General features: G+C 43.5%; 9 protein-coding genes across 12 annotated transcripts; 6 read left to right on the top strand and 3 right to left on the bottom strand.

Annotated features, from left to right (window-relative positions):
* The first annotated feature begins 1,015 nt into the window (after positions 1 to 1,015).
* On the top strand, positions 1,016 to 12,572 carry cdx4 (caudal type homeobox 4). The gene is made up of 4 exons (XM_056293800.1): positions 1,016 to 1,028; positions 9,528 to 9,950; positions 11,729 to 11,874; positions 12,125 to 12,572. The coding sequence occupies exons 1-4, from the start codon at positions 1,016 to 1,018 to the stop codon at positions 12,356 to 12,358; spliced, it is 816 nt and encodes a 271-aa protein (XP_056149775.1). The 3' UTR covers positions 12,359 to 12,572.
* A 1,845-nt stretch (positions 12,573 to 14,417) lies between these two features.
* chic1 (cysteine-rich hydrophobic domain 1) lies at positions 14,418 to 19,643 on the top strand. The gene is made up of 6 exons (XM_056290422.1): positions 14,418 to 14,563; positions 15,805 to 15,859; positions 16,893 to 17,048; positions 17,443 to 17,499; positions 17,984 to 18,043; positions 18,180 to 19,643. The coding sequence occupies exons 1-6, from the start codon at positions 14,418 to 14,420 to the stop codon at positions 18,228 to 18,230; spliced, it is 525 nt and encodes a 174-aa protein (XP_056146397.1). The 3' UTR covers positions 18,231 to 19,643.
* Positions 19,644 to 21,240: 1,597 nt separating this feature from the next.
* On the bottom strand, positions 21,241 to 38,887 carry lnx2b (ligand of numb-protein X 2b). 2 transcript variants are annotated; one of them, XM_056276161.1, is made up of 11 exons: positions 38,840 to 38,887; positions 38,685 to 38,726; positions 32,909 to 33,513; positions 31,596 to 31,789; positions 29,394 to 29,593; positions 27,386 to 27,814; positions 26,350 to 26,511; positions 24,862 to 25,036; positions 23,431 to 23,674; positions 23,154 to 23,312; positions 21,241 to 23,043 (listed from the first exon to the last, which is right to left on the bottom strand). In XM_056276161.1, exons 3-11 carry the CDS (start codon positions 33,310 to 33,312, stop codon positions 22,908 to 22,910), a joined length of 2,103 nt encoding a protein of 700 aa, XP_056132136.1. In that variant the 5' UTR covers positions 33,313 to 33,513; positions 38,685 to 38,726; positions 38,840 to 38,887; the 3' UTR covers positions 21,241 to 22,907. The 2 variants fall into 2 exon arrangements, with proteins under 2 accessions (XP_056132136.1, XP_056132128.1); XM_056276153.1 differs by lacking the exons at positions 38,685 to 38,726; positions 38,840 to 38,887 and adding an exon at positions 34,370 to 34,441 and having other exon boundaries at positions 23,431 to 23,710.
* A 9,787-nt stretch (positions 38,888 to 48,674) lies between these two features.
* slc25a43 (solute carrier family 25 member 43) lies at positions 48,675 to 57,682 on the top strand. The gene is made up of 5 exons (XM_056295670.1): positions 48,675 to 49,046; positions 50,253 to 50,494; positions 53,839 to 54,011; positions 55,423 to 55,557; positions 56,165 to 57,682. Exons 1-5 carry the CDS (start codon positions 48,775 to 48,777, stop codon positions 56,375 to 56,377), a joined length of 1,035 nt encoding a protein of 344 aa, XP_056151645.1. The 5' UTR covers positions 48,675 to 48,774; the 3' UTR covers positions 56,378 to 57,682.
* A 277-nt stretch (positions 57,683 to 57,959) lies between these two features.
* Positions 57,960 to 60,558, top strand: slc25a5 (solute carrier family 25 member 5). Its single transcript, XM_056295794.1, has 4 exons — positions 57,960 to 58,235; positions 59,078 to 59,564; positions 59,690 to 59,830; positions 59,922 to 60,558. Exons 1-4 carry the CDS (start codon positions 58,125 to 58,127, stop codon positions 60,077 to 60,079), a joined length of 897 nt encoding a protein of 298 aa, XP_056151769.1. The 5' UTR covers positions 57,960 to 58,124; the 3' UTR covers positions 60,080 to 60,558.
* Positions 60,559 to 63,379: 2,821 nt separating this feature from the next.
* On the top strand, positions 63,380 to 72,255 carry si:rp71-46j2.7 (uncharacterized). Its single transcript, XM_056277285.1, has 16 exons — positions 63,380 to 63,683; positions 64,079 to 64,208; positions 64,843 to 65,056; positions 65,484 to 65,626; positions 66,729 to 66,888; positions 67,008 to 67,072; positions 68,007 to 68,197; positions 68,285 to 68,395; positions 68,526 to 68,651; positions 69,345 to 69,461; positions 69,557 to 69,715; positions 69,972 to 70,611; positions 70,724 to 70,787; positions 70,891 to 71,069; positions 71,167 to 71,255; positions 71,433 to 72,255. The coding sequence occupies exons 1-16, from the start codon at positions 63,495 to 63,497 to the stop codon at positions 71,529 to 71,531; spliced, it is 2,676 nt and encodes an 891-aa protein (XP_056133260.1). The 5' UTR covers positions 63,380 to 63,494; the 3' UTR covers positions 71,532 to 72,255.
* A 991-nt stretch (positions 72,256 to 73,246) lies between these two features.
* mrpl11 (mitochondrial ribosomal protein L11) lies at positions 73,247 to 118,002 on the top strand. 3 transcript variants are annotated; one of them, XM_056289291.1, is made up of 6 exons: positions 73,247 to 73,314; positions 99,295 to 99,507; positions 115,423 to 115,518; positions 116,745 to 116,838; positions 117,317 to 117,476; positions 117,746 to 118,002. In XM_056289291.1, the coding sequence occupies exons 2-6, from the start codon at positions 99,385 to 99,387 to the stop codon at positions 117,846 to 117,848; spliced, it is 576 nt and encodes a 191-aa protein (XP_056145266.1). In that variant the 5' UTR covers positions 73,247 to 73,314; positions 99,295 to 99,384; the 3' UTR covers positions 117,849 to 118,002. The 3 variants fall into 3 exon arrangements, with proteins under 3 accessions (XP_056145266.1, XP_056145274.1, XP_056145282.1); XM_056289299.1 differs by having other exon boundaries at positions 73,254 to 73,314; positions 99,337 to 99,507; XM_056289307.1 differs by having other exon boundaries at positions 73,262 to 73,314; positions 99,342 to 99,507.
* On the bottom strand, positions 104,425 to 105,498 carry tmem265 (transmembrane protein 265). Its single transcript, XM_056289279.1, has one exon. The coding sequence runs from the start codon at positions 105,496 to 105,498 to the stop codon at positions 104,425 to 104,427; it is 1,074 nt and encodes a 357-aa protein (XP_056145254.1).
* Positions 118,003 to 121,423: 3,421 nt separating the features above from the next.
* Positions 121,424 to 125,572, bottom strand: npas4a (neuronal PAS domain protein 4a). Its single transcript, XM_056294885.1, has 8 exons — positions 125,398 to 125,572; positions 124,761 to 124,924; positions 124,541 to 124,643; positions 124,096 to 124,405; positions 123,818 to 123,927; positions 123,514 to 123,649; positions 121,581 to 123,379; positions 121,424 to 121,452 (listed from the first exon to the last, which is right to left on the bottom strand). The coding sequence occupies exons 1-8, from the start codon at positions 125,570 to 125,572 to the stop codon at positions 121,424 to 121,426; spliced, it is 2,826 nt and encodes a 941-aa protein (XP_056150860.1).
* Positions 125,573 to 142,313: the final 16,741 nt, after the last annotated feature.

Raw genomic sequence — 142,313 nt, 5'->3', positions numbered from 1 at the left:
GGCAGGCCTGCACGTACGGGCTGTACTGGGATCAGGAGGTGTGGCATATCTGAGCCAATCAGTAGCAGCGGCTGGGCGTGGTCGACTGGCGGTAAGGGCAGGCCGCGGAGGTGTTTGTAGCGTTTCTGTAGTGCAGCCATGGGGTGGGACTGTTCGGCCAGGCTGAGGCCTTCGGCAGTGAAGGCCTGGTGGATCCGGTGCTTCTGGGAAGGCATGCACAGTGGAGAAACATCAAAGGAGACGGAGCTGTTCGACATTCTGCTGGACTGTATGTAGATGGAGAGTCTCTGGCTGTCTGGGAAGGTTCAGGCACTGCACAGCTTGAGGGAGAACGATACTTCGTTTGGAGCCGTCGTCCAACACAGCGTAGGTCACCAAGGCTTGGTCCCCATTCCCCAAGATGACCTTGACAACCTTTAACATCACCTGTCGAGGTAGACCTTGATGGGCGGTGTAGTGACAATGCGGACTTTGGTTTCACCCTGATGGACGGGGTCATACAGAACGGTAAAGTGCTGCTCTTTGCATGTCTTGCATGGGCGCTTCAGAGTACATGCTTCAGCAGAGTGGTTGCGGCCACACTTCCAGCACCATTTCCCCTCTTGGATCCACTTCACAACCTGGCTGGTAGATAACTTCTTGAAGTCATCACAGGCATTCAAGAAGTGCTCCTTGTTATGGACAAAAGGAACAATACAGCTTGGACTTGAAGGTGATCTTGGAGCGAGCAGGATCTGGAGTACTAGCGACTTCCCCAGTGCTGAGGATGGTTATGGTCTTCTCCTTATAATGAGTGACACGTTGATCCTTCTTGGCTGCCTTGGGTGCATCACACTGGTAGAGTGCTGCAGTTTGGCTTGAGAGGCGTTTAGCTTGTGACTTCATCTGGAGCCAGGCTGCCAGGTCAGGCAGGGTGCATGTCATGTCTGACTCTGTCCGGGGAACGTCGCGGCTCAGGCAGTATTCAATAAATCCGTCCCTGAATGATGGAGGCATCTTGCTTAGGAGCTAGTCGATGTGGGATCCACATCTCAACTCGTACCCATTTGCCCTTCAAGCGTCCCGAGCATGCCCACCAGAGACTGGATGGACAGGGCGAAGGAGTCAAAGGCTTCAGTGTCACCAAACTTGATGGTAGCGGAGCTGAGGATGGCCCCTGGCTCTGATTGGACAGGCTATTGGGGTTAACTGTATTTTTCTTGCAAGGCCTGCAATGCAGCGGTATAAGGCCGAGGGTCATACATGTAGGCCTTTTCTAGGTGGAGGGCACTGGGGAGCTTCAAGTGGCTGAGGAGCACTTGGTTGTTATACTGTTCATTTAGGTGCCCGTGGCCCATCAAGTTATCCAAGGCCATCTTGAGTAGAGCAAAGTCACTTTTGTGGTCACACTCGAAGACTGGCAGCATCGGCTGGGGGATGCCATAAGGACAGGCAATCAGCGTCTCTGAACCTGGATGCTGGGGATGCCCTGATGTTATCTGTGGTGGGATAGGAGCCATGTGGGGTGCAGCGGAACTCATGTGCTGGTATGGTTGCGCTGTGGTAGAGGTGGTCACACAGTAGGTAGGAGTCTGCACTGCAGTGAGTCCTGTGGCATGATACTGCTAGGTCTGGATGCAAGGTGTGGCTCCAGAAACTTTGTGTGACCTCACGGAAAACTTGGTGGGAGCAGGCACAATGGGAGTGGGTACATCGACACAGGGGCTTCAGCGAAGGTTGACATCGCCTGTGCTGGAGGGTGCATCACTGAAGTGATGACGGCGGGCTGAGCCGGTGGGGGATGCATGCTCTGTGATACGGTAGGACACGCTGGAGGCACGGGTGCCACTGCATGGTGCTGCAACTGAGTTGGAGGATAAGATACTGCTGGCAGCACGGGAGGGGGTGCAGAGTGTAGATGAGAGATGGATTGATGCGGTAAGCCTGCAGGAGCATTGGTGGATGGAGCATTCACCACTAGTAGAGAGTAGAAGCTCCTTGAAGACGATGCAGTACGACGTGGTCCCTGCATCTTTGGTTCTTGGGGGAATGAGGTGACCAGCTTCACTACCTTAAGTTCCTTCTCCTTCTTCTTCAGTCGCCTCTGCCTGTCAAGTTGTTTGGCGATAGCTTCCTGTGTGTCTTGTGCCTCCTGCTGTAGGCGTTGTGCTTTTTCTTGTGCCGCCTGCTGTTTGCGCTGTGCTTCCCGGGCCTGGGCGTTGAGGCGCTGACACTCCAAATCAGCGTTGTAGTCTTCTAGGACCTGTCACTGTAACTCCTCAAGCTCCAGGCGGTGGATACTCTCCTAAAGGATAGCTTCCTGGACTGGTCGCAGAGCATGTTGGGGGTATACACCCACAGATGAACGAAGGGAGCCAACACCGGACCTGATGGCGATCCTCGGAATCGACTGACGTGAGGACCTACTACCTTCAGTTGGAGCTCTTGCCTCACTCACCAGGTGTCTGGATGGGATTGACTGATGTGGGTGCTCGCTCCTCATAGATGGGGCCTTCGTCTCGCTAGCCCAGCACTGTGATGCAGGGGATAGAGCCTTTGGAGGTTCATCTTGTGGTTGAGGGTCATAGCCCACCTCGAAGTCACGTAGGTGGCATGGTAGGTGTCACTCTCTGTGGGGACGAGCCGACATCTCTGTGGTGTCCTGGTCTGCCATAACGTCTTGAAGGAGCCCCCTCCGGCTCGAAGGACCAATATAATAGAGGTCTAGGGCCTCTACAAATGCGCTGAATAGAGCTGGCGAACACTATGGCGGTGTGACTCCGGTTAGAGAATTACAGAGGCAGAGCTTCAGTTTGAGGATATTTATTCGAAGAATTGTGTGGTTGTATCTGTCATTGACACACAATTTCTTCGAAATGGAAAAGGCAAACCGTAGCTCACTAGCAGACAGAAGGACTGAGACAAGCTGGTTAGAACCGTAAAGTCTCTGTATTTCTTAAAAGGCCAGTAACCTTACCAGTAAACTGGAGTAAGTGCACAATACTAGTAAACTCATCTTCTTAACAAGGGCTTTGCTACATTGATTGATTGATCGATTGATTAATATAAATACTATAGTAGTCTAGTTGTCTAAATTTACTTAGTACCTTTCAACGGCACAGAGCTGATAGTAATGTGTTTGTCTAAAAACTGAAAACCACAGGCAGTGGTGTACTGGCCATTGGGCATACTGGGACAAATCCCGGTGGATCATCTAAACATCCACACAGGCCCCGTGTGCCGGTCATTTCGGGTGCGCATGAGAGCGTGCTGCGTGCGTGTTCCGGGACTGGGCTCACTGGCAAATCACAACCAAGTTAGTTAATGCGCGTTAACGTTCTAGACTAATGCAAAAGTAGCGCGCAGCAGTGAGATGGCCAATGAAAGCCATGGACAAGAAAATGTCAAAAAGTGAAGGAGGTGCCGAAAATGTTAAGAGAAAAAAAAGGAAGCAGGCATTAGAGGCACAGACTTCCAAAATGTAAACAAGCACGAAACCGTCCAGACCCATGGCGCACCTGTGCTGCGCGTGTAGCTGGAGCAAGGTGGTGTTCAATTACAAAAGCGGGGGACCAGTAAGTAGCGATCATGATAAGAAAAAAAAATAGCGATAATCTCCCAAGGACTAGTCTTATCCTAAAAATGTCGTGAGTAAAACCTGGTTTACTGTATAGCTAGCTAGCTTTGCCATGTCCTCACCTCTGTTATTTGCTGTCCTCCCTCTGCCCATAAATCAGTTGCGAGCTAGCTACAGCATGTCCTCACCTCTGTAACGTTATTTGTTGTCCTCCGTGCGTCCATACATCAGCTCGAGCCTGTCCTACTAAACGTCCCTTTCGGGTCTTTGCGACGCCATAGCTCACGGCGGCAGTTGCGCGCGCCCCGTGGGGGGGGGGGGGACTCGACACACTGTTTGGGTATTAGCACTTTCTAGTGGCCAGCAATGGTATTTAAGAGGAACAGACTGAAGCGGTGAAATTGATGTTAAACTATAGGTTTAAGCTACATATTCAGCTAAAACTGCTGTAACTTGTGGTTACAAGACCACCCCACTGATAGGCTAGTTGTTACTATTGAAGCCATACTGATGGCGTGTTACAATATAAGTCTGTCTGGCCCTACTGAAATATGTCCAGGAATAGACATACCTATGCTACTTTCCTTTGCAAAAGCCTTTGCATACTGTAACGTGCATGGATAAGTAGACACGCTGGCCGCTGGCTCGCGGGTCTGACTCTTTAGTCTAGCGGTTAGCGACGTCTCCTGCGGTGCGGGCGATACGGGTTCGCTTCCCGGCCGCGGCAGTTCCTGTGGTTGCGTTGTCCCCTGAATTCGCTACATTGGTGTCAAAAGTGGGATGGAGCGACCGTAAGGCCATCGCCAGCGTATGCGCCCTGAGACGTGAAGGAGCTGATATGCTTAAGCGCGGGGACACGCTTCCCGAAGGAGGGGGGTAGTGTAACGTGCATGGATAAGTAGACACGCTTGGCCACTTGCTCGAAGGTTTGATCCTTTAGTCGAGCGGTTAGCGATGTCTGCTGCGGTGCGGGCGACACGGGTTCGCTTCCCGGCCGTGGCAGTTCCTGTGGTTTCGTTGTCCCCCGAATTCGCTACAATACGTTCAGAATCACCTGTCAACAATAAAAGACTGTCATTGCCAGCAAGGACTAGGGTATTAAATCTAGTGGGCTGTGTCCTGTAATTACATTACACACACACACACACACACACACACACACACACACACACACACACACACACACACACACACACCCCGACCAGAAGGATTTTTTATTTGTGATAAATCTAAAATGAAGCGATTTGTGCAAATAATCAAATTTTAGGTTTCCATGGAAAAAGTTGTTGTGGAATAAATCTTCCAGAAAACGAAATAAAAACGATATCAGTCCAAAAGATTTTTATATTTTCAGACTAACGGGAATTTTGTTTTATCACATTGTGTAAAGACTTAGTTTGGGTGCTGTGTGCATTTATATTATTAAAATTTCTGATGATGTGTACCATTCACGATCCAAATGAATATGACTGATATTCAATTTTAAGAAAGTCAAGTCAAGTCAAGTCAATTTTATTTGTATAGCCCAATATTTTTCTTCTCCATCTGCTGTCTTTAAATATCAGCTCTCAAATATTGTCTTTTTTTTTCTTTCAAAAATTATCTTTTTCATTTTTTTCATGTCAGGAAAACAGTAGTGTGCAATGTGAGCTAGGATAGTTTCACCAGTTTTGCAAACATCTCTTCCTGCTATCTCCTGAATAACGTTATCAAAATTAGTTTCATCTAGTCAGAAAGGCACAAACTGAGGAAGCCTCTTGGATGAGAGGCGAAACGTCTTCACGGATATATACCAAGTCCAGTTGCACTTGATTCAACTCCTTTGGATAACCATGACCTGGATGAATGAGAACATTCACAGACATTATCAAAATTACTTGATGGGGACTTTTGTGTTTCATGCTTCTGCTTAAACTCCAAGTTTCATGTGGTTTACATGAAAGATAACAGTCTGAGGATCAGGGCCACTATGTCAGCCATTTTAAGGATTTTTTGTTCTAAAAATAGAAGAAAAAATGGAGGGGGGTCATGTTTAACCTTCTATCCTGCAGTGAAGCTCTGTGTCCAATTCAGTAACATCTTTGCAGTTATGCAACCATCTAAATTCTTGGGCTGCCTCAGTCCAATTTCCTTGTTAAAAGCACTTACAGTTCACACGAGCCTGCAGTGTATGACCTCCACACAGAGTAAGAGATCAGTGTTTTGAGGAAATACTTACTAAGTTCTGATAAATTGGTTCATTTAAAGCAGCACGCCACTCCTTTTAATGATACAAACGTTGTATTCCTATGTCCTCTGCAGTCGTTGAGTGTTTCTGAGCACATACACAGTAACTTGGCTCAAAAACTACAAACCAGTTGCCTGGCCATCATCATTATGACTTCACCTCACTGTGCAGTCTGATCGTAATTTTTTTTTCAGAATTCTCATCATGCTAAAAATAAAGTACATCAAGTCAAGTCAACAGAAACACAACATCCTGTCCTTAGACCCTCGCATCGGATATGGAACAACTCCGTAAAACTCAGACTCAACCAATCAATCAATCAATCAGTCGGTCAGTCAGTCAGTCAAAGTTTGAGGGAAATTTCAAACAGAACTGTGAAGCAATACACTTTGTTTGAAACTTGATAAAAACATATAAAAACTAGGAAAGGGGATATGAATGATGCATGTATGCATCATCATCATATACATGTACAGCATATAAGATGTATTTTTGAAAAATTATTCAAGTGTAAAAAACTCTGGTTATGGCAAGGGCCAAATGCATGCATGTATGTCTGTATGTACACGTGCAAGAGTGTGCAGATGTAGAGTGTTGGACCATTCGGATACAAATCCTGGTTTGGATAAGGGAGGAGTGAACGTCTGACTGAATCTGACAGTGACTGTGCCTTCCCCAAGCTGTCAACCAAACCGATTATAGCTTATAGACAATAGCTCTTGTTCTTCCCATAGTGATTGGCCAGCACACCAGTATTAAAAAACTTTAATACATTTCAGTATAAGCTTGTTTTGTGTGTGACACACTCATCAGTATTTATATGCTGGAATAGGCTCCAGCATTGCTGCAACCCTGCAAGCAGGATAAGCAGTTCAGATAATGGATGGATATACATATACACACACACACACGCACGCACGCACACACTGCTCCACATACACACACACACCCACACACACACACACACACTGCTCCAAAGGGATGGATCCTGCAGACAAACAAGAAAATTAAAAACTGTGATATCAGACTGTTATACGGTCAGACTGAAGGTTGCTCCATAGAGAACAGTGAATAGTAGAGTATTTTTATGGGCCAACTCAATATTTAGCTGACCTTCTGCCTCGTATGATCAGTCCTGAGCCCAGATACGCACGGTGATCTGTGCAAGATATCCATTTGTTCTATATTGAGCTGTGCATCTGTATATCACCTCAGAATATGAGACAGGACTCCTCTCTTGTCTCAATAGATCATTTTTTTCCTCACCTGCATTCACATTTCTCTTTTATGTCATGCATTTAATCACGAGTGCCCTAGGCCCAGGATCACTGGCGTAAAATTGTTAATGAACCTGATTGAGATTTATCTTTTTAAGAAACTATCATACGCCTGCACAGGGGGTTTAACAATAGGCTATTACCTTTCTCTTTAGAGAGCAGGTACAACTTTTCACTGACCAAGAGCTTTGTGAAGCAGCCTACTCAACTCATTGAATGTCCCCATGGCCGACGAGAACACATAAGTGACTCAAGGGTGACATCTAGAGGTTGTATGAAATACTGATGGTAAGAGAATATTAAAATGCATATCTATATAAAAAAAATCAATATATCATCAATGAACAATGCGAAGAATTGGACACACACACACACACACACACACACACACACACACACACACACACACACACACACACGCTTACAATTACTGTTAAATTATCATATTGTCCTCAAAGTATATCTCAATGACTGTGATTATCCATCTCACAAAAAAATGGGGGGTTAAGAGCATGGTGATCCGCGCATCCCATCGGATCTCTGTCTCGAAATGAATGAACGACTAGCGAATTAGCGAACGAATAATTTCGTAACGAATTATATAGTTTAACCTGAATACGGCGGGTTGATTTACAGATCCCCCTCGAAATCTCAATTCGACGGTACGACCGCAACGACCGTTTGATTGGTCGAGGCTGCCCTCTTGTGGCGGACACGCCGATGACGGAACACCGAGCGGCGCTCCGCAGCCATCCGCAAGAGAGCAGCACCAGACGCGTCATCCTTTTACACGGCACCACATGGCATTTTCCAATTCCTTGGCAAGGCCACCACACAAAGATGTGAGAGCTGTGTTTCGGAAAACACAGTTAAGCCACCCAACAGTATGTCAGGATAGTACTAAAAAAAAACAAAAAAACAAAAAAACGTTGCAGAATAGGCTATAGTATTATCGGACAGCTGGATTTCTCGTCTCGACTGTTGGGAGATGGCCTGAGATCACTGCCCATAATTTTCCGGTCAATTTATACTATAGTGCTACAAGATTATCAGATTGGAGTGGGTTAAGGTTTTTTTTTATGTTTGAAAGGTGCCCATGCAAAGTTATTGCATAGGTATGGTCACTCCAAAATACTGTGAAGAGCAGCATGTTGTCATTTTAATGTTTAGGTCCAGTGGGGTTTTTTTTTTTTTTGTTTGTTTTTTGGGGGGAGTTTTGTGTCGCGTTGCAGAAAATCTATTCCGATCTTGCGAAGTTTCCCATGATCTGCTCTCGGAAGATCTTATAATTCTTACAGGTCGTTTTTTTTGGTATTTGTATTTTTGGTCAGTTTGGTGAATTCTGAAATGGTTTCGTTGACTTTGAAATTGGTTTCTCCCGAGCCATATGCTCAGCAGGCCCCCACGTGCACTGTGGAAACCATTGAACCCATAAAAGCCACGGTGCCATCTGCAAAACCAATATCAGCGCAACCTGAACTGGGAGGTGGTCAGGCGACGGCGACGAATGGCAAGCTGACGTGTAGCTATGTGGCGGTGGGACAATATTATGATGGGGCGGGAGGGGGGGGTGTGTGGGGGGGGGGTCCTTGGGTAACGTACCGAGTTTCCTTTTAACCGGAATTAACTGTGAAGTGCGACCCGGAGGTGTGAACACTGGAATTGCGAAAGTCTTTCCCAGGCCTACAATTGCAGCTCGTTTGCAAGTGAACATCTTAACAAATACATGTATATGTGTCAGTCGGTCGTGGTGGGGAAATTTCATAACAACGGGTCTAAACCGTGCGCGTTGACCCGAACATTCGGAGCGTTTTGAGATGACGCAGAAATCCGTAAAACTTGTCGCGAGAGAGAGGTGTGAGTTCGCAGATCGTGTCGTACGAATGGGTGCAAATAAACGACACTTTTCAAAAGGCCATATAGAGTAAAATGACCATTAACATCAGATAAATTAAACAGTCTTTCGCAACTGTTTAAGTTTATCAAATTTGAGTGGACGCGGTTTTTGAAAGTGTGAGGGTTGCATGTGCAGATGATAGGCCGCAGTGCTAATTTATTCATGGGCTCGAGAATTTAGATGTTCGGGATAGGCCCACTGTCAAGCATGACGCATTGCGCGACAGGCGGAGGGGGACAGTTGCGCCGGCAGCATCAATCCGGTCGTCACTTGGATGCAAGTCTTCAAGACTTGAGGAGCGGCCTGACGTCAGGCAGACCATAGTTATACCTTTACCACCTTGTCAACAGAGCCACATCATGTGAGACTGAAGGAAGTCTGGACCTATACCTTGCATATCACTTTTGGGAGCCTTTCTGGACTACACAAGCACAATATTGGGATTGTTTATATGGTCGCAGAAACAGCGCGGGGCAACCATGTCACCTTAAACGCTGTTTTTGTCGATGCTGTTTTAAATTTTTATTTCGGTTTTTTTTTTTTTACAAATCATGTATGTGGGATACCTACTGGATAAGGAAAGCAGCATGTATCACCAAGGAGGGCCTGTAAGACGATCAAGCATCAATCTCCCGCCACAGAATTTTGTCTCTACGCCACAATACCCCGACTTTACTGGATACCATCATGTGCCAAACATGGATACGCACGCACAGTCTGCAGGGAGTTGGGGACCTACTTATGGTGCTCCAAGAGAGGACTGGGGGGCATACAGTCTGGGACCAGCTAATAGTAGTATTCCCACACCCATGAACAACTCTTCTCCTGGACAAGTTTCTTACTGCACGTCCGAATACAGTCATATGCATGCTCCGGGATCATCAGTATTACAGCCACCGCCGGAGAATGTCACTGTTGCACAGCTTTCTCCTGACAGAGAAAGGCGCAGTTCCTACCAGTGGATGAGCAAAACTGTGCAGTCGTCCTCCACTGGTGAGTCGGTGACACATATCAAAAGATTCCCTCAAAAGTATATGAATTTCACAATGATGACGTTTACTGGGCCTGTGGTCTCCTCATGTCACCCTGGTCATGAAATAAGGTCAGCTGGATTTATTTTTTTTTTCCAAAGGTCACTCCTCCCATTCCAAAAGGTAGCCTGCTATGATAGCTACCTCATGCAAATCTCATGTCTTGCAATTTTTTTCTTCTCGGAGTTTTGCATGCAATAGTCTACTAATTATATGGCTGGTGATGAAACGTCAGCGAGCTGGATTTCGAGAACCAAACACGTGACGTATATTCTACGCCAAATCAAGTCAAATCGGAAACAGGCACGAACAGGTGGAAGCGCTGAGCCGTAGGCAGTGACACCTATCTGTGTGTGTGTGTGTGTGTGTGTGTGTGTGTGTGTGTGTGTGTGTGTGTGTGTGTGTGTGTGTGTGTGTGTACTTAACGCATGCGCGAGTTCAAATCAAATGATAATGAGGTTGAAAACTTTGGAAATTGCGCGTGGTTTTGAGCAGAGAGGATCAGTGGAACCATCCGATAGCATCTCCAAACATATGATGATGATGTTGATGATGATGATGATAAATAGACAGTGGAATGGGTCAAACTCTAACATATGTTGCTCTGGTTGCTTTTATTGTTGTTGTTGTTGTTGTTTTTTGGGGGGGAGGGTGAGTTCTCGTGGTGGAAATTAAAGAAATGGGTGCGAGGAATCGGCGCTGGGCGCACTTGTGTTGCTAATGTCCCTACTGTAAACAAGATGTGAGTCGACTTCCCTCTGACATTGTTTCAGGTTTTGAGGACGATCCGTTATATCCAGGCTGTGGCCCGCGTCTTCGTCTTCTTCTTCTTCTTCTTCTTCTTCTTCTTCTTCTTCTTCTACTACTACTACTACTACTGCTACTACTACTACTACTTCTACTTCTTCTTTTGTTCTGTTTTTTTCTCTGTCTCCCAATACGTCTTGACTTTGATATGTACCAGCCTCTCTTCCCCTTGAGGAGCTCCGGAAAGAGTGACGTTTCTCACAGCAAATGTCCTAAACTGGGCTTCGACAGACTTTTACATACACTATCCTACATTCATTCTTATAAAAGAACACAAAAAACAAGTGTTTTGATTAGAAAATGTAAAAAAAAACTATTGTAACAGTGAGTTATTAATGGATTATTTAGCCACTAACAAAGCATGCAACATTATTTCTTAGTATAAGTAGGCCTATTTGAAATTACTCCAACCCTGAAAACTAAAGGAAAAACTATATAGCTGTAGCTGTAAACATCCTCATAGTTATTTTTATCCTCACGTGATTTTCTATTTTTCATCATTCAGCTGCTTAACGAACTAATAAGTTGTCTTGTAAATCAGTTTACTATAGGCCTATAAGATGTAAAGCTTGCCATATGCGCCATTATTCTACATGCTGACCTGCATGCAAAGTGTCTTGAGGTGAGACGACTTGTTTTACATACATTATCTTTATATATATATCCTGTTCTGGATGTGTCTTGTGTTACCTTTTAGCCAACAACTTGAGGAGGGAACATCAAAGCAAGACCAGAGGCTTGTTTTGGGGCACCAAGCAAAGACAATCTCATTTTAAGGCACAGCTGATCATAAAGATATGATCTCGATAGCAAGATTACCTCGGGTCACTTCAATCAGTTGATTAAAGAAAAACAAATCTTGATAGAAGAAACCGGTAAAAAAAAAACGCATTCACTTTTTCTTAATTTCTGCTTTTTTTGTCACATGCACAGGTAAAACTAGGACGAAGGAGAAATACAGGGTGGTGTACACCGATCACCAGAGATTGGAGCTGGAAAAGGAGTTTCATTTCAATAGATATATCACTATCAGGAGAAAATCGGAGCTTGCTGTTAACCTTGGTCTATCGGAACGACAGGTTGGTCTGGAATATATGTATGTGTGTATATATATATATATATATATATATATATATACATACATACATACATACATACATACATACATACATACATACACACACACACACACACACACACGTTATAGCTACGCCCGATATGACAGCATGCAATTCTGATGACGATTGTAAAATCGAGAGAATAAGATTCCCCATGAGACATATCCTCTCCTTTTTCTTTCTTTTTTCTTCTTTTTTTTAATCCTTGCAGGTAAAAATCTGGTTTCAGAATCGCAGAGCCAAGGAAAGGAAATTGATCAAAAAGAAACTGGGTCAGTCTGACGGCAGCGGGGGGTCCGTGCACAGTGACCCCGGTTCAGTCAGTCCACTTCCGGTGCCCGGGTCGCTCAGTCCGTCAGATCTTCACAACTCTCTCTACCCACCGCAGGGGATGAACACCTTGCCGTCTATCAGGAATATACAGCAAGTCACAGTTACTCAGTAATGTCGCTCTTGGGACCATCTATTACTATATAAATATATATCCCATAACTGAGCACTCCTATCCACGCTGACGGGACACTTCGTGAACTTCGACGATAATGGCGGCTAGAGGATTAACGCAGACGCGCTGACGTAGCCTACGTGCTGTGGAGGATTAAGCAGGATGATTTATACAGCGATGCAATGCTGGAGGCTCTTGAAATATTGTTTTATATATATAGAATAGCTCTAACGTTTGAAAAAAAATGTCAAATTGACGTGCTCAAATTTTAAATGCTTTAAATTGTTTGTGAGTTGATGAGTTAAGATACAAATGCCCTTTTTGTATGTGATGAAGTGTGTACGTGCTTGTTAATAAATGGGAAAAAAAATTTAAAAGGTGAGAACTCAACAACATGTGAGTGAAGCTTATAACCGAACTGTAAAGTAGCTCGAATAACTTGTGACGAACTCTTGATTTGTCGAATTCTTTGATATGCCAGCAGGTATGTCGTGTCAGCACAACCAGTAAACCTCTTCAGTAAAACGGATGTGACGACCAGGTTTTAGTGGTACGGGTAGAACGTTTGTTTGATGGCAACGTTCAATATGTTAATAAAATTTGTTTTGGTTTTGCATTTGTTTTTGTTTTTCTCTCTAAAATTTAGACTTCGACCAAATGTAGGCTAATATCGCTTTTTTGTTTTTTTGGTCATTTGTATTTCCATGTGCTTCTCTTCATATTCTACTTTTATCAATTTTCTATCTTTTATTTCCGTCTTTTTTCTATCTCCATTTTCCAAATGTTTCACATCGATAAAATAAGATTACACGTTATGTTGGCTAGTTGGCAGTGGTCGAAAGTCTATGGTCCTTTATGTCATAAATGCGCTATACCACCCAGCAAAATGAGCAAAAACAATTTGGACCTAATATTTTTGTACAGACAAGCTTTCTATATCATTCCATAGGCTATAGGTCCGCAGGCTTGAGGCAAATAGGCATATTTTTCTAGTTTACCTGAAAGTTTCAGCAAATAAACACAAAACAACTCGAGAAGTTCTTTGTTTCATGTGAAGATTGACATGTTTCACAGGGTTTCCAGCGGTGATGGATGTTCCCTAAACTACATGTCCCAATCTGCGTGAAATTAACATTGAAATTAATATTTTGCATCAAAACCATAAGACGAACGCGTATCCATAGTGCATAATGCCTATAGATCACCATGAACTTAGATTGCTGGGGGTTAACTTTTGAAAGCATCTCCAGTCCCCCAGAACCAAAATGTCGATTAGATTTTGTATAACCCGTTGGAGTCGCAGGCTAAAGATTTGTAAGTAAACACAGTTTATTGAAAGCTATTTGCCGGCATGCATGCATGGATAGGCTTTACAGGTCGTGCTTCGGTGTCTTCAGGATTTGGACAGGGTGCTGATGAGGACGGTCGAAGTAGCCCAGGTGCAGACCGTCCAGCTCGCATCACCCGAAATGCGTATCGTTTATTAAGCAGGGTGCGCTACACACTCCCCGTGCAATAAACAAACAAACGAATAAATAAGTAAACAAGTAGATAATCAAAGGAATAAATGAGTAAATAAATAGGTGAATTCATGAATTAATAAACAAGTAAATACATAGATAAATTGATTAATAAACAAATGAATAGACATAAATGAATGAATAGTAGTTTCAGTCTGGACGTTTTTGTCTTTGTGTTGTACTGTTGTGGGCTGGGGGAAACGGCATTTCGTTTCATTTCGTGTACGCAAGTGCATGAAGTGATTCCTGATTTCTAAATAAGTAAAGGACTACATAAATGACTGAATGAATGAATGAATGAGTGAATGAATAGTAAATAAAAAGATAAATGAATGAATAAATAAGTAAATAGATAAATTAATAGATAACGAATGAGTAAATAAATAGATAGATGAATGGACAAATAAGTAAATCAACAGACAAATAAATGAAAAAGCGAATAAACAGTAAAATAACGTAAATAAATAAGCGCTCGTGGGGCGGGAGGGGCGGGAGACGCAGACGTCTGTGCGCGTGAGCAACCCGGTAGGAAGAACGTCATGAGCGTGTCGCTGCCCAACATGGCGGATTTTGACACCATTTATGAGTTAGAAGACGAAGATGAGGAGCACGTAGTGAGTGAGGAACACTTGTCAAGATATTGTCCCGAACCCGTGATTATACGAGGGGCCGGACACATCACGGTGTAAGCGAAACCGTATTTCACGCTGGCGTCTGCCGGCCTGGCTGTGTTGTTTCGGTGCCTGCGTCTCGTAGCTTAGCAAACCGCGAAGCTAACCTGCTACCCTGCGAGCTAACGACCTGTTTCATTTTTGGAAAAAGAGCTGAGCCGACTAACGTTTAGTTTAATATGAGCGAGACTTTATATAGCTAGTGGTTGACCGTGTGACAACCGTAACGCAGTCACATCGCCAGCCCACATTTATTGGTAGGCGGTGTAAAGTTTACTTGCATGTGCTGTATGGTTAGCCAGGAGTCCCCTGACTTCTTTCTACAGTTGACCGATAACGTAACACCTCTCTTTTCTCCCAGTGACTTCGTTAACTGACAGAGGCATATCATATTTTAGCGTTTTAATCGGTGGCCCGGACACTTGTCTTGTTCATTTAATTTATGGCCATGTACAAGTACCTGTCAGTCATACAGCCTTTAACTCTTGTTGTGACACTCAATCAAAGTAACAGCTGAAGTGGAAGCATGTCAGGAACGCTGTCCGGCGTATTGTCAGCCCTCAATTAATTACTTGACAAAACGTAAAGCCGAAACGAATAATTATTTGCGGATTCTTGACCCTACCTTTACCTTAATGCGTTTGGTTATGTCCTGGTTGTGTCCGTATGCCTTATCCATGCCCTACTTGGTCGCAATTTACTTGAGACAATCTGACTTTCTCATGACGGTAAACAATCACAAATGAGGTTAAAAACATTTTTTAAACCTAAAATCACATGCCACTTCTAACATGAGTTGTTAATGACCTTGGACTGTCCAGTTCAGACATGTCAACACAAATAACTTTCCATTAAGCTGAAAACGAGAGAAATTGGTTTTAGGGCCATGTTATCAAAAGATCTATCTGCCCCATTATTGGTATGAAGAACATAACCTTTGCAGTTCTTTGAGGACACATTTTCCACCTGGTAGCTGTGAGCACTAAAGTCAAATTGGGCTCTAAACTGGTCTATGAAATCGCTGTCCAATTCTTTGTCACTGAGGCAGCTTCAATCAATCAGGCCTAGAGATCTCATGCTCTAACTCTTGAGTGTTTATATGTTTTCCTGTTCAAGTATCTTAAACCGTAGGAATATATTTCAATATAGGGATATATTTTTATATATTTTAGGGTGAATTTTCATTTTTGATTTGCATAAAATGTCAGTTATGTTATTCATGAAACAAATGTTACATATTACTTTCTTTTTACAGATTTGGATTGAGCAACAAATTTGATACTGAGTTTCCCTCTGTTCTCACGGGAAAGGTATTGTTGCCTTACAGCTTTCATGTTCTTCTAGCTTTGTACTTTCTGTTCAGTTTCAAGTGAGATGAATTAAGCAGTTAATACCATGGTGATTCTATTGTTCTTTTGGGCCATTGACAAACCCAACTTCCCCTAAACTGCCCCTTTCAAGCCCCTCGAAGTGGTTTTGATCTGATGGTGATGCATTTCAAGAATTACGCAAGACCACATCCAAAGTGCCTGAATGTGCTGTAGTGTACCTCTGTAAATGAGTAAGCCATCTATGGGGCTTAGTTGGCGGGGACTGTAGTGTTTGGGAAGGTAGAGCTCCAGGTGATAAAATAATGAAATGAAGACACTGCCATACACAAGAAAGGAAAGCTTCCTGGGTCAGACACTGAAACACAAAAAGGCTGCAAGGGGTAAGAGCAGGCTGAGGGAAGTGTGGGGCAATAAAGAGTACCTCCAGTATTGTGACCCAGGGTGACATGTGATGGATGAGGTCACAATTATGATGATTGAAGGGTGCAGATCAGACCCTGCTGGGCTTTATTCTAAGGTCTTTGGCTGTTTGCAAAGAGACCTTTGCATCCTGTCATAAAAGATTACGACCCCTGTTTTATGGCGTACAGACTCGGGGAGGAATGAGCATCCATTCATGTTGTTTGGCCGGGGCTGCCACAGGCACTAGCTTATCTTTCCTTCGAGTCCCTCCTTGCCTTGAATAGTCTAGAGCTTGGTTAGCAAGGCGCAAGAATACTATTTAGAGATCACATCTCATCTCTGGACAGCATCTGCAAATATCTACCTGTTGGTTTTGAAAAGCTCTTTGATCCCTCGGCACAGGTTTCTTTTGAGTAATTAGGAGTCCTCCAAGTCACCACCACTAGGAAACACTTGTGAATTGTTCACTATCCCATACTGTTTTTGTGAGGCTGGTCGGTCTTCAGTTTTATAAAAAGGGTTGAAACAATGATTTCACATTGGCAGAATCTTTGGGAACAGTTCATTTATTTTGGCATCTGTTCACACAGCTATTCCCCCCCTTTTCTAGGTGGCACCAGAGGAGTTCAAAACCAGCGTCAGTAGAGTGAATGCTTGTTTGAAGAAGAACTTGCCCATCAATGTGAAGTGGCTTCTTTGCGGCTGCCTGTGTTGTTGCTGTACAGTGGGCTGCAGTCTATGGCCTGTTATCTGCCTCAACAAGAGAGTAAGTTCCAGCCCTGCTCTGACACGTACTACATAATCTAACTCTCTCTTAAATCAGCACTAATTGCTCAGGGGTTGTTGTACCAATTGTTGTTATAGCAGTTGTATTGGTGTAAGCATGGAGGGCAATAACAACTCATATTCAATTAGTCGGCCTGTGCAGATGCGTAAGGCACACAGGTCCTGTCAAGCTCAGGGGTGTGTCAGATAAAGGTGGTGTTACTACTCAGAATTACTGATGACAAAGTGAAAATTTTTTGCTGGTAAAGCAAGACATTAGTCCATGAACCCTGATAGTTTGGTAATTTAACCATAATCTTAAAATAAGTAAAATTGTGGTGATTGAGTGTGTATTATGTCACTTTGCATGAATGTGTTTCCTTTTTCCACTACAGACAAGACGATCCATTCAGAAGCTGTTAGAGTGGGAAAATAACCGGTTATACCACAAGGTAAGAGAGTAGACAAATTGTATATTTGCACTTGTCTGAATGTGTTTTAACTGTCTGTGTCAGTTTTCCTCATTAGGGCAAGTACCACAATGACAGATTGTGACCATTAACCCATTTTGTAAATTTAAACCCTCAGCACAGCGCTTTCTCCATTTGAGCTATTTTGGGTAGATCAGGAGATCTTGATCACTGAATCTGAGCAGACAGTGAGTTCAGCTTTAAAAGGCCATGTTAATTTTGTTTTGTCTCGCAGCAGCAAATTGCTGCTCGAAGTTGTGCAAAGGCATAAGGGAAGCTCTTCAGGGTGTCTGGCCACTATTTGACCCCTGTGAGATCAGACAGTCCTCCCAAATTCCCCTCACAGTGAAGGGGAGATTTGCAGACAGATTTTCTTTTGTGTTTTTGTGTGCCTTTTGTGCGTCTTTGAGCGTCTGTTTGAGAGATATGTTCACTCTCTGTGCCTCTGTTTTCTGTTTCTCATCAGCTGGGGCTGCACTGGAAACTCAGTAAAAGAAAATGCGAAAGCAGTAATATGATGGAATATGTAAGTAAGAAAGCATCCCAAAAAGCAATGACATAAAACGTATTGTGTTGTAACCTTTGTTTTATAATTTTACATCTTGGTTTGACCAAAACGCAGTGATCCTGATGAAGAATGTTGTTTCTTTTTCCCGCCATAGGTGATTCTTATAGAATTCTTACCCAAATATCCTATATTTCGGCCAGACTAAGAAGGCTGTGGAATGACACCTGGTGTGTGGCTCTTAAATCCTATCCTTAGTGCCTTGTATATATGTTGGAATAAGGGTCTCCACTGGTGTCTCACGATGACCCTGTACATCTCCCTGTACCTTGGACATTAGACTTTGCAACACTGTCACTTTGCTTTAGAGCAGACTTTGCACATTTCCTTACAAAAATAGATATGTTCCTTTTGTTGCACTCTTACCTTTTTTTATTTTTGTCACGTGGCAAATGAGTCAAAATCTTAATTCTTGATAAAGTGCATTAACCCCAAAGAACCATCAACCTATAATCCCATCTATTGTATTATTAACCTCTTGCAAAGAATTTGACGCCTTCAACCTCCTTAAGCATCCTTGCCTTATGTATAATTCAAAACTGATTCTACATGTAACAGGAGGAGGAAGGTATTGGTTTGTTCAGCAAGTTCAGATGCTGATTGTTGAGTTTCCTGCCTTTGAATCTAGTTCTTTGCAGGCAGATGGGATTGTTGAATTTGCCTAATGTACAGCTGTATGTCAAAACCCTGTGTTTTTCTTTACGTTAGTATTGACCCTCTGTACATGTTAACCAGCTAGGGAAAAAGACATAGAACTTGACTTGTAAATACATGTTAGGATAAGCTGTACAGTGGTATACAATTGTTTACAGTAAGTTACTTAGCTCTTTAGTTTGTTATGCCAATATATTGCTGTACAATAATTTTGTTTTATGAAAAATGTCTATGTACTTTTCCAGTTTATATGGACCTGTTTACCTAGTAAGCCATATAGTTACATTACGAAAAGGTGGTGCCAAAGTTGGGATTGAAAATTGCACTTGAGCCCATCAAAAAGTCACGATTTCAGATGTCTATCTGAAGTCCTCAACTATTCTTACACTGACACTAGTAGTGCGTAATATCACGTTTGTGTTTTTTTTGGGGGGGATGCTAACGAAGGGGAAGATATTCGTTGTGCGTCCTCCATTTTAACTGGAGACTGCTGCATCTCTTGGGTTTGTCGCAAAAACAATGATTTGGATTCTGCATTTCCATTCTCCTTTATTTTCTGAATGGTTGTCTTACAGATTTGTTTTGTTATCTTTTCTAGGTTTTGTATTTCCCTGTGCTGTTTCATTCTCCTCAAGTGTTAAACGCACATACATCCACAGTACATAAAAAGCTGAGCTCAAGATTCTTTTGTTACACCCACTTTGCCCGGTGTTAGTATTGTTTTCCTGAATCTTAGTCAAGAGATTGCTGCAATGCATTGCATTAAAGTGCCTCCTGAATAGCTGAACCACAGAAAAGTACAGGTTGAGATGAGTTCATGTGTTCTAAGATTTTAAAGCCTCCTCCCAGTATTGTCTTTGTTACAAATCTTGTAAATGTTTGTCTTGATTAAATTGTCGATTTTGAATTTTCCTCAATGCTGTCATGTCTTCCCTGATTTAATTAACAGTCAACAACGGTCTCTTCTTAGCCATATGGTTAATGTAAATGAAGTACCATCTGAGAAAACATAAAAATCAATATTGACCACTGGTAATACACTTAGCCCAAAGCTCGATCCCTCACTACAGATACATGGCTATTCGTCACGCTTAACAAGGTGGCGACTCGTTAACTTTACAAGACAGCCCGCAATTACTTGGCAAATTTGTTAAAATTTAGAAACGCCATCACCACAAACATGCTTCTACTATTTGAGATGGTCCAGCAGTGTTGAACCTTGAGGGAAATACTGCTACTGTATGTCTCAACAACCCCCCCGTGCAAAGGTTCTGGGCTTCATTGTGGTTGCTTTTATGGACCGCTTTGTTCTTTGTTTTACTATTCACATTGTCCTCCCCTGTTGGTGCTTGGATGTGAACAGGTCTTCAGAGCAGGAATTTAGGATATTACTACATTCGCTTCACTACAACCTCCACTAGGGTCACTGTAGTTAAAGATAGTCAAGAGTTTTGCATTTAAAGTTAAATCTCAGCCACTGCTATTACCTACTTGGAATGATTTATAAAGACAAAATGAATACTTATTTACTTCAAATAGATTTAACCCACTTTTTTTTTTCCCCCTGATGAATGCTGAGGATTCCTGTGACAGTACTACAGGCCTTGAAAGGAAATAACTGACTTATGCTGAGCAGGGGGGTCTTTAGAGGTTTTTTTTTTCTTTTGGAGAAATACACATGCATCTCAATTTTTTATTTGGATATTAGAAGTATAAAATAATGCCACTGCATGTCAATAATTCAAACCATTTACTTGAAAAATAAGTTCCATTCCACAACTCAATATTTTATGTGAATAGCTTTCTTTAGGAAATACTCTGTTGACTTGCTGCCTGATCACAGCTTCCGTTACCCAATAATAAAAAAAAACATTTTTTTGGTCCAAGTATTTTCAGGGGGACTAAAAACTTGCATCACCCCCCCCCCCAACTCATCCAACTGATGCAGGCTGCCCACTAGGGGGCAGACTGAGCCATGAACAGACTTTACACTGAAAACATTGCTTTACTCTGGCCACTGAAATCTATGACATAATCATTTTGATGATATTGCAAGTTGGAGCTACATAACCATATCCACTATCACAGAGGAACAAATGTCTTTGTGAAGGTGATAGTGACCTATGTGTGTACATCATGTAGTTTGCATGGGTTCTGCCCCAGTTCTTTGGCTTTACAGAAGTCCAAGGCAATATTCTCCACGCTGAAGATACCCATGTCACCTACAGGACTTTTAACACCTGAGCCGTGTCCGTGGCTCTCCGCAGCCACTGGTTTACATTTCTCCTCAACAGCATTTCATATAACAATGGCCCTTCATGCCATTTCAAAAGGAATAGTACACCCATAGCATACAGCCAGAGACCATGCAAACGCACGCTGAAATAAAGTCCACTTAATCTGAAACAGTAAAATTTATAATCTGACAGTATATCCACCTAAGAATCACTGGAGGAGTCCAAATGGGGCTCTAGCTCAGTGCAAACTCAGTAAGATGAACAAAGTTGTGATTTTTCTTGAGTTTATTGAACATGATCGAAAGAGAAATGGTCCAGTACACAAGATATAACACCTACATTTTACTCGAGAAAATAAAATTAAAACAATATTTGGAATGCTTCAATTGATGTCTAAGAAATAAGGACTTTGCTATTGTGAGGACATATTCTAACACTTCCTGAAAATATTAAAGCCATTTTAACAAAACAATACACTAGGTGACATTTCTAAAAAGATTATTTTACATGAGAAAAAAAAGCGCTGAATGGGTGATGGGAGGGTGATAACTTGGTTTTCGTGGCAATTAAGGCAGGTATACATTTTGATTTGTCCTTCAATGTTCACAAGGCACCCGCATGATCAAACACATTCATTATGGAGCATTGTACTGAAACTGAGGATACATACAGTGTGGTTACAAACAGATGTGAATAACAAACTTATAAAATCAAAAGACATTTCCTGTCTGCACATTAATACAAACACAACCCTTGAAGACAAAACATGTATGAAGTTCACATGTATGTGATCATGGTATTACTCCCAAGTTAGCTTCTCTACACTGGTTTCCTTTTAGTTGTGGGAGTGGGTTTTTTTTTTTTTTTAGGACCTCACTCATTATGTTTAAGGCTTGGATAGGGCTGGCCTCTAGGTATATCTCAGACCTTTAACCCCCACCCGCGAGCTGGGACACAGCCTGACATCTCAGGCTGCATCCCATCTGGCCAGTCTAAAATCTGACACTACAGACCAGAGGCGGCTGGGCCCTTGTTATCATGACCCGAAGCCTTTTAAGAGAACCTGCCTGAGGTCGCCTCTAAAATATCATCTCAAAAACACATTTTCATAGACGGGCTTTTGCACATTTTGTTTTTACCGGTTTTAAACTTTTCCAACATTGCTTTGAGTCGTGAGCAACATTTCCAGTTTTAACCTCTGCTGTCTCTTTTAACAGTTTTGCCAGTGAAAGCACTTTGATACGCAGCTTTGAAAAGTGCTGAATAAACACGTTTCAAAAAGTAAAACACAAGCACTGGACAGGATGATTTATCAGTCTTTGGCATATGTCTACATAGTCAATAGTCATTCCAAGGTCATCCATATTTCTTCATTAAGAGTATGAAAATTTATACATCTTTGGATGCTGTAAATCAATGCAAATCACTTGAATCAACTCATTGCTAACAAATAAAACTACAAATAAGCAAGGAATTACATAGATCTTGCTAACAGGGTAATGTTAAAAAAAGCTATTCCAGATAGAGGTAATGATCCTTCTAGTTTACCCTTAGAATACAGTTGACTGATTGTCACGCATCTGGCACCATGATTCAACCACTTTGTTCAGGGTGTCAAGCAGTCAGCCGCCCCTCTAAACACACCAGCTGATGCTACAAATAAATATGAACCTACTGTGCTCGTGGATGTGAAAGTCTGTCCCACTCTCAGCAGGGCCATGGTTAAGTGCATATTGCATTACACTCCAAGTCACAGATTACTAGGAGGGAAACTGACTCTGATGATCCAAACGCATTAAAAGAATGTCTCCTTGAGGTGAGTTGTGTGTGGGAGGGACAGTGAAAGGAGAGTGCAGCAGCAGGGTGTGTGTGTGTGTGTGAGAGAGAGAGAGAGAGAGTACTCATACACCTAGGAAGGGTTTGAGAGTGTTCTGCTAAACTAGGCTTCCTGGCCATGACACCACAGTCAGTGTGACTTTATTCTTTTGAAGCTTAAGCATGGGGATGAGAGAAGAGTTGTTCATGCCCACCGTGGTGGCCCCGTTCACTGCCACGATCTCGTCACCACACCTGGATTAAAAACCACAGGTCACTGGTAAATATGGAGTTTGATGAGTAGGAGAGATGAGACAGTACAGAAATGCAACATGTCAACAAGTGTCATTATATGAGTAACTCACTTGAGGCGCCCATCAAAGTGAGCTGCTGTACCAGGGACAATGGTTTTGATGAAAAAGGGCTGCTGGCCGTGGCTCTCCTCATAGCCCCCGACGATGCTGAAACCCCAGCTCTCATTGTTGGTCTTTAGTAGGACAATGTCACGGCACCAATGCATTTGACTGAAATGACATGGGCACAAGAAATGTCAATGACTATATGTTCAAAGTAAAAATGTACAGAGCGCAAGTAGACTGGAGGCCATTACACCAGCAGTGAAGAGGCTAAAGGAGGCAGTACCTAGGCAGGCCCAGCCAGCGGGTCCACAGCGGTGTCCAGTTGAGGTCATCCTCTCTTGGGTTCTCCATAGACTCTGCTTCCTCGTCGTTAGCTGCATCGCTATCCTCCTCAGATTCCTCGGAAATGGTTTGGATGACACGTAGCACCACCTGGGCCTGGGCCGTCTGCGCCTTCAGCACCGACACTGCCTCATTGTAAGTCAACTGGGTCAGGTCTACGCCGTTGATGCTCAGCAGTACATCACCTATAGCAACACAGATCACAGGGAGATGTGGACAACCTGCAGTGGCAAGTCCATACTGGAGGATCACTATGTTGAATTTGACAGATACTCGTTTCTATGAGGTTTGGGTTAGTATGAGATGAAGTGAGATTACAGGCACATTGTATGAACAGTGAGGTTAAGGCCCATGTTGGCCGACAGCCAGTCGACTGTTCCTGCTGTAAAGAGAAAACACTGTCTCAGAGCCATTTTAAATGGTCTTGTTGAAAAAACATTCAGATGCATTATTGCGCGGCAATTTTTTGCCTCTAGAAAAACCCAAGAAGATGAGGAAACATGGGCTGGCAATTCTCCAAAGTAAGCTTAAAGTGCAATAATATCTCCAGATACTTTTCACGTGACCATCAGCACAAAGGTATTTTAGACTAGCGGATGCCTTACTGATTCCCCCACAGCAGTACACACACAAAAAAGAGAAGGAGTACGAGCAGTGTGATCCTTTTGTTAAAACTAATTATAGGATATTCTGTTAAGCTCATTCATGAGGATGTCGTCATTTTCTTCTGTGCTCCTATTGGGCACTCATCAGGATTGTGTCACAGCTGTAGTTTTTAATCATTGCATCCCCTGCCATACACTACACGATAACGGCTGAATGTTTTGGACACTGCCAGAACTTAGTGGGAGCCTGTGACAGCTCTGTCATCTGTCTTTAACCCAGTCACAACGGACAACCCAAGACAGCCAACCACCGTTCATGACAAACATATTACCCATGTCAGGGAAATTTTGTCTGAGACGGCCTTACATTATAAAAAAAGAGCTCTTTTAGTGGGCTTTTTTTATTTGGGGAGCACTATTGCACCAAAGGATTAAATTGCACCTTGGCACACAGCAGTTGGATGAGATGAGCTTAATCTATACTGAATTGATTTAAAAGATGCTACAACCCATTGCTCGGTTTGACTCCTAATGATAGTAAATAAGAGTTTAGGTGAAAAATTCCCTTTGAACTGTGATCTGTTTAAGGAGTGCTATCCTACAGTTGAACCTGCAGACTGACTTCAATGTAGAGAGCAAGGGGCAGTTTACCAACAGAGGTTGTTCGAATGTGGCAATATTCATGAATAAATCAAAAAGAGAAGGTCAAAATGCAGTTTTATTACTTATTCACTGGAAACGACAGGAATTCAGAAGCTAGGTGGTACCTGTTTTGATTGTACCCTCTCGGTGCAGGCAGCCTACAGGCTGGACACTGGTTATGTAGACAGGCAAACGGCTACGGCAGTCTCTTCCCCCTGCAATCGTGATGCCCAGGGAAAGCCGTGGCTCTTTCTTCAGGCTCACAGTCTTTTCCTGGCTGGAAAAACCACCTGGAGGGTCCTACACCATGCATCACGCATCACACACACACACACACCTCATCGATGAGTGAATTAGGTGTATCTGATATCGCCGTGTTGGGGTTGTTCCTACAACATCAAAATTAATGTTGCTCCAGTACAACCCTTTGCAAATGACATTGTTGTGCTGTTTTGCCTTTGTGACTAAAGGAAAAAGACTTTTGTGGGATTAGGTTGTGGGTTAGCTATCGGTTAGGTTAAGGTTAGCCATCGGTTAAGATTAGGGTAAGGTAAGTGTTGGGTTGACGTTATGTTAGGTTAGCATTTTTCTGGTCTTTTTCCCCCATCTGACCATCTGGATCACATGTTTATGGGGCTTTCATTTTTACTGGTTATGGCGCCCGATATCTTGAACGCCTCTGGGATCCTTTGACTTAATTGATTCCTCTCGCAAAACTGCTCGTACAAACAAATGTGAAGCGTTTGAGATGTAGTTGAGAAGTGAAGCAGATGAGATGTGCGAGGAGCAACACTAAACTCTCGTAGTGGAGGAGATGTGTGGAAACCGACAGCTCCAGCCAGCTTCCTTGTTGCTCTTTGGAGTCTGTAAACCATCAGATAGGGTTTTTTTGTTGTTGTTTTGTTTTGGGGTTTTTTTTTGGGGGGGGTGTCTTGGAACAGTGTGGTGTGCGTGTGTTTGAGCAGATGGGGGGGGGGGTCCTTCCTTCCTCAGCAGGGAACCCATCCCCCTCCCAGCAACACTAAATAGGTTCTACTCTACAGGCGAAAGCTAACTGTCACCAGCTTTGATCCTCTGTCACCCAAAGCAACAACCAAACAAAACGCAAGCCAGTGGCCCCGTAGCAGCAAAGTGAGCAGCACCCTGGTTCTTTTGATCAGGACAGAGGGAGGCCCCAAAGAAGGGCTTTTATCTCTGCTCAACGAAGCAGGCGTCTACAAGCCTTTCACCTCCGATTGGGGGTGGGGAATATTCCCACAACAGATAGTGTACAGTATAACTGAGTGTGATGGCACAAAGACTAAATCATGACTGTTAAGCTATGTAAACATAAACACATTAACATTATCTACCCCAAAAACATAGATGATGCATTGGTCTAATACATGGATGACCACAAGTGAAAGCCTTTGTTGTTAGAACGTATGATGAAGACTTAAAAAAGTTTTGGTTAGAGGCTCGTTATCTCCATGTTAAGACAACTGAGAAAACACAGTGAAATTTAATCAACATGCTGCATTCAATCATCCTTTGCGTTACCCACTTCATTAAATGACATACACCATCTGAAACATTCAATTTTTCTGCTCTTATTTTCCTGTTTTTAAGATAACCTTCATGTAAGTGGAACGGCGTCTGAAGTACTGCGGCTCCGGAGCCCTCCTGGCAATTCGACCATGTTGTCCATCTCCCCGTTGTACTTCTCCACTACTGCTGCCCTCCTCCTGGGCCTCCGCAGACCTCATCACCACAAAGTTCACCCGTACTTCACTGGCCTATATGAACACATTCACACAAAAAGTCTTTTCTAAAAACCACATAAATATCAACTTCCTAAATAATCATCTAGTAACTAAAAAGTACTGTGTGCAATTTTACTTTTAATCCAGACCTCTACCATCCAGCGATGTGAATAACCAAAAAATAAAAAATAAATCAGGGCGAGCAAGAGAAATCACATTAGATATGAAGGTACTGGACACACGCCATGTTTGCTGACATTTGCCATTTTTGAAATCCCCAGTAGTTATTGTTGGCCACATAGTTTAACAAGAACAAGTTCGATATAATGTTTCAGGAAACCCAATCACACTGAATCTTTAAAAAGGGGAAATATTCACAATTTTCAACATTATATCTATGTTGCAAGGTTAACATTCCATTAGCAGCCACAATACTGAGCAGTGTTCTGTGTCTCTGAAACGCCACTAACATTGTGTGGAAAAGTGTCTGCCTGTGACATCACCAGTGGACAGCCTGAGAATGGGAAAACTCACTGGTAAAGAATTATATAAAAATGCAAATATCATCGTTACATACAGCTGTCATGGAAAATGTGAATAACAATGCTACATTATACAGTTTTGTGTGGCATTGTTATACATCTTTTCTTATAGCATGCACCCGATGCAACCAGGAACTAAGTTTTAACATCAAAGTTTTGTGCCCCAGACACACCACTAGCGCGCACAATTTTGAACCGTTTCAGGGGGAGAAGGATGACTACTCAGTATTATGGCTGCTAATGGAGTGTTATCCCTGCAACATAAAAGAGAGATCATGTTGAAAATAATGATTGTTGCCAAGTTGCACAATCATCTGGAAGATTATTAATGTGGCTGTATTGTGTTTGTGCAACATGTGACATACCTGTATGATCTGGGCAGCACTCTCAGGGGTACCGTGTCTAAGATCATGTCCATTGATGGCCAACACCTTGTCATTGTTCCTCAGTTTGCCATCCTTTGCCGCCAGGCCCCCAGACAGCAGGTCCAGGATGAAGACCCCGCTTTCATCTGATTTGCGGATGAGTTTGATGCCCAGCGGTTCCGTGCGCTCCCTCTTCACTAGTGTCACCTGGATGACTGTGCCAGGGTTGTGGTTCGAGGTAGCTTTGCCATGTGGGCCGTGGGAGGGCTGGGAGGTGGTAGTAGAAGGGGGGGAGTGATGCTCGGTTCGTGGTTCCCTAGGCTTGAATCCCTTCTCCTGCATAACAGTGAGCCTGAGCAAGGAACATGGCCGTTGTAGCACACTGATGGCCCGGCCATGAGGGACAGAGGCCAGGTTGACATCATTCACCTGGAGACATGACCCAAATGACAAAAACAAAGAATGATGTTGTCAATGATAAAGCAGCCCAATCCAACACTGAGGGTGTGCCATCTTTGTAAATACATGTGTATTGCTGTGGAAAGCGGCACTAATAAATTGAGATTTAATGATTGTGTTAGTCTGCTAAAAAAATAGATGAGTAACTGGGATACTGCTATATCTGCTCCCTCCAGGCCCATTTTCCATATTCTTGCATATTGGGTATTTTTTAGACTTACATCACATAAACTAAGAAAAATAATCAAGATTGAATATGAAATTATAATGGGAGTGCAATAACCGATATTTGGCATAAGATTCATTTGTTTTGCTTTAGACGCTTCAGGCATTCCCCCATCCATCAAAATTAAAAGCCTGTCAAAGTAATGCCTGCTTTACAAATCTTATTTGAGCTAGGAACTTCACAAAAAAGAATCAATGCATTGATTCGAGGGGAAGAGAGAGATCAAGTTTAAAAAAAATTAGGCTTCCTATAAAACATCTCTCATTACATCCAATGGCTTTTCACAAAAAAAAAAAAGTGTCTAACGTTTCACATCCTGAGGCAGCCAAGCTGGCTGGGAAAGTTTTCGCTCTCATGTCTGGGTTTGACATTGGCTGGCCTCAATGAAAAGTCAGGTTTTTGAGGGCATTTCAGGGAGGTAAAATGTGCCAGAGCTAAGGGTGGAATGGTACGCAAGCTCAGTTTACAGCAACACCACATTCCAGTACAGCCAGAGGGCAGAAATGCAAGGTGAGAGAGATATTGGAAGAAAAGAATAGGCTGTACCTCACTGAAATCCCCCTTAGAGTCACTTTGAACCTTCATTCTGTGCTAAGGAAAGCACACAAACACTAACCATACATTTGGTTTTACAAAACTCAGTCTTTCACATTGAATAAAACACTGCTATACTTATTCTTACCAAATAAAAAACAAGATGATATGGTGCTTACTTAGGGGGGGGGGCAACATAGGGATGATGTGTTTTATGAAAAGTGTGACAATTCCAAACCATACTTCATCTTCGTCCTAGCTATTACTGCTGTATGAAAGTGAATGGCGTTGTTTCAAAACTAGTCCTCGTTCTAAGAAAAAACAACTGTGTATTCTGACAAAGGACTTGGCAGATGCAGGTTAAAGTCCAGTTGGCTTTGTGTTTGAACCTTGACCTCCAAGGAAAGAAAAGGGCTGAATGAATCAGAGATTGCAGCCAGTGCTTGCTGTTTACAGTGATGTTTCATGAAATGTACATGCCCAACAGTGCTTGGCCACGCCTGTCTTCACAGAGCTCAAACTAGTCTATCTTGAATATCTTCTTCCACAGTAAACCACTAACAAGTGCAATGTTTACAGTGTTGTGCAGACCCTTGCAGTATAAAGGAAGAAGGTGTTTATGGAAAAATGTATGGAACTAAACCTTCTTATCAAACTGTGTATGCAAAATACTTTTGGATTTCTTTTGCCAATTTTCTGTGCTGAATGAAGAAGAGGAGATGGAATATTTCAAATTACAAGCTATGTATCCAGGCATACTCTTCACGTAACCTGATATGTCTCTCTCACCTCCAAGATATGGTCCCCTGGGGCCAACTTCCCATCACGAGCTGCCAGTGAGTCACGGACAATCTCCTGGATGACTATGTTCCCCAGCGGTGTGTCTTTCCCCCCCACAATGCGTAGGCCGAGCTCTTCCTCTGGCTCTTCTCGGAACAGCTCCACCACATTGGCTTCTGCCACCAGACTGGACCGCAGTGGGGTGGTGTCTGGAGGGAGGCAGAGGAATGGAGGGGAGACAATGAAACACATATTGTTGCATTTCCAATTTACAAAACCAATACTTCCAGTTACCAGTTCTGCATGGCTGAATCACAATGAAAGCTGTACCACTATACCCAATAAACTCACATCAGTGACCGCAGTGTTGCTCATGTAATTATTAATGAGTTAAATTAAAATCCCGTCATACAAGGGCTTAATCTATATCGCTTGGTGGAAGAATGTCATGTCATTATAACCTAATTACTATAGATTAAAAATAGAATAATTGTGCCCAACATTTTCATTGCACTACTAATTTATGATTGAGGACGGGAGTTTTAAACATAACTGAACAAATTCAGCACAATTACTAGTAGCAACATTCAATACTAATTTTAGTATTAATCTACTTTGTATTTTGATTTTCCTATTCTCTGCCTCTTGATGGTCCGAAGGCACAACTACACTAAATGTGGTTGACTTGACATGCACTTTTGTCTATGATGTGTTTACCACATAGCGCTTAATGATGCCAGTAGGTAACAGTCAAATTCATCTGGCAATTACTTTTTATTTTATTTTTTTCTATTTTCCCCCCTTTTTCTCCCCAATTGTATCTGACCAATTACCCCACTCTTCTGAGCCATCCCGGTCGCTGCTCCACCCCCTCTGCCGATCCGGGAAGGGCTGTAGACTACCATGTCTCCTCCGATACATGTGGAGTCGCCAGCCACTTCTTTTCACCTGATAGTAAGGAGTTTCACCAGGGGGACGTAGTGTGCGGGAGGATCACGCTATTCCCCCCAGTTCCCCCTCCCCACTGAACAGGCACCCCAACCAACCAGAGGAGGTGCTATTGGAGTGACCAGGACACAACCAGATCTGGCTTCCCACCTGCAGACACGGCCAATTGTGTCTGTAGGGATGCCCGACCAAGCCGGAGGTAACATGGGGATTCGAACCAGCGATCCCTGTGTTGGTAGGCAACGGAATAGACCACTAAACTCTACGCTACCCAGACGCCCCTGGCAATTACTTTTAAAATCGCTTTGTATTAAGAGTCTGCAAATTGGGCAAATTTAATTGCAATACATTACACAATGCCATGTCACTAGGAAGCTTAGAGGATTTTCTGCCATTTATTTCCAAAGTATTCGGTGGAGAGTGGCATGAAAAAGATGTGTAAATATGTCTCTGAGATAGCACTCTGTGAAGGTGAGCAATCCACTGGCGTGCCCTATCTTGTTACTCTCTTTGCTTGATCCTACAGGTCTGGGCAAATATAAAGAAAGGGCAGTAAGGTAATATTTCTGACAGTGATGATGACCACTGATGACGCCACATTCTTTGAACGTAGTTATCACCAGTTGCCAGGTTACTCTGTTTGGCCCATGACACTAGATCGCAAGTTGCTTTTGAACCAGACAGACTTCCACTTAAAAGCTCTGAGAATTACTACATAAAGTCTGGGCTAATGATTCACCTGTGACTGTCTGAGAATCAAAAACCTGAGGCTAAAATGACATCCATGGGGCACCCTGGTGGCTCACCTGGTAGAGCACAAGCCACATAAGGCTGAATCCTTACCGCAGTGGCCAGGCCCTTAGCTGCATGTCATCTCCTCTCTCTCCCCTGCCTTTACTGTCTCTACTATCGCTATCATATAAAGGCAGAAAATGCCTTAAAAATAATCTTTAAAATTATATCCACCATTGCTTCCATTCTGACAACATAATACCAGAAAGAATGGGCATTACAAGAAGCCATTACATCTTCTCACCATCCCAGAGGTAAGTAACTTCCTTTCCATCTAGCAGTCTTGATAAACTACTTTCACCAAAACAGATATGAACATGAAACCTCACACAGATACAATGTGGCCACTCTTCAAGATGTGGTGGTGCTTTGCAATTACAGTGACAACAATACTAGCATTGACTTGGGCTCTCAAAAACCTCCCAAATCACTGTACTTAATGTGCCATTTGGGTCATAGGATGTCTCCTACCATCTTCACTCTCCTCGTAGGCAGGATTAATTAATCCAGGCTCGCCTGGGTCTCTGACAGGAACCCTGGACATCGTTGGTGTGTGCTTAGTCTCAGCTGAAGATTCCCCCTCGCACTTACGTCCCTTACACTCATTCCAGGATGGCCTCTTCCTCCTCTCTGCCTCCTCCTTCAGCCTTCTGAAAACAGAACATCTGAGAAAGGGAACAGTTGAACAGAATGATAGTCAGTGCATGTGAAAACAAAACCATTCAAAATTGATGCCCAACAGTGAGTTAGTTTTTTTAAACAGAAGTGCCAGAGAATTAATGTTTATCAACTTCTCGGTGATAAATTATGAGGTTCTCATTATTCTTTCTGAGGCTGCCCAGGGGTGCAAGGCATAGCCAGATAAGAGTAATAGGGACAGAGGTAGAGAGGAGGTGAAGAGAGAAAAATGTGTGAGAGACTGGACTCACACAGAATTTAGAAGAGAAGAGAAGCGCTATGCAGATAAGCAGACTATTTTACTGCATTGCAGGGTGTCTGTGGGGGGGGGGGGACAGGTAGAGTCTGAGTAAGTCAGTCAGTCAGTGCTAACTGAACTTTGCCTCACTGTTTGCACTGGGAGGTTGCAGCAGAGCCGTTTATAACACAAAAACATTTTACCCAGCATAGAGTGCATCACCACTGTGCAAGTAAGACAACAAAGCAATGCACAGCCCATGAGGAAAAACATGAGGGTTAACCCACAACTTCTGGTAAACCAACAACCAAAAATTAGAGCAGATGCAAGCCTCTGTATTATAAGGTGACTTCGAACAGGACCTGTGCTTCCCTAAGCTTTCTATCATTAAGGAGTTGCTACATTTCCATATAAGGAAAATAAACTGGTCAAGAAGATGTATAAAAGAGTTACAAAAAATTCTAACAGTAGTCATTTGACACTGCACAGTGAGCAAAGGCATTCTTTTGTCATGACTTAAGATGCTTCAGATCTCAGACACTCCACATACCACAATTTTTCCCCCACTGCTTGCACCGAGTACTACTACTCTTTAACTATTGGCCAATATGGAGGACCAAACCAACACATTAATTTTATGGACTAATATCATACTATACAGCATATGTATCAGTACTTGGATCATTAGCTTTGATGGTGGAGATTATTAATAGAAAAAGAAGATCACATTCTTGACAGCAGAGGTTTACAGCCTTCTGTGTACAAAACATAAACAAACAAATACTAATCCAACCATCTCACTTCCAAGTCTGATATGGATTTAGATAATGGAGAAATTAATTATGTTACCCATCCTATAGCATCTTACCTGTTGTGCAGGTGGGGTTGAAGTTCACAGCGCTGCATCTGTTGCTGACACTCTGCATGGTGAGGGCAGAGGACAGTCAGCTTGTCCAGTAGGTTCCTGACCAGCAGGCTGGAGGGCCGGCATTGGTGCAGCTGCAGTCGCTGGCGGTCCACCGGGCAAAAGTCCTGCTCCTTCAGGAAGCTACTCAGACAATGAAAGCAGTAGGTATGGCCGCAAGGAGTGTCCATAGGCCTGAGCAAAGGTTGCAGACAGATGTGGCACACCAGCTCATCATCCACCTCATCCTGGTACTCATACAGATGGTTGTCCTGGCCGTCGTGCTGCTGGCCACACTCCTTACACATCCGCAACCACATCAGGCCTCCAGCACTGCTACAGCTGCTAGAAACTTTGGCCTCCGTCATGGCCGCTGAGGGATCTCAGTCCAAACGTCCTCTCTTCCACAGGAAAAGATGTTGGGCCTGTAAAAACTCCCGAGGGTCGAGTTTATTTCATCAGGCCGCCGTTATTTGCAGCCTTGGTTTCGGTACATCCCAGACTGAATCAAATCAAATTATAACGCTGAAACAATGATCCACTGCCCGCACTGTCTCCATTTTCCATTTCTGTTGAGAGAGAAGCACAAAGAAGGTCAGCTGCTAAGATTACACTTTTCTTACACATATCGGCCAACTCCACAGGAAATGACACAAATCCACAGAGCAACAGCAATATGGCAGCAAGTCACAGCTGTTTCCTCTCAGCAAGTTTCCTGAGGGACAAAAGGAATTTTCATCTCGGCTGAATGTCACCGTGCTTCATTAAAAGGGCTAAACTCCATGAAAAAGAGGCAAGAAAACAGAGAAAGGACTGAAGTCAAGCTGCTGCTAATGGGAATGAACAAAGGCATGGCACTACATGAGAAAAGAACTTTGAATGAACTGGGCAGAAATGCAATCCCCATCACTAATGACTCCATTGCACCCAATCAGCAGTGGTCTGCATCCCTCTGTACGGCTCCTAATCTCCACTAATTCCCTCTCATAGGGAGATTGCTGATTTTGAAGGCAGTCTTTGGAGAAACTTTTGCCCATTTATTTCACATGTGAGGGTCTTCCACATCAGCTCCAACTGACATTTCATGAAATTGCTCTAATGACAAAAATGTAAACTCTGAATCTCCAAAACTTTACTATGAAAATGGACAGCTAGATACCTAAAGGGGAACAGCCCTTTAACAAACAGAAGTGAGAGCAATGAAAACATTGCGAGATCATTTTCCTTTTTGCCTCCTCTTACAACATAAATGTCCTAAAAGACAACGAACACATAGCCCAAAAAAATAAAACAAAAAATCATAAAACATCACCCGAACATAATAAGCCCCCTGCTGTCACTGGTCTCTAACGCCAGCCAAAGGGTCAGGTAGGTAGAACATGGTAAGTTTTAGCTTTTTCCATCTATTAGCTTTGTTCTACTCACCGAGACGATATCTGTGCTGCCAAGCTCCCAGCAGCCACTGCACACAAACGCAAGACTATGACCCAGCAGCTGTGCCGGCTGCCTAAAGCCTGAATGAAACTAGAGCCCTGCCTCTCCACCGTACCGTCAGAGTAATATGTACGCGAGGGCGTATCAGACAGAAAGAGAGCGAGAGCGCGAGAGAAAGGGCGAGAGAGAGAAAGGGCGAGAGTAAGGTGTATGTGCGCCCACTGCAAAGGCTGTGTGTGTGTGTGTGTGTGTGTGTGTGGGTGGGGGTGGGGTGGGGGGGCAAGCACAGGGGATCTGAAAGGAAAGGAGAGCCGTTCATTCTGTCCGTCAACTCCTGAGGTGGAGGCAGGCAAGTGTGGGGGGGGGGTTGCTCATGCTGCTGACTACGGCACTACCGCAGGGAAAACACTATAAGGTCGACTACTGGACTGACTGATGCACGCCTCCTCACGCACACAGCAGCTGAGGTCGAGCAGGACTCTTTTTTTTTGTGTGTGTGTCTCTCACAGCCTCTCTTTTACTTTGGACAAGTGACACCTACTCTGTAATGGATAGGGTCATGGATCCTGTAACGCCGCAAGGGGAACCCATGAGAACAAGGCTGCGCTACATTTGTTTGAGGCAATCACATGACCTTGTTTTCTTGTCGCGATCCAACACATAAATCAAACAAAACATAAGATTTAATGGGCTGTGCTGCCTTTATGGAAAGCGTGTGGTTTGTCCTTTTACTAATAGAGGATGTTGTGAATGTCACAATCATTCTCTTTTCAATAGAGAGCATGTGTACACTCTACAGAAGAGACCCCCTATTTTCTAGGTTCCCATTTTAATTTTTTGCTGCCCTCAATCTTACTTGCTGACTCCTACCTGATTAATACATCTGTTATTACGCTTATAATTTTGTTGCATTCAGTATAATATGCAATTGACCCACCAAGTCAAGCACCCTGAATGTACAAATTTATTTGGCTAAAATTCTAATTCTGATTCTATAGACAAGCAATTAAATATCCTTTATTATCTCCTGATAAGTATGGTGTATTATGGACCCTATAATGAAGTGATATCCGATGCTTTGGCGTTTTGAAAAATAATCACAGTTAGCCTGAGAGAGGGCAATTGTTTTGTTTTTATGTTAAGGTGCAGGTGATGGCTCCATCATAGTGGAGAGTTAAACTGGGATGCAGGGCAGTGACCCTAGAGGTGACAGATGGTCCCCTTCTCTCACCGTCTGGGAACGGACCAATATGAAGCCATGTTCCCACATCTACTGATTTCATGCTAACACCTTGTTGTGCCATAATGTGGCTTTGTCTGTCAGGGGTACACAAACTGTTGAACTGAGAGACTGGATCACAACTTGTGTTTCAAGTCTACACAGATACTTGCTGCTCTTAGATCAAATAAAACAGGCTTTGAACAGTGATAAAATAATGAAAAGATTTGATTGTTTTCATTATTGAGTTTACTGTTATGTAATATTCCAAAGTATCTGAGGCGTTATTGTGCAAAACATTGTGAAATTAGTGTTCTGAAGGCAATTTGCTTGCAAATATGGGTGGCACAGTGGTTAGCGCTGTTGCCTCACAGTAAGAAGGTCCTGGGTTCAAACCCCGGGATTGTCCAACCTTGGGGGGTCATCCCAGGTCGTCCTCTGTGTGGAGTTTGCATGTTCTCCCCGTGTCTGTGGTGGGTTTTCTCCGGGTGCTTCGGTTTCCCTCATCATCAAAAAGATATGCATGTTAGGTTTAATACTCCTGTCTGTGCCCCTGACTGAGGCATGGCAAGACGAACTGGAGCTGGTCCCTGGGCACTGAACGGTGGCTGCCCACTGCTCCTAGCTACACAGCTAGGATGGGTTAAATGCAGAGAAAGTATTTCCCCAAGGGGATTAATAAAGTAATAAGTAAAAATAAATATCTCAATTTTAGGAGTCCCCACGTAGCAGCAGTTTAGCAGACTAATGCCCCTTTTCCACTACATGGTACCGGCTCAACTCGACTTGCTTCTGTGTCATTTTCCATTATTGTAACAGTACCCCCTTAGTGTACCCGCTCTAGTTTTTTTGGAACCTCTACAAAGGTGGTAACAGTTAACAAAATGCTGGTACTTTCCAGTAATGGAAAACGGAAAAAGGACGAGCCGAGCCGGGTTGAGCCAGTACCATGTAGTGGAAAAGGGGCATTAGATTAAGCCTAATCAGTTAAAAAAACACCTTCAATGAAAACCCAAAATTCAAGAAAATGTCTAGAGTCTGAGAGTTTCTTTCACTTTCAAATTTAAAGGCTCACACCAGAAGATATCTGCTTAATACAAGAGAACTCAAAGGGGGAATGCCTTATCCAAATCAAATGCCTGACCAACATGTGACTTTCTAAGCTTTCTAGGGAAATGTCTCTGGTGTGGGACTAAAGTGTCCTCTGAGTTGTCTCAGAAGGGATTACGAGAGGTGGCATTCCCTCACAGCTGAGCTGATTCACTCCTTCACGTGTTCAATATGAAGATATGAGGGAGTCACATGAGCTGCCATGCCCCTCAGAGAACACAGTTGAGGCCAGGCTTAATATTTCCCACAGACTGGGAGATGGTATTAGACAGGAGGTGTGTCTTGTATGTCTGTACTCTGAGACAGCGTTGCCCATTATTAATACAAATGCATTGAATATACAGAAACAGTCAACATACTACCATCTAATAACCCAATCTGACCCTCACCTGCCAGTGCCTTTGATAATGCATTGCCAAGTGAGGAGTCATAACACTACTTAAAAAACTTTTTTTTAAACGGAAACATGAGTTGGTTTTTAGTCAGCAAATTCAAATACTCGAGTACTCTCTCTCATAAGTACATTGTTAATAAGAAAGCCCTTTTCTTTTTAAAATAATTTTCAAGTTACTGCATTCTAGCTTTGTTTACAAAGACTGCCATGTTGTTTCTGAAACTGCATTTACAACTAAAGAAAATTTAAATGCTGTTACATTTACCAAGAGATAATTGCACTACATTTCTTTATAGAGTGATCAACAGCACACAGCGAAGTGATAACTATCCTCAATTATCCTCAGGGTTTTTGTTCATGGAAACAAAATGTTACGTAACAGGTTACTTTAAAATGTAAAAAAAAAACTTTGTATCATAAAAATGTGCTTTGAATGGAGGTGATGCTGTAATATAGTCTACCTCTCCAAACTTTGCATATTGTGCATATTCACACACCTAACCAAATGAGCGTGACTCACAGCCTTTCTGGAGCCTTATGGCGCTTGCTACCTAAGCAAAGCCATGAAAAGCACTTAGTCCATATTCACAGAGGCTCTGGGCCTCTCTCTGTGCAGTTGCAGTCCACCATCTGGGCATATCACACTGGGCTTCAACAACAAGCTACAGCATTCATACACTTCTCAGATGAAGATGACTTTGAAATGACACTCTTCCTCTGAAGTGAGGCTACAAATAATAGTTAATTCATCCCATACAAATGGCAGCGCTCCAAATTCTCACTGCAAGTCAGTGATACTGAGATGGATGCTCTTAAAAGTGACGATTGACTTTAATTTTTTGTTTTTAAAGAGACGGTTGATTTTATTTGCTTGCTTCATTCACATTTAGCTACAGAACATGACGCCAAGTTCTTAAGGAAACAATAATGCTACTCAGGAGAGCCTCATCATACGCACTGCCATTTTAAAGTCGGTTTTGATTGTTGTGGACTGTCCAGTACAAGATATTGAATATTAAAATGACTGCAGATGGCAAATAATATAACCACAATTAGAAATAGCCTCAGCTTAACTGATGTCAATACAATTTTAAGTTCTCTGATTGAGACGAATGAATTAGCCAACGTTTTACCAGGATGGACCAACGTTTTAACCGGAAGCTTGCTAATTAAAAACAAACAAATAAATAGAACCGTTAAGCCACTGTCTTTCATCAGCTCTTGGGTAGTAGTGGTAGTGTCGCCCCCCCCCCCCACAGAGCCATAAATAATTCAATGTCTCCACTGTCGACTCATGACAGTGGGTCTCACCCATGATGAGACAGACCGAGCTGACAGAAGAGGAAATGTAATAGCTAAAAAGGGTGTAAAACCACAGACACTCATGGAGGAACACCTGGCTCGCCCACTGCCCAGAGCGAATAGACGCCACCTTAAGCAGGGAAATTCAGTTTCACGTCAGTCCGCGGGTTGAACACACTAACTTTCCCCCAATTCAAACCGCTTTGGTTCCCCAAGTTTGCTTAGGCTAGTTAAGCTAACATAGATAAGCTTGAGCGAGCCGATACCGAAACTCGACTTACCTGTGGAGGAGGGTCGGTTTCTTTTTCCGGAAGTGGCAAAACCTAAAACAAAAAATATGAAAAAAAAGTTGATAAGCGACGATTTTTTTTTCATCTAAATACATCTTTTGACTATTCTGACGACCATTACCGACGTCAAACCATATCATTTTTACCGTGCTGCCGCTCCCCGGTGTCGAACAACGAGCCGAGGTGCTCTGACATTCGCCACAGGAAGTTGGTACAGGTGTTGCCGGGGCCACTTTCCCTTCCTTTGTTTTGCAAAATTTAAACTCAGTCGGGGTTTTTAAAAAAAAAAAATTTTTTTTTGCATTTCCAACAGAAAATAAACTTTTTAAAAAAAAACTTACTTAACCTCCAATAGTAAGTAACCACTAAAAGCCACATCCACTACATGGATTATTTGATCAGTTCCCAGTTACGTAACCGCTGTCGAATGACCCATAACCTGAATCGATCTCATAAGCAGTCTGCTTGGTTACTGTGAGTATAGTTTTATTATTACTTTCGACCTTTTCTGCAAACAGGCAAAGACTTTTTCTTTTCTTTTTTTAATCAGAGCTTAAAGAAAACATGTCTATTGCCTGAAACCTTAGATAATAGAATGAATAATTCATTCAAAATGAGTTGATTGAGTGAGTTTAACAGCTTGGCTGTATTTTACTTTATGATAAGAGCTGCCAATGATGTCTGAGATCTGTTGATAGAAATACCATTACTGACTCGTCAAAGTATGAAATTGTAATCTAGGCAAATTACAAATTTACAAATAAATTTACAAATAAACAGTGGAGAAGAATTACACAGAGCAGTGTCTTTTTTTCCAAAATGCTATGAAGTTAATCTGTTTTCTCTTCTTTAGGTACCCTATAACATCACCTTTTAGATTATGGCCTTATTTTATTTGGTTGCAAACTACAGTTTAGTCACAGTCATGCCCATGCCTTTCAACCCTAATGCACGACTTATCAGAATTATTGTCAAGAAGACACCCGACTGATGCCAAGAGCAATAATAACAGTGGCTTTGGAGCCCAGCTATAAAAAGGCTTGACACATGAACGGTGTAAAGGGCCATACCCCCTGCAGGATGGAGAGGAAGTCTCTGTGCCATAAAACCTCTGCGTTAAAGCCAGTTTCCCCCGTGATTTACAGGGATGGTAGGAAACCGAAATACAAACTGACATTTGCTGATGCATGCTCACAGGATGAGACACTATTGTGACAGTGCACAGTTGTTGATTGGTTCATAATTCATGAGGACAGACTGTAGCAAGGTAAAACGTTTTCCCCTCAGCTATACTTGAAATTCATGGTTAATTGGGATGACACAGGTAGTATTTTGTGGTAATGAGTGGATCTCAATCCCCTCCTTTAATGTATCTCTGTAATATACATGGATTTATCTATATACGTACATGGGAATACTGTACTCCACAATATACAGACTAAAAAAACAAAACAAAACAAAAATAGGAGTTTAAATTTGGACTGCTTTCAGCTATCACCATAAAACATACAATTGAGTCTAAAATTTGTATTCTTTACAGCAATGATAAATTGAAAAGATTTTTCTTGTAACCATTATCAGGCTGACACTATGTAGTGCATTATGTATTGCAAAGATTATCTCTAATAAGATTTAGATCAGCTTATAAAAGTAGACAAACTCTAAGGGGCAATAAAAAGATGGGTACTTTGTGTAATGTATCTTCTACTGTGTAACTTGCAGCTCTTGTACTTAATATATACACTTTTAACCCACTGATTTAGAAGTATACCAACTGATTAAGACGACGAAATTTACATAAGCTGACACCATGAACGACTTTTTCCCCAACACTTAAAACTCTTATCATCCTCTTTCTAGGAGAGGGTTTGGGAGCCCGCCTAGACGAGCTGTCAGTATTAATGAGTGAGAGTGACATCGTGTGGTCGGCTGGAGTACTACAAGTCACCTACTTTATTATTATGAATTACTCAACAATTGGAAATAAATCCTGAGCATTTTACGATTGTTTTCTTGTGTGTGTGTGTGTGTGTGTGTGTGTGTGTGTGTGTGTGTGTGTGTGTGTGTGTGTGTGTGTGTGTGTGTGTGTGTGTGTGTGTGTGTGTGTGTGCGCGTGCGCGTGGCATCATTTCCAAGAGCCAGTCAGCGGATAGCAATCACAGTCAGTATGCTTCTTTAATGTGAATGGAATTTTGTAGGCAGGACAAATCTTTTATTCTGATAGAACGTTAAAGCAAGTTGAATTTGGTCTGTCGTCTGATGGGAAATAGTGGATGTGAGGTGAAAAGACAAGATAAACCCTATACTAACAATGCAACACATCCTGATGCGTTTTCTCTCTTTCTCTCTCTCTCTTTCTCTCTCTCTCTCTCTCTCTCACACACACACACACACACACACACACACACACACACACACACACACACACACACACACACACACACACACACACACACACACACACACACACACACACACACACACACACACACACACACACACACACACACACATAGAACAGACCCACAGGCCTCTGTTTGAGCTTAAGGCACCAACAAACAAGAATGAGGCTGTTTGTCTTTCCTGGGATTAGTAAACATCCTCAACAACAAACAAGATCCTCTGGAGTGAGAGGGGAGAAACTGCCACCATCGGGGCAGCTGGGCTCTCACTCCAATGGTCCCTTTGATGTCCCCAAGAGACAGCTGATGGTGAAGGCCCAATGAATCTAAATACTTTTAAATGGAGTATAGCTGTAACAGATCGATGATCTACCATAGTCCTTGCTCTGATATTAGGACGAGCCCTTGAAAAAAGGTCTAATCCTAAAAATCTTGAGTAACAGAGAAAGTTATGGCATTTTGTCTGTCAAGTTAAATGATCAAAGCATACTTGGAGAATCTTGCATCGCTGTCGCTTGTTCTTGCTGGATCACAAAAAGTGTACATAAACAGAAGTTACCACAGAAATAGAAATGCACATACCAACCCACCCACCCACCCACCCACCCACACACACACACACACACACACACACACAGAAAGGAGGGAGATATAGTGAGGCTTTAGACACAGGTGCAGGAAATATCTGTTCTATTGCTTAACTGTTGCTAAGGGGGAACCAAGGACACATAAACTCTGCAGGCGGCTCACCACCCCCACTCCCGAGCTCCCTCAGGGTCAGACAACGTGGTATTTGGTTCGGGCCACAGCTTGCACTCCAGCCCCAGGCCCTGTCTGTCCTCCACACCAAGCCACTAGAAAGACAAGAGCGAGAGCCCCCCGCAACTTCACATGACCATTCTGTGACATTCAAGTTTCTTTTCAGCAGTGTCGCAAAACATGGGGCTAATCTCGACTATTTTGGCGGAGAATTTGATATTTGTCGACTGATCTGTCCTTATGACTTATATATCCATTGTGGAGCTGTCACTGTCAAACTACAGCACCACAATTAGTTTTTATTGATATTGGCGGTTAGAAATTGGCAGCCCACTTTTCCTAGCATCACAACGTACGGAGGCAGTGCTCCAGCTTTCCTAACCTAATAACTTGCATGTTAAGACTGCCACACAAGTTGAACTCCTCTAAAGAGAAGGGGAAAGAGATGTGTGTGTGTGTGTGTGTGTGTGTGTGTGTGTGTGTGTGTGTGTGTGTGTGTGTGTGTGTGTGTGTGTGTGTGTGTGTGTGTGTGTGTGTGTGTGTGTGTGTGTGTGTGTGTTCATGAGTGTCTCTGCGTGAGTTACAAGAGACTTACCAGTCTCCTCTAAGACACTGTTTGACTATACAGAGTCCCTGATGATCTTCAAGGGCTACGCTTGTTTGTGCCTGCCATGTCACTCAGCATGACACCCCGTTGCCCAGTATCAGGACCTCAGAGATCAAAAGCTGTCCGTGATTCTTATCAGGTAATATTCTTGTCCACCTTCCCTCCCTTTCTGAGCCCAGCCTCCTCGCACTGTGTTGACCTGAGCTGTGCACAGTTCCTGATGGCACTTTGGCCTTCCCTCCTCTTATCACCACAGAGGGCAGGCTGTGATAAGGCCGGTCCAGCCTGAGGATGGAGGGAGGGTGCTGCTCCCTTTTCTGACATGCTCAGCCACTTAACTATCGCGTTATCTCCACACCATATGTACGACAGGGTTTTTGTTGTTGTCGTCGTTGTTTTGTTACACACTCGAAATCAGGACATAAGGGACATGTCTCTCATTTGGACTGCACAAAATTACATTAGAGGTATAATCAATTATATATTTTCACTATGGATAGGTTCAATTTACTGCTTATAAAATGGGTCATATATCTGCCTCTCGCTTTGTTTGCTCTGATGACCTAGTAGATGTGTCCTCTACAAGGTTTCTGCCATCGTCGAATTTGAATCTTGAGAGGTCACTGATCTTGACGCTGTTTCCTCTTTAGTTCAAAAAGGCTCAAAACTCCTGCCTTTGCATTGAAGCCTAACAAGAAAGCATCTGTCTCGGCGCTGCATGCATTTGTGAGTATATGGACCGGGCAGACAGACTGGTGTCCAAAGTCACGACCCTGCCCTGACCTGAATGAAGGAAATGGTCACGCTGCTGGAGACAAAGCAGGATTGAGGGCAGAGTCTGAGGGGCTGGCCACCGAACCTTTAACAATGGGGCTGCGCTCTCAGACTGGGGGCCACACAAAGGACAGGGCAACCCCCCTCCAACCCTGCTCCCACATTGCAATAGAGCTGGCATTTCACACTGGCCTGTAAACAGCCATTCAATCAAACTACTGTTTAACCCGACCCCTGGCCTACACAGAAACCAGAATGAGTCTGGCGGGATGTATTTAGGTAAGTGATCTCATCGACCCTCCTTGAAACCGTTCACAGGACTCAGCCCCAAACCCTCTTCTTTCTGCTCTGTTTACTCCACTTGCTCCAGGGACAAAAGGTTGAGGAAAAGTATGATGTTATTTGGTTTTCAATCTTTAAAAAAAATAAAAGGTGTGTCTTGATGTCTTCTTTGGTTTAAAATTGATAGAAATTCACATGGATATTGCTCAAAATTGTACAATCAATAGGCCAACCAATAAGAGACACCATCAGACCCTTCGTCTGGGTCAACTGGCCCCGAGCCGGGGCTGAGGAGGAACCACATGACCCTCTCTCCACTCAATGGATTGCTCCTCCCTCTCTACCTGTGCATGGCATGGATCAAGGTGTGTGTGGGGGGGGCTGCATATCAAACAAGACCGGGGTCTTTGATGTGGATGGAAACACAAACACTGATTTGGCCAGAGTCGTAACAGCTTATTTGTTCCCTTTAGTCATTCATGGGCTCCTTGTTGAATCTGTATGTCTTCAAAGGCCGGCGGCATGCACCGGCGGTACAGTAGCAATGGAGGCTCTGAGAGGGCTCTCCAACCCAGTGGGCTGAGGATCTGCAGGAAGGCCATCTGGTTTCCTGCTCCTTAGATTTGATATTGATTTATTGGCTGTACATGGGAAGAGAAGGAGAAACCGGCTGTCTTAGTCCTCCTCAGCATCCTCACAGACAATGAGCCTCCTGGTCATCTGCATCATTGCAACACAGTTGTCCTAAACGTTGTAACAAGGAAATAAGCAGCGCAATGTTGCTTGCTATTCTTTTTTTTTTACAAGGCAAACCTCAGCAACCAGAAAATGATTTTTAAAGCTTTACATTCACACACACGTTTTCTCTTGGTCTTAGCATTTTCAACACAAGAGCAATGAAAATGTATAGTCACGCTGCAATGTTGCTAGAAAAGGTAAAGTTGACGTTTATTTACATTATCACTCATCACACAATGAACTGCTTTTGGCGTGGTTCATATACGTATCTGTTGGCTTGTACGGCAGAGATTACAGCACAGATCCCTCTGTATTTCCTTGTGAGTAAGACCGTTCCTTGTAACGAGGCGCAAAGCTGTGTTGATTATTCCTAACAATCCCTAGAAACCCTTCACAGTTAACCCATTACAGATACCATTAATTCAGAAACAGGCTTCTGTGCGCAACAACTCTCTCCTTCCTGTGAAGTGGGCTGGTGAGTGTGGCAGTGTGGCCTGGGCCTTTCAGGGCCAGAGGTGTCAATACAGGGCCTGAGTTAATTGTGCCTAGGCATTATTTCTGTTACCAACTCATCCCCCTTCTCTAAGTAACCCACCCCCCACACCACCCCCCCTCAAACGCAGGCTTTCTTCCCCTTCCCCTTCCCCTTTCCCTCCCCCTCCCTACCCAACACAAGCCTGTGATGTGGCTGTCGTAGATAATGAGGTGAGAACTTTATTGCGGCAGTCTGTGAGCCTGGCACCAGCCTGCGAGAAGGAGAGGGGACCCGGGACCTCTGTGCATCCTTGCTGGTCACAGGCGCCCTCTGTTGACTGGTGCAGTTCTATACGCTGGCTGCACAGGCCGTCTGCGACAGGGTCTTCCGGCACTTCACTTCAAAGCGGGGAAGATCAAGGGTCGATTTGCGCATGACACCCAGAGCATGACAATGCCTTGGCCAGCCTACACCTGCTGCTATGTGCCAGTCCCCATGACACAAAGACATGCAGGCAGCTCCTATGCTATGGAGAAAATACTCATTCAGGTGGGCGAGGAGTATGCATACAAGAGGAAGGCGGTAGACACTACCACTATCTGTATTCCATATTAACGCTGTATGTGGACAATGACCTTGTGAGAAAGGGGTAGAGGAAAGACAGCAGCAGGCCTTTAGAGACAGTCAAGGCAACAATTTTTTTTAGATCCCGTAAAACTGCTCAGGCACTAATTGATGAGATGCAGCATGTGAGCGGGCACATCACTTCTCTTTAGAGAAAGCCATCCTCTTGTACACTGCTCAAAAAAATAAAGGGAACACATAAGCAATGCGATGTAGCTCCAAGTCAATCACACTTTTGAGATATCAACCTGTCCAGTTAGGAAGCAACACTGATTTGTGACTCAATTTCACCTGTTGGTAAATTGTCTAATTTCCACCAGGTTTAAATTAGACAATTTGCAAGACCACCCCTATAAAAGGAATGGATTTGCAGGTGGTGGCCACAGACCATTTGCCTGTCCTCATCTTTTCTGGCCGATCTTTGGTTAGTTTTTCATTTTGCTAGTGCCCTCACCACTAGAGGTGGCATGAGGCGGTATCTGCAACCTACAGAAGTTGCTCAGGTAGTGCAGCTCATCCAGGATGGCACATCAATGCGTGCTGTGGCAAGAAGATTTGATGTGTCTCCCAGCACAGTGTCCAGAGCATGGAGGAGGTACCAGGAGACAGGCCAGTACACCAGGAGACGTGGAGGGGGCCGCAGGAGGACAACAACCCCGCAGCAGGACCGCTATCTGGTCCTTTGTGCAAGGAGGAACAGGAGGAGCACTGCCGGAGCCCTACAAAACGACCTTCAACAGGCCACTAATGTGCAGGTTTCTGCTCAAACAGTGAGAAACAGAATGCATGAGGATGGTATGAGGGCCCGATGTCCACAATTGGGGCCCGTGCTCACAGCCCAACACCGTGCAGCCCGATTGACCTTTGCCAGAGAACATCTTGGTTGGCAGATTCGCCATTGGCGCCCTGTGCTCTTCACAGATGAGAGCAGGTTCACACTGAACACATGTGACAGACGTGAGAGAGTCGGGAGACGCTGTGGAGAACGTTCTGCTGCCTGCAACATCCTCCAGCATGACCGGTTTGGCGGTGGGTCAGTGATGGTCTGGGGAGGCATATCCTTGGAGGGCCGCACAGACCTCTACGTGCTAGCCAGAGGTACCATGACTGCCATTAGGTACCGGGATGAGATCCTCAGACCCATTGTCAGACCATATGCTGGTGCAGTGGGCCCTGGGTTCCTGCTCATGCATGACAATGCTCGTCCTCATGTGGCCAGAGTGTGTCAGCAGTTCCTGTATGTCGAGGGCATTGATGCTATGGACTGGCCTGCACGTTCCCCAGACCTGAATCCAATCGAGCACCTCTGGGACATCATGTCTCGTACCATCCGCCAACGCGATGTCGCACCACAGACTGTCCAGGAGTTGACCGATGCCCTGATCCAGGTCTGGGAGGAGATCCCTCAGCAGACCATCCGTCGTCTCATCAGGAGCATGCCCAGACGTTGTAGGGAGTGCATACAGGCACGTGGAGGCCACACACACTACTGAGCCTCATTTTGAATCGTCTTGAAGAATTTCCACAGAAGTTGGATCAGCCTATGTTCTCATTTTCCACTTTGATTTTGAGTATGATTCTGAATCCAGACCTTAATGGGCTAATGATTTTGATTTCCATTGATCATTCTTAGGTTATTTTGCTCTAAACACATTCCTCTGTCTAATAAATAAAGATTTTCAGCTGAAATATTTCATTCATCGAGGTCTATATTGTGTTTTTTAGGTGTTCCCTTTATTTTTTTGAGCAGTATATTAGAAGCCACATGCATATGATGGCGAGATCAAAGGGGGTTTACAAAGCATTTTCAAAGGAAGCTCGCAGTCTTTAATTGCTCTTGGGGGCAACGAAGATTCTCCTTTCCAATACTTTTAGTTGAAGCTAGTAGTTCTACAGACAAGCAGCTTCTCATGGTGAGTCACCATCTTGGCTCACTGAAATGAGTTGGAAGTTTAAAATGGGAAGAGAGCTATCATTGACAAAATGACTGTTGAGATTTTCCTTTTGGGACTTTGAGATACTTGACCCTTTAGGTCAATACCAAATGTGACCTATATCTGGTGTCTGTCTGCATAACTCAGACGGCAGTAATTGGTTCTTCATTTTCCTCTTAATAATCATCACTATAACCTCCGTGACTTGGAGATTACGAGTATTTAGAAGTGAAAGCTAGTAACCCATTCAACCACAACCATTCACCCACAACCACACCTTCCCTTTTTCAACCCCCAGTAAGCAGCTAGAGCAAGAGTAAGTGAAGCCCCTTTTGAACAAGCTGTCATTTCCTCTGGTCAGCTCTGTTATTCCAGAAGCCTTTGTGTGTGAGCCAAGTGGTTCGGATGCAGACAGGAGGAGGTGGGCTCCTCGCATGCATCTGAGGTTGTCAGCCCAGCAGGGGAGGGGGGCTGTTCTGGAGGGCAGAAAACAAATACTGAGCTCAAATGGGATAGGGACAACAAGACCCTGCTGATAGTCATGCACCAATCTGGAGTCTGAATCCTTTTACTCCCCAAGTGCAATACATGCAGAACAATTTAACTTCCTTGATAGGCACAGACACACGTTGACAGTTCTAACAGTAGTTTGCTTTAAATTGTAAAGAGAGGGCATACAGTGGGGATCAGACTATTTAGAAAAGCAGGCAATATGGAAGGAAAAACTTTGAAAAGTCAATATAATATCCAGACTAAATCCAATATGAAACTCAACAACAATAGGTTTAAGCCTTGAAACCTCAATCAAGCCTTGAAGTGTGCTCTTGTGCTCTTTAACCTTTCATTTCCCACCTTCTACAATGGGGAGTGGGGGTGGGGGTGGCACGTAAGGCTGTACTTATTCAATGGCATGCACATCATCCATCCATCCATTATCCAAACTGCTTATCCTGCTCTCAGGATGACGGGTATGCTGGAGCCTATCCCAGCAGTCATTGGGTGGCAGGCAGGGAGACACCCTGGACAGGCCGCCAGGCCATCACAGGGCCCACACACACACACACACACACACACACACACACACACACACACACACACACACACACACACACACACACTTATTCAATGGCATGCACAACATGTTGACAATATTTGCAATTAAACAGAATGAGGGAGGTGGAATATTGCGCCACCTATGGTGACAAGGTTGCCCCATTCATGCCCCAAACCCAAAACACACCACCACCATTTACCACCACCGCCCCTCTGCGGTCACTGGCCGTTGGGAACCTCCAAAATGGGCCGAAGAATGCCCCCTAGTGAGCTGTTGTTGGAACTTCAGCTCTGCTCTGCGCAGTGACATTGGTCACACAACATCGCCTGACTTCTCGGAAGTTGAACACGGATACCTCCCCCCGTCCTATAATTGGAGTTAGATGATTTGATAAACAACTCTTTCTGGGGGGGGGGGATCACCGTCTTCGTTATGGCAACGGTCAAAAGAGATGACAGACTGACAAGTTCTCAAAGCTTTGTTTGCGTTGGTTTCGCTGGGATCTTTAGCAAAACCGTCACATCGCCTCTGGAGGTGGTTAAGATCAAGAGTCAAGTGGGCACTTTTCATTGCAAGAGGGGCTTTTGGCAAAGTTTCTCCCTCATCTACCAAAACGAAGGACTTCGAGGATTATGGAAAGGGAATTTCGTGTCATGTCTGCGGTTATTCCCTCACAGTGCCGTTCACTTGACAACATATAAAGAGTAAGTAAACCGGGCTATACATGCTATAACCTCATCTTATTCATGATAGTGTAGCTACACGACCACGTTTAAGACGTGTTTGTTTTCATTTGAGTCGAGCGCCGCAGCTAACGGTGTTTGGTTAGAAGTCAGCTGACGTTGGCTAATTTTAGCCCACTTGTGTTGGTAGTGAGCGAGTACTAGTTACACCTAAACGGTACTATGGATGTGAAACGAGGACGCTCGAGGTTAAACGTGTGCTTTTGTGGAAACTCACAGAAAAGGGTTAAACGTGTTCATATAAAAGTTCACTTTTTCAACGGTGTAGCTAAGCTAGTTTACCGAGGCTACGGCTAAAGATACACTTCCTCATTGTTCATTTCTTTTTGTCCAATCAGAATTCTCCGTTTGTTCAGCCGATTTAGGAATTTAGTGTCACTACAGGGCAAAAGAAGCCGTGGCAACAGTTCGGTTTAAAAAAAACCCCGAAGGAAATGACGTAATATGACGTTGCATTTGTAGTCAAACGTTCATAAAACTGACACGTGTTGTTTGGTCCCTTGCTGGCCGACACACGTCATATGATCACGTTTCAGGGCACGGGTAAATGCAAACCCACCTCACCGATTGATAAACATCTGTTCTGCACTCACTGTTCCAGGAAGGAGGAGGAGGAGGAAGAGTGTGTGTGTATTTTCTGTCATTCTCTCTCTCCCTTTCTCTCTCACACACACAAACACCCAAGTGGTTTTGCCACAGTACTCAATCGATATCATGAGTAACTAATAGATAACAAAATAGTTAATTGTGATAACGTTCAGACAACAAAGGCCCCGCATTGTGCAAGGTGAGCTCTCTGAAGGCAGTGTCCATATTTGACGATAATGTGGAAAATAGATGTGAGTGCAGCTCCAATGTCATTTCATTTACAAGCACCTTGATTTTCACCCTGATTGAGGTGCAATGAGAAAACTAGACGACAGCAGTGCATTGAACAGTGAGCAAGCAAAAAGTTAATGTGGGTTTAAATTAACAACCCAAGTTTGTGCACATAACTATGAAGCATAAGTTTAGCATCTACTTAGTAACATTCACCTACTAGGTAAGCCCTTCGGGACTACCTTTTCATTTTGAGCTAGAGAAGTAAACCTGACTTGACTACCATTTATTGGACCTTAAATTTTCCTACTTTTCAATGATATTAATCTTGCACGCTTCTGTCTCCAGGATAGTCCATCTTCACATGGACGAGCTAGGCTTCGTCTCTCATTGGAGGGCCATATTCGCTGGTGGACTGGCTGGGATATTTGCTGCCCTGGCCACATACCCTCTGGAAGTTGCAGAGACAAGGCTCGTCGTTCAGAATTGCAAAGAACCCACATATATTGGAGTAGCTCACACTCTGACTAAGATCTATAGGAGTGAAGGACTTTTTGCACTTTACAGGGGCTTCTCACTCACAGTCTTAGGTATGGATGCATGTTTATGAATATTAAATTATTTTGTAAACTATCAAATACAACGCACATGTAAACAAGGCACTTTTTTTTTGGACATACCGTAAAATTACACTCTTCTCTCCATGCAAATAAAAGCATGTATTAGTTCATTAGTATGTTTGGGCTACATGCTGTCAGAAGAGTGATATATGACAGTGATTACCAGCACCTTATAACACATTCAGTATCAAACCTCTGAGCAATCAGTCATATTATAGCTTCTTATCCCAACCACATGACAGAATATTACTTGAAAATTCACTGTGAATGACACATTTCAAGAAAAATCATTCACATTGGGCCTGCCTGTCATATTCATTCAATAAAATGACACGAAATCTTGCACAATATTCAGGATACACCATTTAAGAATAACCCTGGTCAAATAAAGGGTATGTGGGGTCTACAGTTATCACATATTCATTATTGGTTCGGCATCTGATTAGGATGCCTCCTGGGTGCCTTCCTTTGGAGGTTTATCGGGCATGGCCAACTGGGAGGAGACCCCGGGGTAGACCCAGTATCCGCTGGAGGGACTACATGTCCAATCAGGCCTGGGAACGCCTTGGGATCCCCAGCAGGAGCTGGAGGGCGTAGCTGGGGAGAGGGATGTCTGGAGTGCCCTACTTAGCTTGCTGCCACCGCGACCCTACCCCAGAGAAGCGGCTGAAGATGAATAATAGCAGTAAAACCAATCACAGCAAACATGAGCCCAATCCTTAAAGCATCCATCGTCTATACCTGCTTCATCTAGCGCAGGGTCACAGAAGCATATCCCGTCACGTCATGCGTTTGGTAAGAAGCTGAGAGATAATTTGGATAAGTCGCTACTCCATCACTGCATCCATACACAGTCACTCAAACTATGGGTCAATTAGAGTCTGTAGTTCAAATGCATTTCTTTGGGAGAAAACTGGAGTAGTGAGAGGAAACTCATGCGAACATAGGGAGAACATTCAAACCACACAGATGGGTGGGATTGGGACCCAGGAGCTTGTTGCTGTGTCAGGCAACAGTGCTAACCACAGTGCCATCTTTCTGCCCTTATGAAGCTGTCTTCACTGATATTGTGTCATTATCAACATCGTTAAAAATACTTTTCCTTAAAGCTTCAATCCTGGAAATGTACATGCAAACAAATGTTATTTTTGATACTTTCTATTGCGGTGTATTTACAACAATATCTAATCCACAAATGTCCAAATAATGAACAATTCTATAGTGGCTTGTTTTAAGGGTTACTGTTTGGTAAGACTTTCCTGGGAAAAAAAAGTGTTGCATTTTACATCCTCATTCTAGCAGAATCTGGAAATAAAAGGGCAGGTAGCTGGGAGTGTGAAGACTAAGTGAAGTTATTATTGCCAGAGTCAGGGGTGTTACTTAAAATTGTAATATATAGCACTTGTTAAAAAAAAGTTTTTTTTAAAGTAATGCGGTATATTACTGTTAGGGCTAGGCGATATGGACAAAATCAAATATCACGATATTTTTGAGCAAATGCCTCGATACTGATATTTTTGTTTTGGGGGGATTTCCGTGCCCCCCCTCTTTTCTCCCCAATTGTACTTGGCCAATTACCCCACTCTTCCGAGCTATCCCGGTCGCTGCTCTACCCTCTCTGCCAATCCGGGGAGGGCTGCAGACTACCACATGCCTCCTTCGATACATGTGGAGTCGCCAGCCGCTTCTTTTCACCTGACAGTGAGGAGTTTTGCCAGGGGAACATAGCGCGTGGGAGGATCACGCTATTCCCCCCAGTTCCCCCTCCCCCCTGAACAGGTGCCCCTACCGATCAGAGAAGGTGCTAGTGCAGCGACCGGGACACATACCCACATCCAGCTTCCCACCTGCAGACACAGCCAATTGTTTCTGTAGGGACGCCTGACCAAGCCAGAGGTAACACATGGATTCGAACCGGCAATCCCCATGTTGGTAGGCAATGGAATAGACCGCTATGCTACCCAGATGCCCCAATATTGATATTTTGGCGATATTGTAGAGATGACTATTGGTGTGCTGACAAAATGTTAACACAATGACATTTTTGATAAACACTCTAGCAATGTGGATGTGATGTCCAAACAGGTAGAGACAAATAATATAACAGCTAGAACAAGTCAAATCAAGTCAAGTCAATGTTATTTGTATAGCCCAATATCACAAATTACAAATTTGCCTCAAGGGGCTTTACAGCAACACAACATCCTACAGAACAGTCAATAAGTTCAGAAAATTGCGCCTCTTTACTGTAATGCAGCCTTTAAAATCAGGAAAAGACAACACTTATGTCATATCCCGATATTAAGATATCCGTGATATCAAGTTTATGTCACAGTATTGATATAATATCAATATATTGCCCAGCTCTAATTATTGTATTACTTTATAATAATGGTGACACGTTATATTACTCATTATGTTATTCTGACACTATGCTGAGTTGGAACACATCAGATCAGAACTAGATTATTCAGCTTTAAGAATTATGATTATTATACCCGTTTTATCATACTTATTAGTTAAAATTGTGTTCGAGTAGTTGATTGCATATATTTTGTTCAGCTCCACGAAGGCAATCTCTGTCACCATACAGAATATTTGGGTGAGTATGCGTCACAAATGTAAAGTAATACTTACACACATTTAAAAAGTGGTGCGTTATATTACCATGTTACCAGAAAAAATATAACAGTAATGTCTTACTTTATTAATGCGTTACTTCTAAATTTTGGTTATAACTAACATGTAGATATGGTAGATTAAGCTCATCAAAAACATTTACCGCTAATATAATTGTCTAATCTAATATCACCGCTAATATAATTGTCTAATGTAATATCCGACAGCAGTTTCATCTAATGGATATCTTGGATTTAGAGTAGTCAAACACAAATTACCAGTATTGCCGTAGGTGTTAGTAGATTAGACAAAACCTTGATCTCACAGGATTGTAGCTTTCAATGGAAATATAATTTGTGTCATTTTCCTCTGATATGAAGCTCTAGACTTTACTGATGATGAGAAGAACTCTTCTTGAACGTCATAAAAGGGAACATTTGTGTAGGATAATTCGTTAGTGGAAAGGATACATATTCCACTACTGGTTTTTAGACTAGGCAAAATTGCCCTCACTGGTCAAATGAAGGTAGATCACAGGTAGCAGCCATTTGTATGCTAATGGGCTCAACCAAAACCCTTCTTCCATATGTTTGTCTGTGTCTGTCTGTTGGTCAGTCTGCCAAACAGTAATTGTCACCACCAGTTCCCTAATCTTATAGTCACAATTTTTGATTTTTCACTTTGTCTTGCCACAGGTGCATTTCCCTTCTCTCTCGGCTGCTGTGCAGTTTACATGAACTTGGACAACCTGTGGCAGGAGCCTCCTTCTCGATTTACTTCCCTGCAAAATTTCATTAATGGCTGTCTTGCTGCGGGTGTGGCACAAACCCTCTCCTACCCTTTTGAAACTGTAAAGAGGAAAATGCAGGTCAGTTATTTTAAGGCCATTTGAAATACTGCAAGCAGGCTTTTATCTCAGCATTTTTGGGGGGAATAACAGAAACGTTTGTAAAATAATTGTTTTGCCTGCTAGGTGCAATACCTAATTTTGTCCATAAGAGGGAGCTTTGCACCTAGTGGAATGATTCATTCCCTTATTTGGTCACTTGAGCTTTGTGAGCGTTGACACTTATTTTTCCTTTTACAACACTAATAGTAAGTAGTCTTTAAAGTGATACTGCTAGACATGGATGCGTGATGTCTTGAAATATGCAATACAATTTTTCATATGTGCTTTACACTCTGCATTGCAGTAAATGCTAAAAAAAAAAACATGTCGTGTTTGAAGGTGCGGGGTCTGCACAGTGTTACCCTCACATTAGTTGCCTTCTCCGTATGAGAAGTCACATGGGGAACAATAGGACTGTGAAAGATAGAATACTACATCCGGTTTTATCAGCCTAATTTTAGCTACCACAAGGTTTCAACAGCAGCTGAGAATGTGAATGCTGTCCTGGGTCTGTAGAAGCTATAGATAAGTTCACCAAACATAGCCGGGTAACCATCACCCAGCAGGCAGGCTTGGAGTCCTTTCATTTCAGTTGATGAAAACAAACACGTTTTTTAGATGTCATTATTTTACAACAAAGAGAAAAGCAGCCCGTTAAATTAGTCTATCTAACCAAGATCTTCAGATACAGTTTCTGTGTTGGCTTGGGCTGGGTATTGTTTAACTTCTATAAGGGCGGTATCTCTTCTTCAAACAGCTTTTTTAATATCTGAACTGGCTGTTGACTTGATATTCTCCTTGGGGAAATTATTTAGTTATATGAGAACTGGGCAAGTGAGTCAAGAATTGTTTTTACTATGGCAAGCAACTTTTCTAACAACAGTTGCCTTGTGTTTTTTCTAACAGTTATTGTTTTGCATCTGGATTCTTGTCCCTGTATCACTATATTCTAATATTTCCAATTCATTACACACACGGCTTTTAAAAGGAACATGGTGACACAAGAGTCCTATGTTACTCTTTCCTTGATAGTATTTAGCTTCTCATCCCATTGTTTGTAATCTTATTCATTATGTGTCTATCCAGTTTTTTCTGGTTGATCACTGCCTATGTGCAGGTATAAGGTGAGATGGTCTGATATTCCCATATGTAGAAAAAAATGGGTTAAAAAATACAAGTTATTTTATAATCGAATACCAGTTTAGGGCAGTTTTAGATGGAACCATATTTCACGTTTGTATTGGTGATTTGTACTACATCTGCCACAAATCACATGAATTGCATGAGAGCCGTCTCGCTTGTAATTGACTCAGATCTTCCTGAACTTACTGGCGTATCAAACAAATTGCTAACTCACATCAATTCATTCTCACTTTTATTATTTTCTCAGGCCCAGAGTGCCCGTCTTCCTCATTTTGGTGGAACTGATGTCCATTTCACTGGCGTGATTGATTGTTTTAAACAGGTGGTCAAAAACAAGGGGATCCTCTCACTTTGGAATGGCTTTACTGCTAATACAATCAAGGTAATGCTTGACTTATATTTTAATTAAGAATCCTACATATTTTGATTGTTCATTAGATATATTGGAGAGCTTATAGCCTTTATTCATCATATAGGAAGTGCTTGGTTGATTCTCTAGCCAGAATTGCAGATGAGGGGTAGGAACTGAAATTATTGACAGTGCAGTGACTAACATGTGCTTTGAATCATGACAAACCTTATTATGCAGAGAGAATTGTACCCTGTGCCCTAGAGACATTAGGGGGGAGGGGGGGACATGGAAAGCAATGCTCTGTCTGTAATTCATAGTAGGAATATCACAAGCTAGGTGAGTCTGCTTCTGGAACAGCATGTCCTGCTCTCATATTTCAACTCCAAATGTCATTTGATGATAGCTGTACATTATTTGCCTCCCTAACAGTTATTTACCACGTAGTCCACTTAAATCACCGCAAAAGCAATTATTGGCAATTTGTGTGAATATCAAGTCTCAACTCAGTCTGGCTTTTAATCATTCCCAAGTCGGACATAACCGTGATGATTTTGCCAATTTTATTTATGAATTCAGTGGTTATTACAACCATATGTTTTCTTACAGTTTTTTTCCACTTCTTGCCATTCCCCCACAGATTGTTCCCTACTCTGGCCTTCTTTTCTCCTGCTTTGAGATGTGCAAGCAGGTTTGCCTTTACCGCAATGGATATATTGTCTCACCTCTAAGCTATAAACTTGCACCAGGGGTAGACCAAAGCCTGGGGGCATATGAGTTGGAAGAGGTGAAGCGCTACTTGAAAAACAGGAATCTTCGGTCACAGGAGTCATCTTTGGGAAATCGCTGGTGAATCTCGTCCTGCATGGTCGCCATGCACAGAATATTATGTTTTTATAATATGTTAATTAACAAACACACTGGTATTTAAAGTAAGGCAGTGGACTTGACAAATTAGTTAGGAATATTTGTTCGGTCATGATTATACACAGAGTCATATCTGTGTTAATGCTGATGTACAGAATTTCAGCTTTGATATGTTTGCAGAAACTATGTCATTAACACTCGACTCACATTTATGCACTGTTCTGTCAGCACGGGGCTACCTCAACCAGAACATGTCATTTCTTCTGAGATGATTTTCTTTATTGATTATTAATCATGATGTCGTTACCATGACTCCATATGGGGAAAAAGCACAAACGTGACCTCTTGAAAGACTCTTTCTGCAGTCGACCTAAAAAAAAAAAGAACGGTATGATCACTCTTTCCAGCGTAAACCATTTAATATGTCACGTGCCTTGAGAGTTGCATATTATGGTGCTTATTTTTTAGGCAATGTGTCACTGGTGTCCAGTAGTGTCATGGTAAAGCAACTAGCTTCAACATGACAATCTTACTCTAGATATTGAATTGCAATTGAAGCCCTTTGATTTGATGAGGGTACAGTTTTATAGGTTCCTTATATGATGGCTTGTATTTGCTAACGTATAATGAATGTTGAATTTGATGACTAAGAATTATTGAATAAGGCTGTACATTTCACAATCACATTCATTTGTCAGCATGTATTGTGACTGTTCCAAAGTATCTAAAACATTTCTTTTGTGGCTCTTTTTTAAATTAAGTTTTACTGTTTAAGGTCTTATATTGTGCAAGTTGTCTCTTCTGTACTTTGAAAATCCTCAGATAAAAATGCATTTCAAAATCGGAACATATACATCGTGTTCGCTTTAACTCCTTTTTCAAGGGCAAGCAGGCCTCTATAAACAGTGGGGTCATGGTTGAAAGTGTTATTACTTCCATGTGTTTTGTTTTATTTTGGAACAGTTAACAGTACCACCAGTTTGTTCCACAAGTGTGTGCCCTCTAGTACAACATTCAGCCTAATCTTAGGCTACTCTAAAGCATGTCGACAATCCACTCACCCCACATTCCCACCAAGTCATGCAAACTAACCTAGTTTGTTTCAAATTCATGTTTTGGTGACCCCTTTTGGTTATCTTGTGTCTATCGATGGCGTACATCAACTTCTCTCCCCATTTGCAAAACTTGGGAATAACATGACTATGTTAACAAACTGAATAAACTTACTGATTCTTGTTCTGTATAGAATTCCATCTATGATTTAATCACTTTTTCTGCCACTCTGTGAGAAACGAAGTTGAGCTGAAAGGACACTGATGTGACCTTTTCCCACCGTGGCCGAGGCCCCCTCGACCTCCTCAAACTTGCATTTATTTGACCCGACCTTGAGGCACCTCTGATCAAAATCAAAACTAAATCACATACTTGTATTTCCATATTCTTCTATGTGGCAATGCAATTCAGAGTATGCATACATTAAAAAAAAACTTTCAAACTTTGAATGATTTACCGGGGTGATGAAGAAAACAACCAAATCTGGATCGAAGGACATCTGTCGTCCCCGCCCACCGGCTCCCCGGTGAGCCAGTAACAAGCGAGAAGCGGAGTTCACGTTTTTTCTCGCGCACGGTCTTTTTAAATCCCCTCTCCTATTTGTCTCCGGCCATTTCAACTCCACCGGCGTACCACACCGGTCCAGCGGCTGAACGGGAAGGCATCTGTGACGTCCCAAGATGACTGATCAAGCAGTTTCTTTCGCCAAGGACTTCTTGGCTGGTGGTATCGCCGCTGCCATCTCCAAAACAGCTGTCGCCCCCATCGAGAGAGTCAAGCTTCTCCTCCAGGTGAGTTGAACGATATTTCCACGTCTTACCTTTAAGTTACTAAACTGAGCAATAGAAACATTCACCTTTGCTGGTAGCCCACAACCACGCATGTATGGCTGGATGCAAACTGTCTGCCAACCAACTGGTAACCTTAAAGCTTAACTTGTTTGTTTGTGATAAGAGCATAAGCAGTGTTTTGAGTTGCAGCTAACTGGAAAGCCGGTGTACGTCAGCATTTACCAATAAACCTAATCAATAAAGTAAATTTAGATGGCGCCCAGACAGAATGGGCCAAATCGAGGCGCATCCGAGCTCTTGCATAATCGCCCGGCTAGCGATTTTGCCCTTGTGCACAAAAGACGTGAACGGTCATCTCCTTGTACTGTGAGTTACAGGACCCCCCTACCCTGCAGGTCAATGATAACATGGCGAAGGGTTGACAACCATTAGCCAAGGTCGCAACAAGGGTAGCTGGACTTCATCCGGTCGAGGCTTGGCACTGCACCGGGCCGCCGGTCACGAGTAAGGGGCGGGGCCAGATTGGGTGTATGGATGTCGTAAAAGTTGTACTCTGGCATGGCAGCAAGCGTGGCTGTCAAGACAGCCTCATGTGAGACGGGATGTGTGGCCTAACTAATGTGTAACCCAGCGGAATGAGATGTAGAGGTGGGTGTGTTGTGCCCTGTTGCTCCCGATCTAAATGACAAGACGTATCGAATAGCGAGGCCTGCATCCAAACTGGCCCACGTTTAGGCTGCACTATATTTCAGCCCTCTATTTAAAAACACCAATATTGACAGCCATCTAATCGGATAAATGTAACCTCTGATACATGTCAATACCTCTCTTCTCAATTGCAGGTACAACATGCCAGCAAACAGATTTCTGTTGACCAGCAGTACAAGGGCATCGTGGACTGTGTTACCCGTATCCCCAAGGAGCAGGGCTTCCTTTCTTTCTGGAGAGGAAACCTGGCAAATGTCATCCGATACTTCCCTACCCAGGCCCTCAACTTTGCGTTCAAGGACAAATACAAGAAGATTTTCCTCGATGGCGTTGACAAGCGCAAGCAGTTCTGGCGATACTTTGCTGGCAACCTGGCCTCTGGTGGTGCAGCTGGAGCCACCTCTCTCTGTTTTGTCTACCCCCTCGACTTTGCCAGAACACGTCTGGCTGCTGATGTTGGCAAAGGTGGACAAGAGCGTGAGTTCAAAGGCCTCGGAGACTGCTTGGTGAAGATTTCCAAGTCTGATGGCATCAAGGGTCTGTACCAGGGCTTCAGCGTTTCAGTGCAGGGTATCATCATCTACAGAGCTGCTTACTTTGGCGTCTATGACACAGCCAAGGGTGAGTTATGTCCATTATTAAGCATTATCAAGCTCACGGTCCAGGATGTTTCAGATGTCCACTCTACTCTTGGAGGAATATTTGTGGAGGCCATCTTGTTTATCCTCTAAACACTTGTTCTGCAGGCATGCTCCCAGATCCCAAGAACACACACATATTTGTTAGCTGGATGATCGCCCAGTCTGTGACTGCAGTTGCAGGTCTTGTGTCCTACCCCTTTGATACTGTCCGTCGTCGTATGATGATGCAGTCTGGGCGAAAAGGAGGTAATTAAGTTTCATGCATCTTTGAACTTATGGTAATGGCTTACTGGGTTGGAGGTGAATTGTATCTTTTTTTCCCCCCTTTCTCTTCAAGCTGACATCATGTACACTGGCACCATTGATTGCTGGAGGAAGATCGCACGTGATGAGGGTGGCAAGGCTTTCTTCAAGGGAGCCTGGTCTAACGTTCTAAGAGGCATGGGCGGTGCTTTTGTGCTGGTCTTGTATGATGAGCTCAAGAAAGTCATCTAAATTATTTTTGTATGTCTACTCTCCATGTTGAAGTTTTACTGTAACATATCTTGTACATTTGAAAGGACTTAAATACCACCATATTTATAGGGACCAACTAGTATCTTGCTACTAGTTGTACTGGGGAACTCTGTAATGCACTCTTCTCTCGGCCCATGTTTTTTGTTTTTTGCCCTGCAACAGAATGTCATTCCCTGAATACAGGAACCTTGCCGGAAAAACCCAATAAAGGCAACTTACTGAGTCAATAACCAGCTTGGTTTTTAGATTTGTGCTGTGAGTTTCGGGTGACAATATGCCACTTGTGTGTGTGTCCCTGTCCTTGGTTGTCTAGTGCCAAAGGTCAGTCATTAGGCTCATGCTTGAGATGCAAACTTTGAGTTTAAGAGTTCTCCAGAGATATGGTTGAGAGGTTGAGCCACTGACAATGTTTCACCTAAGGAATGCTTTAAGTGCAGGTCTATCTGCCTAAAAAGTCACCTGCCTTTTTTTTTCTTTCTTTTTTTTTTTTTAATGCGCTTGCATGGATAACTGCAGAACACTGATGCTAGTGATGGGCTTCAGAGACCAGGATTACCTGTGGTGAGGTGGATTATTGCAGCTTTCTAAATATACTTTTGTCTCCTGTCAAGCCTCTTCTGACTCCCATTGGTGTGACTGAGGACTTTAACCTTGAGTTGGTGGACTGACTATACACCTGCAGTGATGATGCATCTGCTGCAGCAAAATAATTTACTATAGCAGTCAAGGGATCGATTTGTCTACTTAGCATAAGTGCATGCATGTATGGAGACATAGGTGTGTTTGCATGTAACAGTGCACATCTAAACCCGGCAGTCAATTACAAAAAAGTTCATTTTGTTATAGATTACATCTGAGTGGGTGTTGACATGTTTGTGAAGGAGCTGACAACTGTACCCGAGTGTCATGGTTGAGATTCCTTCAGACACATGATTACCCCAGCTGTGATGGAGAACCAGATTCTTGCCAAATGCCATTCAACACGTACAGGACACAGAGTACTCATTGCCCTCCCATGTTCATCATAGCGCCATTGGGGCTCTGACTGTTCTGCCTCTTCTCTAATAGATGAACCAATCACAGCACCTATGTGATTGTGTTATCAAAAGCACAGATGGGGATTAGCTGTGTTTGAGAGCAAATACTGTCTACTACAGTGCTCATTCGGTAAGGCATGCAGTGTAAGGTTTCAGACACACAACTCACTCAGTCTTGGACACTTATCTTGGACTGATCCTGAATGGAGGATCCGTGCGACCTTGTTTTAGTAACACTATCAGATTACATGATTTAGTCAGCTGGATGTCATGTAATCTTCCTTTCAAGACTCATGGCAAGGCATGTTATCATTCTTGACATTGAGAAACCAGTCTTAAAACAAGTTCGGTTATTAAGTCTACAAATGCCCATTTTAGCAGGTAACAAAGTTCATCCTCCAATCAGCAAAGCCTTTCTACAGCCGCCCCATTACAACTCATCAGGGATTAGTGAATCAGAAGGAAAGAGGATCAGTGTCGTTGGTGTCTGTGAGTGGTATTAACGTTCAGCGCCAGTCTCAAGTTCAAAAGGTAATTATTGAGACTCCACGTTTTCGTGGCCTTGGCTATATATATTTTACACATTTTACTTTTGTCCCATTCATTCGTGGACTTCCCCGTCTTTCAAGATGAAATGTTCAAAAACCGGTTATGAATATACAAACACCGTATGGCAGGTTTGTCTTACATAATATTTATCAAGTGAAAACGATTAAACACATCCCTGTGGACGGGAGAGAGTGCTTAACAGCCTCCTGTCAGTCAACCTATTTCGTACTTTCATCCGTCGGACTGAATGACGTCATGGCACAGACTGGCCACGGATTATTCTCATATCCTCGCGCTCTGGACAAGAGAAACAGGCAATGACTAACAAATACATTTTAAATTCAGGTATTTGAAGGTGAAAAATATGAAATTACATAAAAAAAATTTCTGGTGCAGCTGTGTTTACCTGGCTGTTGACCACAAACCAAACGCTCATAGATGTAAACAGTTTGGAAATGCTGAATTTAGATGCTCGACCAAATGGTAGCCACCACTGGAGGTCATTCGTCCTTTTGTTTCTCACGATGCAGCCCAGTGTAAACCTGGGTGAAGAAGGAGGTCTTTACTTTATCTGGGTTATCTGTTAACTATAAAGGATGTGATGTGGATGGGAAGAAATATTGTAATATTGTTGCGCATGCTCAAATCAACGGTATGTGATTCCCCACGCGTTACACCTGAAAACTATACGGCCTAAACTAGAGAGGCACAGGTGTTAACAGTCAAGCTGGTATGCGTCAGCAATGGTCAAGGGAATTGGGGGACGTCTCTTCCTTTAGCCTGCTACCCACTTCACTCATTGTGACATATTGAGGTAACCGTGAATTCATATAACTGGGAACCAAGAAACTATACGCGGCACAGAGACAAGCCTAAAGTAAAATGAGAGATGGTTGCACACAAAGACATGAATTGACTCACTTCATCTCATATCGGGATCTGCATACCAGCAAAACATTCACGCTAACTTAAAAAAAAACAACACTCAATCGACACAGGGGGCGGAACTCAGTTCTTGCCGCGTTTCCTCCTTGCTGTTCCGTTAATTTTAGTCTTATCATACAAAGGCTTTTTCCCGAAATCTGACACCGGTGAAATGCAAAGTGGCCAAAAAGCGTTCGTCACTTTAAAGCCAAATGAGAAAATCAATAGGCTACGTTTTTTTTGCAAACGTGATTGATCTTGCATGTTCAGTGTAATTATTCCCCCTTTCCATGGGTTTCCCTGGGCCAGGATTTGGTCCAACGTTTGCTCTCTCTCTCTCTCTCTCTCTCTCTCTCTCTCTCTCTCTCTCTCTCTCTCTCTCTCTCTCTCTCTCTCTCTCTCTCTCTCTCTCTCTCTGTTGCGAGAATTCATCAAAGGGGAAATGTAAACCGTAAAATACGTCTAACCGTGTACTTTCATAGCCTATCTGTTATACTAAAAAAACAAAACAACGACAAATCAGTACGTAAATAATCGATGTATGAATCGCTGAGTAACATTCAGCCTGTTTAGGCCAGCCCAGCCCACCTGTGTCGTGTGCAGGAGAGCCATGATAAACCTGTAAGATGGCATGACGTTATCACGGACAGCAAGACTGGGGGATGCCCGGCAGCCAACCGCGGCACTGAGTCACTGACTACTTTCACTTCCTCTTCTTCCTCCCCCGTCCTCGGTTTATTAAGGCACTCGATTTAAAGAAAGCGTTTCGTTTTCGTCGCCGGCGATGTGGCTCTGCGGAGGGCTTCGGGCCGAACGCGAAACCATCACCTTGAAGCGAGCTAGTAGTGCGAGTGTAGGGGACGTCCTGCGAGCCGGAAAGTAGCATGTACCTAGGGCGCTTCTCCATCGCCGCGATCCTCGGTCTGGCATGGTATTTTTCAGACTACGTGCAGACGGCGACCCAGTATCTTGTGTGTTTTCTGTGTTGTCTCGCGGCTCCGGTGTTATTCAGAACCATCGGCCGGGAGACGAGCACGCAAACGGACGAAGAAGATGTGGAGGAAATGCTAAAGGTAATGAATGATGAGCACGACGCGAATTGGTGACTCGTACTTTTTGAAAAGGGGTTAGATGGAATGCGTTAAGAGTAGCTGCGTCTACGTCGTCCCCCCCCCCCCCAGGTCATTAACATGGAGAAGACCTTGTAGATGGAGGGGGGGCGATCCCCCTCATCATCGACTTGAATGTTACAAATGGAGGCGATGGGTTTTGGTAAATCCGCACTTTAGAGATTACAATGCGAGTCCATCACTTGTTGCTTATGTTCATACGTCAATCGGTCGTGATTAAACCATGGCAATGAACCAACGCAGAACACGGAATTTAGACTAGACCACGAGCTAAACAGCATAACCTCATAATTGTTATTAATTAAGGGGAGCTATTTAATGTTTTGCCCTTCTTTCAGGAAAACGGCGGGGAGCCACAGCTGGTGTGTTGCGATGCGTTTGATGGAGTCAGTAACACAGAAACAAGTACACAGGCTGAAATCCTGCAGGGGCCACAATATCCCCATCTGCAGAGGTCTCTCCAGCAAGGTAAAACATAGTTTAAGGTTATCTTAACCACAGACTTGCTCAGGTAATATTTGCTGGACTAGGTTGAGGTCGAAAAATCTATCGTGAAGTTTTGATGTCGTCACGGTTGTGGGGTGGCGTGAAGGATCATCTACGTTTGTCTCAAGAGACCGATGAGGTTCAGCCGTTTCCCCAGGGGCATTTAGTCAGCAAATTATACCTGTTTGCAGATGACACTGCTGAAAAGGACAATTTTGCGTACAAACAACAGCTAGAGCTCGTGTTTCACGGTGTAAAGAAAGAGCTTTTGGGAAGAAGAGTAAAACATCTTTTTGGTTTGAGGGTTGGGTGGTGGTGGGAGGGGGGGGTTAAGGGTTATGTTGCACATTATGCTGTCAAATGTATAACAATAAGTCATCTTGGTTTGAATATCTAATATGATCGTTTTCATTGCCCTTCCCTGGATTGTGTTCAAGAGGCTTCAGTGAGGGTTAAATAGTTACTATGGCCTATCTGATGAAATCATGTGAGCAAAACTGCCACTCAACGTGATAGGATTTATGAACTTCATATGACCTGCACCTGTAACTTCTAAGTCATTCAAATCAAGCCATTTATGTTACGTTGTAATTTTTGCTGTGGTTTTTCTCCCCAGTGTTCGAGTGTCTTTACACCCAGCTCCTTCTCTCTTGGTACCATGTCCCTGAGGCCCGTGAAAGCCAGCCCCTACACCAGGTGCTGTGCAGAGAGTTTTACTTGGTCACTGACAGGATCATCAAGAAAGCCAAAGAGTTTGATGTCTGTGAAGCAGTCGTGGGCTGTATTCGCATCTTGACCCAGCACTTGCATAATGCGAAGCAACCTGATAGGTGAGACCCTCTTTTTTTCTTTCTCCTCTTTATGAATGCCACAGGATTTCAAACTAGTGTTTCACCACTCTGCACATGTTTAAATGTATGCTAGACTTTACTCCATGAATTAAATAATCTTTTTATCACCTATTAATCATTTACTGAGCCACTTTTATTGGATCCTACACAGTAACTTAGGGTATGCAATGAAAAATTAATGGGTTGGTTCCCTGACTACTCAAAGTTGCAAGATGTGTCTTTAAATGGAGGGTATGAAATTTATTGAAAGAACTAAACAAAACTGCTGACATTCATCGCCACACACCTCAACAGACCTCGATAAGACAGAGTTGATCAAACTATCAACTCTGTCTTACTCGAGGTGTGTGGCAATGAATGTCAGCAGTTTTGTTTAGTATCATCTGTTGGATTTATCCTGTTTCAGAGAGCCCTTGTTCGGCTCCAGGGCTGAGGAGATGGCAGTTCTCAGAGTGTTTTCTGAGGCTCTGGTACGTAACCTTTTCCCCGAGTCTCTGTGGGGACTAGATGTCAACCGCTGTGCCTTAAATGAGATCATAGCCTTAAAGGGTAAGTATGCATTAGATATTCTCTCTCTGTCTCTGTCTCTGTCTCTGTCTCTGTCTCTCTCTCTCTCTCTCTCTCTCTCTCTCTCTCTCTCTCTCTCTCTCTGTGTGTCTTTGTCTCTGTCTGTCTGTCTGTCTGTCTGTCTGTCTCTCTATATCTCTGTGCGATTTTATTTGACAGATTCAGTGTGTTACCCTATAGACCTTGTTATAGGAGTTCACGCAGCAGGTTTTACAATTACATTTTTCCCCTCTGAGTACAATGTTTTATAGTTAAGAATTTAAACGTTGATACTGCACTTCCAGATCCTACCTTTTGCTCAATTCCTCATTTAGATGAGTGGATTAATGGATATGCCTATATGCAAATAGTGCTATGCATATTAAAATGATTTCAAGATTCTTTATTTTTTATGTCTCATTATACAAGTACAAGAGAGTAAAATTCTTGTGTTTCAGCTCCTCAACACTGCAGCAACAATAACAATAGAATAACAACAAAACAGAACAAAAAAGCAGTAATAATAATAAATAGTGTGCGGTGTATGTAAGGTGCTGTGTGTGTGTGTAGGCCCAGTCTTAATAAATGTGCATATGTGTGTGTGGTTGTTTGTGTATGCCAAGCTGTGTGTGTGTGTGTGTGTGTGTGTGTGTGTGTGTGTGTGTGTGTGTGTGTGTGTGTAAACTGATGAGCTGCTGAAGACCATATAGGTCAGTACCAGTCAGTCCAGCAACAGGCTTAGTGTCTTTAATGTTCATGATTTGATTTGGCAGAGTAAACGGCATTATCGGCTGCTGGATTATACAAAACTGATATTTTTTAAAAATTGGGTAAATATTTAACAGTTGGTGAACAAATTAATTGAACATTTTTGAAAAGAAATGGCGTGCCAATATTTTAGAGACTAAAGTATACTACACAAATATATGCCATTAGTTGTGCAACCCCGTCATCCATATTCAATGGTACTTATCTGTTAGTATCCCTGTCCATGTTGAACATCCTGAAATGTGAGTTTCCCCTGATATGTGGGTTTTAACTGTGTTTACAGTCATAATAAACGGAGTGCAGCGGGATGAGTGTGTGTGGGCTGTTTTTCCTTCAGCATTGGAGCTGCTGGTGATGTGGCTGTGTGACCCAGACAACCTGAACCAGCTGGTGGTAAGCCAGCTTGACAGCGTGACCCCCAAAAGCTCTGTGGAGGAGCTGTGTGGCTCCGACTCGGAGGGAGCCTCTCTGGAGAGCGAGAGCGAGGCCAGTGGAGTGTGAGTGCACGCTATCTTTTTGCAAACTGCAGGCTTGTCATTGAGCTGTGAAGCACTGTACTCTTCCAGTTCATCGGTCCGGGCCTGACCTTATTTTGTTGTTCTGGCTGTTTTTTAAGGACGACTCAGAGTTTGGGGGGAGCAGAGATCTCAGTTGGCAGTAGGATTAAGTCCAAAAAGAGAGGTGTGTTTTCGCTTGCATACATTGTGATACATAATTTATTTAATTCCAAAGTGCCATATGAGTGTTTTAAAGTTTGATGATGTTTGATACGTATGATATAACATGAGCGTATGTCTCATGACTTGCGAACAAGAACGGGGCCAGAATGTGTAATATTGTAAGAAATACTCATTAGAATGGTCTTAAACCTTGTCTTACGAGTTAAATTTGTCCCAAAGAGTGGACCTAAGCACTGTGTATGAATATGCTAAAAGCAACTTTCAGTAAAGATTAAGAGTGATTCCTAGCTGCCGATCTGAGCTTAATTCACAGAACACCCAAATGTCGTTTTAAAAAACAAAAAAGAATTACAATTATGTCGGTGCATTTTTTTTAAATTCCGTCAGGTAGCTTTTTCAAGAATGGCTTTTTTTCATTGACCGTATATGGGAGAGAAAGCCCCCTTTTGAGCTACCTGTTTCTTCACCCATCCTCCTTTCTTTATATTAACCAAAAGCAGCATTCTTTCAGTTTCTTTGATTAAGAAACTGTGATTCTTGACTACAAGCCTGTATCTTTTTATCAATGTCCCCATACTCGACACTTCCTAGGTGTCTAATACAGCCATCTTCTGGCAAATCCTGAGCTCTGTTAAATCATTTAGGAGCTGAGACCAGTTCTGGGAACAGGAGAATATTAATGTTTTGCAGTTATTCTTAAATCAAAGAACAAGAACACGTTCATTCTTATCATTTTGACACACTTAAGACCGAAATCTTACGGCATGACTCAGGAGGGAGAGTGGGTCGTCTAGTAATCGCAAGGTCGCTGGTGCTCAAAAAGATACAAGCTCCTCATACCGTATGGCCATGTCAGTATTATGTACATAAAAGCAAATTGATCTAAACTTAAATTGTGAGACATAACTTGACGTGTGTGGTTTTATATACATCAGCCAACAAATTGAAGCAAGGATGGTCGAAATTTATGGACAAGATGAAGTCTAAGAGAGCGAAAAAAAAGAAGATGAAGAAACTGGAGCAGAACTTGATGATGCGGGCAATGTCTGCCCACAGTGATCTGACCAATGAGAGCGAAGGCAATAGCAGGGAGGGCTCCATTCACAGCCAGCGGGACTCTGACACCGTAAGATCATCACACTAATGCAGATGCTACAATAACCAAAGACAGACAACATGTGAAAAGTGACACTTTTTTTTTTTTTGCTGTTAGGAGGACAGCGATCTGGAGAGCTACTTGACCAGTGTCCAAGAGGACATGATGGAATTCAAACTGTCATATGAGATGTGGCGGGTTGGCCACTGGACTGTCAGCATCCCCCATGTGAGTTGTAAATCACTTGAACTCTGTGGAATGTCCTGAAGGCTGGTTATCTGCTTGTTGGGGTCCTGTGAAAGCATGTCCTTGAATGTTGTGTTAATGTTTGAGCAAGAGGTTATTTTCTTTGCTGTAGGTGAACTGGGAAAATGAGCAGCTGATCTTCACTGTTCATTTGGAAGAAAGGGACAACCCGGAGAACCTACAATGGGACATAAAAAAGACCCACCTGGATGTTATATATTTCCGCAACCGATGGCAGGTCAGAAATGGAAAAACCAACAGTATTATGTTTATGTGCCATGATGATTTTCCTTTCCCTTTTTAATTTTTTTTTTAAAGAAACCATTGAAACAGCATTTTCCATTCTGATAATGCAACTGACCCAACTGGTAAATTTAAACCTGATCCTATTTCCCTATACTCCCATACAATGTGGACTAGAGGCTTTGCTCAGTGGTCGACTTGATGTCCCAAATCACAAGCAAGTAAAGCAACTCTTAACAATTAACTTTTATCAAAAATATTTCTTACGGGTCATTTATTAGGTATTTTAAGCCTCTCCTTGCACGGAGTTCTACTTTTTCCAGTCTCGTTATTACATAACTTGTTGAGTCATTGATGTCACATTATGCCTTGTGTAAATGGAGACTTACTGATTGGTAACACTTTTTTTTTAAAAGAAATTGCATGAATATATGTATTTGCTTCACTTTCCATTGCATATCTACTCTAAAATTGCTTTGTATTTCTCCTTACTGTCAATTCCATGTGAGCTAGTACAGCAATGTTGTGAAAACAAACCATGTGACTTATTTCACAAGTTTGGAATGTAACATGCACCACAATATTGAATTGCATTCATAGGGGATGATTTGTTGCATGCTTTTGACAAGAGGTTTGAAAAAGCACTGTACAGTTGTTGTTATTTTTCCACTTGTTGTTTTGAACGTAGCTTCTACACTTCCAGGACTCTACCAGCCTGCCCTTGATATCAGCGCTGGAGAGCTTTGAGACAGTCAGCGATGAGATCATCCAACATGCCAGAGCTTCTGTGGAGCAATTCTTGCAGGTAAAGCAGACCAAGACACAGGACAGCACCAACTGAGAGATGTTGCGACAAGGGACTCAACAGTTTTCTCCCCCCCCCCCCATTTTACCATCTAGGCACTGGTTTCTAATGACCTAATAGGCCACACTCAGCCAGTATTTCAGTTCCTCTGCCCGTTGGATAAACTACTGAGTGAAGAGGAATATTATGGCGGTGTGTGGGGCCTTCTGAGTGGCTTAGCTTACTTCCTGACTCCAGGACAAGAGGAAGAGGAGGTAATCAGTACAAGACAATTAAAAGCAGAACAGCATCTAGAGTAAAGGCAATTTTTTTTTTGTCATGTAAAATGGAAATATAGCCCCAGCTTTTTGAATAGAAAAAGTGTTTGACATGAATTATTAAATTCAGTGGCAGTATACTCCCATTGCATTATAAATTGTTGTAAGCTATGTTGTTACCTGATGTAACAAGCCGTAAAAGCTTGTGTCATCTGAATGAGCTGTCACAAATGGATTTCTCTGACTTTGTCAGGTCAATGGCCCTCAAACAGAACCTAAAATGGAAGACTCCGTCTCTCCACGTCCAGAAACCACGATACCAACTGCGGCAACTTTGGACGCCCAAAGTGAAAAGAGCAGAGAATTGACAAATTCTGCACTCCCGACAATTATCATCTCTACAAGTGATCCTCCTTTAGAACTATCTGAGGATGAAACAGAAAAGGCCAAAGCTTTTTTTAGGTCGGACTGCTCCAGTAATGAAGGTTGTTCTCAAGACAAAATGGAAGAGTTGGATAATCCTGTCACCTCTCAGTTTAAAATTATAATAAAGGGATTATCCCGATCCAGGTCACAGGATTCTTTGTCCTCAACAAAAGTTACCAATAACGAATCAGATTGCATACAGACTGATTCAGATTACAGTCAACAATCCTGTCAAAATCGAAGCTATGGAGAAAACTCGGATGGTCCATCAGGAAAACATTTTGGTGGGAGGTTGAACAAGAAAGAGAAACTGTGCTTCAGATTGTCTGGTGGACTTCATAAGATGAAAGGCAAAGACCAGGGCAGCCTGCCAAAAGAAGACGAATCTCAGTGTCAGAAAAACCAGGCGTCCTGGGAGCAACTTGAAGCAACCAAAGCCATAATTGATCTGTTGAAAGAAATATCTGGTTTGTTCAGACTGTTCAAATTCAGTGTTCATACTACTGAAAATTACTCAGTAAGAGTTTAAGGATGTGGTTTGTTTGTTTTCACAAAACCAGCTGTTCCTGCTCCTTACAGGCAACTCCATTCTCTTGAATATATTTGATGCCATACTGAAACCTTTCATGCCCATCTTAAAAAAGTAAGCAACTTTTTTGTTGTTGTACTGCTTTCTAACCATTCTTGAATTATGGAGTGGTCAAGGGATGGTTTGTGAATGACTTTATCTTTGTATTCCTCTCTAGGAAAGTGAACTCCTTCTTAAACAAGGTGAACCCGACAGAGGAGCAGATAGCCTCATACATGGACAAGTTGCGAGAGAAGCAGTGGCCGGATGGTTTGCCATCAACGCCTAATCCCCCTCGCACCAGCGAGGAGAAGTGCGAGACCAGGGAAAGGGCTCATCACCTCATCATTGCCAGATGTACATGACGGCGCTCTGCACCTCTCTATGAAAAGTACTTGTCAACATGAGTTGCATATCAGAAACACTTCTCACCAATGTCTTGTTCTTACCTTAGATTCAAACTACCTAATCTTGAAGAAGACGGATGTGGAGACCGTTTTTAAGCTTTTCCAGGACAGTGAAGAAAACAAGAAGCTGGTGTATGTAAGTATCTGACCTCGCAGTTTGAGAGATGAAACTGCCATCCCGTTATCATTCCTTGTTTATAGCACTGAATTTTTATTTTTTTTTGCACCCTTTAAAAATAAAACAACCTTGTTTTTTTTTGTTTTGAGATATAAGCTTGAGACATTTTCTTGCAAACTTGTCCTCTTATGACAGATGCTTCTGTCATTCCTGTTGAGAGAGTTCCTGCCCAACGAGGATGCCCTGAATGTGAGCGCCGTGGCCCTGCAGAAAGTAAATAGTGACAGCAACTGATATGTGAATTTCAGATTGTTTTCTCTCAGGTGAAACGTGCTTTTAGATTCATGTGGTTTTGACATTTTAGAACATCCAAGTATTTATTCAACATTCCTTGGTGCCTTACTTTGTCAATTATTTCTGCCTTTTTAAACCTTATCCTGTTTTGTTTTACCATTTTTACCTCATGCATTAAATAGTCATTGAATTGTCCTTTTTATTTTTATTTTTTATCTATTATTTTATTGCATTTGTGAATTTTCACTTGTCTATTACTTTATTGAATAATGTGAAAGATAGGCCAAACATATATGCCTAAAATCCAAAATAATGTGATGATTCCTGGTTTATTTTACTACTGGGGAATCAGAAATATTTACCATGGAAACCTTTCTGTTCCTTGTTTAAAGGAAAGAAGAAAATAATGCATGCTTTGTGGGGGAAGGTATAAGATTCACTCATAATATGGACACAAGGGCCCTTTTTTGGAAATGAAATGGGATTGAGTCGAAGATTACCCACCACTTTGAGCACGTCTTATGGGAATACTGTCAGTATAATAGTTAAGTTAGTAGTTAAGTTTATTTAGGGGTTTTATTGTATGATAATGACAACAATGGGATATTTAGTTATGTTTCACATACATTCCTATTTAGATTGTTTCCAATTGTTGAAATTTGGTTCTCCAATTTTCCAGTCTTCAATGTAAACAGCTTAGATTTAATGACCAAAAGATGTTGCAATAAAGGATTTTTATTTTTAAGTTTGTCTCTTAGCTTTTTTCAAGCACGTGATGTTTATTTATACATGTGGATGTTGAAAAATATGTTATTGTGAAATTTAAATGAGCTGCCTGTGCTACAGCTAAGTAGTTCCAAAGCACAATGTACGTAAAAGATCAAAGATGTTCTTTGCAAGGTAAACCTAATTATCCTATCAGGGAAATGCATGTACTATTATTGTACAGCAATCTGCAGACACCTTTGCACCTACTTGTGCACAAACACGCACTTTGATTAGACATAATCAAATAACTTGAAAATAGAAAACCAAAGCAGTGGGAATTTAGTTTCCGACTCTGCATCAAAATCTTCGCACACATCACAGACTGCATCAGTTTCCTACATTTACATTCATGCCCTCTCTTTTGAATGAAATCAATGAAGCCTGTGAAGAACCCTTTTCGCAAAGCATTCTTATTTTGTGTAATGAAAAGTATTACTTTTAGCCCATATCACAAGTGAGGTTATGTGGAAGCATTTAGTATATAAGTGGCGGCACGGTGGCACAGTGGTTAGTGTGGTCGCTTCACAGCAAGAAGGTCCTGGGTTCGAGCCCCAGGGTAGTCCAACCTTGGGTGTCGTCCGGGGTCATCGTCTGTGTAGAGTTTGCATGTTCTCTCCGTGTCTGCGTGATAGGTTCCAGCATCCCTGAGACCAGGATAAGCGGTTTGGATAATGGATGGATTTAGTATATAAGTGTATATTCATATTCATCGGCTCCACTACCCACAGCAAGCTAACATGCAGCTACGGTAAGGGGGGGGGGTGACTAGTCTGACTAGTTAGCAGGTGTACTGTAAAGCTGAGGTGAAAACTGCAAGCTCTTGACAATTAATTCCCCACCACTGTGGTACTGAAGGTGGTGGTAGTTGTGGTACTGCTGCGGATGCTGCTGATGTTATCGTCCCTCCAGTCCATTGGGGGGCAGTGTTTCAGTAGCGCCGATGGATTCAGTAATCAAAGATGGCGGCGCCCGGAGTGTTGATGTCGACGGCGTGAAGGTACAGACCAAGTGGCAGGTATGGTAACCTTTAGTTGTATAACGTTTCTTTTTTTCTACTGAAAAATGTGGTCGTTTTCCACTTACATTGGCTATATGAACGCATACATAGGCGCCGTGTAAATGCAACGTTAGCCTCCTATATACGATGCAGAAATTAGCCGAGCCATTATACGTGATAAGCAAGGTACGTAATGAGAGGAATCCACACTTTTATCATTAAATTAAGAGGTGCGACACACTAAATTAGAATTATATATATACGAGAGAGTTTAGAGTTTAGTTCTGCGTTAGAGTTTGGTGGGTTCGAGCAGCCCCGGGGTAGTCCAACCTTGGGGGTCGTCCTCTCTCTCTCTCTTTCTCTCTCTCTCTCTCTCTCTCTCTCTCTCTCTCTCTCTCTCAAATTTCAAAGTTCAAATTTCAAATTTGCTTTTGGAGTTTGCATGTTCTCCGCGTGTGTGTGGGGGTTTCCTCCGAGTGTTCCGGTTTCCTCCCACAGTCCAAAGACATGTAGATGTAGGTCAGGTGAATCGGCCGTACTAAATTGCCCTAGGTATGAATGTGTGTGTGTGTGTGTGTGTGTGTGTGTGTGTGTGTGTGTGTGTGTGTGTGTGTGTGTGTGTGTGTGTCGGTCCTGTGTGATGGCCCTGGTGGCCTGTCCAGGGTGTCTCCCCGCCTGCCGCCCAATGACTGCTGGGGTAGGCTCCAGCATCATCCCCGCGACCCTGCAAGCAGGATAAGCGGTTCAGATCAGGCACATGCCGTGAGCTTTGAGATTGGGTAAACATAAAATATTTTAATATACTTAATTACGCATTGCGCCAAGCACAAATGCTATGGGTGAGTGCAGTGTCAAGGAAATGCCATTCAGGTAAATTGATGCCCTCGAACCCGCTAATAAACAGTGAGCAGAGTGTTACAGTGTCGAACGTTATGATCAGATTACCCGTAAACAAAGAAACAAAAAAAAAATGCCATTCGCGATATAATGTTTCAAATCAAGGGCCATACACGTCGCCCTTCGCTCATCGATTGATTCAGAACCCCCGTGATGGACAGCGACAATTAGCCTAACTCAGAGCCGTTGATAGACAATTCAATTCAATTCAATTTTATTGTCATTAAAAACAATGTGCAGGCACATGTTAAAAATGAAATGAGGGCTGTGGCTTCACCAAACAGTGCAAGACAAACACAGCAAACACAGTATAAGATATACACACATGAAGACCAAAAGCTAAAAATAAGTTAAAAGAGAGCTAGTTAGGCCACAGCAATCTGCTGTGGCCTAACTAATCTCTCTCCAAATATAACGTTATCAACATCAGTGCACAACGCATAAGCCTACATTCAAAAGGTAAAGAAGGCGGTCTTAAATAAAGTATAACCAGTGCAGCACAGCAGTCAACTAAGATCGCCACTTCATAGCACAGAGCATACATTCAGATGTAAACTAGACATGGTGGTCTTCAATCAGTAAATTATCCAGTGCAGCACAGCACAGCAGTTAAATCAGATCGCCGTCAGCTTATCAGGCAAGTGAACAGTATGAACCAGCAGCCATAACATAAAGTTATAGAAATATGTTATCTTACTTTACTTGAACACGAAATCCATGCGTCTCTCCTTGCGGCTGAACACCTTTACTGTAAAAGTCTCCAGTTTGTTGGAGTTTTGAAAGTCTCTCCTTCTCAATTGAAATCAGGGGCAGCGATGAAAGGCATCCTTGTCCGGTGCGATTTCGACTGAGGGTCTTCACTCTGTTCATCGTTGAAAATGACCTCTCAACAGACCGTTCCTGCTGGTATAGTTAAGACTAATTTTAGCAACTTTGTTGCCTCAGGAACGGTTTCAACCAAATCATGCTGAATGAGCCATCCAAGCATCTCCCCAGGTGTTTTCTCTCTCACCTCCCGTATTTGGTAAAGTCCAACTAAGTCTGTATTAAGTCTGATGAAATTGAAGCGTTTAGCATACACCGCCAGGCTCTCATATTTGTAATTGTCAATTTTTTTTTGACATTTGGTTAAATTGCTTGTTGTCAACAAGGCCAATGAAATTCAATCTGTCGAAGTTGCTAAATCTAGCCTTCATTGTGCGAGCGTGTCATTCAAAATTCTCTCGTCTTTGATGGACTGGTTGGGTTTTGGTCACCCCTCCGCGAGGTTGAGCTGGCAGCATTTCTGGTCAAATTGCGCATAGTGCGCATCAAAGCCCTGCCGTTTGTTTTCCAAAGTTGTCATTGTGTCTTGTATTCTAGAACAACAATAACCAATGTCCATACCCTTTTTTGCAGCATATTAAACAGCGCATCAGTGACATTGAAATGTCCTCATAGGTGTCAAGGAGAAAGCACGTCGAGGCCTTTGCCAGCCAGGCATCATAGCCTTGTAGCCATCATTAGGGTTTCATTATCCCAGTCAGTAGGATTATCGATCATCGACTGAAACATGGTCTGCAAATCCGAGTAGTGGTGGCTAATAGACTGAACGAGGCATGAGTGCGAAGACCACCGTGTCGGTACAGCTCTTGGTATCCATCGTTTGACGACCTCATCCAGGAGTTTCGTGCGCTTTGTCGATTTGTTGAAGAATGATGAAAGCCCTTCCACTGTTTTGAAAAAGATCTGGCATTCTGAAATAGACCTCGCCGATTGTGATAGTACAAGATTTAATTTATGAGCTTAACAATGCGTGAAAATAGCCTCTGGTATTTTTGTCTGATCTTGGCCTGAACTCCATTTAAACTAGATGCCATAACGGCGGCTCCGTTGTATGTTTGTGCAACTAATTTTTCAAAGCAGTTAAATTTCTCCAAAGTCCTATCGCTGCTCACGTCATTGAACCCTAAAAAGGCTTCTTTCACCTCTTGATTCAGCACATAGTGCAGAATGACTGATGCGTGTGCTTTATTTGTTACCTCTGTTGATTCATCAACTTCTACAGCAACAAAGGGGGCTTCAGAAATCTCATTTTTAATGTTGTTATTGATAACGTCTCCAATTGCCTCAATCAGATCATTTTGGATCTTATTGAAAAGGCCAGAGAAAACGGTAGACGAGCTTAAATGGGTGGCTAAATTTGCATCATACTTTGCAATGAGATGAAGGAGTTCACATCACGTAGTTGCCACAGTTCAGAGTCCTTGCCTTCCTCATCGCCCCGAAATGCTATTTCTTGCTTAGCTAAATAGCATATGGCATCAATCAATTTGTTTAGAATATTTCTATTCTCCCTAACCTTTCGATTGAGAAGATCGATCGATAATCTCGTTTGCTCATCGAGAGCTAAATCGGTACGGCTGGTGCCAAATGTTTTCAATGCTACTTGGCTTCTGATGTGTACTACGGTCTTCTTGTGTTTACTGAGCGCGTTTGTCGGGTTATTAAGGTCCCCGTAGCCTGCCTGAGTCCACAGGTAATCAATCACCCGTTGAAAACAACATACAGGAGTAGCAAAAGAGGCGATTAGTCGCTGCACAGCCACATAGCCGTTTCTTGCATTCGTACCAGGTTTGTTGGAATCCCCCCACGATCCTTCCCTTTTTAGTGTGAAGGTCTTTCAACGCTGGTTTCGGGCAGCCTTTAGAAAGTAACTCAGTTTTTCCCGTGAAATCCAGTTTGCGAAACACCCGAAGGTCGCTGATGTTTCCATGTGTGAGTACTTTCCGGATCTGGATCCGGATCCGGAAAGTATTTACACCCCTTCACTTTCCCCACATTTTATGTTACAGCCTTATTCCAAAATGGATTAAATTCCTTTTTTTCTCATCAATCTACACACAATACCCCATAATGACAAAGTGAAAAAGGTTTTGTAGAAATGTTTGCAAATTTATTAAAAATAAAAAACTGAAATATTGCATGTACATAAGTATTCACACCCTTTGCTATGACACTCAAAATTGAGCTCAGGTTCATCCTGTTTCCACTGATCATCCTTGAGATGTTTCTAGATCTTGATTGGAGTCCACCTCGAGTAAATTCAATTGATTGGACATGATTTGGAAAGGCACACACCTGTCTATATAAGGTCCCACTGTTGACAGTGCATGTCAGAGCAAAAACCAAGCCATGAAGTCAAAGGAATTGTCTGTGGACCTCCGAGACAGGATTGTATCGAGGCACAGATCTAGGGAAGGGTACAAAAAAATTTCTACAGCTTAGAAGGTCCTGAAGAGCACAGTGGTCTTCATCATTCGTAAATGGAAGAAGTTTGGATCCACCAGGACTCTTCTTAGAGCTGGCCGCCCAGCCAAACTGAACAATCGGGGGAGAAGGGCCTTGGTCAGGGAGGTGACCAAGAACCTGATGGTCACTCTGACAGAGCTCCAGCGTTCCTCTGTGGAGATGGGAGAACCTTCCAGAAGGACAACCATCTCTGCAGCACTCCACCAATCAGGCCTTTATGGTAGAGTGGCCAGATGGAAGCCCCTGCTCAGTAAAAGGCACATGACAGCCCACTTGGAGTTTGCCAGAAAGCACCTAAAGGACTCTCAGATCATGGGTAACAAGATTCTCTGGTCTGATGAAACCAAGATTGAACTCTTTGGCCTGAATGCCTAACGTCACATCTGGAGGAAACCAGGCACCTCTCATCACCTTGCTAATACCATCCCTACAGTGAAGCATGGTGGTGGCAGCATCATGCTGTGGGGATGTTTTTCAGCGGCAGGAACTGGGAGACTAGTCAGGATCGAGGGGAAGATGAATGGAGCAAAGTAGAGAGAGATCCTTGATGAAAACCTGCTCCAGAGTGCTCAGGACCTCAGACTGGGGCGAAAGTTTACCTTTCAACACGACAATGACCCTAAGCACACAGCCAAGACAACGATGGAGTGGCTTCGGGACAAGTCTGTGAATGTCCTTGAGTGGCCCAGCCAGAGCCCAGACTTGAACCCCATTGAACATCTCTGGAAAGACCTGAAAATAGCTGTGCAGTGACGCTCCCCATCTAACCTTACAGAGCTGGAGAGGATCTGCAGAGAAGAATGGGAGAAATACCCCAAATACAGGTGTGCCAAGCTTGTAGCTTCATACCCAAGAAGACTTGAGGCTGTAATCGCTGCCAAGGGTGCCTCAACCAAGTAGAGTAAAGGGTGTGAATACTTATGTACATGCAATATTTCAGTTTTTCATTTTTAATAAATTTGCAAAAATTTCTACAAAACCTTTTTCGCTTTGTCATTATGGGGTATTGTATGTAGATTGACGAGAAAAAAAGGAATTTAATTAATTTTGGAATAAGGTCGAACATAATGTGGGGAACGTGAAGGGGTGTGAATACTTTCCAGATGCACTGTATGTGTGTGTGTGTGTATGTGTGTGTGTCTGTGTGTGTGTCTGTGTGTGTATATATATTTATATATATATATATGTGTGTGTGTGTATATATATCTGTGTATCTTACAGTCTTTGCCCCTTTTTAAATTTTGATGAACACATTTTGAAAATGATCATAAACAGCAGTTAGATTTATAGAGTCCATAACTTAAATGCAAGCCATTTTTGTTCCGTTAGTATTTGCCTAAAGATGGATTTAAACGCAGTTTACAGGGTGAGTTTTTTTTTTTTTTTTTTTTTAGGGAGGGAAGCTCTAACCCTAACATTTAAGTTAAGTGTTGGACAGACTGCTCACTCTTCTCATTACAAAACAACTAGCAGATGCAACGAAAAAGATCAGCAGGGGAGCTGGTAATAAGGAAAATACTGTATCAGCGAAAATAATTGTGGTGCCAAGATGCTACTGACACCCCTGTTGTTTCATATTGCAGCCATGTCCTCAAAGCCACATATGGAGGTGGTCAGACTAATTGTTAGTAGAAATATATGTAGTGTAGTTTCATGAAGCGCACACACGAAATGTTAAGAGATTGAAGGAGAGGGCAGGGGGCAATGCAAACAGATTTAAATGTCTCAGGAGATACACTATACACTAGGTACTGTATAACAACCCTTTTCAGGCCAGTTTGTGCAAGCTGTGAATGTACAATAATGTGTTCTCATTAAACCCCAATCTTCAGACTCAAATGTCAAAACTCAGCTTACAAAAAAAAAAAAAAAAGAATTGCTATAGAAAGTTTTCATTGGAGTATTATGACATATACAGGATCCTATAAAATCTCATGTTCTCATCACCAGTGGGGTCAGAGTGTGGGCTTTTAGTGTTTTATTTTCAGAAGGGCACACAATAGAGTCCTGTGCGGGACTGTTTTCTTAAATCCGCTCCTGCTGGATTTCTGCTGCGGTCAAGTGAGCCATCATTTACGAAACCTTGGTCAAGCCAGCCGCCACTTGGATTTTGATGCGCGTCTATTCACGCTGTTACAGTACCGGTGCTTGGAGCAGCCAGAAAGTGAGCTCAAATTACATTATACCATTCCTCATATTTGAACTGTCTTTTTTATTCTTAAAGAAGTTTACTGAAATTTTCAAAGCAATGCTATTCACGATGAACCTGGAGTTTTTTTTACCGGACGGTTTTTGAGAAAATCAAAGGGAAAGTCAGCTCAAATTTCATTATACCATTTGTAGGTTTGCTGAAAATTTCAATGGAATTCTGTTCAGGAAGAACGCTGACTAGAACGATGTGAAATTTTACATGTTCCATGTGAAAATAATACAATAAATTTTTTTGATTTGGGGGTTAGTGTGTAGTCAGAGTTGTCTTGAAAACAACCATATTAGTCATTGTCAGAATTTATGTAGCAATGTGTCTTTGCAGCACCCCAAGTTTCAGACTTAAAGTCATTTCAATGTAAAATGTGGGACTTTTACTTTGAAATTCCCTAAAATGATACTGTAAAAATGCTTGATTCGGGTTAGCGTGTAGTCAGAGTTGTCCTGAATACGACCATATCAGTCATTGGCAGAATTTATGGAACAATGTGCTTTTACAGCACCTCCAGTTTCAGAAAGGAAGCCATTTCAATGTACAAGTGTTACAATGTTACAATTGCATTTAGCAGATGCTTTTATCCAAAGTGATGTACATCTGAGAGTTAATACAACACAAGCAAGTATCTAGTCAGGAGGCGACAATGCAAGTAAGTACCAAAAACTGGCTTCAAGTCCAATACGACATAGGTATCACAACAGGCAGTGCACAAAGGCAATGCATAGGGTACATAGAAGCTTTTTAAGAAAATTTTTTTTATTAATACCATCGGGTGTGGAGGTGTTCGAGAAAGAGCTAGGTCTTTAGCTTCTTCTTAAAGATGGAGAGGGACTCAGCGGATCAAATGGAGTTTGATAACTTGTTCCACTATTGGGGAACTACCGAAGAGAAAGAGTCTGGCTAGTGACTTAGGGCCCCATTGTGGCAGAAGTGCCAGGCGCCTTTCATTGGCAGAACGTAGTGAGTGGGACTGAGTGTAGACCTGAATTAGGGAGTTCAGGTAGCCGAGAGCCGTTTTAGTTGCTTTTTGTAAGGAAGCATTAAGGTTTTGAATTTGATATGGGCAGCAAGTGGGAGCCAGTGGAGGGATATGAACAGTTGAGTGATATGTGCTGTTTTGGGTTGGTTGAAGACCAGACGCACCGCCGTGTTCTGGATCATTTGCAAAGGTTTCAAAGTGCATGTAGAGAGACCTGCCAGTAAGGAGTTGCAGTAGTCAATGCATGATATTACAAGAGCCTGTACCAGGAGTTGTACTGCATGCTCAGATAGGTAGGGTCTAATTTTCCTGATGTGCAGGGCAAATCCGCACGACCGAGCAATCGAGGCCACATGAACCTTAAAGGTTAGTTGGTCATCAGTCATGACACCCAGATTTCGGGCAGACTTTGTAGGCATGAATTGGGTTGATCCGAGCTGGATGTTGATCTGTTGTTGTAAGGATGGACTGGCTGGAATGACAAGGAGCTCAGTCTTAGATAGTTTAAGCTGAAGGTGGCATTCTTTCATCCATGCAGAGATATCAGCAAGGCATGATGATATCCATGCTGAGACTGTTAGGTTATCTGGCAGGAATGATAGGAAGAGCTGAGTATCGTCAGCATAGCAATGGTATAAGAAACCATGGAAGCGGATGATTGCACCAAGTGAGGTGGTGTATATTGAGAAGAGAAGGGGACCGAGCACTGACCCTTGAGGTACCCCTGTGGATAAGCCGTGTGGTTTGAACACTTCTCCCCTCCAAGATACTCTAAAAGATCTCCCCAAGAGGCAGGACATGAATCAGCGGAGGGCAGATCCTGACATACCAAGCTCAGTAAGTGTGGAGAGGAGGATTTGGTGCTTAACTGTGTCAAAGGTAGCGGACAGATCTAGCAGCAATAAAGCTGAGGACTGACCAGCAGCTCCAGCCAAACTCAGTGATTCTATTACTGAAAGGAGTGCAGTCTCGGTAGAGCGACCCTGCTTAAAGCCAGACAGATTCGGATCATACAGATTGTTCCCAGAAAGGAATTCAGAGATGTGGTTAAAGACCATGCGCTCAAGTATTTTTGAAAGAAAGGGTAGGTGTGAAACCGGTCTGTAGTTTTCAACCTGGGTTGGGTTGAGTGTAGGTTTTCTGAGCAGCAGGGTGACCCAAGCTTGCTTGAATCCGGTGGGGAACACACCCGGTGTAAGCGAGGAGTTGATGATGTGTGTGACTGTGGGGTTAAGTGCGGGGGAAATGGTCTTTAGGAGGTTGGATGGTATCGGGTCCAGCGGACAGGTAGTGTTGACGAGAGTCCAATAGAAGCTTGGGGACTCCCTCCCCGGTCAGGGGGGAGAATGAGGTGAGTGAGGCACTGTTAGCTGTCAGTGGCAGACAGAGTTGGTCAGGCTCAGAGAACTGGTTACTGATGGCAGGTTACTGATGGCAGAAACCATATCAGCAAAGTATGAGGCGAACATGTCAAGCGTGAGCAGAGTGGAGGTCAGAGGAGGAGGTGGATTGAAGAGTGAATTAAAAGCAAAAAAACATTTTTCGAACATCAGTAGTGCCACAGATCTTGTTCTAGTAAGTGGTTTTAGCTGTTTTTAAGCTGGAGGAGAATGATGCAAGGAGACACTGATAGTCAATGAGGTCAGTGGACTCTCTGGTTTTGCCCCATTTTCTCTCTGCCACTCTGAGCCCCACCGTTTGCTCTTTGAAAACCTCAGTGAGCCATGGACTTGGGGGGCGGGGGGGCATTATGAGGAGGTTTGGATGCTAGAGGGCAGAGATTGTTAAGAGAGGAGGCTAGTGAGGAAGAGAGTGTGTCTGTAGCCTCTTTGACAGGGACAGTGGCGCCCCCAGAAATTTTTCATAGGGGTGGCCAAACGGGGCCACGGAAAATCTTGGGGTGGCACACCAAAACCAAAAGCCATGACTGAATTTCGGGAATTCTATGATGCTGTTGTAGTATACTGTATAGCCTAGTGGAAAACTGTCAATATGAGAGTTAAGAAAAATATACATTATTGATTTAAATGAACAGCACCTAATGCAAAATATCAGATAGAAGCATATTATGCATAATCAGAAGCATATTCTGCATATGCGACTCGTGGCTGGGGGGGCCAGGGATAGTATCAGGGTGGCCGTGGCCACCCCTGGCCACCCCTTGGGGGCGCCACTGGACAGGGAGTGAAGAGAATTCATTATGAGGAGGCATGGAAGCCAAGACCTCATTAGAGAGCTGGGTCAGTATTAGGGACCGGAAGTTTCAGCGGAAGGAGACCCTTTGTGGAGGAACGTGAGGATGTTCCAGTAAGGAGGCCATAAATTGAATAAAGAAGTGGTCTGACAGATGTAGGGGGATGACAGTCAAATTTACTGTGGAGCAGTTCCAAGTCAAAATCAGATCAAGAGTGTTGCCGCTTTGTGTGTGTGTGTGTGTGTGTGTGTGGGGGGGGCTGTCTGAGGTCAAAGGAGGAAAGAAGAGACAGGAAGTCAGTCGCTTTGGTTTTGTCAGTAAGGATATTCATGTCTCCCATAACAGTTAGTGGCGTGTCATCATGAGGAATGGCTGAGAGTAACATGTCTAGTTCAACTACAAAGTTCCCCAGTTAAAAGGCGTTGTTGCTTGGCAGAGAAAGCTTAGTGAACTCCAGTCTTTAGAAATGAGGACCCCTGTACCACCTCCACACCCAACAGAATGGGGTGAGTGTGAGAAAGCAGAGTCAACAGAGAGTGCGGCCGGTGTGACAGTGTTTTCTGGATGTATCCAGGTTTCGGTCAGGGTTAGTGCCTGAATGTCTGACAGATTAGCAAGTGCTTGGATAGATTCTGTTTTATTTACAGCCGATTGGCAATTCCATAAGCCTAAAGTAAAGGAGGACTGAGTAGAGGAGGCTTTCCTGAGTAAATAGAGGTTCTCAGGGTTGCATTGTCTGCGACAGATGCAATTTTTTCGATAACCTGTAAATGACAGGGATGTCTTCGTAGCACATTTGAGGCAGGCAACGAGAGAAAATAGTAAAAAAAGGAATTACCAGTCGGTGTCTTTGCCCTGTGGACTCGCACAGGTAGATTCGCAGGTCTTTACCCAATTTGGTTTTAACATGAGGGCTGACGCACAAGGGCTTCTGCATTTACAAATGTGTAAATGTGTAATTTTCTCAAAAATTATACAGTAAAATAACTCAAAATTTTACAAGGTTATATTCAGGGTAATCCTTTCTCTTTTTTTTTCTTTTGGCGTTTTCCCTCCTCCTTCTCCCCAATTGTACTTGGCCAGTTACCTCACTCTTCTGAGCCGTCCCGGTCACTGTTCCACCCCCTCTGCCAATCTGGGAAAGGCTGCAGACTACCACATGCTTACTCCGATACATGCGGAGTCGCCAGCCGCTTCTTTTCACTTGACAGTGAGGCATTTCACCAGGGGGACATAGCACGTGGGAGAATCATGCTATTCCCCCAAGTTCTCCCTCCCCCCTGAACAGGCACCCCGACTGACCAGAGGAGGTGCTAGTGTAGCAACCGGGACACATACCCACATCTGGCATCCCAGATGTGGGCAGACACGGCCAGTTGTAGGCAGACACGGCCAGTTGTATCTGTAGGGATGCCCAACCAAGCTAGAGATAACAGAGATTCGACCCAGCGATCCCTGTGTTGGTAGGCAACGGAATAGTCTGCTATGCTACCCAGACAACCATATTCAGGGTAATCTTGAACAGGATTCCATTGAAAATTTCAGAAAACCAAACCACCTAAAGAAAAAAATATGTAATTGTTGAAATATGAAGAAATTATGATTCTAATAATGTAATTTGAGCTGACTTTCCCTTTAATTTTCTCAAAAACTTTACAATAATATAACTCACAATTTCACATGGTTATAGTCATTGTTCTTCCTGAATAGGATTCCACTGAAAATTCCAACAAACCTCTTAAGGATATATTTTATGACAGTTGAAACATGAGGAAATGTAAAAGGTATAATGTAAGTTGAGCTGACATTCCCTTTTATGTTCTCAAAAAATGTACAGTAAAATAACTCCTGGGTCGTCCTGAATAGGATTCCATTGAAAATTTCAGCAAACGTCTTAAAGAAAAGAAATTACATTTCAAATTAGAGGAACGCTATAATGTAATTTGAGCCGACTTTGTTGGCTGCTTCAAGCACTGGTACTGTAACGGCCCAAATAGACACGCATCAAGATCCAAGCGGTAGCTGGCTTGACCGCGTCTTTGCAAATGATGGCTCACTTGATTGCAGTTGGATTTCTGACCGTTACCACCCACTCCCACAATGTGTGTGTCTACTCCCACCCACACTCACAAATGTTCTGACTGTTAATGCCCCCACAATAGAGTCCCATTGATTTCTCCCATCCCACTGGGAAAACAAGTTATTTTACTGTCTAGTATTAATAAAGAGATGCATACCTGTCGTTAATAACATTGTGAAATTACGTTCTAGTGCATAATTGCATTCATAGTAGTGTAATAATTACAGTTATTCTAGTTCAATAAGTATGCCTATTCTAGAGCAGAATTGATAATAATAATAATAATAATAATAATAAGTAGATATTATATAGCGCTTTTCTAACACTCAAAGTCACTTTACAAAAAATGGGGTGAAACAAGACAACATAAACATAACACAAACATACAGGGGAATGGATGGGAAGAGGGGGCTACGAGAGGGAGAAGCGGCAACTACACATGACACCAGCAACACTCTTTGACTTAGACACAAAAGGGCAAGAAAAACGAAAAAAAAAAAACCCCAACAGCATTGTATTTATTTATTTATTTATTATTTTAGAACATGTTTTGTTGGCTGTGCTTGTTTGTTTCCTGAGGTTGTTTTATTTCATTTTCCTGTATCTTCCCGTACTGATCAGCAGTAGCGCTCCTAATTTTTTTGTATTCTGTACAATGACAATAAAGCCTTTCTATTCTGTTCTATTCTATCCTCCAAAAGTTGAACCAGTTCATCTGGACACAGCGTTTAGCGGGAGAAATGTTTCATCACTCATCAAAGTGACTCCGTCAGTCTCAGCTGACTGCAGCTATCTCCACCCTTATAAACAATAGTCAAGTCAAGTCAATTTTATTCGTATAGCCAAATATCACAAATTACAAATTTGTCTTAAGAGGCTTTACAGCAACACAACATCCTGTCCTTAGACCCTCGCATCGGATAAGGAACAACTCCCTAAATAGGAGTTAAATAGGAAGAAACCTCAGGGAGAACAGAGGAGGGCTCTCTCTCCCAAGATGGACAACATTCAGTTCAATTCAATTCAATCCAATTCAACTCAATTCAATTCAATTTATTGTCATTAAAAACAATGTGCAGGCACATATTAGAAATGAAATGAGGGCTGTGGCTTCACCAAACAGTGCAAGACAGACACAGACAAATATAGCAAACACAGTGTAAGATATACACACATGAAGACCAAAAGCTAAAAATAAGAAGAGCAAGAGTACAAAATATTTAAATATCTACAGACATTCAGTAGGTAGCCAGGTTCAGGTGGGCAACAGCTTGTGGAAAGAAGCTGTTTTTGAGCCTGGTAGTGCGGGCTCTGAGGCTCCTGTAGCGCCTCCCAGAGTGCAGAGGGGAGAACAGTCCATGGTTGGGATGGGTGGGATCTCTGCTGATGCTGAGACCCCTTCGAAGGCAGCGTTTGTGATAAATGTCTTTTATGGCTGGGAGCTAGGTACTGGTGATATGCTGGGCCGCCTTGACTACCCACTGCAGAGCTTTCTGGTCTACTGAGGTGCAGTTGCCGTACCACACTTACATGCAGCTGGTCAGGATGCTCTCTATGGTGCAGTGGTAGAAGTTAGTGAGAATTTTGGGGGATAGATGGGCGCTCCTTAGCCTCCTCAGGAAATGCAGGTGTTGTTTGGCCTTTTTCACAAGGGCCTGGGTGTTTAATGACCAGGAAAGTTCAAGGAATTTAAAGCTGGAAACACGCTCCACTTCCACCCCATTGATGTGTATGGGGGAGTGGCTGCAGCTTCTAGACCTCCTGAAGTCCACAATCAGCTCCTTCGTCTTCTGCACATTGAGGACAAGATTGCTGGTAGTACACCATGATGTGAGGTGCTGAATTTCGTCCCTGTAGGCTGTCTCATCATTGTTGGTGATACGGCCAATGACTGTGGTGTCATCTGCAAACTTAACTATAACATTTGAAGGGTGAGTTGGCAGGCAGTCGTGGGTAAAGAGGGAGAAAAGTGGGGGCTCAGAACACAGCCTTAAGGGGCATCTGTGCTGAGGGTCAGGGTGGAGGAGGTGTGGTCACCTAACCTAACAGACTGAGGTCTGTTGGTTAGGAAGTCCAGGGTCCAGTTACAGAGGGAGGGGTTGAGGCCAACGGAGAGGAGTTTGGTGGTTAGTTTGGCGGGGATGATAGTGTTGAAGGCAGAGCTATAATCTATAAACAGCATCCGGGTGTATGTGTTAAGTTCAAGGTGGGTCAGAGCAAAGTGCAGGGCAGTGGCAATGGCATCCTCAGTAGACCTTTTGGGACGGTAGGCGAACTGATGTGGGTCAAATGTGGGAGGGATAATGTTTTTGATGTGAGCCAGAACCAGTCTCTCAAAGCACTTCATGGCAGTCGGGGTGAGTGCTATGGGTCGGTAGTCATTCAGACATGTGGATGTTGGTTTCTTGGAGACAGGAATGATAGAGGTGGTCTTAAAGCATGCCGGGACTATGGATTGGGACAGTGAGAGGTTAAATATAGTTGTGAAGACCTCAGCCAGCTGGTCTGCACATTCCCGGAGGACCCGACCCAGTATGCCGTCCGGTCCGGCAGCCTTCTGTGTGTTCACTCTGTGCAGTGATTCTCTGACCGCTGCGATCGATAGAGTGAGCACCTGGGTGGCTGGGGATTTTTGTGACTGGGTCAGTATTGTCCTTGTCGAAGGACAATACACAACATCCATGCAATGGATGTAATGTTTACACAATTTACATAATACAACTATTGAAAGAGGATAACAGAATTATAATGGAATTATAAAATTTATGGAGAATAGGATGAGGAGGATGCCAAGCAGTGTCCAAATGCCACCGGAACAGCCCAGGACCCAAACCACGTGACCAGCATCACCATGTTAAAAAGTATAACGTAGTAGTATAACAACCGAAAACAACGATCGGTTACTGTGACCATTATTTAGAGTTAAAATGGAAACGTGTACTATTCACAGAGGATTGGGGAATAGTAGTTGCAATCACGGCATTGTAAGATGGCGACAGATGTACTCTTAGCCCCCCCCCCCCGGTTCTTGGGTGGTCGTTCCTTCTTCACATAGAGGGCTTCTTTGACTCCCTGTTCAAACCGGCGTTCCTCCCTATCAAGGATGTGCACGTCCTCATCCTTCAAAGAGTGGCCACTGGCCTGTAGTACTATTGCCCAATCCTCTGTGAATAGTACACGTGGCTAGGGCTGTGCGATATGACGATATATATCGTGTGACAATAGAAAACGTCTATCATTTCATAAGCTTTATCATTTATTTTGTTGTGTCAAAAATTACACTCTTTACAGCAATATTTTTCGCCATTTGGACGACCTTTTCCCCTCTTTGCACAGCGAAGACACAGGCAGGAAATTTGCATGAAGGCAATACAAACAAACATGGAGAACAGTGAATGTAATGCAGAGCGGGGTAATTCTGCACTGAAGGACTCCGACCAGCCAGGACAAAACAAGGAGCTTGTACTTAAAAGAGGGGCTACTTCTATCGTATGGACGTGGTTTGGGTATGAAAAGTCTGACATGGACCAGAAAACTGTACTTTGCAAAATATGCCACACACCGGTCCCCACAACACCACTAGCCTCTTTTACCACCTACGCAAGAATCATGTCAAACAGTACAGAGAGGCTACAGATGAGAGCCACAAAAGCACAGTCAAGTGCTCAAAACAAACCCCAGACATTAATGTTTTATATTTTGTTACATGCTTAATTGAAAATTTGTGCAAAGGTTCTAAATAAAAGGAGAAAAAATAATCAAATATGAGTAAGTGCCTTTTATTTGTCAAGTATATAATTCAAAATGTAATAAGAAATAGGCCTTTCCATGTGGTCATTTTATATAAACTGTTCATTGAATTTACAGAAAATGTGCTATATCGTGATATGTATCGTTGTCGTGATATGAATGACCTATATCATGATATGAGATTTTGGTCATATCACACAGCCCTATACGTGGCCATTTTAACTCTAATTAATGGTCACAGCAATTTGTATATCAAACCGATGGCTGGTTTCGGTTGTGATGCAACTGTGCTGGGTAAAGTCGTTAGTCGTTATGCAACTGTGCTGTTTATAAGGGTGGGGATACCTGGAGTCAGCTAAGATTGAAGTCACTTAGATGAGTGATGAAACATTTCTTCCACTAAATGTTGTGTCCAGATGAACTGATTCAACTTCCTGGGATTTCCTTACCTGGATTATTGAGCATGCATCAAGATTTCTATTCTATTCTATTCTATTCTATTCTATTCTATTCTATTCTATGTCAACAAAGCCTTTCCTGGCAATGAAGTCATATGGGTGAATGTCTCAACAGCAAAGCGTGACATGTTTCTCCATAGTATCTTGTTTAATACACCGATCAGCCAAAACATTAAAACCACCTGCCTAATATAGTGCAGGTCCCCCTCATGCCGCCAAAACGGCTCTGACCCATCAAGTAGGACTGTATGATATATCATTTCAGCATCGTCATCGTGGTGTGCGCATGCGTAATACCTCACATCACAAGATGTGCAATGTGAAGTAAGGCAAATTAATTGAAACACCTCATAATACAACTTTTTGATGCTTGATACAAAAGGAAAACTCACACGGTACTCATTATCGTCTCTCTGATATTGCGTAATTTATTCTGATTTCACTCTGTTGGACATCGTGCCTTGAGGCAAATCTGTAATTTGTGATATTGGGCTATATAAATAAAATTGACTTGACTTGAAAAATTATACTTCGAAGTGTTTGTCAGCTTCTCGGCTAGTGATACGCGGATTGCAGTTATATCCATGGCACTGCAATTAACCCGCAGATCGGGTGGGCCGAGTCATAAAAATTAACATTCTGCATAATAGCGGATGTGTTGCGGGTGGGTGGGTGAAATGAAAAATCATTAATGAGGAAAATATTAAATACATTCTGTAAAATGTGAACACATTTTAAGCTTCATTTTTTGTCAGGCACGAATTAGCAGACTAGATTCATTGCACCAACTGCGGCGTCCATTTGTCTTAAGCAGCAATGGAGACGAAAAAGATCTGAGAGAAAATTAAAAAGGAAGATTAAAAACAAAAAAAGGAGGGGAAGAAAAGTTATGTGTGGGAGTGATTTAGTGAAATACTTAACCATGGCAAGTCAAGTGCTGGGTATTTCATATGCAACAGATGTGAAGCACTGCATGTATATGATAGCCACAAAACTGGTACCTCAAACATGGTGTAATTACCATATCACGCTTACATATATTCCACTGAGAAATAATGGTAATGTGTGATTGGATGCAGGTCTCTAAATCGGAGAAAAAAATTCGTCCGGGTGGGTGGCAGGTGGATGATGCATACATGCGGATTCGGATGACATCAAAGCCGATCCGCTTATCACAATTCTTGGCCATCACTCCGCATCGTCTGTATGACTCCACCTCCTTCTCTTTCTGTACGAATGAGGGAAAAAGGCACCCCTCACTTCCATAATTTCCCAACAACTCCCCTACAAAATCACCCCAATCATTCTAATAATAGTAATAATAATAAATCAAACTTATATAGCGCTTTTCTAACACTCAGTCGCTTTACAATAAACAGCAGTGAAACAAGACAACAGATAAACATAACACAGACATACAGGGGTGGATGGGGAGGGGGGCTATGAGAGGGAGAAGCGGCAGCCACACACGACACCAGCAGTACTCTCTGACTTATTCTTTCCAATAGAGCTATTCAAGTCATCTGGTGAAAATCCATGTATTTTTTCATATCACAATATTTATCGCACAAAAATAAATTACACAATGTGAGTTTTTTCCAATATCATGCAGCCCTACCATCAAGGCTCCACAAGACATCTGGAGGTGTCCTCTGGCACCAGGACATTAGCAGCAGATTCTTTAAATCCTGTAAGTTGCGAGGTGAATCAGACTTGTTTTTCCAGCATATCCCACAGATGCTCGATTGGATTGAGAGCTGGAGAATTTGAAGGCCGAGGCAACACCTTGAACTCTTTTTCATGTTCCTCAAACCATTCCCAAACAATTTTTTAGTTTGGGTCTGCTGAAAGAGGTCACTGCCATCAGGGAATACTGTTGCCATGAATGGATGTACCTGGTCTGCAACAATGTTTAGGTAGGTGAGATGTGTTAAAGTAACATCCACATGAATGCCAGGACCCAAGATTTCCCAGTAGAACATTGCCCAGAACATCATACTGCCTCCACCGGCTTGCCTTCTTCCCATATTGCATCCTGGTGCCATCTCTTCCCCAGGTAAACGATGAACACGCACCTGGCCATCCACATGATGTAAAAGAAAACGTGATTCATCAGACCAGGACACCTTCTTTCACTGCTCCATGGTCCAGTTCTGACACTCATGTGCCCGTTGTAGGCACTTTCGAAGGTGGACAGAGGTTACCATGGGCACTCTGACTGGTCTGCGGCTATGTACCCCCATAAGCAGCAAGCTGCGATACGCTGTGTGTTCTGACACCTGTCTGTCATAGCCAGCATTAACTTTTTCAGCGATTTGAGCTGCAGTAGCTGTTCTGTGGGATCAGACCAGATGGGCTAGCCTTTGCTCCCCATGCGCATCAATGAGCCTTGGGTGCCTATGACCCTGTCACCGGTTCATCAGTTGTCCTTCTTTGGACCCCACAAGACCTGCTGCTTTGGAGGCAGTCTGACCCAGTCATCTAGCCATCACAATCTGGCTCTTTTCAAAGTTGCTCAGATCCTTATGCTTGCCCATTTTTCCTGCTTCCAACACATCAACTTCAAGAACTGACTGTTCACTTGTTGCCTAATATATCCCACCCCTTGACAGGTGCCATTGTAACGAGATAATCAATTTAATTCACTTACCTGTCAGTGGTTTTGTTTTGGCTGATTAATGTATGTGCAGGAAGAAATGTTTTATCTTTGAAGGAGAGCTTACTTTGACTGGGGAGAACAGAGCAGGTATTTCTCCTCAACCAAGAGGTGCCAGATTTGTGCCCATTCTAGGTCAATACTTTTACACATTTGTCACAACTAACAAAGTCCCAATTTATTTCCATCTTTTGTCAGTAACAACTGAGAAATTTTTCCAAATGTCAGACTTGCCTTGCTTTTCTTTTTTACTGTAATGACCTGCTTTGATCTTCTTTTCAACTTCATTTGCTGACTCCATCCTTCTGGCTAGTGTTAGCTAAATCCCGGGACCTGCAGTTTATTTTTTGACTGCCTGCTCCCACCCACAGCAAAGTTAAAATTCCCTGCTCCTGCGAGTTTTGCCTGCAGGATTCCAATCCCAATGCAGTCATCTAGTCTGTAATGTTTTATTATTAAGATCATACACATGCAAGAGCCAGAAGAAAGGTGAGCCTGATGGGAATTGATGGTAAACTGGCAGGGATAATTCAAGAAGGAAATTTGGGTTGCAGCTAACTGTTATTGAAATGCGAGTTCCTGCTTTGAACTACAGCTGACACATCCTTAGGGTGTACCAGTATTTGTAGTTCAATCAGTATCACTTTAGTGACCACTTTTTTATTTGAGATGATAACATGAACACAGTGCTGAGTGCTACTGTTCTCGTAAGACTTTGTTCATAGCCCCTTTGTCTTCTAATGATGTTTTACAAGGTCATGCACTAAATACCAGCTGCATGTCAAGAAATGCAAAATATGGGGTAGTAGTCAGAGATCCATCAGGGTAGATGATGGCCGGTATATAGTTTTGTGTATATGTGTTACGGGTAATGTGAAAAAACGGTTAATGTGCACACTACCCGGTTAATGAGCAGATTACCCAACGGGGCAGTTAATGTGCACATTACCCGCCAGAACGGGTTATCTGCACATTAACTGGGTAGTCTGCACACTACCCGTTTGGGCGGGTAATGTGGATAGAACGAACCACATTATCCACATTAACCGGGTAGTCTGCTACTAGGCTATATTAGCCAGGTGAGGGAGAGGATCGGGCACATTTTTTGCCTTTTTTGGTGGTTGTGTAAAAGTGCATCTGAAAGGTATTGCCTGTTCATTAATTTTTCTTGCCTGATTGGCAGACAAGAATTGCATTTTGACATTTTTTCGCTGCTTCTGCTCCTACATACTGGGCGTATAAAACGAATTTCGTTCTGTTTTCATATCCTCTAGTCTTAGTATTTTTCCACGCCAATACCCCTCTTCCATAAAGTTTTATTTACTAGTCTGTCCACGGAGTGATTGCCATTTCGAATTGGTTGAATGACTTATGTCTCCAGTTAGAGTATAGGCTATAGCAGCCTGATGGGAGATGGCCGAGATTGATATTTCTTTTCACCCTTGTCAAATTTGTAGGCTATTCATTCATATCAGGGATCAGATAGAGAGCGAGGAGGGCTCATTTTTGTGTTCTTTGATGCTAATAGCCTCGTTATACAAGTGGGGGAAAACGTTGATCTAAAGACAGAATGATATCGCCAACGTCTGTTCTTTCATTTACCACAACTTGTGATTCCTCAGATGGCCTCACTTCATGAGTCATTAGGCTAAAGGCCTATTGCTGATTTAAATATCAAAATATCGTAAAAAGATGAGTTGCAGGTTCGTTCCATCCACATTAACCATCCAAACGGGTGGTGTGCAGACTACCCGGTTAATGTGGATAATGTGGTTCGTTCTATCCACATTAACCATCCAAACGGGTGGTGTTCAGACTCCCCGGTTAATGTAAATTCGTTCCATCCACATTAGTGAACCGAACGGGTGGTGTGCAGACAACCCGATTAATGTGGATAATGTGTTTCGTTCCATCTACATTAACCATCCAAAGGCGTAGTGTGCATACTACCCGGTTAATGTGCAGATAACCCGTTCTGGCGGGTAATGTGCACATTAACCACCCCGTTGGGTAATCTGCCCATTAACCGGGTAGTTTGCACATTAACTGTTTTTTCACATTACCCGTAACATATGCATATGAAAACAATCTTACGTATGTCAGTGGGTCTTGTGCAAAGCTAACAAAGAAGTGATTTTACGATGTTTAGCACTAATAACAATTTCAAACCAGTTGCAATGAATAATGTGACCAACACATTGAAAGTTTCTCTGTCAAAGAGCTTTTATGATGTAAACCTAAAGCGGTAATGCCTTTACCGTATCTATTTATTTATTTTCGGGAGATGAATATACCAGGAGAATCTGCCTGTCTTACAGAACCTATATTCCAATGTCTGCAGCTTGGCACCAAATTAAATGTAGAAGTAGTGCGCATGGTATTCCAACTTGGGTTATTCTTCAAAATCGTATAAATTTCCATGCAATCATTAATTTCGGCAATACAACAGGCACAGCAAACCTTCAAGTCCAGACCTGGCTTAAAACAGGCCATGGCAGTTTGTTTATCCTCTTTGGAGATACTTCAAATCTTTCGTGACTTCTTTGTTCTATCTGACTGGTCCGTAGTAGCTGGCACTCAGCAATCAATAATCAGCCCTAGGGCTGGCGTTTCATGGACTGAATACCAATGGTGTGGAACGGCTTTGGAATACCCCTGGCCCTTTATGACTATATTTGAAATGGTTTCCTAATCTCATCAGGAGAATCTCATGTGCGTGATAACAGACCTTGGCCTGTTATGGCACTGATCGATGCTATCGGATGCTAAGCTGTAACTTCTTAATATGCCACAACTTTTTGTAAAGTTCTTCGTCATACTTTGCCTAGTGAAAGTCCCATCTCATAACCATTTTACTGTCCTAGTATTAAGGGATACTTTTTTTTTTAAGTTGGTCAAATGGCTCTTTGGCTTTTCTGTGCTAATGCATAGATTTTTTTTTTCCCATTACACATGCCCTGTTTTTTGGATTTGTGCATGAGGCCTTTGGCTTGGTCTGCCTGTTTTTGTTTTGTTTTTTTTAATTGTTGTTTCCTTTGGGGACATATTTGGTTGAAAAGACTGTTCCATATGGTCATTGGTTTGATTCCCACACCAACAATGCATCCTGATGAAGTAAGCAGGGCTTACCCTCTCCCTGCAGTCATTACAAGCTGCTTTAGCCAAGAGCATTTTTATAGTGCCTTCAAATGGAAAAGTAAATGCTACCACTAGATGGACTGCCAAACTAGGAAATGAATAATTGTCAGGGCTGGCCTGAGTCTGTTCGAAAGAGCAGAAATCTGAATGGATGAGGTCCATTTCTGCTTTATTAAAAATTTTGCTAATCGTTATTTCAATTTAGACATGTGCTTTGCCTGCCCTTGTCTATTTAAGAAGATAGGTACTAGTGGCTTCAAATTATCAGAATGACTGGTGTCAGAATAGTTGAGTGTTGTGGAGTTGTATCACACAAACCAATGCTACCACACCGGAGACTGTTAAAGTCTGGAGGTTTTTTTTAAACCCCCCCCCCTTTTTTTTCTCTCCTCAATTGTATCCAGCCAATTACCCCACTTTTCCGAGCCATCCTGGTCGCTGCTCCACTCCCTCTGCCGATGCGGGGAGGGCTGCAGACTACCACATGCCTCCTCCAATACATGTGGAGTCGCCAACCACTTCTTTTCACCTGACAGTGAGGAGTTTCGCCAAGGGGGTGTAACGTGTGGGAGGATCACGTTATTCCCCCCAGTTCCCCCTCCTCCCTGAACAGGCGCCCCAACCAACCAGAGGGGGCACTAGTGCAGCGACCAGGACACATACCCACATCCAGTTTCCCACCCGCAGACATGGCCAATTGTGTCTAGGGATGCCCGTCAAGCCGGAGGTAACACAGGGATTCGAACTGGCAATCCCCATGTTGTTAGGCAACGGAATAGACCGCCACACCACCCGGACACCTCATTAAAGTCTTTTTTAGTCCATTTTTTTCCTAATCGGAGGCAATTATCAACAAACTGTAGACGTCCCATTCATCACAACACTTGACGAAAAAGGGCAATCCTGTTTGATTTTGATCTGTTTTCAGATTTTCAGCTAGCCGTGCAGGTCTAAGTTGTTAGACCGTTTATAAAGTTGATGTTAAAAACAGTAAGCAGATAAAGTGCAGCAAAAGTTGAGATACATTAATCCATGACAGTTATTTACCATGTTACAGATCATATAGCCAAGTGAGCCGCCATCAGACATTTTACTTACAGTAAATCGGAATTCATTATTAATTATTCAGTCTTGACTTCACCTGACTGCGATTATGAAGAATGAATGATGGAAAACGATAAGATGATTTCCTTTAGGCAGACGAATGTCGATAATTTCATACACATGTGAAAAGCCAATTACTGGATGAATTTCCAAGGTTTCCAGATGCAAGCACTCTCCCACGGACCATTTTCTCCCATTTTTATAGAGAGCCATCTCACACTACACCATTAATTATAACCTTGAAATGCAACAAAAAAAAAGTAAGAAAATGACTCAGTTGGTGTCATTGATCTACGCTGCTGATAGACTAGACTATTTCATGAAAGTGAAAGGGAACCTATTAGTCTAACCCACTGTTAGCCTAGCGGGCACCGGGGTCTTTTATTGGTGCAATTAGGTCTGCTTTTTATAGCAAATTGATTCATTTCTTTAATCAGAACCACAGCTTTTCTTTGAAGTGTCCTCGATTTTAATTATTCTCAAGTAGGCTGCAGTAGCTGTTCCATCTCCATTCACTTCATGTAGAATTTCTGTCTGACAAATGATAGTGAGCAGAGTATGAATTTTTTTTTTTTTTTTTACGGAAGGAATCTGTTTTTCAGGGTGACACGGTGGCACAGTGGTTGGCGCGGTCGCCTCACATCAGGAGGGTCCTGGGCTCGAACCCTGAGGCAGTCCAACCTTGGGGGTTGTCCAGGCTCATCCTCTGTTTGGAGTTTGCATGTTCTCCCCGTGTCTGCGTGGGTTTCCTCCGGGTGCTCCGGTTTCCTCCCACAGTCCAAAGACATGTAGGTCAGGTGTATCGGCCGTACTAAATTGTCCCTGTGTGTGTGTGTGTGTGTGTGTGTGTGTGTGTGTGTGTGTGTGTGTGTGTGTGGGCCCTGTGATGGACTGGCAGCATGTCCAGGGTGTCTCCCCGCCTGCCGCCCAATGACTGCTGGGATCGGCTCCAGCATCCCCACGACCTTGAGTAAGGATGAGCGGTTTGGCTAATGGATGGATGAATCTGTTTTTCAAGCATTTTTGCACAAGAATTTAAACAGACCTGTTAAATAAGTTAGTAAGACAGTTACCAAGTGAAATACTACTTTTCAAAAACACCACATGATTAAAATAAAATCCTTTCTGTTCAGAGCCTTTGAACACAAATCATGTCGCTTTAGTGCCTGGCAAAGTCTATGTCGTCTTGAGAGGCAGCCTAAAACAGCTTCAGGAAAATGTTTGTATTTTGTAAAATACTGTGACTTTGATTTGGTTAATCATATTGGAGCCTAAAAGGCATCATATGCCATGTTGTTCCTGAGGCTTTTATTTCCTGTGCCCTGTGCAGCCTCTCCGCTGCTGCAGTTACTACTGTTTCAGCCATTAAATCTAATGTGAATACAGTTGGGTTAAATGTACCGTCAGCTCAGTTGTAATGCCTTATGTAGGTCAATTCTTAGTCAGATTTGAGTGCCTGCCCTTGCTGATGAGTGATTTCATTTTGCAAGGGAACTGCTGTTTTCATTATTCATACACCAATAAAACTGTGGTGCATTAAAGCATGACGCTGTCATTTTCCTCACCACTCCCAAAATTTTATTCCCCTGATCCCAAACTTGAAATTAAATTCAATATTGGCTGCTGCATCTAATTGTGCTTTTTTTTTTTTTTTTTTTTTTCCTGGGTGTGTTAAAATTCAAGGAAAGTCTAACATCTCAGCGCTATGCCAGTGTCTCGGTTAATGTTTTTGTAGCCATCTGAGAGCAAGAATACATTTTCTTTTTCTTTTTCCTCCCCACATTTTAAATCATCTATGCTCTGCAGCTTGTCAGTAATGAATTCATGAGTTTCTCCTTGTTTGATAACAGGGGTGGGTGTTCGTCCCTGTGATTAATGCATACAGCTCTGCATTTTATTTTTCTCCACGGTCTCTGAAACTGATCTCAAATGCCACATGATCATTCAACAATGAACTAAATAAACAAGTTCGAGGGTGGCAGCCTAAAAGTGACTTTTGAAACGCAGTGGTGTGTTATTTCAGATGCAATGATAGCCATTGGGAAAATTCAAAATGAACTGATTCCACTGAAGAGTCAGTCTGCAGCACGTTTATCACCTTAATACATGCACAACATCCCCCCTAGGGCCCACGGTGTGTGCATTTCAGCAGAAACCAGGATAATTAGCAGCTTCAGATAAAATCACTTTTTTTTTCTGGGAACAGCATCTTCTTTTTGTGGCTCTGTAGCGGTATTGGGTGCCATAGCATATATAACTTTGCCACTGTCTCCCTTGTTGATGTAATTGGATACCCACAGTTGCTCCCAATGAATCATTGGTGAACCTGGACTCCCCGTTGAAGAGCTTACTTTTATTGAATGCAGGGTTCCCCAGAATTACCAGGCTTAACCTTAAAACTTCTATTTGTCCCTTGGCTCCAGCCATTGATCATTTTCTCGCCTTTTTTTTTTTTACAGCCTTGTCTATATCACTTTTTCCAGCGGTGGATTATAGACCTTCTTTTTATTGGATTCGCCTCGACCAGAATAAGGCCAGAAGTTCAGGCCGTTCTCCCCACTCTGCTAATTTGGCAAATGCATTTAAAAGGTGGAGTGAAAAAGCATCTCCCCTTCTCTGCGTTTGTGTAGAATGACTACACAGCTATTACTCAATAATAATATTGTCACTTATCTTCCTCTACTGTCCCCTGAGACTCATGCCTTCCAGGAGCACCCTCGACCTCCACTGATGGGGTTCATAGGACTAGACATGCATTGGGCTGGTGGGGGTTGCCAGTGACAGAATATGAGGTAGACGCCATGTGATGGAGGCATTTGGAACACACTCAGATGACTTTAGCAGAGAGTTTGAAATCCCAACAGCTCCCTGAATCCTCAGCTGGCCCCGGCATCACATTCCACCACTGATGCACGTAACATGCACCTCCTGGAGGGTGGCCTTCACTGAGTCAGGCAAAAGCAAAGATTTTATGTATATGTTTTCTTTTTGTTTTTTGCTTGGGTGCTGCAGAATGGAAAGGTTTGCCTGGTGGCCTTCACTGAGTCAGTCAAAAGCAAAGATTTTATGTATTTGTTTTGTTTTTTTGCTTAGCTGCTGCAGAATGGAAGGGCTTGCCTGTGGGTATCAATATTGACTTGAGCACATGATGTTTTAATGAGCCCAGTGTGTAAATGATTGGTTGCAGTTGATTGTGCTTGAGAGGCTAATTTGTTTTTTTTTGTTTTTTTTCCTCCCCCTGTCAGATTTGCTCACTCTCTGTGGTTGGATTCTGTGTTTACATCAAGGGCAGATGTAGAGGCGTTTCCTTCCAGACGCACACATAAAAAACCAGGATGTCGAAGATCTCCAAGGCGGCCAAGACGGTCAAAAAGATGGATTTGGGCAACGTAATCCGAACCATCGTGAGGTCAGGACAGGCAGCTCCCGGACCCCCTTTAGGCCCAATCCTGGGACAGGTAACATCTCGATTTCTCTTCTGGCTCTGACCATCCCCTCCCTGTTAAATAATTTGAAGTTTTAACGCAGTTGCAGGGAGAGAACTTGGCTATATCAGCTGACCTAGTTTTCACAGCTCACATTAACCTGCACACCACTTGAATACCCATCTCCCTGCCTCTTCTCTACCCCCCCACCCCCAGAAAAACTACCTAATTCCTCCCCATTTTCAATTTACCAATCACATTATTCCCCATCCACACTCACCTCTCTCCTCATTCAACTCTTCTAATGCATCACACCGCGGCCTCAGTCTCCTCCCATAGTTCTATTCACGTTCCCAATTCTGATTCAAGTCTCACAGCACTATTGTGCAAAGAGGTGTCAAGCTGAACTTCAGTCTGAAACCATTTCCACACTTCGTCTGGGCCAACAATATCTCCTGTTCTGTCCGTGACACCTGTCCATATATGCATTATTCCCACTCTTCACAAGATGGTTGATGGAGAAGGGGTTTGAACTAGTGAAAGTCAAATCTCTCATACTCTGCCTTGCTACAAAGGCTGCACAGATAGCCACTTTTTTTTTCCAGTTACAACTAAAATCCATGAGCGAGGCAGTCATGAGTGCCTGCTGATGAGTCTGATTCATCATTTTCACTCAGCAGTGTAAACAAAGAGCATGACTTTGGAGTCAGAAATGACGGAGGCATACTCTCCCAACAGCAAAAGAAAATCCCTGCATAAAAAAGCAGGAATCCATGTTGCTCTGCTTTGATCTCTGATGGATGATTTGTAAGCAATTCATATTTTAGCAGTTGTCAAACTGTAAGTAACACCCTGTTTTAACCCGCAGCAGGTCGCCATATTTGAAGCCTGAATCTCTATGGAGGCCCTGCTGATACTAGACTGCATATCTTGATTGTCAGATTCTTTTGCACCATCGCCGTCTTATGAAATACACTTTGAAGTGCCTACCAAACGCCAGTATTTGTGATGTCGTGAGAGCTCAACTGTGATGAATGATTCAGACATTCGTCTGTTAAATCTGTCTAGTTCTCCTGTGCTGGGTGAATTTGGGCTCTAAGGGAAAAATGTCATCGCATCGGTGCTAATGAGGTGGGATGAGCTGCAACCAAGCAAGTCAACGCCATATGTTTGTCTAAAGGTGCCTCTTATTGGACCTTTTTTTTTTTGGTTGTTTGTTTGTTCTGAAAGCATTGTGCGCTGCCAAGCGCACGTTTGCATCTCTGTGTTTGTCTCTCATCGGTCTCCTGCTCCGTCAAGCTCACAGTGTGTGTGTGTAGCAAACTGTAAATAAATGGTCGTCGGCCGCCCCTCCGCTTTAGGCACCCGGGGGGGTCGGGGCAGCCACTTTAATTTTGCCCTGTCTCTCCTCCTTGGTTTTCTTCCCCCGTTCTCTGACTAACCATCCTTGACAGGAGAAACGCAGAGAGGTAGGCAGCCTGTCGGCCACGGGGCAAATTTAAACAAACGAGGGGAATAAAAGAAGGAGCGAGAGACGAAGAAGAGGGAACTGACAGCTTTGGTGCTGGAGAATAATTATGGTCTAGAGTGAAATTAGCACAGGCGAAGGGAAGAACCGAGAGCACAAAGAAGAGGAGGTAAAAAAAAAAAAAAAAAAAGGAAGAGCGAAAAGGGGGAGAGAGGCTCCGGCCACCGGTTTTTCAGGGCCAGCTTTTTAAGAGTCAGTGGGCGCTGAGGGGAAAATGCTGAGCATTGTATCTGGGGCCGTAACAGGTGTAACAAATTCAAGGGGGTAGTCATTTGCTGAGGCTGCTGCCTATGCAGTCGCTGCTTTTATAATCGAAATATGAGAAGTTGCCCAACGGGGAGTGCATCCAGAATGCGTGTGTTTGAAATGCAGAGTGAGCAAGGGAGGGGGAGATGAAAGCAAGAGGGTGGGCAAGAGATGGATGCTGTCTACTAGGCTGTTCACCCCTCTGCGGATTCCTCCGAGAGCGCTATGAGCTGGGGAGAAATTCCCTACAGAAACTTTAAACGAACAGGTTTTCTTGTGCATGAGAGCGAACCCGGGCCTCAACATATCCTGTATATTATCCCCGTAAATCAAGCATAAAGCGGCGAGAATGGGCTCTTAGCATTTTGATTAATGGCTCCAGTTCCAATTAATAAGGGTGTTAATGGTTACGGGGGGGGGGTTGATGGGTTTGGAGTGCATTTTAAACACGGGTTAGGAGAAGGTCTGAGCATTCACTACATACACTCACAACTACCTCTCTCTCTTTCTCCTCCTCCTCCTTTTTCTTTGACACGCACACCCCATCACATCTATCGGCTTGTCTCTCCCAACATTAAAGGGAGCAGAGATGACGGCATACTCAAGGATTACCGCGCGACTATCAGGGCTGATACTGCCGCTGGCGTAATTGTGATAAATGACAGCCTTTCCTCGGTGTGCCACTCTGTGCAGAGAATGTCGTGCTTTACCGACTTGGCTACATGGAGGCTGTGCCGTCAGAATGGATGCTCGGAGTAATACGAAGAAAAAACAAAAACGCGTGAAATGTTCTGTAACCACAGAAAGGAGGCTGAGTGGCTAAGATATTGTGTTTCCATAAGTGTTTGACAGTTAGCTGTCCCTAAGGCCTCTTGGCTGTGAACGATTGGTCTGCAATCCCACTTTTTTCCCTTTTGTGTGGGTGACAGCCTGCCAATATTGCTCCGACATAATGGCCAATGAACTGTCGACGGTAGAGGAGTATGAAACACTTTATTACATTTTGCGCTCTTTCCTGAAGTTGTAGCTTACAAGCGGCCGCAGAATAACGTCACAGCACACGCACACACACACACACACACACACACCCACACACACACCATTCGTTTGTCCCAGCCGCACACAGAAACTCATGAGGCGAGGGACCACCGACAACACAGCCAACTTGTAGCTCCCTGGGGAAACAAGGCACTTGACTGTATTGTACATCCTCCACCGTCGTGTCTGTAATTCGCGTTCCCCTGTGGCGTTCAGATACAGCAGTCTGACAGCAACCTGGGCTTCATCAGCCAAGTGATTATAAGAAGCTCATTTCACAACTCGGATGTGATTTAAAAAAGAAAAAAGTGACTCTTGCCATCGAAAACAAAAGGGATCGAAGGGCTGGATTTTTTTTTTTTCCTGTTCTCAAAATGATCAAGACACTTGTATACAAGAGCAAATCATAGGGAATGGCTAAAACAGTGAATGTGTTTCAAAGCTGTAGAAGGTTTACGTCGGTATTTTCGTTAACGCAGTAGTAAAACAGACCTGTACTGTAAGGTACGAGGCCATGAGGATGATAAAAAATGCTTGTCGACGATATTACCCCATGTTTTATTCCTAAGCTTTCAAGAAATCCACACGTACATACTGTGTCTTACGAAAAAATGTGACCTCTTAGATTTTGTACATTTTGTTGTGCTAAAAATTGAAAATGTGTGTATTCAATGTTTTTTGTGTGTGTCTGTGTTTGTTCTATGTAAAATAGTTTAAATAACTGGAGTGGGTTATTATAATGCAGGTTAAGGTGTAGAATTTAACAGATCCCCCCCCCCTTTTTCTCCGCCATTGTATCTGGCCAATTACCCCACTCTTCCGAGCCACCCCGGTCGCTGCTCCACCCCCTCTGCCGATCTGGGGAGGGCTGCAGACTACCACATGCCTCCTCCGATACATGTGGAGTCGCCAGCTGCTTCTTTTCACCTGACAGTGAGGAATTTCACCAGGGGGATGTAGTGCGTGGGAGGATCACGCTACTCCCCCCCCAGTTCCCCCTCCCCCCCCGAACAGGCGCCCTGACCAACCAGCGGAGGCACTAGTGCAGCAACCAAGACACATACCCAAATTCAGCTTCCCACCCGCAGACACGGCCAATTGTGTCTGTAGGGATGACCAAGCAAGCCGGAGGTAACACGGGGATTCGAACCGGCGATCCCCATGTTGGTAGGCAACGGAATAGACTGCTACTCTACCCGGACGCCCCCAAATCTTTTTTTTTTTTAATCCCCTCCAGATCAGAGTTGACAAATGCTTTGAATTAAATTTTCACCACATATCTTTGTATTTTGCTCACTCGGTGCCGTTTTAGGTGAAGGGTGAATGCTCCATTAAATCCATTTGCACAGTGTAGAATATGGTCTTTATCACTGAAAGGTACTTTTTGCCCATTTCCTGAGTTAATGGAAAAATGTAAATGTTATTCTTTGCCATTACATGTGAATTTGTTGATGATGGACACAAATGCAAGTCCATGGACACAGGCATAGCTATTTGGACTTAGAGGAAAAGATCAGAAACGTGACTTTTACATTTTGGCTTATAAATGGCAGGAGAGCGTTTCTGTTTCTCTGAAACTCTAGGAACTGATCTCAAATTTCACATATATAAGTAAACAGTACACCATAAAGGGAGCATTTTCTTAACAGATATGCAAAACATTCCATTCAAACACACACACACACACACACACACACACACACACACACACACACACACACACAAAATATTACAGGTATGTGCTTTTTGAAGTTTTTTTTTAGCACAACAAAATATCAGAATAGTTGAGGTTGCCAGATGCAGAGTACTCTATTATACCTAAAAAAAAAAAAAATCAAGTTACTGGCTTTTTTTTTAATAGAACCTATGTACTTGGATGGGCCACTGCCTTGGCTGGTCCACATTGTTTGTGTGTGTGTGTGTGTGTGTGTGTGTGTGTGTGTGTGTGTGTGTGTGTGTGTGTGTGTGTGTGTGTGTGTGTGTGTGTGTGTGTGTGTGTGTGTGTGAGTGAGTGAGAGAGAGAGCGAGAGATCGATCACACATAGCCGTGTGTTTGTGTGTACGTGCAGGTGTGGCTAGAGGTGTGTGTCTGGTTGTGTGCATGCATGCATGGTGAATGTGTATGAGAGTTTGAATCTCTAGAGTTCATGAGAGATGAAAGAGGGTCCTAAGGAGGTCTCTGTGGGCTCCAGGCTGACACAGGAGAGACTGTGGCTGTGGCCTTGGGAGGAGGACAGCGTGTGATAATGGGAGGGCGGTGCAGAGAAGGCTTTCCCCTGGGCCTGCTCCTCTCCTTGCTCTGAGCTCTGGCTTGGCTGGGTGGAGTCCCCTGGCTCTGCCCCAACCACACTCCCTGTTCCCTGGGCCCTATGTTCCCGTCTGTGTCTTTCCCAAGCTGAGCTCAGCTTCACTGCCAAAGCCAGCAGGTTCTTTCCTAGGAACACAGTAGAGACACGGGGGTCCCTGTACCACAGCATGCCTGTGCCCCTTAGCACCAGAGTGAAGATATTGATGGTGACCAAGCTGAGCCAAGGATATAAAGCCTCCTTGTGGGGTCCCCTTTGTCCTGGCAGGCCAGTAGCCCCCAGCTCTGTGAGGGCTACGCATGGAAGCAGCAGGAGGAGGGCATAACAATAAAAGAAGACCAGGCCCTCAGCCCAGATGGGCAGCCCCTGCTCAAAGGCAGCCCCTGCCCAAGACCCTCCATTGGCCTCCCACAACCCAGCCTGCAGGTCCAACACATCCAGCAGGTCGACCACTACCCACAGTAGCCGACCTCGCACCTCCTGTTTCCTGCTCAGCGGCGTCATGTGGTCTGTCCCAGTCAGAATGAGGAAGAGGGAGGGCAGACAAATGGACAGCAGCACTGTCAAGGTTTTCCTGGCCAGGGGGTCAGGTGGCCGGCGCTCCTGACGGTAATTATGGCAGATGAAGAAGAGCTTGAGCTGAAGCATGGACAGAAAGAGGAACCAGAGGGCATTGGCAAAACCACGGCGTGGGGAGCGGGCCTCCGACACCACGCCTGCTGACACAAACCGCAGTGCAAGCAGGAATCCCACATCGCCTAGCAACACTGCCATGCACTGCCAGACACTGGGTCCTGGGACACCACGAGCCCCCAGCATACTCTGCTCCAGTAGATAGAGGTCCACCACTGCCATTGTGCTCACCGTGACCAGGGTTGATACGCACACCTGGGGCGTGGGCACCATTCCTGAAAGATAAGCAGACACTTAGCCGGGAGAATGCACCACTTCAGTATAAGCAAAAATCAAAAGCTGCTATCTTTTCACATCCAGCCACCCAGTGTCATCTCTTTTCAGTAAAATGTATAAGCTTGTAGGGCAGAGCAAGTGCTTTACCAGAACTAATTCAAAAGTAATGTCAGTCATAGTTTGAATCCTCTCGCTGTGGCTGCTGCCAAGTGAGCAGCGAGCCTTCATCTTTGGTCAGAGCTACTATATCTGCTCTGAATGTCCAATCTGAGAAGCCTGTTAACTGTTTTTTTTTCTCCATTCCTCTGCAGCTCTTTGATTCAAATAGACCTTGTTTCCCATTTAAGTCCCAGCGCTACTGTTTTTTATTAACATTTGAGCTTTTCAGCGGCAAGAATTTCTTCTTCGTATTTTCTCTTTTTTTTGGCCTTCACCTTTATTCATTATTAATTCATTGTATTCAGACACGGCTAGGTGCCTGCTCAAATGCCTTTTCTTTATACCTCTTTAGTGTGCTATTTTTAGTCTCATTGTGTATAGCAATCTTGAGTCGGCACAAATTACCTTCTCATTTAAGATGAATATTGATAACTTCCTATTTGTTTAGCGGTGCTTTTGACTCATGTCTCAGAGCACATTCAGTATATGCCTGTGTCGGTACATGCAGGCAATGCTAATTTGGCTGAATATGAATGCTGATTTTTTTTAATTTATTTTTTTCCCCCTGTCTTTTTGCAGTCCATATCTTAGCTGAGGATAGGATAAAAGCTCAGTATTCATCTTTTGAGTGAGAAAATTATCATGGACTTTACGGTGAAATCGAAGGACCTCTCTTTATCGTATTGAGCTCAAAAGCCTGTGGCTCTCCGACCGAGCAAACCACTAGTCTGTCCTTTATCTGCTCGGCACCAGTCGGGCTGTCAACTGCCCGACTGGATCAATGACATTATAATATAAAATCATTACCAGCTCAGATGTGGTGCAATGGCGAAACTTGAACATGATTGAGCGAAAGATTGTCAGCGCTGTGGCCTCTGAGAAATGGCAGCTGGTGAAAAATGTGCATTGACATGTCGCCGATGGAAGACCCATCGCTTTGCTCTCACTGTAAGACTAACAGGAGCTCTGTCATCTGCACTATGCCATCTGAATCTTTAAAGAGAGCTGTGAAGGTCTGCCGGATAACAAAGGTTTTGAGAATGTGTGTGTATGTGCGAGAGAGAGAAACAGAGAGAGAGAGAGAGAGAGAGGGCACAACAGTGCAAGTGAAAGATTAATAGGCCTTTTGGCTGTCTATATGCCTAATAAAGTGTTACTGCATGATGGTAATAGTTCATAAATAAGCTCGGGGGAAGAGGCTAGCCGAGAGGGAGAAAGTGATGAAGAGGAAGAGAGCAAAATGCAGATAGGAACTGACTTCCACCCACATATAGAAGGAAATGGGGACATTTGTGCCAGCTTGGTCTGAATGAATTCAAATGGATTCACCACGGTGGATATGGAGATAATATACACATTAAGATTTCCTCTGAAACAGATGAATCAGAAAGATGAGTGAGGCAATGATATAGAATGATTAATCCGCTGCGAGGCATGATGGGAGGACAGATGTGGAACATGCCAGCATCCCTAACAACTGATTATCTCTGAAGCCTTTAGTTTCACTGCACACTGACTTGATTATCAGTCTCAGGTAACAAATGGATTTCTGTAACCTGCTGACAAAGAAAATACTGGAATGTATAAATGCATTCTTCTTTCTTTTCTTTTTTTTATGTGAACATACTGCATCTGCAGTGTATATAGAAGGCTCAGCCAGTATATCCTTGGGCTTTCTGTATAGACAGTGCCTTTTTGTAATATAACTTTTACCCTAAAATCCTGCCTGGAAGCTTCCCTGGCAGCCAGTATTTGTGTTTTGACTGCTTGTCAACGCACATAATTTATTCTGTTGTGAGTAAGATACCAGGATGACAGCCTGTGTGCCCACTCAGCTCATCAGTAATGACCATATCCATCATTCCCCTGACTGGGAAATGACACCACCACTGACAAGGTGAGGGAGCCTATTTCACTGCAAAGCCTGAGTGCCAGTGCACAAGGCGAATTATTGTTTCATTACCTTTTTAACCTTGGATGTATGTAGCTATATGTTGTATGCGCTGAAGATGCTCCATCTTCCCTCCCTGTATCTGTGTAGGCCTGTCATAAGCGGCACTTTGCGCACTTGTGTTTCATTTTGGAGCGTCTTTCAGTCATCAGATAACCTCTTCCGTTCCTACTTCTTTTCCTTTTCAAAGAAGCACACGAACAAAAGCAAGCGAGAAAGAGAGAGAGAAAAAAATCTATTTTTCCAGGTGTGCAGAAACACTGGATAATAGTAGATGATTCAGGTGATCTCCGTTCCTGCAGCCTCAAATCGCATGTGTGAAGCCCTCGCCCCAAACACAACTCATCACAGGTGGTATTCAGACCAGTCCTGAGCATTAGGACACATATAACTCCAGTCTGGGTGATTTTTTTTGTACCAGATTAACCAAATGGGGAGATAACCTGTCTGTTGGTACTGGTTATGCAAATGCCTTCCTGTACACTCGAATCTCATAACCAGAGAAACATCTGTTGATTTTTCCCAGGCAGCATCGCCTATGAGTTAAGTTTTTAACACTGCCCAATTTTCATAGTTGAGTCGATCTGTTCTTCAAACACGGTCAGTGTCAACTGCAGCATGCTGTGCATAGTGCATGGCGGTTTTGTGCCCTTCTCGAGCCCAATTTAACAACCTACATTCTAAACCTGCCGGCGCTACTACACCTGTTTCATAACTTAACAATAGGTATTACTACTGGCTGGCGACAAAGTGAAGATATAATTACCCGGACCATTCGTAGCGCACTTGGGCTCGATGCTCTTGTCTTGATGGGGGGGGGGGGGGGAATAAGTGACCTTTTATTTCCAATCGGAGATGGGGGTTTTTCTCCCCCCCGTTCTTTCTTTCTCGATGATCAGTAAAGTACCCCCCCACACACACCACCACCACCACCACCGCGACTACTGTTGTCGATGATCGGCTCCCCAATTAAAGTGGGAGTCTTGATCGTCGCGTTTGCATTAGCCTATCTTGTCCTCGGCGCCGTTGAGAAGGCGAACTACTGAAGCTCCACCGGTCGGAATATCGTAGCCGGAAAAGTCGCTGCGCTAGCACGCTTGTCACCCGGTCCACACCAGAACCGGTCCACGAACATCCAGAAATCACCCGTGGCAATATAATATCGTCGCCCTCGTGCTCGTTTCGTTGTATGATAAGGGGGGGGGAGTGGCGTGTTCAGGGGGGTGGTGGTGTTCAGATATATCCGGACGTGTCACCCTTCCGCAACGTCGGGTCCGTGTTTTGACACCCAGCGTCGGATCACTCCTCGTCCGTCCGGGAAGTGTCGACGGGTCAGGAGCGGACCGGCGGCGCGGACCGCAGTATCCTCCAGACGTGAACATACGCCGCTGTGCGTGGAAGCAAACACATTGCGTTGCTTAAAATATCGGACCCACCCCCAGCCCCCAACCACACAACAACAACCAAAAAAAAAAAAGAAGAAAAAGAAAAAAACCCGCAAAAAAAACAAAAAACAAAAAACGACGAAGCTATCCCGCAGAAACTCACAGCCCGAGTTGGACCGTGGTGTTCATTTGTAAGCAGGTTATGCGCTCACGACTTCCCCTCCTCGTGCTCTCACACTCCTCAGCTTGGTTTGGCTCCCTGCCGCCGCCTCCTCCTCCTCTCGTTTTTTTTCTTCCTCCTCTTCTTTCTTTTTCGTCTTCGTCCCTTATTACCATCAGCTGTGGAATTTTAGGCGGAAGAATGCATGAATACTTAAGAGCCTCAAGTTACAGTATTTTTTTTGTGCTGCCATACTTGCAGAAAAGAAGTGCTTGCACAGTTACTCTGCATTGTTTGGAAGTAGGCTGATACCTTACTTGCCCTTCTTCCCCTTAGGTAAGTGGAAGTTAAGTAGAGCGAAAGATGCTCGTAGCCTGTAGACACATTTAGAGGGGCTGAACGCAGATGTTACAACTTTAATTAGCCCCCTTGCTGTCTCTAATCTTCCTAGTTACACAAAAATATTTCTAGTGTTGCAGATGAATTAATCACAGACAGCTCACTATGCCAGATTTGAAATTTCTTGGGAGGTGCGGTTGCTAAAATTAAGTATTTGCAAACCTATTTTTTTAAATCAGGGCTTGCTGCAGACCTCACCAAGACATCACTTCTCTGGCCAGTCCCTCTGTACGTACACAAATTATAGCAATTTCAAGGAATTGCATGTGCATCGCCTCGTCTTCGTGGTTCGGCTCCCTCAAGTGCATCGAAGACGATCCGGGTTTCACCTTCTCAGAGGCTCAACCCTGTTGTTCCTCCCCTCTCAGCACGGCGGATTCAATTTAGAGTGAAAGCTTTAATCAGCCTGGTGAGAGAAGCAATGGAGAGTCATCTTTCTTGTCAGATTCAGCTATGCGCTCTGCTGGCTTCCAAGGGAGGAGAGATTCTCCATTTCCCTGGGTTCAGTGGATTTTTTTCTCTTGTTGTTTTTTTCGTTTTCTTTTTTTTGTCATTGTTTGTCAGCTTTCTGCTCTCTGTCTGTCTCTCTGTCTCTGTCTCTCTCTCTCCTTGCTCTATCACCTTGTCCCTATGCTTGTCCATTTCTCCCACTCTCCATTCCTCCCCTTTCTTTCTGCTCCCTTTGGGTGTGGTTGAAGGTCACTCAGCACTGGCTCACTCTCAGAATGGTGGAGGAGGGAGGGAGGGGGCTGTTCGGTGGAGGGAGGGATGGGTGAAAAGTGAGAGAAGGAGAAAGGGATGATGAGACTGACTGTTCACAGTACTGTGCAGTCAACACTTAAAATATATATATATTATTGGGAGAATCTGGTAGGGCACGTGGGGGTTACGGACTGTCCCAAGAATACTAAAGGCATTCCTGCCTCCTAACCCCACCCACCCAACACACACACACACACACATCTGTCTCTCTCTCTCTCTCTCTTTCTCTCTCTCTCTCTCTCTCTCTCTCTCTCTCTCTCTCTCTCTCTCTCTCTCTCTCTCTCTCTCTCTCTCTCTCTCTCTCGCTCTCGCTCTCTTTCTCCACCTTCCCGGCTGCTTTTTACGGTACACAAGACCCTCAAAGTCATGTCGGAGTCTTAAGAGGCGTGAATGAAATTACATGTAGGCGCAGGCCTAAGCTACTATCATCCCTTAAAATCCCTCACAACCGGAACGCTAGCTTCACTGCTACATCGCTATCAGCTGCTACTGCAGTACTAGTTTATCTCTGCTAGACTGGCCCCTGGTATACGCACACACATACATAGACTCTGTTTCTACCTTTCTTCCACCTGTCAGTGTAGCTTTCTGAAAAATTTTCCCCCAGTCTTCCCCAGCATGGAGCCTCAGCTACCTTGCAGTTCAGGCTCCTCTGTTCTACAGCAGCCTCCACACATGATTAATCATGTGAAGTGGCACAAAAGCACAACACTGTCAAGACTGTGAGGGGAACCTTATGGAGTCGAAAATGTGATGTTTTGCTGTGATGCAATCCATTTTATTCTTGCGCTGCACGTGTTCACCGGGTCCTCCAATGGGAAATTCTCTTTAAGCCAAGCGACACGAGTACGGAGCTTCTTATAAAACCCACAGACAGAAAAGCAGTGTTGAGGAGTGGGTTACACAGTTGGGGCTGTTGTAATTTCTGCAATTAGCTTGCTCTGTCAGTTTTTCCCCCTCAGGGCCTGTAGGAGAATATATCAGATGTGTGTGTGTATGTGTGTGTGTGTGTGTGTGTGTGTGTGTGGAACATGTACTTTTAAACCTTTTATACCTATTATCCCGGAAGCACTTTACAACAAGGAATATTTTATAAGGGTTCAGAAGCAGAAATTGCGATGGCAACTGCATTTATAGTGGTTAAATTTAGGATTTAAAGTGATGTAGCGGTTAGTGTGGGCTCCCAACCCGGCAACCCAAGTCTTTTTTATTAATGTGTTATAACTTCTTAAAACTGATTCGTAACACATTGATAAATGAGTTAACATTAATAAAGTAACCAATAACCACTTATAAACACTTTATAAAGTATACCTTATGTAATGTAGTACCATTATACCAGATTTCATTGGAGACTAGGGTAAAAACCGTTTTCATTCACCACATTTAGAGCCAATCCAATGATTCAGGTGGACCAAATCAAGTAAAATATACATCCTACATGAGTTTGATTTATCACTGTGTTATTGAGTTTGTGTGTGGATTTGGTATCAGGTTTCAATTTTCTGACCTAAACTGACCAGCGACCGGGCCCCTGGTAGTGGCCCCGTTGTGCGATGGCCCCTCTGCCGGGCCAGCAGCATGTTGCTGAGGGCTTCAGAGTAAAAACCTAATCAGCTGTATAACACCGTGGTAGGCCTGAATGTGATTAAATGCCGACACCGGGGCAGATTAAATGAACAAGGTAATGAAGGTAATGAATGAGTGTTTCATGCTGAAGAGTTTAATTAACCTTGCCTCCTACCTGGCCCTTTTGCTCTGTAGTGCTGTCCTTTCCTATCCACCCCAAAGTCTACCAGAGCAATTTATCTAATGTCCTTGTGTGCCATGGGCAATTTATCCTGCCTCCTGCCCCAAGGCCTTATCTAGTATGTGCATGTGTGTGTGTGTGTGTGTGTGTGTGTGTGTGTGTTTGAATGTCCTTTATGTACATGTTTGCCACGCTTCTGTACACACAATCCCTCTCTCAGGCTAGCCTCCTTCCATCTCATCCATCCTACCTCTGTATCTCAGTGCATAACACCCCACCTTCCCCCCTTCCCCCAGTGTTCTGCGATTCAGAGACACCTGCGTCCACAGACAAAGCAAACACATCCTCTCTGTCAGCATTCCCAAGCAGTTTGATATTCACATCGTATTCACTCTTCATCTGATACTCTTGTCGGATTGAAATGAGGCTGAGGTTATTCACACACAAGCACATGCACGCGCAGACTCTAATCCTCACTTGTCCATATTTATGAGGACCTCCTATGGCACTTGCTAACTCCTTTCCTCTCCTCATGTCCATCTTAGTCAAGCAAACCCTTTCCCTGCTCAAATATTGATCACGATGACTCTCAATTGTCTAAGTTTATACACACCTCTCTGCTGTCTTTCCATCCCCTCTCGTCCCATCTCTGATCTCTCCTCTCCCCCTGTCAAGTCGCCTCCATCCCACCCTCCTCACACTAGTGCCACCCTCCTCACACCAGTACCATATCTTGTTAAAAAGAGTTAGTGAAGCTGAAAGGCCAATCACATTAACATGGAGAGAGTGACAAAAAAGAGTGCAGAGAATATGAAAGGTCAAATCAAACAGACACTTCTGAAATTTTAATTTCAAATGCCTAATTGCTCCCTTAATTAGAAGTAATAACTTGCTGCCGTGCCCATCACAAATGAGTCCCTCACAGTGCAATTACTCACCAAGGCAGTCGCCGGATTTGACAGCTGCAATATCTTGGCAGATTAGCGTTAATCCCAGTGCCCAGGATCTCACGAGTCTTTGAAGATGTCCGTCGTCTGAATGTGTTCGTCCAGTCTGGAGGGCCCAGCCTGGAGTGATGGGCTGCAGCCATTTAATACTGGAGAGCAACCCGACCCTAATCAGTCATGGTGGAAGAGAGAGGATTTAGCCGGCACATCGGACTCGAGGGTGATTAGATGTTCAGATGCAGCGAGCGGGGTTAGAGATTTGGCCAGGGCTAGGATGTTAGTGTTCCAGTTCTCTCTGTGATAAATGTCATGGGATGTTGGTTCGGCCGAAGTGAACCTTGCTTTCATGGCATGCCAGCCCTATGGCACTTTTAGACACTCGTTACAATACCAACACGGCTCGGATTCTGTTATTACCACGGTTAAACTGTTAAATAGCCTGAGGTGAAAATGAGACTTGTACACTCTGTCATCTTCAGATGATGAGATGCCTGGGTCCCTCTGCATTGTCCTAATTAAAATATGATTACCCATCTCAAGAGCATAGTTTTATTTTGTACATGCACGCGCAGAGCAAGCTTTCCACCGTCCCCATGCGGTTTGTCCCTTTCATTCTCTGGCCAGCCTTCATCCTACTGGCCAGTCCTCAGTGTTGAGGGTTTTATTTTTCATCGCTTTGTTCAAACACTTTTTAGCAGGGGTGGACTGTGTCTGTATGGTGAGGGAGGCCCTCTGAAGTCATTGCCTCTGACTATCTTTAGCACAGTTGCTACTCTGACTGCATAATGCCTCGCTCTCTGTGCTTAAGCACTTTACAGCAGCATCATGCATTATCTCCGCTGGTCACTGAGGCCCTTTCATGCCATTGTGTGATAACCCACTGAGCCGGGAAAGAGAGAGAGATCGTTATCCGATGAGGGCTGAACAGAAGGAAGGATAGAAAGCTGCATTTGTGAGGCACAGCCGGAGGGTTTCACTTTGACTCACACCCAACATCACAGCCTTTATACTAATCCATATTTAATTAGAACATTCCTCCACCCCCACCCCCCCACTTGTTTACCCTAGCTGTGTCGTTTTATGAAGAGGTGTGGAGGGGGGGTAGTAGAGAGGTTGACATGGGATTTATATTAATAAACAAGAAGCGTAGGAGGGGAAGCAGAGGGGTGGAAGTGGGACTCCCGGGACTTAGTGGTTTTTCATTTCATTAGTAGAATATTGTAATTCAAATGGCTCCAATCAGCTGTGGAGCGACGTTCGCCGTGACACATGTGATGGACCAAAACTTGCCCCGGTTTTGCGGTTATTGAGTCAGCGATCGCAAAATAAGGTCTGCTGGCCAGGGAAGGTCTCTTAGGTCCAATTAACTGAATGAGAGTTGTGTCGTTGGTGGGCCACATTACCAGTCATCAGTTTTTTTTTCCTTTGTTGAAGATGATGTTCACAGGTCTTTCCGCTCTGTTAAGGTCAAATAAATGTCCCCCCCCCCACCCCCATCCTGTCATTGACGAACATCTCAGGATGAGTGACTTCTCGTCAGATTCAATATTAGAATCTGGAAACTGTGATCTGCTTAGCACACTCTATTGTGGAGCGATAGAGACCTGAAAGTCCATTAAACTGTGTGTTACCCCCCCCCCCATTTTTTCCCCCCTCCCCATTTTTTCCCCCCTCATTTCTGAAATGAACATTTCAGTCGGCATGTTGCCTTTGGGGAGCAATTGCGGGTGAAGGTCAGTTTAAATTTCAGCTACAGTAATTAGATTCTTTATTAGTCATTGCCACTGGATTGGGCTGTGAAGAGAAATGGTGAGAGCTGTGGTGTTGGCCGGGTGTTGACTTAATGTCACCCATCCATTTTGCTTTCACTCCGGTTGGCCAAGCAGGGACTGAGAGTGGGAGGGCCATTCATCACTTTTCCCTCTCTCTTGGCGCTGGGCACTGACATGCATTCGGCAATACCTTGAATGACAGACACTCGCACATGCATGCACACAAAAACACGTAAACCCTCTGGAACTCTATATGCACACACACACACACACACACACATGCACGCACACACACACACACACACACACACTAGCAGGCATTTTATGTATACATAACATAAATAATACACATGTGCACACACACACAGACACACCGAGTCATTTTTTTCCAGATACCCATTGTTTGCAGCACTGATGTGTGTGCATATAGTTACACCTGTCTGACGCTATGTGATTGATTGACTGACATAGCCCTGTCATTGATATTCCACCGGCGCAGTGAGCCATGAGTGACGCAACGGTAGCAAGTTCAGACTCCTCGTACATTCTAAAGTAGTTCTCACCTGTCATATTTTTTTCTCCTCTTATCTCCCCGTTTCCCTCTTTTTTCTCTCTCGCTTTTTTTTTTCTATCCAGAGGGGGATCCCGATTGGACAGTTCTGCAAAGACTTCAATGAGAAAACCAAGGACTTGAAGGAAGGCATTCCCCTTCCAATCAAGATCCACGTGAAGGTGCGTCTATATGGCTTGTAATGGGTCTCCCAGCCGTTACTAACCCTCAAACCTCATGTGCCTCCCTGAAATTGTGGTTAATTCCACCACAGCTGCATAACATTACCAAAACACTTCCATTATTCATACCCCACCACAGGACAGGAGTAAGCTTTTTCCATTTGCATTCATTAATGAATCAGTGCCCAGAGGAAGTTTAGAGCCTGGGAGCCTGTAAATGGGAGTAGGAGACCCAAATTACTCTGAAAGAGGTTTTCTCACTCATCTGCTGACTGTTTATGTCACTTACCCCTCACTAAACCCTTTTACGTTGTCTTTCAAGTTTGCAAGTGGTTTGGAAGATAAGTTTGTTAGTCTGAACCTTTAGCAAGCATGGACTTACTTTGAATTGAAACTCCCAAAAGTAGCTTAGCCCTGTGACGGCCCGGCGGCCTGTCCAGGGTGTCTCTTCACCTGCCGCCCAATGACTGCTGGGATAGGCTCCAGCATTCCCGTGACTCTGAGAGCAGGATAAGGGGTTTGGATAATTAGATGGATGGTAGCTTAGCGTCTCCAAACCGGCTGCCACACTCCTGCCCTTCAGTGCCACCTGCTGGCGGCTAGCGGTGTCATTTCTTACATGTCATTTTTTACATCTGCATGTCAAGTCAAGTCAATTTTATTTGTCTAGCCCAATATCACAAATTACATATTCTCCTCAGTGGGCTTTACAGCAATACAACCTATTTAAAACCTCTAAGGTTATTTTCAGCTCAGCTGACTTCTATGTCTGCCTTATTTTTGGCTTTAGTAATTATATTTCTGTTGTATAACGTTGCTGATTTACCCTTGTGGCTTTTGTGTTCTGTTATACAATTCATTTTTAGTGTTTATTTCTTATCCCTTCTCATTTTTCTTCATTCATGCATCATTCATCACGCTAACTGGAGAAAACATAGTATTGACTATTGTTTGCCGTAGACTTTTTTTTTTCAATGTGGGAGGAATTGGCGCCAACTCATTTAACCACTTCAACCAATATTTTTCTCATAGATGGTGAAAAATTGCTCTTTCTGCTTTGAAAGGTCACTACAGTCTGATTCCAATGATAAATCACCTGCTATGGGGCTCAGCCCACAGTATGCCCACAGTATGTTGCCCTTGTGTTCATGAGGATTTGGTTGGGACAGATAACAGATGATGTTAAGGGAATTTTCTACCATCTGTACCTCTCTGTCTCCACTCAGCCTGACAGAACTTACGATCTGAAGATTGGCCTGCCCACGATGTCTTATTTCCTGAAGCAAGCAGCAGGCATCAAAAAAGGGGCTGGAAAGACAGGTAAAATGTGTTGTTGCACTGGTGTGTCTCCTCCTCACTCCAGTTTTCACCCACTCACCCACCAATCCCAATCTGTGAAGGACGCACATATCACATTCTGGGTTTGGTGTCGGAGTTGAAGCTTCGCTGTGAGTGATGTTATATTTATGATGAGCAGGAGGAACTGAGAATTAGGCACCTTCAAGTGTAGGACAGCAGGCAGAGAAGATGGGTCTGTTAAGAAAAGGGAATTATAGATTTCCTCCTATACTGCTCCAAGCCATCCCCTTCCTTGTTTCAGCATCTTATGTTCTCTCTAACACACCTATTCACCCGTAGTGCCACTCCAACATATCATCCCACCACAGACACTACACATCCATGCACCTCCAACACACACGTCCCCAAACCTCCCAAAAACAACACTTTTTATTTCTAATTCTGTGTGTTGTTAATTTTGTCTTTTTCTCACCCTGTTGTATCCTCCTTGCATGCGCAGGCCATGAGGTAGCGGGGATGGTGTCAGTGAGAGCGGTGTATGAGATTGCTCAGGTGAAAGGCCAGGATGAGTGCTTCAAAATGCGGAATGTCTCCCTCCAAAATGTCGTCAGAAGCATCATCGGTTCGGCCCGCTCACTGGGCATCAAGATTGTCGATGAGTAAGTCATGCCTTTTCCCAATGCTCTTCAGTACTGACTGCATTTCCTCTGGCCTGATTAGACCTGCTCTGGAATCTCTCATGTACCGATACAAGAGGTAGTTTAAGTCCCTGGCATGGACGAGGCTTGCAAGATGGTACCTGTTAACATTGCATCTCGAACCTTTGGTGGTAATTAAGTCATCGGAGGTTATCGAATGTTGAGAAACCTTCCTCACATTGGTTGAGTAGCTTTTTCCTGTGTTTTTCTTTTCTCATCCTCTTTCTTAGCCTGTCTGCAGAGGAGTACAGAGTCTTTTTGGAGCAGCGAGAGGAGAAATTAAAAGCTGATGCAGAAGCAGCCCAGGAGGACCCGTTGGTCAAAAAGAAGTGAAGACTTGTTCTACTTAACCTCCCACCCCATCTCCAATATTTTTTTTATTAACTTTATACACATACCACAGACTTGTATGTCAAATGTCAACACTGTTGTTACTTTGTGTACTGCTTCATAACTGAATAAATGTCCAGTTGTTGCAGGACTTTGAAATGCATGACATTGAAAGTTTTTGTGGTCTGCCAGTATTTTTTTTTTTTTTTGGTCATGATTTACATCATTATTTATGTATTCAGTCGAACATAGCTTCATTATCGCACATTTCAGGTTTTATCATTCAGGGATGGTTTCAGGGATTTTACTTCCAGTTCTAAGTGTTGGTAGTAAACGAAGACAGCTCATTGAAATTTTATTAGCGAAATTTATGATGCTGTGCATAGCGTTTCTTCTCAGCTGTCCTCATGATCGGAATTCGCCCGCTCCATAAACGTCAGCCCTCAATTTCAGATGCTGCTGTTGAATTGTGAAATCTGTATCAAAATGGGTGACTGTTTGACCAATTCATTTTAGTTTTTTTTTAATTTCTTACTGCACATACGGTGCAGATGTAGAATAAATATAACCGTAGCACTTGATATAGGCGTCAGTGAAATTACCTTATATAAGTCAGACTGCTTTTTGTTAACTTTCAAGATAGTATCAGTCTTGTTGTTAGCAGAGTTGGGGTTTGGATATGGTCAGATGTCTTAAAATTTTTTGCAATGTGCCGATCTCTAATCTCTATTGATGAGATTTTCCCTAAATTACACAATTTCTATGCTTTTCTGGTGCAGTTCTGTTTTTACCCAGAAGATGGTGGCCTGGTGATGCCTATCATCCCGCTGCTCATCTTCAGTCTATCAAAGACACAGCAGTGGCTTATGATGGTACAAAATGTTCAAGGGATGGGGACCAGTGTTGTTGTGGAAAAGGCTTCGTCTTTTCACATCTGTTAAATGATGAATTCAACAGCCACGTTAAAGGCTGCTGCAGCTGTCCTGACTGAGACTGAGACAATATGACGGGGCGCTAAAATATGATGTACGGAGAATGGCTTCTGTTTGTATCCGTGTGTGTGTATGGGCGGGAGGGGTTATTTGTGGTTTTGATTTAAAACAGACAACAAAAAAAAACAAAAAAAAACAACCTTTCCCTCTTTTTGCAACAATGTCTCAATTGGCCTCCCATCCCTCGTTACTGTACCTCTAATTTTAGCCCCCCTCTCTCCCTCTGTTCCTGTGTCTCTTCTCCCTCTCTCGCCCGCCCCTCTCCCAAACCTGAATGGGAGGCTGAGAATAGAAGGGAGGCTGCTTGAATCAGAGCTCTTGAGCGGGAATGCCTATATATGGAGTCTTACACCATCACCGTGCGCTCACAGGGTTGCAGGTAAATCAAGATAGTGTGGGTTTCTGTGATTTGTGATTGGTGGTGGTGGTTGTGTGTGTGTGTGTGTGGGGGGGGGGGTATTGCATGCTGGTGCATGTGTGAGAGCGCGTCATCCAAAGTGGGAGGCCAACTGTGTGTATCTGCCTGTTGGCTGTGCGCATGCGTGCCCACAAGAACCTCGGTGCGGAGTGCGTGCGTCAGTCTGAGTCAGATAGTGTCTCATTCTGTATCATCATGTGTGTGCGTCAGTGCTGTTGCTGAGCGAAACTCGCTCCAAGGGAAGAAATGGAGGCCAGTGTATGAGAGGGAGGAAGAGAGGCAGAGATGGTGGTGTGATGGTGATGGTGTGGCAGAGGAGAGATTGGGGGGGGGGGGGGCTCGGCTATGACGACACAGATGCATCAACTGTATTAAGTGCACTTTAATATAAATGCATTTGTATGACAACCAAATACACTTATAAGCAACACAAGAGAACACTGATCCACAATGTCCATTTTTCAGTAAGATATCATGAATAAATTCCATCTTCGGCAATAAAAATCTCTGTCATATATACACACCAATAGCTATATTTCATACAAATGTACAAATGTGTACAACCTCTCTCAAAAGAACATATGCCTATATCCACAGACATAATGCATATGCATTAACATCTTTTTTTTTGTTCAAATATCACACATACAATTGAATAATTTTACAGATATATTAGCCTTTAAAAGCTAGAACGTAGGAATCAATCCTTTACTTGACCGTAGACAATTCTACGTGAGCATGTCGACACCATGGGAATGGTACCATTCTCAACCCGTGTCGCTAGGTAACTGAATAGAAATAGCACCCCATCCCTATTTTCATTTTTTAAAACAAAACTTTCATATTCTAACCCCTCTCAAAATAGAAGAATCACTCATTCACATAGTCAATTGTGCCTCACTGCACCGCGCTCCAGTGGAGCAACGATGCAACTGTCCATGTTGAATGGACATGGATAAAGAGTTCTGGGTTTAGCAGGTCATGGCTGTGTCAGGCACAACAGAGCCGCTATAAAGCTGCCAGCATTGCAAATATTGATGCTGCAAGAATATCCAGCCAACTGCCCTCAAGCCAGTGGAGACCTGAAGAGCCCACATTCAGAGTCTAATGTACAGTACGATGAAGCGATGGTTTCATTGCATGCTCAAAGCATCTGGCGCACTTGATGACGATCTCCAGACAATGTTCCATCTGGTTAAAGCCATGGAAACCTTCAATGTTTCAGAGATCTTCACATGCCAGGACCTCTTTGCATGATTTGTTTTTGTTTTTTTGTTTGTTTGTTTGTTTGGATTCATGTCACACCGATACACAAGTCTTTTAGATGGAGATAAATGTGAAAAGTTAAAGGTGTGCAGCCGCAAACTCAAACCTCAAAGTGCCTTGGGTGTTAGGTAGATTTCCAGTTTGTGAGTCTGGATGTAGCCAATATGGGTGTGAGAGCAGAATATTGAACTCTGCTGAAGTTGTGGATAAATTGTAGAGAGCTGAACTGAAGTAGCTCTGACAACTGTGCAGAAAAGTTCTGAGCGAGGAATCTGGTTCTCTTTTGTGATCGACCAATAGCGGTGGATCCCAAGTGTTTAGAGACTTTGTAAACACAGACTTTCACCACATTTGAGGTTTGTGTTTGCGTTGCTGCATGTCAGGCAGAAGTGCTTTTTAAGTCATCTCCCTGTTGAAATAGCAAGAAATGCATTCTCATGTTTTTGTTCACAACAGAGTTTTCACTACGAGTGAATACAAATGCGCGTCTGGTAGTTAAACGGCGCGTACAAATCCAGAGATGTTTCTCTGTTAGATTATTTGAAGCTCATGTTACAGATTGAAGCTGAGGCACCACATGGGCTCAAAACCAAGTCAGTCATGGGTCCATATGGTTGCATCATTATGTAAATGTTGCACCATGTTTGTAGTAGTAGTAGTAGTAGTAGTAGTAGTAGTAGTAGCAGTAGCAGTAGTAGTAGTAGTAGTAGTACACAGATTAATGACTGAACAAAAATATAAAACCAATCTTTGTTCTCAGGAGACATGTAGGAGTTTAAGTCCTTAAGTTGTATATACATTATGTATATTTATACACTTAATTATTTTTTACTTTTCAGTAAAAGGGTCTCCACAAAATATGACAATATGCCATACTTAATGAAGTAAGTCACAGACTTATTTTAGAACGGAGGAACACTTCCACTCCCATCTGAAAGAAAAAGAAGAAAAAGAGGAAAAGGACTTTAGTGTTTGAAACTCAGGAAACACTTTTGTAGCCTCACTTGACAATCAGAAAGAAATGCCACACTTGAGGAAGGTGGGGAAAAATGCTCTTACCTTTGTGGAAGCACTGTGACGATGGATGACACTGGAGTTGATACAACTCAGGTTGTTGCCCTAAGCCAGGGGCGATCGAGGCACCTGCCCCAAACATGGGTTCCAGGACAGCCAGTTCCTCCAAGAGGGACTGGGTGCAAGACACAGCGGGCGTGGGCGAGGCGATGGGCGTGGAGGTGGCGGGGGACGGGGAGGCAGTCAGATTGAGGGGAGGGGAAGCTGGGATGGAGGAGCAAGAGGACAGAGGAGATGAAGCCACGTCGATCTCCATCACTTCCTCTGCTAGTCGCTCTCCTTCCGCCTTTGCCCCGGCCTCAGCAGCTCCGGTCGCCCCGCACCCAGCCATGGAGTTAAGTTGCGCCGATTGGACGCTACAGAAGTGGCCCGCTCCCTCAAAGTGGGAGGGTTGGCGCCAGCACAGAGGGGTCTGCGGAGAGGTTGGGCTGGATGGGGTTGAGGAAGAGGAGGGCGAGGGGGACGAGAGGTCTGGGGACTGGGGTGGGGCGGAGAAGTCTTGGAGGAGGGTTTCTAAGATGCTCTCTTCAAACAGAGGGTCATCGTTGTCGAGGAACATGGGGATGTCCGGACCTCTCCACGCCTTGATGGGATAAAACTCCCCAAGCATGTGGGCAGATTCGACGCCACCAATGTCTTGGGAGGGGGAGAAGGAAGGTGTGGGGGAGGGGGGGGAGGAGGGGGGGGACATGGAGGGTGGAGAGAATTTGGATAGGAGTGGGTCCAGGTAGAATCCCTCTGCCAGCGAGCTGATGTGCTGGGCAAGTAGGGAGATCTCCACCCTCTCCTTCTCCCTCTCTCTCTCCAGGGAGAAGAAAGAGAGGCATGGCTGCTTACCAGGAGAGGCTTCCGGTGTGAGGAGACCGTCTGGTGGATACGGGAGGGGCCCCAAGGGGACGTCCACATATAATGGCCCCCGCACCTCAGGCAGGGTCATCACTGTGCAGTCACCGTCCCCAGGGCTGTCGGGGGTTGGGGGCAGCTTCTCATAGAGTGAACTGCTGCAGGGCTCCACAGAGAAGAGCAGGTCAGTGGATAGGGTGGACAGGGCCAGAGGCAGCTTGGTGGACATGGTAGTCGGGGGGGCAGGGCTAGAGGTGGTGGTTGTCGGGGCTGGGGGGGAGGCTGTGGGAGCCACAGAGGTGCTGGCAGTGGCTGTTGTGGCAGAGGGTGGCGGCGTGGTCGTGCCCGTGGGGTCGAAGCTGAAGAGGGGCTCGCCAAACAGAAAACTTGCACCACCGAGCTGGGGTGTGTAGGGAGGCGTGCACACAAACTCTTTGGTCTGCTGGGCTTGAGAAGTGGGCACTGGAGGAAGGGGCAGGGGGAGAGAAGGCAGTGGGGGGTCAAGCTGGAAGGAGGGGGGCAGGAGAATGTTTTGGGTCAAGAAGTCTAAGTCTGCCACTGTTGCAACGGTGACTGGGGTGGGAGAGGAGGCGGCTGAGGGGCACTGCTCAGGGCCAGAGGTCTGCTGCTGCTGCTGAAAGAAGCTTTCTTCCTCCAAGGAGGAAATACTGGAGCGAGGATCCCCCTCCAGCTGCATAGCCTCTGCAGCAACGCTTCCGGGTTCATCGGAGGAGCCCACACTGCAGCCGGCAGTACTGAAGTCAAAGGATTGGGCGGACAGACCGCTGCTGCCAGGCGTGAAGACCTGGTCTGGGCTGGACAAGGTTTCTGGGGACTGGAGGCTCAGACTTTCCTGCTGAGAGGTTCCAGTGCTCAGAACCAGAGTCAGCTGGGTCTGCTCTGAGCTGAGCTGTTGACGCACTGACCAAGCCTCAGACTCACTGCAAGGACAAATAATAACAATAAAAAATGAACAGATTAGGGGTGGTGCTAGTATAATCATTTTGTATTCATTCATTCATTTTAAATCCAAGCTGGTGAGCAGTGTGTGTCAGCTGCAAAGGCGCTTAAGTACCTGATGATGTAATTGTTGCTGCTGATGGGAATGTCTCCTGCCTCCAGCTGGAGAACCATGTAGAGCCAAACCCAGGATTGGTCTTCAGCTTGCACCCGCACCACCATTTCAGCTCTACCCTCTCCTCCCTCCCTCACTGTGGGGGAGCAACCACAAGTTGGCATCAGTATCTAATCCTATTAATCATCACAGTATCTATCAACATGCGGTGGTGCCAGTGGGCGCAGCGTGTCCACCAGTGTGGGCACACATAGTGCCAACATGACGTATAATGACAAGTATGTATGAAGGGTACTCTACTCACATAGGTTGCGGTGCTGAGTGGAGGCATGTGGCAGATCCTGTGGGTGGAGGAGGCTGTACCATGAGCGAGCACGCAGGGCTGCCACATCAAAGCCAAGATAGGCACTAACACTGCAGAGGAGAGTAGGTGTGGTTAGTGTAATGCTCCTCACCCCTATACATTTCACATTTTAGTGTCAACAAAGTAATCTATCAAATGCACAATAAGCATCTTTCAGAGAGTCTTGATATTAGCACAACAGGTGGGCGATAGCCCCCTTGTTGTTTATGTGAACTCACCTCTCCTGTGCATTCCGCAGCCTCATGTCCTGGCCATGTTGGGAATGGAAACAGGCCAGGAAGAAGTTGTTCTTAGCTGGGGGAGCAGTGGACGTTGACTCCCTTTCTCCCCCGGGACTGGAGCGGGCAGGATGGGGCTCAAGGGGAGAACAGAAGCACACCCAGACAGGGTTGGAGGTCCAGTAGGTCCCAGTGGCAGGAGACGAGGAGGGGGGAGAGAGGCAGCGAGCTCGGATCAAAACCAGCTTGTTCCCAGCACTCTGCCTGCGGACGGACTTGGAAGTGTTGAAATGACAGCGGAACAGTCGGTCTGTTGACAGAGGGTAGACAGCAGGGTTACTGAAGAACAGTGAAAGGCTCTGTATCAAGGATCATTAGGGGAGAGGCATTCGGTGACGTTTTTAACAACAAGGTTTTGAATTTTCCAGTGTTTGTCTTTTCTCACCGAGATCGAGTGATGTAGAAGTGGATAGGTTGGTCCTCATGATAAAGTGGTCCGAGGCATCAATGATATCATAAACGCTATCACCCTGGGCAACAAGATCCACCTGAATAGAAACAAAGCATTTCTTATGAAGCCCCTAAACACAGCCTGAATACATTATTCATTAAAATGCTAATCAACCCATCAATGTCTAATCAACCCTTTATGAGTGTGGACTCACCATCGAGTGTCCGAGATGCTCGGCGACACTGTCTGACAGGTAAAGGAGCTTCCCTTCTCCAGTCAACAGCATGAGAAAGCCCGGCAGCGCCTGCACCAACTCCGACAGCTCATGGAAAGACAGAAACCTTGCACTATCCTCCAGACTGGCAGCAGCAGCCGCTTCTAAAAAGAGAGAATTGAGTAGAAAAAATGCCACTTTAGTCAATACGTTAAAAAAAAATCATACCTGTGCATCATACACACACGCATGCACGCACGCATTCTGCTCTCCGCAATGGCCAACAGCGCGAACCGTACAATTCAGCACCGCGGACAGCGACACTCACAGCCGCTTCAGCACCGGACAGCTCGCTTTTAGAAGAGTCAATAGACTTTAAAATAAGCTGATCGGCGGGATATCAATCTATGTCCTTCAATTGAGGTTTTTTTTTTTCCTCTCGGAGATGATATTCAGACACGAGCAGCTGCCTGTGGTGACACTGAGACACTTGTTGAATCCCATCCGCCGTGAGCCAAAACCGACTGTGAATAACATGGAGTCTATCTACATCGAGGAATGTTTCGTGTTTCATTCATACGCAGTTTAACGCACAGTTCACCAACAGGTAGGTTTCCCGAAAGGAATTCTCTCTTACCTTGAGAGAAAAAGACAGACTTCCTGGTGTACATGCAGGCAAGAGACATGATGTGCAGATACGAGAGTCGTGCTTTATCTGCGTCGGAAATGGGCAGCAAGTCCTTTAGGTTCCGTATCTCGGCGTTGATCTGGTCCCGCCGAGCCTTCGATGCTCCTTTGGTTGAACGGTACATGGTGGCCGCAGTGACAGTGAACTGTCCGAGTCCTTCGGATGTAAGTTAACAGAGTGTTTTTTTGCTTGACGTGTTTCAGATGAAGTCGGTCTCTCTCTGTCTCCGAGATGTATCAGAGAAGGGCTGCAGAAAAAAGTGCCAATGTTGGAGGTGTTGCTAGTGGACTTTCATCTCATCTCTTTCTAGAGTAAGGTTGTGAAACCTTCTCCTTCTCCTCTCCTTTGATTGTTTTCAGCCTTGAGCTCCACCACGGCGTCCAGCGCAGACGCCGGCAGACTGATGGATGTGCGTCCCCCTTTCAGAGAGCGTATATTGTAGTATATGTAGGTGAATAGGCGGCTGTCAGCCGTCTCTCACCCAGAAGAGCCAGTAAATCTGTTCGAGAGACTCTGCTCGCCGGTAACTTATATAGCCTGGGACTCCGCCGGTGTAGGGGGGCTCCCAACGCACCAACATCGACGTAAAAGGGATGGGGGGGGGGGAATGAATGATATCTCTCCTATCAGAGGTTGCAATGGTGAAATTCTCCCCGTCTCCCCGCTCCTCCTCTCTCTCCTTTGCCCTCTCCTTTCGGTGACTCTTTCCCGACGTCAGCTCTTCCCCTCTACTCGGTGATGACGTCGGCCTGAACTCGGGAGCTCCGGCGACGCAAAAAGCCCGATTTGGACAAAACCGAGTAAGGGGCGGAGTCAATCGTAAAACGTAGACGGAGTCACCGGACTCTGGTGTATGGGGGGGGGGAGGGTGGTGGGGTGGTGGGGGGCGAGATTTGTGATGCATACGAACGAGGTCTCTTTGTTTATATGTCTGGCATCCGATGTGGAAAAATCTGTCATTTCAAGTCTTCGCCCTGTACCTGTCGGGAAAACAGGCGATACGATATAGGCCTATTAGCAGATCCCCGGTTGGTTGGGAATTGGCCGGCTTTCAGCTAATTAATCGCTCAGTCAATCGCTCGATCGATCGGTCGATCAATCAGTCGATCAGACTTCATTTATATAGTAGTACATTTCGTGAATTGAAATGAAATGCAACACGCTGCACATTAATAAAAGCGCAAAGCGTTCTCATATTGCTCACTTTAAGCACATTGCATCATCTTCACCTGATGCCTGCCGTCTACTGTCAGCAGCGATTTGAGGATGATTTGGTACAGCCTGCTGCAGACCACCGAGTATACCCATAACGCCTGCATTTTTAGTAATACTTTTTCTTCTTCATTTTTTTTTGGGAGAGAGCCTTCAGGGTATAGACGCTGCAATCACGTCGCTGTGCTGCTTTCTATGAATGAGCATACAATTCCTTACTAATGCAGCCTTTTTTGTACCGTGGGATAAATGAAAATGACAACATGAGCTCTTCATTGATTGTGAACAGTCACTTATCGCCTGTAAACGCGCCTTTCAAGGTAGGCAGTCAGTTCTCCTTTCTCGATTCATAGCCTCCTTAACTGAAAGACAATTTAAGTCCACTGAAACAGTGAACTGAATCGTTTCACTAATTGGAGTGGAGATCCGCCGCGGAAGTTAAGCTTTGTGTTCGATCATACATACCACGAATGGCATTGCGGGCTATGCGCTGTGCATATTTACGTAGACACTCAATACGTACATGAACATCGTGTGAAGACGTGCCCTGTGTTTTAAAGGCTCGTAATTTGCGCCGCATCTACTTCCACCGCGGGCTCTAGCGACAAGGGAAGGCTGAATGACCAATGCCGTCCATCTGATGAGTTGTTAGAAAAGTAATGTCTAAAAATACATCTCACCGGCGTCTGACACTCGGACGGTGAAGCGCGCCCTCGCACTGAGCCCCACTTCTACTATTTATAGACACATGTTGGCTCCTTGTAGCCCAAAAATAGATTTGTATGTGGGCTACTTTCACATGTGGTTATATTTATAACACTAATTGGACACACACCTTGTCTGTGTCGTGGCCGGTGCACCGGGAGCACAACTTATTTTCTGTTGTAGAACCAAAACAAAAAGCAAGAAAAAGAAAAATGGCGCTCGGTGTCAAAGTCGCATTTTGTACGGTGAGCTGTTACATCACGAATGTCTTGATGATTTTGGCTGCAGTGTTAGTAGCCAACCTCCTTAGTTTACTGATTGTCTCTATGGACTTGTCAAGTACGTGCTAAAAATCCCCGCCGCCCCCCCCCCCCCAAAAAAACTTGAAAAGAATTTGGAGTCATATCAACAGTGCCAAAGGTATGCCAAAAGCAAGTTTCCCATCCATCCAATAGCTACACCAGGTCTGTGAAGTCACTGGTGCAGTGACTGGCACCCCACGGCCCGTGCATGGTTGCCCTCCGTCTGATACAAACAGGTTTGAATACTAATAAAGCAAAAGGCATGGGGCTGGCGATTTGTTAAAACTTGTGTTCAGTTTAGCTATTTGCTTGGTTACGCAGGCTTGTTTATGACTTGAATATAGCACACAGGCCTTTGATGAGTCATTGTGCTTCTGTGCAAGACCTGCAGCTCTGCTTGGTTTCCACATCACTTCTGCTGTTTCCTGCTTCTGCGTGTTGTGTCCCCGTGCTCCCCCATGGACGGTCTCTTTTTCAAACTTTGCCCGGGATTTGCCGTGTTTGTGCGTGTTTTGTAATACTTTCGTGTGTTTCTTCTCACTCAGTCCCTTCTACTTCCTCTTCTGGGCAACGGTTCAATATTATTGTTTATCGCCTTTCAATGTTAGTACATTTTATCAGGATGGAAATTTGGATATTGTCATATCGTGGTACACAATTCTGTCGTGTAAATTGACGATAACGAGAATTAACCACAGTTTCCTAGAAAATAAGGTCTGAAATATTTGAGAGAGTTTTCGAGACAATACAAGTTTAGTCCCGAAGGACTAAACGACACCACCTCAGACCATCCGTGGACCCTCGACTCGGATGAGGAAAAACTCCACGAGAAATATTACAGAGGTGGCATGGCTCAGGAGGTAGAGCGAGTCGTCTAATGTCGTTGGTTTGATCCCCGGCTCCTCCAGAGGGAGAGTGGAAATGTCATTGAGCAAGACACCTAACCCCTAAGCTGCTGATGAAGAGGTTGGCGCCTTACATGGCAGCCTCCTCTATTAGTGTATGAATGGGTGTGTGAATGGGTGAATGTGGGGGTACATTGTCAAGCGCTTTGAGTGGTGAGTAGACTAGAAAAGCGCTATATAAATGCAGTCCATTTACCATATTGTTTAATTTACTTTACATTACCAATCAGCTAACACGATGAACCTCGGTTGGATTCGTGAGCAGATATTGTGATATATATTAATATCATATAAAACTCAATTTGACTACCGTGACGATATTTTGCATGTCACCCAGCACTATTTTTGTGTTTCTATCGATGTCTGTCTGGTGATCGCCCACAGTTCAGGTTGCCTGTTGTATCATGATGCCAGCAGGCAGTGGTATACTGGCCATCGGACATACCGGGACAAATCCTGGTGGGCCGGAGGACCGTCTAAATATCTAGACAGGTCCTGTGTGCCTGTCATTCGTTCCGGGACTGGGCTCACTGGCCAATCACAACCAAGTTAGTAAATGCGCGTTAACGTTCCAGACTGATGCAAAAGTAGCGCGCAGCAGTGAGATGGCCAACGAAAGCCACGGACAAGAAAATGTCAAAAATTAAAGGAGGGGCCGAAAGAAAATAGAGAAAAAAAAAGGAAGCAGGCATTAGAGGCATAGGCTTTCAAATGTAAAAAGCACGGAACTGTCCAGATCCACGGCGCACCTGTGCTGCGCGTGTAGGTGGAGCAAGGCAGTGTTTAATTAGAAAGGTGGGGGACCAGCAACTGTATTGTTTATAATGGTGGGGATACCTGCAGTCAGTTTAGACCAGTAAACTTTTTCTGTTATGCCCCCCTTTGGAGGAAGAAGATTTTTCATGCCCCCCGCCGCAACATAATGGGGATAAAATGGGCCAAGTTTAACTTTATTTAAATAACATCAAAATCATGAACATTCCTTTCACTTTTCTTTCAGTCATTTCTGTTGTGCAAATAACAAACGCAAGTTCCACTTCAACTTAATCAAACCTCTTTTTGTGACATTTGTCGCTATGCTCCACCAGTCTGTGTGCTTTTTCAAAAAGAGAGAAAAACGAAATAAAATTTAAATATCACTTTGCTAGAACAACAATAAAGTTCAATCTGGGGAAAAAAGAACAAATGTGGATATTTGGGAAAAACAATGAGCAAGTCAAATTGTGAGAGCTCAAGTCTTATCACTGCATTAGTGGCTGCAATCCCAGATAGTGTCCGGATGTGGGCCACTTCAGGCAATTATGCAGCACTGATGGCCTTCATCTGGCCCGGACAAAATGAATGTGAGCCTGAAGTGGCCCACATGTATAATAGCAAATGTGGCCCAAATATGCCAAATCAAACGTGAGCCTTTTTTTGGCAAATGTGTGGCACATGCAGCATCGCTATGGCTTGGTTCTGGCCCAGATCTGGCAAACAGGAGTGGACTGCCCAAGTGCCATCATTCCACGCAGTATGTGGGCCGGATGAAAGAAAGATGAAAGTCAGATGTGAAACGGGTCCGGGCCATGGCAATTTTGCTATCTGAGATGAGCCTGTTTTGCACTGCACATCCTGTCTTTCTTTTCAAAACGGGGTTGCACGCTTGATACTGCCACTCTCATGTCATTCTCAATGTTGAGCTTAGATCTGTACTTTGTTTTAAGTGAGGCAACAGCAGAAAAGCCCGTCTCACAGAGATAGGATGTGGTGAAGGGAAGCAGAAGTTCCATAGCCATCTGTCCTATGAGTGGATACTCCCTCTCCACACCAAGCCAGAATTCACTCAGTGTCTGAGCTGTACAGCTCAGCCTCAGGGTGGAGTCAGATGTCATCTCGATGAACTGGTCCTCTTCAGCAGAGCTGAAATCAGCAGGTGCTGCTGCATTGAAGGGATCTGTCACCCAGTCATACTGAGCACTGTTGTTTGGGAAGTATTTTTGAAAGAATCCTCTCAGGGAAGAGATGTGCTCCTTAAGACATCAAATCACTGTGGTGGCTCCAGAATAACTGGTTTCAACAAATTCACTCAGATTCTAAAAGAAATCAGTATTTCCTTGATCAAGTCGCCTGCCCCACATCTCAAGCTTTTGAGTGAATGCACTGATCTTGTCTGCCAGGTGAGGAAGGTGCTTGTCTCTGCCTTGAAGCTGAAGATTTAATTCATTCAGCTTTCCAAATATATCGTTGATAGGCCAGTTTCCTCAGAAATTGTTCAACGCTAAACGTCCTGGCAACTTCATGCATACGCTCCACCTCCAGAACACCCGAATTTCCTGTCTGAGCTCAAAGACTCGCGACAACACTTTACCTCGCGAGAGCCACCTAGACTCGCTGGGAAACAACACAGCTGAATGTTCAGCTCCCATCGCCTCACAAAGTACAGAGAACAGCCGCGCTCTCTGGGGTCTTGTTTTGATGAAACTGACCACGCTGACAACATCGGTCAAAACCTCGTTTAGGTCAGGGCTAATCTGTCCTGATGCTAGCGCTTCTCGGTGTATGACACAGTGCGTCCATTGCGCATTTGGCGAGGCCGTCTTGACTGGTACCTACAATCCCTTCATTTTCCCTGCCATGGTCTGTGCGCCATCAGTGCAAACGTCCGCACAGTCCTCCCATTTCAGGCCATGTTCTGTCAGGTAACAGTCAAGAAGCCTAAAGAGCTCATCAGCTGTCGCTCTACTTGGGACGTACTTGCAAAACAGCAAATCCTCACACAGAGACTCTGACGTGACAAAGCGAACATAAGCAATAAACAAACAGTCTGTATTACTGTCAGTAGCCTCGTCCACTTGTAAGGCGAAACGTTTGTCTTTGTTTTCAATGAGTTGTTCTTCAAGGTCATTTAAAAAGGCGCATATACGTCTTGCAACTGTATCATTGGACACAGGGACAGCCTTCAATTTTGCGGCGCTTGTCTCATCAAACATAGTTGACACCATATCTAAAGCTGCAGGAAGTATGAGCTCCTCTGCTATTGTGTGTGATTTCTTGCACCGGGCAATTCTGTATGCGACTTTGTATGATGCCATTAGCGTTTCGTTGTTCACTGATGCAACTTTTACAATGCAATGTTACTGTTGATGGTATGCACCAAGTTTGAAAGAACTCCAGTGGCTTATTGCCTTGACTGGGGTGTAATGTCTCGTGTCTTCTTAATTTGTTTGGTGTCATACTACTAGCTGCCAGAGTTTTCAGACATAAAATACAGATTTGTCTCTCCTCATCGCCCACCACATTCACTGTGAACCCAAGAGCAAGATAGGCTTCATCATATTTTCTTAACTTGGTTTTTGGTTGATTACTGTCAGCTAAGCACTTCGTCTTGTTTGTCTCGGAAGCATCGCCTGTCTTTCTTTTCGTCCCTGTCAAATATATCTCCATTCAGTGAACCTACAGACTCTCAGTCTCATGAAAGCAGGTTCTGTTGATTGTTCCGCCGTGGAAAAGATTCCTACGTCAAAACAGTAGTTCCGCACTACACCCCCCCATCATGCCTCGGTGCCCCCCCCCCCGGGGGCGCCACACCAGTGCCTAACAGTTGGTAGTTAGCCGGGGCTGCCAGCCCCATGCGCGCGCCATTCAAAATCGCACTAACTTCATGATCCATGATCTCTCAAGCTGCGCTTTCAAAGAAATAAGGGAACACAGAGATATTGAATTTTCCAACATTCAGTCAAGTGTTCAGATTATCAAAAATTGTGTATTTTGCCTCACTCATTAGTCAGAGTACCAGAAATTATGTCTTTTCCATCATTCAATACCAGTACGCACCAGAAATTACAGTGCCTCTCAAAAGTATTTATGCAGTGGTAGGCAAATGCTAATGACAGCCTCAGAAAAGCTCAAAACCCTTTCTGAATAGCGTCAAAGTGTTGTCTAAATTCTTTAATCTAATAAATTCATGTTCCTGTAAGTCAGGGGTCATAGATCAAGTGCAGTAATATAAATCAGGAGGCTGATTGAAGCACTCCATATAATAGGGTAAGCTACGAGCCTTGTTATGTCATATGACCAGCTTAATGAGATAACTGACAGAAAGTACCCTCACTTTTAACTACAGTTAAATAAGAATTTAACATGACTATTGCGTCTGTCACTTTATTAATTAGTCACATGGCAAAATGAGGCTCACAGCTTACACTGTTTTGTGGGTGTAATGTACCATGAATGGATCGCTCTGTTAATTTCTATTACTAGACCGTGACCTGGCGGCACGGTGGCGCAGTGGTTAGCGCAGTCGCATCACAGCAAGAAGGTCCTGGGTTTGAGCCCTGGGGTAGTCCAACCTTGGTGGGTCATCCCGGGTCGTCCTCTGTGTGGAGTTTGTATGTTCTCCCCGTGTCTGCGTGAGTTTCCTCCGGGGGCTCCGGTTTCCTCCCACAGTCCAAAGACAGGTAAGTCGGGTAAATTGGCCATACTAAATTGTCCCTAGGAATGAATGGGTGTGTGTGTGTGTGTGTGTGTGTGTGTGTGTGTGTGTGTGTGTGTGTGTGTGTGTGTGTGTGTGTGTGTGTGTGTGTGTGTGTGTGTGTGTGTGTGAGCCCTGTGATGGCCTGGCAGCCTGTCCAGGGTGTCTCCCCACCTGCCGCCAATGATTGCTGGAATAGGCTCCAGCATACCCGCGGCCCTGAGAGCAGGATAAACGGTTAAGATAATGGATGGATGGACTTTGACCCCAATTTAGAGGAAAAAATAATTTATTAGATTAAAAATATAGACAACATATTGAAGCTTTTGAGAAAGTGGTTTGACCTTTTGAGGCCACACCACTGCGTAAATAATTTTGAGAGGCACTTTATGTGTTTTACATCATTCAGTACCAGTATTTAGGATTCCAAAAATTGTGGTTTTTCCATCATTTCAATCCCAGTTTCAGAGAACCAGAAATTTTTTCATCATTGTGTACCAGTAGTCAGAGTAGGTGGTTTAACGCCAGGTCAGGGGCAGAGGCTACGGTAATAATGTGTTTCACTTTTTCAGTCCATGATGAAGGTGATGAGATCAAGAAGAAACCCACCAGCGGTCATAACACAGTTGCAGGCACTGAGCAGGGGCCTCTGCTGCATACATGTAGATTTCAGCCCAAAGAATTTACTTCAGAGACTTTAGTTTTTATCCACTACACTACTGGTGTGGTGGGTAAATTGGTGATCAGTACCAGTATTGTATATTTTGTAACGTTCAGTAGGCTACTAGTGAATGATAATGAGCAATAATATCAGGGACACTTGAGAAATATTAGGCCTAACTGTTTCGAGGTTTAGTCAGCGCATCGTCAATTCTGTATCAGGGCTCTTGTCTAGTTTATCTCAACACTACCCACACACTGCCTTGGCTCAGGCTCAGGCCTGTCACTCAATCCATCCCATATGACAATCTGACACCGTTAACATTTGCCTGACTTCTGTCAACAGTTATATATGGCTTGGATGTGCTATACAACTGATTTCCACACATCAATACCTTACAGACTCTCGGATTGCTCTAGGGAAGTTAGTTTATCGAAAAATTGTAAACACTGAAATGAACTCACCGAGTACAAGTAGGAATAAGCTGAGGGGGGCCAGCCGAGACTGCGAATCTTCACAGTCCAAACTGCCCTCCTTTGTGCATCCTGTGGAAATCGATGCACCATACGGCCTTGTCCCAGCCGAACGGAACAGCCCCAAGCCGCACAACACACCATTTCTCCTTCAACTGCTACAAATCGGCGAGAAATGGGCCGAAAATGCAGGAAAAATAATTGAAACGTCATGATGACAGAGCCAGACATTGGTAGGTATCATGGCGCACGTGACAGGCTCTCAGCCAATCACAGCGTGTGTTGCAAAGATCAAAGGGTGGCCAGACTCTCTCTGTACACGGTGCTGCGCCACACACTTAGCTGGTTTAGACTGAAGAGGTCACTTAGAGATGAGTGATGAAACGTTTTCTGTCAATAAACGCTGTATCCAGATGAACTGATTCAACCTTCTTTGATTTTCTTAGCTGGATTGAGCATGCATAAAGACGACCAGCAAGTAGCGATAAAGTTCCAGGGATTAGTCATATCCTAAAGGTGTCATAAGTAAAACTAGGCTAACTGTATAGCTAGCTAGCCTTGGCATGTCCTCACCTCTGTAATGTTATTTGTTGTCCTCCGTTTGTCTATACATCAATTTCGAGCTAGCTAGAGCATATCCTCGCCTCTATAACGTTATTTTTGTCCTCCGTGTGTCCATACATCAGTTGCGAGCGCATCCTACTAAACGTCCCTCTCAGGTCTTTGCGACACGTAGCCCACTCAGCAGTTGCAGGTACACCGTGTGTGTGTGTGTGTGTGTGGGGGGGGGGTCAACATACTGTTGGGACATCAGCATCCTTATGCCAGCAGCACTTTAAGAAGAGCATACCGTAGGGGTAAGATGGACGTTAAATTGTAGGCTAGGCTACATGTTCAGTTAAAACTTATTTTTCTTTTTTTTTTTATTAAGAAATATTTTCTGAACATTTCAATTTGACAAAACGTAGATCAGAAAGAAGACCAGGGTAATTAGTTCCATGCCAGATATGTACAAACAGAATAAAACAAGATCAAACAAACAAAAAAACAACAAACAAAAACAACAACATATGGACCCACACAAGAGGTTTACCTAATCGGATATAATCCTGAAGAGTTTGCATACATTGATAGTTTTGGTTAATTTCTCATTACAGGTTTTTAAATGTAGTAGAGTTTGAAGATATATGCTTAGATCTGTTTGTTTAAATGTTATATAAGATGGTAACGTTTTCAAAATTTTTATTTTATGAATACAGAATTTGGCTAAAATAATGAGCAAGTTAATGACATATTGTTCATTGCTGGAGAAATTAGGATTGTTGAATATCAATAACAAATCCAGTTTTTTGAGTGAAATGTCCATATCAAAATATGTTTTAAGATCCAACTGGAAATCAGCCCAAAAAACTGTCACATGTACACATTGAATAAAAACATGTTTTAGAGTTTCCACCATATAATTATAAAAAGAGCATTTATCATATATATTAAGAATAAATTTACAAATAATGGAATTAACAGGGCAATATCTATGTATGACTTTAAACAAAAATTCTTTGATTTTGTTAGGTAACACATATTTGTAGGGGAGAGTAAATACGGTGTTCCATGTTCTACCATCAAGAGCTTGGTCTGTCCACTTATATTTAACAGGTATTATTGTTCTTGGAGTAATGAGACTCTGATGAAGCTGTTATTGAATTTTTTGCCAAAGAGGGAAATTCCGTCAACAGTAATGTTATAATTGGGTAAAGTAACAGTGCCATGTATGTTAGAATTGCAACGTGATAAGGTTATAATGCCAGTTGACAGTGCATTAATAACAGTTCTATACTCCTTTTGGGAGACAGGAACACTATATTTCTATATAAAATCCTCATATGAATAAGAAGCCCTTCACAGTTAAATAGCTGTTTTACAAGTAGAATGTTATTGTTAAACCAATTTTTAAAAATATAACGATTTGTTTCTGTATGTGACACTGACATTGTTCCATAAAAAACATTTGTGAGGAGAATAGTTGTGTTTATATAGAAGAGACCAACACAGAAGAGCTTGCTTGTGAAAGTTGGAGAGTTTGATATGAAGTTTACCAACAGCATATGGGCACGTTAATAAAAAATTAAGACTACTTACTTTTTTAAACAGAAAGTTTGAGATGATATTCCAACATGCTATTAGGGGCTTTTAGGAATCTTTTGATCCAGTTAATTTTGATAATATGGTTAAATGATGAAAAGTCCAACACATTAAGACCACCCTGTTAGAGACATAGACATAACCTCCTTTTTAACCCTGTGTGGCTTATTTTTCCAAACAAAGTTAAAAAGAAGCCTGTCTATACAAGAGGTTTTATGTTTGGTGACCTCAAGGGAGGAAAAGACATAAGAGGCTCTTGAAAGGCCTTCTGCCTTGCTTAGTAGTACTCTACCATAGAGAGATACATCTCTGGCTAACCAAGAATTGAATTTAACTTTAATAGAATGAATTACTGGGTCCAAATTATTGTTTGTCAATTTTTTATCATCCTTGGTGATTATAATTCCCAAATATTTTACTGTATCTTTTACTGGGATATAGCATATCTCTGTGTCTGCAATGTCTTTTAAAGCAAGTACATCACACTTGTTTAAATTAAGATTTCAACCAGATATATCAGAAAAGTTTTTGATGACAGTTAAGGCTTGGGAGACTTCAGTTTTACTTTCTAAAATAAATAAGTATCATCAGCCAGTTGTGATATTTTTATTTCCCTACCATAAAAATTAATACTTTTGAAGGGATGTTGAGTTATTAATAAATTGAGAATTTGCCCTTCCAGTAAAAAAAGGTAAGGCGAGATGGGACAGCCCTGACAAATTCCTGTCTTTATATCAAATTTAGGTTATGTACCATAAAGGAGTTTGACGGAGCTCTTGTTACCACAGTATAAGGTTTTGATCGCCTTAATAAAAAAGTCACCAAATTTGAAAAAAGTTAGCCTATCAAAAATAAATTTGTAGGACACCGTATCAAATGCTTTTTGAAAATCCAAAAATAAAATTAACGGACTGCCATCAAGTAAATCTTTATAATTAACTAAGTCAATAACTTGATGAATATAATTTGAGATATGACAGCCACTTATGAATCCACATTGGGATTCATGAATTATTTCATTTACGCCAGTCTTTAGACGCTTCGCTAATTCAGAGGCAATAATTTTATAATCATTGTTAAGAAGTGTAATCGGTCTCTAGTTATCAGTGAGTAAGGGATCTTTCTTTGTTTTGGGAATCAGAGCGAGAAGTCCTTGTCTTAACAACGGGTGTGATTCTTCTTTACAGATACCCTCATTATAAACAGTGAGTAAAAGTTTTGCAATTTGGTTGGCAAAAACTTTATAAAATTCAGAGGTAAGTCCATCATTGCCTGGTGATTTATTGGTTTTTAGATCTTTTATTCCTGAAGTATTTCATCTTAAGTTACCCTTTTGGAGCATTCTGTGCTAAAGTTAACGCTCGCTGTTTTTGCATCTTTAATTGAGCTCAGAGTATTAGAGTTTTCATGGGAATCACTAGAGCAATAAAGCTTAGCATAGAAGTTGGCTATATACTTAGAAATAACATTACTATCTTCACAGATTGTCTCCAATTTTTAGTCTTGTTATTAAGTTTATTTCTGCATTTCTTTCTAAATTAAAGAAATACCTGTTGTTCTTTTCACCCTCATCTAATCATTTTCATCGAGAGTGCACAAAGGCCCCTCTTGCCCTCCCTACATAATTTCATCCAGTTCCTGCTGTCATTTTTTTAATGTGATAGCATGGTTTTCATTGTTTGTATTATGTTCCAAAGTTAGCGCAGAAATATCTTTAATTATTTTTCTATTCTGGATCTCTTCTTATATGCATTTTTTTTGCCATATAAAATGGCCAACTTTCCAATTTCATACTCTAAAATTTCCCAATACTTTCCATTTTCATTATTTACTACAGCCATATTCCAAAACTTTTCAGTAAGATTATTGCTATGTGATACCAGCTGTTCACGTTTTAGGAGTGCGCTATTGAGCTTCCAATAACCCACGTTCCTTATATTGTTACAATTATTATTGAGTCAGTCATAGTTTCACTACTTTGTGGTCTGTCATAATAGCAGGAGAAATTTCTACCTCACTTTACATTAGGTTCAAGCTGTGTTGAGATCAGCCAAAAATCAATTCTTGACTGAATAGTGAAGTCTTTGTTTGCCCAAGTGAATTGTCTATCTTTTGCCTTTCGGTACCTCCAAATGTCCAAAACGTTCAACCTATTACAAAAGTGGATTAATTTATTTTCAAAATTCATTGTCCGTAACACATAGCGGTCAGAAAAATTGGACCAAACCATATCAAAATCACCCCCTAATATAAGTTTTAGCCAAGGGATATTTCTCTAGAAGAGATTTAATTAGTTTCTCCAATTCTTCAAGTAATATAATGTTCAATGCAGGAAAATTATAACCATAAACATTACTTAGTACAAATTGATGTCCTGCTATTTCAATGACAAAACAAAATCCAGTGGCCTTTTGAATCACTCATTGACTCTAACATTTTACCTTTAAACCTACCTTTGAGGATGTCAAATCATCTGGGCATAAATGCCATTCCTGTAAAAAGATCAGATCAGCTTTAACCTCTTTGCAAAACAAGAAAAGGGCTTTCCTCTTTACCAAGTCATGTAAACCTCTTGTCTTAATAGACACCATCAATAACTCAATTAAACTACTCAAAGACTGCTGAGAACGTCAGCCAAGTAATAACTCCTATATCAAATCCATTAACCTGTGTAAATAATGAAATTCCTTTTACTATTGTGGCTTAGTGCCAAAAAGGCTATTTTCTCGTGTATTCTCCTTTAACATATACAGCATAAGGTATAGCCAAATACATGCCTGTGCAAAAATGCTGATCAAGAATAAACCCCTTCAATGATGTGATGTACACTACCGTTCAAAAGTTTGGGATCACCCAAACAATTTCGTGTTTTCCATGAAAAGTCACACTTATTCACCACCATATGTTGTGAAATGAATAGAAAATAGAGTCAAGACATTGACAAGGTTAGAAATAATGATTTGTATTTGAAATAAGATTTTTTTTACATCAAACTTTGCTTTCGTCAAAGAATCCTCCATTTGCAGCAATTACAGCATTGCAGACCTTTGGCATTCTAGCTGTTAATTTGTTGAGGTAATCTGGAGAAATTGCACCCCACGCTTCCAGAAGCAGCTCCCACAAGTTGGATTGGTTGGATGGGCACTTCTTTGAGCAGATTGAGTTTCTGGAGCATCACATTTGTGGGGTCAATTAAACGCTCAAAATGGCCAGAAAAAGAGAACTTTCATCTGAAACTCGACAGTCTATTCTTGTTCTTAGAAATGAAGGCTATTCCATGCGAGAAATTGCTAAGAAATTGAAGATTTCCTACACCGGTGTGTACTACTCCCTTCAGAGGACAGCACAAACAGGCTCTAACAGGTACTATTTAATGAAGATGCCAGTTGGGGACCTGTGAGGCGTCTGTTTCTCAAACTAGAGACTCTAATGTACTTATCTTCTTGCTCAGTTGTGCAACGCGGCCTCCCACTTCTTTTTCTACTCTGGTTAGAGCCTGTTTGTGCTGTCCTCTGAAGGGAGTAGTACACACCGGTGTAGGAAATCTTCAATTTCTTAGCAATTTCTCGCATGGAATAGCCTTCATTTCTAAGAACAAGAATAGACTGTCGAGTTTCAGATGAAAGTTCTCTTTTTCTGGCCATTTTGAGCGTTTAATTGACCCCACAAATGTGATGCTCCAGAAACTCAATCTGCTCAAAGAAGTGCCCATCCAACCAATCCAACTTGTGGGAGCTGCTTCTGGAAGCGTGGGGTGCAATTTCTCCAGATTACCTCAACAAATTAACAGCTAGAATGCCAAAGGTCTGCAATGCTGTAATTGCTGCAAATGGAGGATTCTTTGACGAAAGCAAAGTTTGATGTAAAAAAAATCTTATTTCAAATACAAATCATTATTTCTAACCTTGTCAATGTCTTGACTCTATTTTCTATTCATTTCACAACATATGGTGGTGAATAAGTGTGACTTTTCATGGAAAACACAAAATTGTTTGGGTGATCCCAAACTTTTGAACGGTAGTGTATATATATATATATATATATATATATATATATATATATATATATATATCTTCTCAGCCTTTTGGCTAAGATCAAGTGTAATATATATATATATATATATACACTGCTCAAAAAAATAAAGGGAACACCTAAAAACACAATATAGACCTCGATGAATGAAATATTTCAGCTGAAAATCTTTATTTATTAGACAGAGGAATGTGTTTAGAGCAAAATAACCTAAGAATGATCAATGGAAATCAAAATCATTAGCCCATTAAGGTCTGGATTCAGAATCATACTCAAAATCAAAGTGGAAAATGAGAACATAGGCTGATCCAACTTCTGTGGAAATTCTTCAAGACGATTCAAAATGAGGCTCAGTAGTGTGTGTGGCCTCCACGTGCCTGTATGCACTCCCTACAACGTCTGGGCATGCTCCTGATGAGACGACGGATGGTCTGCTGAGGGATCTCCTCCCAGACCTGGATCAGGGCATCGGTCAACTCCTGGACAGTCTGTGGTGCGACATCGCGTTGGCGGATGGTACGAGACATGATGTCCCAGAGGTGCTCGATTGGATTCAGGTCTGGGGAACGTGCAGGCCAGTCCATAGCATCAATGCCCTCGACATACAGGAACTGCTGACACACTCTGGCCACATGAGGACGAGCATTGTCATGCATGAGCAGGAACCCAGGGCCCACTGCACCAGCATATGGTCTGACAATGGGTCTGAGGATCTCATCCCGGTACCTAATGGCAGTCATGGTACCTCTGGCTAGCACGTAGAGGTCTGTGCGGCCCTCCAAGGATATGCCTCCCCAGACCATCACTGACCCACCGCCAAACCGGTCATGCTGGAGGATGTTGCAGGCAGCAGAACGTTCTCCACAGCGTCTCCCGACTCTCTCACGTCTGTCACATGTGTTCAGTGTGAACCTGCTCTCATCTGTGGAGAGCACAGGGCGCCAATGGCGAATCTGCCAACCAAGATGTTCTCTGGCAAAGGTCAATTGGGCTGCACGGTGTTGGGCTGTGAGCACAGGCCCCAATTGTGGACGTCGGGCCCTCATACCATCCTCATGCATTCTGTTTCTCACTGTTTGAGCAGAAACCTGCACATTAGTGGCCTGTTGAAGGTCGTTTTGTAGGGCTCCGGCAGTGCTCCTCCTGTTCCTCCTTGCACAAAGGACCAGATAGCGGTCCTGCTGCGGGGTTGTTGTCCTCCTGCGGCCCCCTCCACGTCTCCTGGTGTACTGGCCTGTCTCCTGGTACCTCCTCCATGCTCTGGACACTGTGCTGGGAGACACATCAAATCTTCTTGCCACAGCACGCATTGATGTGCCATCCTGGATGAGCTGCACAACCTGAGCAACTTCTGTAGGTTGCAGATACCGCCTCATGCCACCTCTAGTGGTGAGGGCACTAGCAAAATGAAAAACTAACCAAAGATCGGCCAGAAAAGATGAGGACAGGCAAATGGTCTGTGGCCACCACCTGCAAATCCATTCCTTTTATAGGGGTTGTCTTGCAAATTGTCTAATTTCCACCAGGTGGAAATTAGACAATTTACCAACAGGTGAAATTGATTCACAAATCAGTGTTGCTTCCTAACTGGACAGGTTGATATCTCAAAAGTGTGATTGACTTGGAGCTACATTGCATTGCTTATGTGTTCCCTTTATTTTTTTGAGCAGTGTATATATATATATACACATATAGAGGAAGGCACCAGGACAAGATGGTATCCCATCAGACATCCTGAAGCATGGCGGCTCAATACTTAAGTCAGAACTACTAAAGCTCTATGTCTGCTGGCAGAACCTATGCCTTCCTCAAGTCGTCAAAGATGCTTTGATAGTGACCATCTACAGGAAGAAGGGTGAACGAAGCGATTGTGGAAACCACCATGGGATCTCACTTCTGTCAACTGCTGGAAAGGTCCTGGCTAAGATCATACTGAACCGGATAAAGATCCTTTCAGAAGAAGTGTTGCCTGAAAGCCAA

Source organism: Lampris incognitus, chromosome 1, assembly GCF_029633865.1.
Source record: "Lampris incognitus isolate fLamInc1 chromosome 1, fLamInc1.hap2, whole genome shotgun sequence".
NCBI classification, from domain to species: Eukaryota; Metazoa; Chordata; class Actinopteri; order Lampriformes; family Lampridae; genus Lampris; species Lampris incognitus.
The sequence above is the reverse complement of the archived record's forward strand: the minus strand, read 5'-3'. Positions and strand labels throughout refer to the sequence as shown.

Bases quoted from the DNA above. Each gene is read 5' to 3' on its own strand.
- cdx4 (XM_056293800.1), top strand. The intron at 9,951-11,728 runs GTGAGTCGGTGA...TCACATGCACAG, and splicing joins TGTGCAGTCGTCCTCCACTG to GTAAAACTAGGACGAAGGAG. The intron at 11,875-12,124 runs GTTGGTCTGGAA...TAATCCTTGCAG, and splicing joins TTGGTCTATCGGAACGACAG to GTAAAAATCTGGTTTCAGAA.
- chic1 (XM_056290422.1), top strand. From the start codon at position 14,418: ATGAGCGTGTCGCTGCCCAACATGGCGGATTTTGACACCATTTATGAG. The intron at 17,049-17,442 runs GTAAGTTCCAGC...TTTCCACTACAG, and splicing joins TTATCTGCCTCAACAAGAGA to ACAAGACGATCCATTCAGAA. The intron at 18,044-18,179 runs GTAAGTAAGAAA...TTCCCGCCATAG, and splicing joins GCAGTAATATGATGGAATAT to GTGATTCTTATAGAATTCTT.
- lnx2b (XM_056276153.1), bottom strand. From the start codon at position 33,312: ATGACGGAGGCCAAAGTTTCTAGCAGCTGTAGCAGTGCTGGAGGCCTG. The intron at 27,815-29,393 runs GTGAGAGAGACA...TCATGTCTCCAG, and splicing joins CAGGGGACCATATCTTGGAG to GTGAATGATGTCAACCTGGC. The intron at 23,044-23,153 runs GTGAGTTACTCA...TTTTTAATCCAG, and splicing joins CACTTTGATGGGCGCCTCAA to GTGTGGTGACGAGATCGTGG.
- slc25a43 (XM_056295670.1), top strand. From the start codon at position 48,775: ATGGCAACGGTCAAAAGAGATGACAGACTGACAAGTTCTCAAAGCTTT. The intron at 49,047-50,252 runs GTAAGTAAACCG...TTCTGTCTCCAG, and splicing joins CACTTGACAACATATAAAGA to GATAGTCCATCTTCACATGG. The intron at 54,012-55,422 runs GTCAGTTATTTT...TTATTTTCTCAG, and splicing joins CTGTAAAGAGGAAAATGCAG to GCCCAGAGTGCCCGTCTTCC.
- slc25a5 (XM_056295794.1), top strand. From the start codon at position 58,125: ATGACTGATCAAGCAGTTTCTTTCGCCAAGGACTTCTTGGCTGGTGGT. The intron at 58,236-59,077 runs GTGAGTTGAACG...TCTCAATTGCAG, and splicing joins GAGTCAAGCTTCTCCTCCAG to GTACAACATGCCAGCAAACA. The intron at 59,565-59,689 runs GTGAGTTATGTC...CTTGTTCTGCAG, and splicing joins CGTCTATGACACAGCCAAGG to GCATGCTCCCAGATCCCAAG.
- si:rp71-46j2.7 (XM_056277285.1), top strand. From the start codon at position 63,495: ATGTACCTAGGGCGCTTCTCCATCGCCGCGATCCTCGGTCTGGCATGG. The intron at 68,652-69,344 runs GTCAGAAATGGA...TTTTGAACGTAG, and splicing joins ATTTCCGCAACCGATGGCAG to CTTCTACACTTCCAGGACTC. The intron at 69,462-69,556 runs GTAAAGCAGACC...TTTACCATCTAG, and splicing joins CTGTGGAGCAATTCTTGCAG to GCACTGGTTTCTAATGACCT.
- mrpl11 (XM_056289291.1), top strand. From the start codon at position 99,385: ATGTCGAAGATCTCCAAGGCGGCCAAGACGGTCAAAAAGATGGATTTG. The intron at 99,508-115,422 runs GTAACATCTCGA...TTTTCTATCCAG, and splicing joins TAGGCCCAATCCTGGGACAG to AGGGGGATCCCGATTGGACA. The intron at 115,519-116,744 runs GTGCGTCTATAT...GTCTCCACTCAG, and splicing joins CAATCAAGATCCACGTGAAG to CCTGACAGAACTTACGATCT.
- tmem265 (XM_056289279.1), bottom strand. From the start codon at position 105,498: ATGGTGCCCACGCCCCAGGTGTGCGTATCAACCCTGGTCACGGTGAGC.
- npas4a (XM_056294885.1), bottom strand. From the start codon at position 125,572: ATGTACCGTTCAACCAAAGGAGCATCGAAGGCTCGGCGGGACCAGATC. The intron at 124,406-124,540 runs GTGAGAAAAGAC...CTCTGTCAACAG, and splicing joins TTCTACATCACTCGATCTCG to ACCGACTGTTCCGCTGTCAT. The intron at 123,650-123,817 runs GTGAGTAGAGTA...GCTCCCCCACAG, and splicing joins CACTCAGCACCGCAACCTAT to TGAGGGAGGGAGGAGAGGGT.